Source organism: Leucopleurus acutus (assembly GCF_964270905.1).
Source record: "Leucopleurus acutus genome assembly, chromosome: 20".
Classification (NCBI taxonomy): domain Eukaryota; kingdom Metazoa; phylum Chordata; class Mammalia; order Artiodactyla; family Delphinidae; genus Leucopleurus; species Leucopleurus acutus.
In genome coordinates this window covers 4,908,492-5,049,245 of record NC_139162.1, presented here as the reverse complement: position 1 = coordinate 5,049,245, position 140,754 = coordinate 4,908,492, and the positions used below count along the sequence as shown (strand labels likewise).

Below are 140,754 nucleotides of genomic sequence, written 5' to 3'. Positions count from 1 at the left end.
GGTCAGCCTGCTTCTCTTCTAGAAATACTGCGGGGCTTGGCTAAAAACACAGTTATGAGTGAGGACAGTTTGTCAAGATCTTGGTCTCTGACCGAGGGCTGTGATGATTGGAAATACGGGAAGAATCCAGAGGCTGACGCTTCTGTTTGAGTGGAGCCCAGCGTGCAGCCCAAGGCGGAAGGCCCGGCAGGGGTAGGTCTCTTTTCTTGGGTATTTTAAATCCGGTGAGGTTTCTCTTCTTATTCTTAATCCTTCCTGATAGGAAATTCAGAGTCGGTATCAAGTCTATTTGCTGGGAAGATGCAAGTGCTGTGTAGAAACTTTTTACAGCCCAGCAGACGTCAGATGTCTGCTGTGGTTTTCAAGATAGCAGATCAGCTGCAGAGAGGATGGACGTTGCTGCCCATCAATTAAAAGGTCGTTAGAAGCCTAAGTGTCTTGGAGGCCAGCCTGGGACTTCTTGATTCATCCCAAGTCTCTACTGCGATGGTCCGTCCCTCTGATGCCACTTTGTAGCAACTCTTGGATTATAATAAGTGAGTTGATCTTAATGGATTTACCCCAAGAAAGGGATTTTAGTTGTTTTCATAATTAAGGAATTTCTAGAAAAGGGACTTGTCAATGTCCTTGAATTCTCTGATCGCAGGACCCCTGCCCCCCACCCCGAGTTTTAATCTTAGGAAATAGAACAGTAAATCAGTCATCCAGTGTTGGGCAGGGGTGGGTAATACCAAATCCACAAAGCAGCTTACTCACACCAGGAAAAGAGACGGTCCCTTTGCTTACAAGACCAAATGCTCTTTTTGTTAAAAATGCTCTTCTCCTCTGTTGAGGTTCCAAGTGAGTTGAGAGGCTTATTATGATGCCTGGACATGTGGCCACAAGTCCGGGTTTGCGTGTTCTTTCCCGAGGCAGGGAAGTGTGGGCTTTGGGCTCTGAGGTGTGAATCCAATCCACCCGTCAGTTGCCCTCCTCAACGAGACGCCCTGTGAACTTGGGTTGTGTGTCCAGCTCCTGAGCGGGGTACACGGTGTGCGGGCAGGCGCGTGCTTCCTGTGTGTGCAGTTTACAGGCTTTTTGTTTTTCTTCAGAGTTATTTCCAAAAGCCCTTTGGGGTTGAAGAGTTCAGTCTCTTACAGATACAATCCCCAGTGAAGCCAAGGGGACTCCCATTCTAAGAGAGGGTCTGGGCACCGTGAGATATTTGTGGGCAGCAGAAGGGAGCTGGCATTTAGGAAACGATGGGCGATTTGAATGTAGATATGACGGTGAGACCTGTGGGAATCTTAACAGAAGCCCGGGCGGAACACTGGAGAAAGGAGCAAACTCGTATCAGGCAGGGTCTCCACGCCGCCGCTGCAGCGCCCAGCCGCGCCACGGTTTGTTGTAAACCTTCTCTGGTGTCTCGTCCCGTTTTGAAGTTAACCTGGTGGTCCTCGTGGTTCTACTAAATTCTGCACTTAGCTAGACTAAGAGATGAACTCATTTGTAGATGGGAGCGTTGTCCCAGCAGTTGTATTTTTGAGTCGTGGGTTGCTGATAAATGATTTCTCAATCACTGAGCATGACGCATACACGATTCCTCTGCCTCCTGCTGTCTGAGATCGGGTAGCCTTGCTGCCCTCGGCACCTAATTCCAGCCTGAACAGCTGCGGTCCAGTTAGCACTGGGCAGTGGAGATGTGTAACCTTTAACCTAGATTCCCGGATCTCGTGTCCAGTGTCCCACGTTATAGCTGTCAGTAGCCCAGAATAGAACGAAGGGACTTGTAGAAGAGGCGCTTCCGTCAGCCAGACCATTCCTTTCATAATCAATACTGAATGAATGCCGAAGGCAGATTTTTCCAACTTGTTCCTATTGTGCGTCTCATAGAGATGCCATAGAGTTCCATGTACATCCTACATGGAACTCGGCTGGTCCGTTCCTAACCTTTCAGTGCAGAGGTTCCCAACCTGGGGAACCTGGTTCGGAACTGAGTTTCAAAGGGCTCCATGAACCCCAGGAAGCTGTGTGCAGAGTTTTATTAATGTGTTTGCATTTTTCTGGGGAGAGTGTCCCCAGTTTTTAGCACATGTGCAAGAGTGTATGAGGACCCCAGGAAGACTGAGAACCACTGTAGTCAGTGCAGGAAATACAGTTTTATAAGGAGCCGTTCTGTGTTGCCTGGTGAGCCATCCCTTCTCCTCCCTTCCTGCTACTTCCTGGTCACTGTTTTCCAGTTTGTCTTCTCTTTTTCATTTGCCATCAATCTGTTAAATCATCTTCCACATGGAGGACCCCACTGATGGCTTTGAGAACCAGAGGACTAAATCAGAAATGACCTCTGCCCTTACAGAGCTGAGAGGCCAGTAGAGGAGACTAGACCATGGGATAAAGAGTTACGAGGGCCGGGCGCGGTGGCGCGCGCCTGTAGTCCCAGCTGCTCCGGAGGCTGAGGCAGGAGGAGCGCTTGAGCCCAGGAGTTCTGGGCTGTAGTGCGCTATGCCGATCGGGTGTCCACACTAAGTTTGGCATCGATATGGTGACCTCCCGGGAGCGGGGGACCACCAGGTTGCCTAAGGAGGGGTGAACCGGCCCAGGTCGGAAACGGAGCAGGTCAAAACTCCCGTGCTGATCAGTAGTGGGATTGCGCCTGTGAATAGCCACTGCACTTCAGCCTGGGCAACATAGCGAGACCCCGTCTCTTAAAAAAAAAGAAGAGTTACGAGGAATTACAGAGATCACATGGTCCAGTCGCCTGTCAACGTGGAAATCCTTTCTAAAACATCTCCACCGTGTTCTTGCCCACCCTGTGCTCATCTCGTCCCGTGGGGAGGGCCGCTGTCTCCCAGGAGGAACTCTGTGGGCAGCCCTGGCTCCTCAGAAGCTCTTCTTTACATGGAGTCTGACTGTGCCTTTCCCCTGTTGGTCCTGGACATGCTCCCTCTCCTTGCCGCCATGGGGCCTCTTGTGTGCCCTAGGCCTTCAGTGTTTGAAGATGGACCTCGCTTCATTCTGAAACCCTTTCTGAGCCACCCACCCCCATGCCTGCAACTTATCCTCAAGTGACAAGGTTCTGAGTCCTTTGACCTTTTACCAGAGATTAAAATGTGAAATAGCCCTATAATAGTTTCATAGCTGTGTACAGTTTTACAGGTGTTTTCCATCATGGTCTTTGCGATTCTTATACAGGGATTCATAAGGTCAGTTCTGTACCAGACATACCGAGATGTTTGCTGTTATTCAATAATAATAACACAGTGTATCTGTTAGTATGCAGTTCATCTATAACTAACAGAGACTCAAAACAGCAGTGGTTTGAATAAGAGAAGTATGTCTTTCATGAAGAAGTCTGGAGGTAGGCAGCGCAGGGCTGGCTCTGCGATGCCCTCAGTTGACCCAGGCTTCTGTTTGTTGCTCTTCCCTGAAAACCTCATCCCCAAAGTTACCTCATGGCCCAAGATGGCTGCTCCAGCTCTAGCCATCACATCGCCTTCCGACCTGCAGAGGGGAGGGCAAAGAAAAAGATGGAAGGACATCTCTTCCGTGCAGTGGGAAGGACAAAGAGAAAGAGCAGCCCTTTGCTGCTCCTGCCATCTTTCAAGGTTCCCAGAAGCTGCTGCAGGATACCTCTGCTTACATCTGAGAAGCCAGAACTCAGTCTCATGATTAGCCCTAGCGGCAGTGCAGACTTTATCCTGAACAGTCACGTGCCCAGGTAAAAAGTGAAGCTTCTGTCGATTTGGGAAAAAGGGACACAGCCATTGAGGAACAACAGCCTTGTCTCTTGCCCTGGACGTCCCCTCCGCTCTGGCTGTCACGAAGCTTACCACTATTACATGGTCAGCAGTCACCACAGACTGAACTGGGATGGTTCTGCCCCTGCATCGTCTCCTCTCCTTTCCTTACCTCTTGTTCTATTCTTGCTTGAAAAGTTGCAGTGCGAATGTATCTCTGATGGTAAAGTTGACTCAAATCATTTTGGGAAGTAGAATAAATATAAGTAAGTGAAATTAGAATAATGTCATCAATTCTAAATGCATGGATTGCCCGACACACTATTATTCTACGGCCCACTCAGGGAGGAAAAAATGCTGCCGATTAAACCGTGACCCGCCATCATTTGAACGGGTGTCCTGACTACCAAGATGTGAAAATAGGAAAACACACACCTTAGAGCTGTCGAAATGTGGGGTCCTCGTTTCTCTTGGGAAACAAGAAAGGGTGTTTCTGGTGAACCAGAGAATATTCCTGAGAGGGTGTTGGAGTTTCCTGCACTGAGACGCCGTTCAGCGTCAGCTTAACATCACGTGTGCAGCTGTGTTCACGGCGGCGAATGTATCGGCACACTTTATTTGATTTGGGCAACTTAGCTCAGGTGGAACCCAGGTGTCTTACAGGTGGAAGGAGGGAGGGAAGACGTAGAGCTGAGTTCGGTCTGTCGTGGCCGAGAGCAGAGCCCGGTGGAGCTGCCTCAGAACAGCCTCATCCTGCCCACTCCTCTTTTGTATCAGGTTTTGGTGTCGAATTCCCTGTGCTGGCAGCGATGCGGGGATGGGCTGGACGTCTTTCCCTCGGAAGGCCAGCGCTCCCCCCTCTCCATTTCAGGAAATGAACGGGGTGCTGAAAAGCATGTTCTCAGAATGGTTTTCTTCCGGGTTCCTGAACCTGGAGCGGGTCACCTGGCGTTCACCGTGCGAAATGCTGCAGAAAATCAGTGAGTAAGTATTTACGACGTTTCCGCTTTTCTTACGTTTCAGCGGAAAGCCAGTCTCCATTCCCGTGTACGTTTTGTTCCAAGCCTGATAAAACCCAAACACAGGATCCACAAAGGTGGCTGTCCTACCAGGTGATGCCGAGACCACGGAGGAGAAAGGGGCACAGGTGGAAGCTGGTCCTCGTGCCAGTGAACCTGCGCTTGGGGTCTCGGTCACGTCCTCATTTAAAGCCCTCAGGCCCGCGTCTCCCCAGCAACCCCATGATCAGAGCTGCCCGGGTTCACTGGACCCAAGCATTGGCATCAGTAACTCAAAAACCGTCTGTCTCAACCAGCTGTGAAAATGTCTCCCTTGGATAAAATCTCCAAATTCACAGTATAGTGCGTGATTCCCACCTTCCCCCGGCGACGGTAAAATGCAGGCTGGCCGACAGTAGCGCGCGGCCACGCCGCATGTGGAAACAAAACAGCGGTGGCCGAGGTCACTGGGCCCATGGAAGCAGCCAGGCGATGCGTGTCCTCAGGCAGCGCGGACTTCAGACTGCGGAGATTCGGGGGAGGCAAGAGACGTAGGATGTCCGGTGACAGGCATCTGGTCAGGTCTCTCTGTTGAAATCTGCCACATACCTGCTCCCCCGGGGCCTGGCAAACGAGTCTTAAGACCGGGGATGAGAGCACAGTTTTGTGTGTTAAACGGTCACCAGTTGTGCTTTCTCTCAGTCAGCGCTGTTTCGCGCTAAGATGATCTTTGAATTTCCCGCAGAGTCCGCTGAAGCTGTATTTAAAGGATTGCTTTGACTTGAGTGAATAGTACGAGTAGGAATCAGCCCCGCGGCTCTTTAACTTGCGATCTGTACTTTTGTCTTGCCCTTTCATCACGTTCTCGTCAGGGCTGAGGCTGTGCATCCCGTTAAAAACTGGGCGGACATGAAACGGCGCGTGGGGCCCTACAGAAGGTGTTACTTCTTCTCTCACTGCTCGACCCCGGGGGAGCCCCTGATCATTTTGCACGTGGCCCTGACCAGTGAGATCTCCAGCAGCATCCAGGTACCTGTGCGCGGTCGATTCAGGACGGGGCAGACGGCCCAGGGTGCCTTAAGTTTTCTGTTAACTTAGTTTTCTCCCCTTTTTGAAAATAAATTGCTTTTCGGCCTTTGTGGATCTTTGCATTAGCTAGATACAGGCTCCAGATCTGCAGCCACAGAGTGGAGACGGGCAGTGTGTGGGCAGTGATGGGACAGGGCAAGCTTTTGCCAGGGTGTGTGGACCTTGGGTTGAGACGTGGTCCAGGCTGTTACGGATGAGGGGGGTACAGGTGCAGGGGCACGGGGATCAACTCTTCAGCATCTAAGTGCCTGTGGGTAGTTTCAAAAGACAGCCGACTGAGAAATTGGAAAGTCGGCTGGGCTGCGTGCCTGACGCGGGCCCAGCGCTCTGCCCGGTGTGGTGATTCCCCCCCAGAGCAAGCTGGGCTTCTCCTCGAGGCGTTGGTGAGTGTCTGAAACACTCAGTCCGGAGGCCCACGGTGGGCAGGGGCTGGGGCTGCAGAGCAGGTCCGTTGAGGGGAAGTGGGCACACCTGGGTCACTGTGGCTTCGGGGTTGGAATGGCCTGTTCGGAGGCTGAGAGGTGATGGCAGACGTCAGGTGGGCGCTGGGCAGCGTCTCCTGGCATCCGAGGGCGGAGGACTCGTCAGCAGGGAGACGTTCCCATAGGATGCTTGTTTGGAGGCGCCTGCACTGTGATGACGCACTAGAAGTTATCACGGCCTCCCTGGGGGCAGTTTGGTAATAACTATTAAAATGTAAAACGTGTGTTCCTTTTGACCTAAAAATTCCACTCTCAGGAATCTATCCCAGGAGAGGCTCAGAGCTGAGAGTTTGGGTGGTTGCCCCCTGCAGCATCGTCTGGAGGTGGGAGTGATAACCCAGGTGCCCACCGGGAGAGGCTGCTGTAGGGAGCGACGGCGTGTGCGTCTGGCCTGTCCTCACACACCCTGCGGTCCCACGTGTGGGCTTAAGTGTGGATTTAGCTTTGTACTTTTGACCTGGCACGTCAACCTTGACTTACTATTGACTGAAGATCCGGGTTCCAGCCTAGCCCATCTGGTGTGACCTTCTGCGTCGCCCGCGCGCGCCCTCCTGTGTGACTGCTCACAGCGCCCTGTGACTCAGGCTTGTTGCCGTTACTGTCCTCACCTTAGACATGGGGACTCCGAGGCTAGGGGGGGACTGCAGAGCTTTGCCCAGGATGATGGAAGAAGTGGGGACGGTGGAGGGCCGGGGTCCCAGCCCTGAGGGCAGGTGCCTTCCGTGTGAGGAGACTCGCGCATCTGGACACATACATGAGAGCCGCGTGTGTACGTGGTTTTGTATGCACACGTACTTATGTGTGTACCTGCCTGGGGCCAATGAGACCGACCTGGAGAGGCGCTCCCCAGAACGTAAACAGTAGGACTGGGTGTTCAGTTCTGGAGTGATTTGTGATTTTTTCTTCATGCATTTATTTCTTGCCTCTTTGATATTATGCATATCTCATTCATATAATCAAAGAAAGGTTCATTTGTTTGGGTTTGGGGGTTTTGTTTTTGAAAACTTTAAAAAAAAGATTTGCTGGAGACAAATTTTGAGTCCAGAACCACGAGATAACCTACAGACTTCTTGAAAAACAAAGGAGGTGATCCAACAAGATGAGGAATGATGGGAAGAGAGCTCCTCCGGAAGCTGCCGGTGCAGGAGAGGCTGGTGGGGCCCCGGATGTCACGGCCTCTGCGTCACTATCCGCCCAACTTTCCTTATGGTGACGGTTCATGGCTTCCCAGGAGTCACAGAAAAGACCCTCCGAGCGTCTGAAGGGGATGAGAGCTGAGGATGTTTCTCCTGAGGGGGGCACGCGCAGGCCCACGCGTCCCATTGGCAATTTAAGGAAGTCTGTGGGCTCCAGACCTCAGCCTGGACTCTGGGCCAGACTCCCCTGCTCCAAGCATCCAGGGTAGCTGGTAGGAGTTTAGAGCAGCATAAGCGTGTCCTTCAGAAGCAGGCTGGCAGGCCTGTGTCCACGCCAACTGCAAGGTCTCCACCACTACTGTCCAGTGGCCCTCAGGATATTAAAGCTCAGAACGCCCCGCACTCACATCTCAGAGCAGATCAAGTCGGACTTGGCTAAGGGACCTCCCAGTACGAGTCATGCTGATTCTTAGATCGCTTCTCGTACGTGTCTGTGCGGGCGTGTGGTTTGACTGTGGAAATATAAGGACGTGACAGAAAACCAAAAAGGTACATAGGAAAAGCATAAAAAGGTACACTTCCTGAAAGAAAACTTAGGTAGGACTGCATCCGGCTTACTGGGAAATGTAAACAGCTAGGATTCAGAGGGGAGGAGGGACGCCTGCAGGACGCAGTGGGCAGCCTGCGCACAGGAGCCGCAGGAAGTGGGCCCCGTGGCCTTGGCAGAGGGCTGGCGTGCTGTCTGGGGGTGTCGCAGGGCAGCAGATTGCACAGAGAGAGAGACCTCCCCTGAGAGAGACCTAGGGGACGTCAGTTGTGATTCAGCGAAGCTTGTGAGAGAATTTCAAAGTGGTAGAAATGATACAACATTGAGCGAACAGCCAGGGAAGTTGCGAGACCACTGCCGCCTCCAGAGAGGTCTCAGAACAGGGTGCTTGCCTCTAGAGCCTGGTCCTTGGGTCGAGGGACCCCCAGGAGGGGTGAGGGCGAGGCGGGTGCATCCACAGCTGCCCATCACCGTCCTTTATGTTTTCCAGACCATCATAGTGAAGGAGAGTCCCACGTCGGAGACGGAGGAGCGGGACAAGATCACCACAGCCGTCCTATACTCGCTGAGCCTGACCCAGCAGGGGCTGCAGGGCGTGGAGCTGGGCGCCTTCCTCATCAAGCGGGTGGTGAAGGAGCTGCAGGTGAGCGAGGCTCGACCCTGACCCCGCCGCACCTCTGTCGGTGCCCCCGCCTTGGGATGGCCCAGCAGTTCTGCCCTCACGTCTGCGGACAGGGTGAAGCTGTTGGGCCGGAGCGATCAGGAGGGGTGGAAGAGTGCCAGGTGCCCCTCGGCACTTCCTAGGAGCCCCGAGACTCATCAGGGGGTGGAAGCGGTGCCGAGGAAAAGGCCCTCAAAGCCAGCTTCTCATGGGCCACAAATCCAGATGCGTCCTGGGGGCGGCGGCTTCTGCAGGGGACCCTGCACCCTGGCTGGCGGGGCAGCTCCTGATGGGCACGTGCTGTCCCGGCATAGTCGCCAGCAGGGCCCCCTTCGCTCCCACTGTCCAGTCCTGGCCGTGCCAACCTCCCTACCCACCCTCGCCCACTCGTGGCCCGGGAGGGAGCATCGAGGTTCGACTTCGACCGGGCAGCTGGAGAGTAAATGCACTGGCACCTGGTTTTTTTTATAATTGCCTTCTCTTGGTTGCCCTGGTAAACACGGAAATGTTCAGGTCCATGCTGGGTTTGGGCTTTTTAAAACTGTCTCATGAGGGGCTGGAGTGAACTCTAATGTGCAGAATCTAATTTTTAGGTAAAATAATTAGATCATGACTAATTGGCGCTGACAGCAGCACTCTCCGCTTCTGGTGGTTTCAACACAGACAGCTGCTGCAGAAGCTCTTCCTCAGAGAATGACAAATAGGGTGGAATTTAAATACTTGCGTGCTTCGTGTTAAATTCACAGTTTTAAGTCTGAGAACTTGGGATTCAGTTGGGTATCAGCTTCGTTAGAATCACTCCCTGCCACTTTTTCCCCAGAGGCGATAAGAAGCACATCTGATTACTCTGAGTTTCTTCTTTTATTTCCTGCTTCTTTGCTGAAGGTGCTCATGCTTGGGGCGAGGGTGGGCGGGTAGCAGGGCTGGTGTGAGGCAGAAAGGCAGTCAGAGGAGGGGCAGACTCCGGGGTCTGGGTGATACAGCAGATTCTGTTTCTGAATCAGGCAGCCCAGGAGCCATCCTGCTGCTGACCTCTTCTCCACGTCTGGGCTGGGAGCCGGAAAGTCACCTGAGAAATCTGGAGGGAAGGGCAGCCCTTCCTCCACAGAGGTGTTCGTGGTGGTTTATGGAGGAGGCACCTTAAATGCCCAGTGAAAAGAACAGGGTTAGGAAAAGTCATGGGATCGTTTTATCTTTTAATATTGTTCTGTCATTAAAGTTACGGTTCTGAATTTTGAGTGACGGTGAGAAAGCGCTCATGATATAAATGCACAAAGCAGGATGAGGATGTAAAATAACTGTCTTGCCCTTGCAAAAGTTGCCTAGAGAAAGACCAGGAGTTATCCTCTATCAGACCTGGAGAGTGTGGTGGTTTCTTTGCTTCCGTCCTAAATTTAAAAAAACTTTTTCTGTAGTGAGCATATATTACATTACATTGCATATATTACATTACATACTGAGTTCTTCGAAATGATCATTGCGATCTCTCTGTAATTTGAACAACAATGATTGAACCGTGTTATCTGATGTGGAGACATAACCGTTACCTCCCCTCCTATCCCATCCTCTGCACCCACTGTGCTATATAGTTGAGCGATCAGTTATTCATTCAACAAACAGAAGACAGTCACTGGGTACTTGTGTGCCAAGCACCAAACCAGGTTCTGTGGCGGCAGCAAAGTCCATGGGAGGGGCCTGTTGGGCTAGAAAGACAAGACCTGTAGTCAGAAGACAGCACCCCACATCGTAGCAGCCCACCCCTCCAATTTCAGGCAGGTCCCCCAACTTGCCGTTGTGGATAGCGGTGCAGATTGGAGACCCCACAGTAAAGGCTTGTCCTGGGGACTCAGGTTGCCTCCAGGACCTGGCACACATCAGATCCTTAATAACTGTTCCTTGAAAGAAGAAGATTCGTGCGCAGCAAATATCACTTTGTAAACCACACAGCAGCACACGGAGGTTAATGATACGTAAGCGAGAAATGAGGAGGTGTTTCTGAATCCGTGACTCACCTGCTGAATTGTGTGTGTGTGTGTTTTCTCCACCTTCCTTTCCTCACCCCAACTGTGCCCTGCAGAAGGAGTTTCCTCACCTGGGGACGTTTGCAAGTCTGTCCCCTATCCCCGGGTTCACCAAGTGGCTTCTGGGGCTGCTGAAGTCAAAAGCAAAGGATCACGGGAGGAATGAACTGTTGACAGATTCCGAGTGTAAAGAAATCTCCAAGATCACGGGCGGTCCCGTGAATGAGACCCTCAAGACCATTCTCAGCAGCAGCGACTGGGTCCAGTCTGAGCAGCTGGTCCGGGCGCTCCAGGCACCCCTGATGCGGCTCTGCGCCTGGTACCTGTACGGGGAGAAGCACCGGGGCTACGCCCTGAACCCCGTGGCCAACTTCCACTTGCAGAACGGGGCCGTGATGTGGCGCATCAACTGGATGGCCGACGTCAGCCTCAAGGGCATCACGGGCTCGTGTGGCCTCATGGTCAATTACCGCTACTTCCTGGAGGACACGGCCACCAACAGGACCACCTACCTCAGCTCCAAGAGCATCAAAGCTTCCGAGCAGGTCCTCAGCCTGGTGGCCCAGTTTCAGAAGAACAGCAAACTCTAGGTCACCTTTGCTGAAGCCAACGTCCCCGGCTTGGGAAAGGATAATTTTCCGAGGGGTTGGGGATGGGGTTATGTACCCAAAGGAGCTTCTAGAGTGAACCAGAGTTGAACTGTGCTCTCTGGCCTGTGGCGGGGTCACACCGGAAGGCCGGGCCCGGACTTTGCACGAGGGAAGATGCGTTACCGCTGCAAGGTAGTGGTGGGTACAGGTAGACGTGGGCTGGGTGGGGATGCTGTGCTCTCTCCAGAAGATTCCATTGTGGCCTTCGGCCTGGCTCCCTGCCCTGGGATGGCCTTCAGAAACCATGGAGACTCTGCCGGCTCTCGACCCAAGGTGGATGGGTCAGCCACTCTGGGACCCGGGCAGGTGGCGCAGGTGAGAACATGTTCCTTCCAGCGTAGAACGTGGTTCAGCCATGATCGTTTTAGCCGTTTCTCTCTGCTGATTGCAAAGGGATAGAGGGCTGTGCTACACTTCACTAGTTAAATTCTGGAGGTCGTGAACGTATGAAAAGGTTTGTGACTTTGCACAGACTTCACTAAGCCAAGTTATTGGACACGAGAGCTCTTGTCGCCTGGGGCTTAAAGTGCATTATAGACTTGACAGTTATAGCGATTCAAGTTCGTGATGAACTCCGTAGCAAAGAACACGTTTGTCCTGTGAAGCATTAAACACGTGGTTACTCACGATCGCATAGTGGTCGTCTTTGAGGTCTGAGACCTCGTTAGCCGTGCCCTTGGTCCCCAGCCAGCCCGTTGGCAGGTTTGATGCTCTGTGAAGCGGGCCTGGAGCGTGTGGCCTGAGGACAGAGGTGATGGCAGAGGTGCTGCTGATTGTGGGTGAGGAGACGGGTGTGAAGTTGAGTCAGGCAGCAGGAAGCAGCCCCCTCCTTCTTGGTTTTGCTTTGAGCTGATGGTGAAGGCCCTCGAGCTCTGCAGGCCTGATGTCACCGCCATCCAGGAGCTTGGAAAAAGTTAAGGCGCCAACTGCTTCCGTGTGGCAGGCGGCCCCTGAGACCGTAGCCCCTGATTCCCACACTGCACGCCTTATCTTTGTTCAGCCTCTTATATGGGAATCTTCAAACAAAATACACAGAAGTGGAGAAAATAGTGTAATGACCCTAGGTACATACCACCCAGCTTCCACAACCATCAGTAATTTTCCATTTTTATCAAAACTTATTTCTTGGACTTCCCTGGTGGCGCAGTGGTTGAGAGTCCGCCTGCCGATGCAGGGGACGCGGGTTCGTGCCCCGGTCCGGGAAGATCCCACGTGCCGCGGAGTGGCTGGGCCCGTGAGCCGTGGCCGCTGAGCCTGCGCGTCCGGAGCCTGTGCTCCGCACCGGGAGAGGCCACAACAGTGAGAGGCCCGCGTACCGCAAAAAAAAAAAAAAAAAAAAAAAAAATTTAAAATGTGTTACATTTAGGTGTTCTGTGAAGACTGGATGATGGATGGTGCCGTGCTCTGAATGTTTATGTCCCACCAATTTACATGTTGAAATCCTAACCCCCAAAGGTGATGGCATTAGGAGGTGGGGCCTCTGGGAGGTGATTAGGTCATGAGGGTGGAGCCCTCCTGAATGGGATTAGTGTCCTTATTATACCTCATGACCTCAGGAAGTTCCCTAGGCAATTCTGCAGCTGAAAGAGGGCCCTCATCCAACCGTGCTGCCCCCCAATCTCAGATTTCCAGCCTCCAGAATTGTCAGCAAGCAGTTTCTGCTGTTCTAAGCCACCCAGTCTGTGGTATTTTGTTACAGCAGCCAGAGTGGACTGAGCTGATGGATACAGATGGCTGGATAAGGACTCCGCACCTCTGTCCACATGGCTGAAGGGAAAGCTTATGACGCTTCCATTACAGTGCACTGGGTTGAAATCCCCCTCACTTCATGTGTGTTACAGGGAACCCCCTTCACTTCCCACACTTACCCTACAAGCCCTAGAAGGGCAGAAGATGGCTGAAACAGCCCAGCCGCCCACTTCCTCTGAGGGATGGTCAGACTGCCCACTTGTGCGTATGCTGTCCTTCTGGCAATGGCAGCCAGGCAGGAGTCAGACAGCAGCTGGCTTTGGAGGCAACAGAAGTTTACTCACGGACCCTCCTCACCTTGCGAATTTACATCCTACGGAAGAGTACAAGCACTGCCCGGGGGCATCATCGCAAGGGGGATGCAGTAACACGAGCACGGACAGTGTCTCCCAGACCTGTTTTCCATCCCACTTGCTCTCAAGCCATCACTCTGACCACCAGATCTTCCTCTACTTGTGCCTGGCAGTATGGTGGGCTCACAGTAAGGGCTCAGTAGAGTGTCATTAGTAGTCAGTTAACACAGCGCCCTGGGTTCAAGGCTGCAGCCACTCTCCACCCCTCCCCAGCACAGAGCCTGCTCCCCCTGGCATTCCCAGCCCGCACCCTACAGACCCCACCCATGGGGTGGCTGTTCTCCCCTCCTTTCCCGTGCACGGCTCTCCTCCTCTCTCATTGCTTTGGGGTCTGTGGTTCAGACGGACCCCAGGTCTCTCCAGTCTGTTGTCCAACAGTCTTGGGCTATTCTGGAATTCAGATTAATTCCGTTTCCAGGGCTGCAAGTGGCCTTGGGGCTGACCTGCTCTGACTTGTTCATGGGCGGCTTTTGTTCTGCAAGGCAGTAGGTGCCATAATGGTTGACGTCACCAGCTTTGGCTCCAGCCAGTGGCGGGTTCAAATCCCGACCCCACCACTTCCCAGCTGGGTGACCTGGAGCAAACCACCTACCCTCGTCTTGCCCATTTTCCCATCTTTAAATGGGGGTAACCACAGCACCTACCTCGGGGGCTGCTGAGAGCCTCCAAGGAGATGACGTGCATAAAGCTTTGAAAAGGCACCAGCTGTTGTCTCTATTACAGATGTTTATACATCTGGACTCTGGGACCACCGTGACACTCACCCAGATGTAGGTTCCGGAATCTGTCGTCCCCCTCTTTGGAAATTAGAGTTGTGATGGTTTCCTGGCTTCCGTTCTATACGGTGACTAAGTGCACCAATTCATTTCCAGGAACTTCTGTGCATTGAGGTGTCCTCACCGCCCCATGGCAGCTAAGCAGCACCTCACTTTCAGACGAGGATCCCCAGGTTCAGTGGCTTGGCCCAAGCTGAGCTCTCCCGGCTGGTACCTTGTCCAGAAAGCCCTGAGCCGGCTCTCCCATGCTGGCTTGAGGCACTCCGATGCCTGCCCCCGCATTGCTCCTCTGCACCACCCACCCCATCTTCCATCTCAGAGGGCTGGACCTTCTCTGCCCTCCGGATCTAGGGCAGCTGAGGGTTGCACAGCCCTGCCCTCTATCGGTCATCTAGGGGCATAACACTTCTGCAAGAGGGCCATGTTGTTCTGTTTGTGGCTTTATATTTGTTGGAATATAAAATCCATTTTGATCTCTTCTTGGATAGAAACAAAAGCTACTCCGTGATTCCTGTTCACCACAGAAAGCTGCTGCATTATTTGCAGTTTATCAAAATCGGTAGAGTGACCCCAGGTCTCTTTCTCGTCTTTGGTTTTTTTTGTTCCTTCTTTTCTTCTTTTCTGATTGCATTTGCATTTCTCGACTAGCTAATTTTTTTTAACATCTTTATTGGAGTATAATTGCTTTACAATGGTGTGTTAGCTTCTGCTGTATAACAAAGTGAATCAGCTATACATATACATATATCGCCATATCCCCTCCCTCTTGCGTCTCCCTCCCACCCTCCCTATCCCACCCCTCTAGGTGGTCACAAAGCACCGAGCTGATCTCCCTGTGCTATGCGGCTCCTTCCCACTAGCTACCTGTTTTACATTTGGTAGTGTATATATGTCCGTGCCACTGTCTCACTTCATCCCAGCTTACCCTTCCCCCTCCCCGTGTCCTCAAGTCCATTCTCTACGTCTGCGTCTTTATTCCTGTCCTGCCCCTAGCTTCTTCAGGACCTTTTTTTTTTTTTTTTTTAGATTGCATATATATGTGTTAGCATACGGTATTTGTTTTTCTCTTTATGACTTACTTCTCGACTAGCTAATTCTTAGTCTTCGAGGAAAGGAGGAAGAAACAGCATTTATCTCTGCTCTGGGCTGGATGTTCTCCGCACCTCCCAGCCCCGAAGCCTGAGGGAGTGATTCCCATTTACAGATGAGGAAACTGAGGCTCTGGGAATGCTGAGAGCAGCTGCTGAGGCTGGAGCTGGGGCCCGAGCCCAGGCCTGCCCAGCGCTGTCCACGCCGCCCTGACTTCCAACCTCACAGCGCAAGCAAAGCCCCAGGGCAGGAGGCCAGCGGCACCACGGCAGGAGTGAGGGGGATGGAGTCGGGAGGGCAGCCTGGCCGGACTAGACGGCCAGGGATGGAGATGTTGTGACACTAAAACTCCAGCAAGGGGGAGGCTGCTGGGAAGGTTTAAATCCAGTGTCTCCTCTAAAATCTGAGCAGTCGGTATTTGCCAGTGGTTCAGGGACGGACGCCCCGCTCCAACCAGTTCAGGGCAGAGAACCTCAGCTCGTAAAATCCACCGGACGAGGGCACAGCCACTGAGCGCACGTGGGCGGAGACAGCAGGGCCCCGTGAGCCTTGGGAGAGCAGAGCAGGCCTGCTGCCTGCCCAGGGCCCCCCCCCCCCATCTTCTCCGCTGCCCTCTCCGCTCTCCTCCAAGGCCTCGCCACTTTCTGGAGACCCGCTTCAGCCCAGGGGTATGCCCACAGTCCCACCGCTGTAGAGACCATCTCTCTGGGTCGCCCCGCCGCTAGTTACCCGGCTTCAGCCGTGGGCAGGGCGGAGGGATGATCGGCCCAGTCTGGAGACGGGGAGACGGGCCCCGCGAGGGGTCCAGCTGGAAGGCGACTCTGTCTCTGGACCAGTCGAGTGGAGCGGTTGGCGTCCACTGTTCCCATGGTGGTGGGAGGTGACAAGTGTCGGGGGGTGGGGGGCGGTTCCTAGGGGCGGGGGCGGGCCGTAGCCCATCTACCACAGAGCCTGGTGTGGATGGGTGACAAAGGCTGGACCCCCCCCCCCCAGGCTTGTCCGTTTCAAGTACGTTGCTGTGAATCTTCCCACCACACCTGGCTCGTAGCAGAGGCTCAGTACGTATTTTCCATCCACTGGAGAAACGCAGCCCTCATTCCTGTGCACTAGACAGCGCTTCCTGAGCAAAATTTAGTCCCTCCTTGATAACTCTGGCAGGGAAGGAGGGAGACCAGAGAGCTGCCTTAGCTATTGCAAACGCAGTTTTCCTGGGAGAGAGGTGCGGCTCGTTTCCACGCTGCTCCAGAAAGGACTGCCACGGGCACTTGCTCCTTCCCCTCACCCTGCTCTGGGGTCCACTTCTCACCGGCTCTGCGATACTCCCAGCCACCCCGAAGGGGTAATCCCAGCAGGTGCCCTCTGGGCAGCAGTCAGGCCTGGGGAACGTGCTCTTCCCCCGTCGCTACTGGCCGTCCCGCTGCCTCCTTCCCGCTACCCTCAAGTCTTGGCAGATGGTCCCTCAAGGCCTGATCCCAGGAGTCCCTTCTTTCCCCTCGAGAATCTCATCTCCATCCACGTCTTCACTTGCCACCTGCACACCTGATGACAAGAGTGACCGTCGTCCTTGCTTGCCTGGGGCAACGCCCATCCGAGGTGCCCCTGTCCTGGCATAGTTGTTACGAGAGCGTCCCTTCCCTCTCGGAAGTGTCCCAGTTTGGACCAACAGTTCTATGGTCTGCCCACCGAGGATGCGCACGTGGGTATCGACAACGCAACTCAGCCACCTGCGGAGGGTCCCCTGGCTTTGACAGCGACCATCACCCTGGGCGCCCTGCATCACGGCCCCTTACGGGCAGGGTCTTTCTGACCAGGCTTGGCCCCCTGCCCTGGCTCTCCCCACAGAGTCCTGCCCCCTGGGGCTGCTGTGTAAGAATAGGACACAGTCCCCACCCACCCATCCCAGGAACCCACAAGACCTCACTTCCTGCAAATCCAGTTCCTGCCCAGGAAGCACAATCCCAGCTGCCTTGATGGAGGACTGTTGGGTGCAGGCATGTTCCAGGTGATGACTTGCATTCAGTCTGAAGACCCCGAGGGGGCCTGTTACAGGAGCGCCATTGTCCCCACTGACAGCTGAAGACACAGGCCCAGAGGGATGGGCCTGGGAGCTGCTCTTACAGCCCAGCTGTGTGACCTGAGACCTACAGGGCAAGTTCCCTCTAAACACAGAAAAGGGAAGTTAAAAGACATGCTTCTCTCCGCAGTCCCACTTCCACCTCTCCCGAGCTACACAGTGTCCCCAGGTCCCCTGCCTGGCAGTGAAGGCAGGTCTGCAGGGAATGCTGGTGTTAGCGCCCAGTCCTGGGGCTGTGAGGGGGGATTTGAGGGGACAGGTAGGTCTGGAACCCAGCACGGTGTCCGCGGCACGCAGGCTCTTAGGTGTGGTGGCTCCGTGGGTGGTGACCTGCCGTGGCTGGAGAGGCGAGGAGGCCACAAATCCCCCTTTGCCACTGTCAGCAGGGTCAGAAACCTGTCTGATGCTAAAAATGGTTCTGAGCCTGGATCCCAATCAGCAGGCATCGCGGGTGCTGTGCACACTATTGGCCACAAGATGGCGGTGTTGCCTTTCCCTTTCCTGAACTTGGGGCCTTTTTTTATATATATATAAATTTATTTATTTATTCTTGGCTGCGTTGGGTCTTCGTTGCTGCGCGCGGGCTTTCTCTAGTTGAGGTGAGCGGCGTCTACTCTGTTGTGGTGCGCGGACTTCTCACTGTGGTGGCTTCTCGTTGCGGAGCACAGGCTCTTGGTGCGCGGGCTTCAGTAGTTGTGGCACATGAGCTCAGTAGTTGTGGCGCACGGGCTTAGTTGCTCCGTGGCATGTGGGATCTTTCCGGACCAGGGCTCGAACCCATGTCCCCTGCATTGGCAGGCGGATTTTTAACCACTGCGCCACCAGGGAAGCCTGAACTTGGGGACTTTAATCACAACTTAGCAAATAACAAACCCACCTGCCACCCCCAGCCCCCGGGCGGGTGTGAAACCTGCACCCAGATTCCGCACAGCAGACTTCCCATCCTCTCACAGGAGCTGACAGCGCTCAGAACCGCTGCAGTAACCTGAGCTGTCCAAGCCTGCTGCTCCACTGGCTTTCACCAAGTTTCTCCGCAGGCTCTTGGGGGCCCTCCAGCCGGAGCTGGTCGTCATCTCCAGTGGAGCAAGAGTGGGCATGTTCGCAGATGTCCCAGGGCACCCCCTCCCCAGGCCCTCAGATGGGTCACCGTGCAGGCTGACTCAAGACACGGCTTTCTGGTTCCGGCACGGAGCCCAGATCACAAATCCCTCCCGCTAAATGTAGAGGCCGTGGCCTCAAATTTCAGACGTTTGGTAACCACCAGGGCGATTTTTATATCACTGCCATAAAGAAACACTCAGTGTTTCCTGTCAATAAATAGAAGTTAAGAGTAAAAATAATACGTTAAAAACAAAGCAGTATTACAACATTCTAGATAAATTTGGTTGCTTCTGAGATGCACGTTAGGGAGTGGGAAAGATGGACAAAGCACCAGACAGACTTATAGACGTTCCCCTTGAGGATCCAGAAAGTCCTCAGAAGACTTTTGGAAGAATGAGAATCGGAAAAAGATTCAATGAGATGCTGGCTTTGTCCAAGAGCCTCCAGATTCGTGCACCTCACACTTCGAGAAACTTCTGGGGGACCCTGTCTCTGGACACACACAGTGCGTTCTTCCCTTGGCCTTATCGACGTCAGTTGCTGCAGATGTGCTCTCGAGGGGCCAGCAGTCAGTACGAGGACCGGAAGGAAAGCCACGTGCAGGCAGAACTCAGAGCCCGGCGAGGAGCTGCCCTCGGGGGCCAGGAGATGGGCGGCTCCCCAGCCCCACGTGGCCAGCGGCTGGCGCCCTGATGCTGGGGGACTGTCCAGGCTCTGTGGGCCTTCCGGAGCTCTGCAAACGCTGGATTAAGCTTTCGCTTAAAAATCTCGCACACGGGTCTGCACGTCACCTCCCTGCACGGACGCTGGTGTTAGCGGCCATGCTGCGGCTGTGGGATATTTGACAAGATAAGGCCAGCATGGTGTCTGCCGGGCAGCGAGATGCTCTCAGATGTGCAGCAGAAGCAGCCCATCCATAAATGTGGCGCCTCAAACGCGAGCACATGGGGGGCTTGGGGCACCAGGTAATCTCAGCTTCATCAGGCCCTCCGAATACCCAGGCTTGCCCCCAGATGTGTTCAGTGGAAGCCCACGCCGACAACTGCCTTAAACTCTGAACATTTGCACCTTTTTGTCTGCACGACTCAGCGCTCTCTCTGGGTTCTGTGCAACCACAGAGACGGGTCAGCTTGTTGAAATAAGCACTGGACATCCCAAACCCCTCGGTTCCAATTTCTGCAATTCTCAAAACAGCCTTGTCGCTGAAAGCTTTTTTACCCAAGACCTCAGGATCACGAGGCCGCCACCCTCCAAAGCAGCAGCTGATAGCTGACCTTCTGAAGAGGAAGGTCATGTGTTGAAACAGCCATGGGACTCATCAGTCCTGGCCTGAAGCCAGGCAGGAGGGGGCCTGCCAGGGGCATGGGCTTTTGAGGGTCTTACACGTCACACACGAGAGAAATTTATTAACAAACACGTGACACCTCCGTCCCTCCAAGCTTAACCTCCACTCCTGCAGTGACACCAGTCGAGCCCAGAGGAACACTCTCCGTGTCCCTTGTTTTATGTCCTTGAATCAAAAGGCCGCTGTGCCCAGCACCGGTGGTTGGCAGGCTGTGCTGTCACTGGCAGACACAGCGCCGCTTCAGAGCAGAGGGGGGACTGGAGCGGCAGAAGAGCGTAGGTGGCAAGGAAGACACATCATTCAACTGTCAGGCCCTTCCTTTCCGATGGCAGAAATCCAAGGGATTTTGGCAGGCCCAAGTGTAGCCGCCCAGAAGGCCAGGACGGTTCATGAGTTGGATACGCCTGTACTTTCTGACCATCCCAACCCACGGCCCCATCCACGGAACCCCCAGACATAACTGTACTGTCATGATTGTTATATGGATGACCTTCAGACACATAAAAACTGTAGCTTTACAGTACTTTTTTCCCTTCGATTTTGTCATCACAAGACTACCTGTGACAGTAGAGGTTAGGACCTAATTTATTTGAACCCAGATACGGGTTCTAACCCTGGTGTCATCACTTATGAGCTATGGGGCCATTACTGAATTTACAACAAGTAAATGTCACCATTTTAGTTTATAAAACAGATGTAGGGCTTCCCTGGTGGCGCAGTGGTTGAGATTCCGCCTGCCGAGGCAGGGGACGCGGGTTCGTGCCCCGGTCCGGGAAGATCCCACATGCCGCGGAACAACTGGGCGCGTGAGCCATGGCCTCTGAGCCTGCGCGTCCGGAGCCTGTGCTCCGCAACGGGAGAGGCCACAACAGTGAGAGGCCCGCGTACCGCAAAACAAAACAAAACAAAACAAAAAAAAACCTTGGCTATTGTGAATAGTGCTGCTGTGAACATAGGGGTGCATGTATCTTTTTGAATTACAGTTTTGTCTGGACATATGCCCAGGAGTGGGATTGCTGGATCTCATGGTAGCTTTATTTTTAGTTTTTTTAAGGAACGTCCATACTGTTCTCCATAGTGGCTGTACCAGTTTACATTCCCACCAACAGTGTAGGAGGGTTCCCTTTTCTCCACACCCTCTCCAGCATTTGTTAGGTGTAGACTTTTTTTTTTTAACATCTTTATTGGGTGTTAGGTTACAAGGGTGTGGGTTACAAGGGTGTGTTAGTTTCTGCTTTATAACAAAGTGACTCAGTTGTACATATACATATGTTCCCATATCTCTTCCCTCTTGCATCTCCCTCCCTCCCACCCTCCCTATCCCACCCCTCCAGGCAGTCACAAAGCACCGAGCTGATCTCCCTGTGCTATGCGGCTGCTTCCCACTAGCTATCTATTTTATGTCTGGTAGTGTATATATGTCCATGCCACTCTCTCACTTTGTCACAGCTTACCCTTCCCCCTTCCCATATCGTCAAGTCCATTCTCCAGTAGGTCTGTGTCTTTATTCCCATGTTGTCCCTAGGTCCTTCAGGACCTTTCTTTTTTTTTCGTAGATTCCATATATATGTGTTAGCATACGGTATTTGTTTTCCTCTTTCTGACTTACTTCACTCTGTATAACAGACTCTAGGTCCATCCACCTCACTACAAATAACTCAATTTCGTTTCTTTTTATGGCTGAGTAATATTCCATTGTATATATGTGCCACATCTTCTTTATCCATTCATCTGTTGATGGACACTTAGGTTGCTTCCATGTCCTGGCTATTGTAAATAGAGCTGCAATGAACATTTTGGTACCTGTCTCTTTTTGAATTATGGTTTTCTCAGGGTATATGCCCAGTAGTGGGATTACTGGGTCGTATGGTAGTTCTATTTTTAGTTTTTTGAGGAACCTCCATACTGTTCTCCATGGTGGCTGTATCAATTTACATTCACACCAACAGTGCAAGAGGGTTCCCTTTTATCCACACCCTCTCCAGCATTTATTGTTTGTAGACTTTTTTGATGATGGCCATTCTGACCGGTGTGAGATGATATCTCACTGTAGTTTTGATTTGCATTTCTCTAATGATTAATGATGTTGAGCATTCTTTCATGTGTTTGTTGGCAACCTGTATATCTTCTTTGGAGAAATGTCTATTTAGGTCTTCTGCCCATTTTTGGATTGGGTTGTTTGTTTTTTTTGATATTGAGCTGCATGAGCTGCTTGTAAATTTTGGAGATGAATCCTTTGTCAGTTGCTTCATTTGTAAATATTTTCTCCCATTCTGAGGGTTGTCTTTTTGTCTTGTTTATGGTTTCCTTTGCTGTGCAAAAGCTTTGAAGTTTCATTAGGTCCCATTTGTTTATTTTTGTTTTTATTTCCATTTCTCTAGGAGGTGGGTCAAAAAGGATCTTGCTGTCATTTATATCATAGAGTGTTCTGCCTATGTTTTTCTCTAAGAGTTTGATAGTGCCTGGCCTTACATTTAGGTCTTTAATCCATTTTGAGTTTATTTTTGTGTATGGTGTTAGGGAGTGTTCTAATTTCATACTTATACATGTACCTGTCCAGTTTTCCCAGCACCACTCTTTGAAGAGGCTGTCTTTTCTCCACTGTACATTCTTGCCTCCTTTGTCAAAGATAATGTGACCAGGGCTTCCCTGGTGGCTCAGTGGTTGAGAATCTGCCTGCTAATGCAGGGGACACGGGTTCGAGCCCTGGTCTGGGAAGATCCCACATGCCGTGGAGCAACTAGGCCCGTGAGCCACAACTACTGAGCCTGCGCGTCTGGAGCCTGTGCTCCGCAACAAGAGAGGCCGCGATAGTGAGAGGCCCGTGCACCGCAATGAAGAGTGGCCCCCGCTTGCCACAACTGGAGAAAGCCCTCGCACAGAAAGGAAGACCCAACACAGCCAATAAATAAATAAATAAATAAATAAATAAATAAATAAATAAATAAGCCAAGCATTTGAAGCCCTTAAAAAAAAAAAAAAGATAAGGTGACCATATGTGCATGGGTTTATCTCTGGGCTTTCTGTCCTGTTCCATTGATCTATATTTCTGTTTTTGTACCAGTACCATACTGTCTTGATTACTGTAGGTTTGTAGTATAGTCTGAAGTCAGGGAGCCTGATTCCTCCAGCTCCGCTTTTTTCCCTCAAGACTGCTTTGGCTATTCAGGGTCTTTTGTGTCTCCATACAAATTTTAAGATTTTTTGTTCTAGTTCTGTAAAATATGCTATTGGTAATTTGATAGGGATTGCATTGAATCTGTAGATTGCTTTGGGTAGTATAGTCATTTTCACAGTATTGATTCTTCCAATCCAAGAACATGGTATATCTCTCCATCTGTTGGTATGATCTTTAATTTCTTTCATCAGTGTCTTATAGTTTTCTGCATACACATCTTTTGTCTCCTTAGGTAGGTTTATTCCTAGTTATTTTATTCTTTTTGTTGCAATGGTTAATGGGAGTGTTTTCTTAACTTCACTTTCAGATTTTTCATCATTAGTGTATAGGAATGCTAGAGATTTCTGTGCATTAATTTTGTATCCTGCTACTTTACCAAATTCACTGATTAGCTCTAGTAGTTTTCTGGTAGCATCTTTAGGACTCTCTATGTATGGTATCATGTCATCTGCAAAGAGTGACAGTTTTACTTCTTCTTTTCCAATTTGTATTCCTTTTATTTCTTTTTATTCTCTGATTGCTGTGGCTAAAACTTCCAAAACTATGTTGAATAAGAGTGGTGAGAGTGGGCAGCCTTGTCTTGTTCCTGATCTTAGTGGAAATGGTTTCAGTTTTTCACCATTGAGGACGATGTTGGCTATGGGTTTGTCATATATGGCTTTTATAATGTTGAGGAAAGTTCCCTCTCTGCCTACTTTCTGGAGGGTTTTTATCATAAATTGGTGTTGAATTTTGTCAAAAGCTTTCTCTGCATCTATTGAGATGATCATATGGTTTTTCTCCTTCAATTTGTTAATATGGTGTATCACATTGATTGATCTGTGTATATTGAAGAATCCTTGCATTCCTGGGATAAACCCCACTTGATCATGGTGTATGATCCGTTTAATGTGCTGTTGGTTTCTGTTTTCTAGTATTTTGTTGAGGATTTTTGCATCTATGTTCATCAGTGATATTGGCCTGTAGTTTTCCTTCTTTGTGACATCTTTGTCTGGTTTTGGTATCAGGGTGATGGTGGCCTCGTAGAATGACTTTGGGAGTGTTCCTCCCTCTGCTATATTTTGGAAGAGTTTGAGAAGGAAAGGTGTTAGCTCTTCTCTAAATGTTTGATAGAATTCGCCTGTGAAGCCATCTGGTCCTGGGCTTTTGTTTGTTGGAGATTTTTAATCACAGTTTCAAGTTCAGTGCTTGTGATTGGTCTGTTCATATTTTCTATTTCTTCCTGGTTCAGTCTCAGAAGGTTGTGCATTTCTAAGAATTTGTCCATTTCTTCCAGGTTGTTCATTTTATTGACATAGAGTTGCTTGTAGTAATCTCTCATGATCCTTTGTATTTCTGCAGTGTCAGTTATTACTTCTCCATTTTAATTTCTAATTCTGTTGATTTGCGTCTTCTCCCTTTTTTTCTTGATGAGTCTGGCTAATGGTTTATCAATTTTGTTTATCTTCTCAAAGAACCAGCTTTTAGTTTTATTGATCTTTGCTATAGTTTCCATCATTTCTGTTTCATTTATTTCTGATCTGATCTTTATGATTTCTTTCCTTCTGCTAACTTTGGGGTTTTTAATTCTTCTTTCTCTAATTGCTTTAGGTGTAAGGTTAGGTTGTTTATTTGAGATGTTTCTTGTTTCTTAAGGTAGAATTGTTTTGCTATAAACTTCCCTCTTAGAACTGCTTTTGCTGCATCCCATAGGTTTTGGGTCGTCGTGTTTTCATTGTCATTTGTTTCTAGGTATTTTTTGATTTCCTCTTTGATTTCTTCAGTGATCTCTTGGTTATTAAGTAGTGTATTGTTTAGCCTCCATGTGTTTGGATTTTTTACAGATTTTTTCCTGTAATTGATATCTAGTCTCATAGCGTTGTGGTCAGAAAAGATACTTGATACGATTTCAATTTTCTTAAATTTACCAGGGCTTGATTTGTGACCCAAGATATGATCTATCCTGGAGAATGTTCCATGAGCACTTGAGAAGAATGTGTATTATGGTGTTTTTGGATGGAATGTCCTATAAATATCAATTAAGTCCATCTTGTTTAATGTATCATTTAAAGCTTGTGTTTCCTTATTAATTTTCTGTTTGGATGATCTATCCATTGGTGAAAGTGGAGTGTTAAAGTCCCCTTCTAATGATTGTGTTACTGTCGATTTCCCCTTTTATGGCTGTTAGCATTTGCCTTATGTATTGAGGTGCTCCTAGGTTGGGTGCATAAATATTTACAATTGTTATATCTTCTTCTTGGATTGATCCCTTGATCATTATGTAGTGTCCTTCTTTGTCTCTTGTAATAGTCTTTATTTTAAAGTCTATTTTGTCTGATATGAGAATTGCTACTCCAGCTTTCTTTTGATTTCCATTTGCATGGAATATCTTTTTCCATCCCCTCACTTTCAGTCTGTATGTGTCCCTAGGTCTGAAGTGGGTCTGTTATAGACAGCATATATATGGGTTTTGTTTTTGTATCCATTCAGCCAATCTATGTCTTTTGGTTGGAGCATTTAATCCATTTAAGGTATTTATCAATATGTATGTTCCTATTACCATTTTCTTAATTGTTTTGGGTTTGCCATTGTAGGTCTTTTCCTTCTCTTGTGTTTCCTGCCTAGAGGAGTTCCTTTAGCAGTTGTTGTAGAGCTGGTTTGGTGGTGCTGAATTCTCTCAGCTTTTGCTTGTCTGTAAAGGCTTTAATTTCTCCATCAAATCTGAATGAGATCCTTGCTGGGTAGAGTAATCTTGGTTGTAGGTTTTTCTCCTTTATCACTTTAAATATGTCCTGCCACTCCCTTCTGGCTTGCAGAGTTTCTGCTGAAACATCAGCTGTTAACCTTATGGGGATTCCCTTGTGTGTTATTTGTTGTGTTTCCCTTGCTGCTTTTAATATTTTTTCTTTGCATTTTATTTTTGATAGTTTGATTAATATGTGTCTTGGCCTGTTTCACCTTGGCTTTATCCTGTATGGGACTCTCTGTGCCTCTTGGACTTGATAAACTATTTCCTTCCCCATATTAGGGAATTTTTCAACTATAATCTCTTGAAATATTTTCTCAGTTCCTTTCTTTTCCTCTTCTTCCTCTGGTTCCCTATAATTCGAATGTTGGTGCGTTTAATATTGTCCCCGAGGTCTCTGAGACTGTCCTCAATTCTTTTCATTCTTTTTTCTTTATTCTGCTCTGCAGTAGTTATTTCCACTATTTTATCTTCCAGGTCACTTATCCGTTCTTCTGCCTCAGTTATTCTGCTATTGATCCATTCTAGAGAATTTTTAATTTCATTTATTGTGTTGTTCATCATTGTTTGTTTCCTCTTTAGTTCTTCTAGGTCCTTGTTACACATTTCTTTTATTTTCTCTATTCTGTTTCCAAGAGTTTGGATCATCTTTACTATCATTACTCTGAATTCTTTTTCAGGTAGACTGCCTATTTCCTCTTCATTTGTTAGGTCTGGTGGGTTTTTGCCTTGCTCCTTCATCTGCTGTGTGTTTTTCTGTCTTCTCATTTTGCTTAAATTAGTGTTTTGGGGGTCTCCTTTTTGCAGGCTGGATGTTCGTACTTCTCGTTGTTTTTGCTGTCTGTCCCCAGTGGCTAAAGTTTGTTCAGTGGGTTGTGTAGGCTTCCTGGTGGAGGGGTCTAGTGCCTGTGTTCTGGTGGATGAGGCTGGATCTTGTCTTTCTGGTGGGCAGGTCCATGTCTGGTGGTGTGTTTTGGGGTGTCTGTGGCCTTATTATGATTTTAGGCAGCCTCTCTGCTAATGGGTGGGGTTGTGTTCCTGTCTTGCTAGTTGTTTGGCATAGGGTGTCCAGCACTGTGGCTTGCTAGTCATTGAGTGAAGCTGGGTGTTGGTGTTGACATGGAGAACTCTGGGAGATTTTCGCCGTTTGATATTACGTGGAGCTGGGAAGTGTCTTGTGGACCAGGGTTCTGAACTTGGCTCTCCCACCTCAGAGGCACAGCCCTGACCCCAGGCTGGAGCACCAAGAGCCTTTCATCCACACGGCTCAGAATAAAAGGGAGAAAAAATAGAAAGAAAGAAAGAAGATAAAATAAAATAAAGTTATTAAATAAAAAATAATTATTAAGAAAAAAAATTTTAAGTAAAAAAGAAAATGCACAGACAGAACCCTAGGACAAATGATACAAGCAAAGCTATACAGACAAAATCTCACACAGAAGCGTACACATACACACTCACTAAAAGACAAAAAGGGGAAAAAAATGTATATATCGTTGCTCCCAAAGTCCGCCTCCTCAATTTGGGATGACTCGTTGTCCATTCAGGTATTCCACAGATGCAGGTACATCAGGTTGATTGTGGAGCTTTAATCCGCTGCTCCTGAGGCTGCTGGGAGAGATTTCCCTTTCTCTTCTTTGTTCGCACAGCTCCAGGGGCTCAGCTTTGGATTTGGCCCCGCCTCTGCCTGTAGTTCGCGGGAGGGCGTCTGTTCTTGGCTCAGACAGGACGGGGTCAAAGGAGCCTCTGATTCGGGGGCTCTGGCTCACTCAGGCCGGGGGGAGGGAAGGGCATAGAGCGCGGGGCGGGCCTGCGGCGGCGGAGGCCGGCGTGACGTTGCAGCAGCCTGAGGCGCGCCGTGCGTTCTCCCGGGGGAGTTGTCCCTGGATCCTGGGACCCGGGCAGTGGCGGGCTGCGCAGGCTCCCCGGAAGGGGGGTGTGGAGAGTGACCTGTGCTCGCACACAGGCTTCTTGGCGGCGGCAGCAGCAGCCTTAGCGTCTCCTGCCCGTCTCTGGGGTCCGCGCTTTTAGCCGTGGCTCGCGCCCGTCTCTGGAGCTCCTTTAAGCGGCGCTCTTCCCCTCTCCCTGCGCGCCAGGAAACAAAGGGGGAAGAAAAAGTCTCTTGCCTCTTCGGCAGGTCCAGACTTTTCCCCGGACTCCCTCCCGTATAGCCGTGGCGCAATAACCCCTTCAGGCTGTGTTCACGCCGCCAACCCCAGTCCTCTCCCGGGGCTCCGACCGAAGCCCGAGCCTCAGCTCCCAGCCCCGCCCGCCCCGGCGGGTGAGCAGACAAGCCTCTCGGGCTGGTGAGTGCCGGTCGGCACCGACCCTCTGTGCGGGAATCTCTCCGCTTTGCCCTCCGCACCCCTGTGGCTGCGCTCTCCTCCGCGGCTCCGAAGCTTCCCCCTCCACCACCCGCAGTCTCCGCCCGCGAAGGGGCTTCTAGTGTGTGGACACCTTTCCTCCTTCACAGCTCCCTCCCACTGGTGCAGGTACCGTCCCTATCTTTTTGTCTCTGTTTTTTCTTTTTCCTTTTGCCCTACCCAGGTACGTGGGGAGTTTCTTGCTTTTTGGGAGGTCTGAGGTCTTCTGCCAGCGTCCAGTAGGTGTTCTGTAGGAGTTGTTCCACGTGTAGACGTATTTCTGATGTACCTGTGGGGAGGAAGGCGATCTCCGCGTCTTACTCTTCCGCCATCTTGAAGCTCCTCCACGTGTAGGCTTCTTGGTGATGGCCATTCTGACCGCTGTGAGGTGACACCACACTGTAGTTCTGATTTGGATTTCTCTAATGATTAGTGATGTTGAGCGTCTTTTCATGTGCCGATTGGCCATCTGTAGAAAATACGTTTTTTTTATTTAGAATTTTTCCTACTGGCGTTCCAAGGGAGACTTTTTGGTTTGTTAACATTCTCTGAGTCTGCATGTGGGGGAAGTTCGGGAACGTTGGACGAGATGGTTTGCAGGCCTTTCCGAATGGCAGCGGGGCCCCTGGAGTCTGAGCAGCCTCCTCCCTCCGCTTGGTCCGTCCTCACCTCTGCCCTTGGGGCGGCAGCCTGCATGGCGGCGATGCCTCGGGTGCTCCCGGCCCTGGCGGCCTCCTTTGGGAATGAGCCGCGATCTCGCTTTTCCTTTAGCAGCTCCATCCAGAAACCTCCAGTAAATAGAGGGGCGTCTGCCCCCTCCCAGGTCTGGAGGGTGCCCGGTGCGCGCCCACGCTACAAGTGAGGAGACAGGTCTTGCAGGCCACGCTGCGAGCAGGTGGTGGCGGTGGGCTGGCCGTGGCGATGTCTGCCCCCGAGACCAGAGTTCGGAACCGTCCAACTGTGGGGCCTCTTGCCCACCTCCCCTTGCGTCGGGCTCACCTTGGCAAGAGGTGCCCATTTTCAGGGTGGCCACCTTGAGGCCGAGGATGCTCTGGTGGAGGTGCTGCGAGGGAAGGAGCGGGGCCCAGGCAGGACCCTGGGGCAGAGGCTGTCCAGGCTTCCCCCCACCACAGACCCCCGCCCGCCCAGGGTAGGACTTTGCGATACGACAAACAGGCCAGCCTGGCCTCCTGTCCCCCTGCTCCCCTGATGCCACATCCAGGTTGGCGGAGTGCCCCCAGGGGAGGGCCAGCTCCACTGTGCCCACTCCTTCCCAGCCAGCGCTGGTCACCTGTCAGCCCTGCAAACCCAGCCTTACTTGTCACCAGGTAGGGAAAGCGGGCTGTGGCGAGAAGGGGCCAGAGAGGAGGGGGAGCTCCAGGAACGTGGCGGCCAGACCCCGTAGCCCCGTGGGCCCGGAGCGAGGAGGGTTAAGCCCGTGGGCTGTGGAGTCAGGGGGCCTGGGCGGGAGCCCCCGGGCTGTACTTGCCGTCACGCGATCTGGGGAGAGTGCTGTGACCCCTGAGCCTCAGTATTCCCAGCAGTAAAGTGGGCTAACTCTGGTCCCTCCCCTGCGAGGGTGACGGGAGCTCCCTCTGGAGGCCCTAGCACACTCCCCCCACCCCACCCCCCCGTTCAGAAGGTGCCAGGACCCGTCATCGTCCCTTGTCATCAGCCCACGTAAGTGGCCACCATCACTCCCATCTCAGCCCGGAGCCGGGGCTCTCCTCAGAGCGCCAGCTGCTCACAGACGCCTGTGGACCCTCCACAAGAAGGAGCCCTCGCCAGTGTGCCCACGCCCCTGCCACTCCGGGGCCGAGGGAGAGGGTGGCCAGGCCTCCCTCCCTGCCTCTGTCCTCCTAGGCCTCTGGCGCCCACCTTGGCCCTGTGTCCGGCTGGTGGAGACAGGCCCGGGCGCTCTGACTCAGTCTCTGGCGAAGCAGCTCCCCCAGGAGACCGCGTGCTTCACGGCGCGGGCCCGCCTCGAGTCCTGCAGAGGAACTGCAGCCCCCAGGGATGCCCAAGGCCCCAGCCAGTCCTCCCCCCGCCCCCCGGACAGGGGATGCTGCGGCCCCACTGGGTCCTGGCCCCAGCCCTGCCACTTTCTGCGGGGGTCGCTTTGGGAAGGTTGCGCAGCGTCCGTTTCCTCGTCTGTGAAATGCCTGTAACCGCAGCTTCCCGGTGGGGAAGCTGAGATGCCCCGTGATGTGATGCAGCTGAGGCGGGGTGAGTGGTCTGTAAATGGTGCCCCCCGACCCCATCCTCCTGGGTAGAGCCCCGCCTCCGGGTGGCTGGTAGAACTCCACTCCCACGATCTGTTCTGGTTTAAATGGCTGGCCTCCAAGGCTGACAGCAGAGCTCCTGGGGCTTCCGGGCCGCAGCCACCGGCAGCCGAGCTCAGGCAGAGCCAGGCCGCACCCCACGTGCTGCCCTGTGTGCCCCGCCTCGCTGGGCTCCACCTCGGGCAAACACCATGCGCAGGCGTTGCCCGGGCGTTGCCGGGGCGTTGCCCAGGGGAGGTGGTCCTGTACCCGGAAAGCTCCCTGCCCAACGCACCCCACCCCAATCCCAGTGCCGGGAGCAGCCGGGCAGTCGGGTGGGACCAGGCTGAAAGCCCAGAGCTGAAACTTGGTGGGAAAGGTAATCCTCGACAGGCCCCTCCCCGCAGGCTTTAATCCCCTGCAATCCCTCCTGTGGGAGCTTTCTGGGACAACCGTAGCAAAGGACCACAAACTGGGCGTCTTAACACAACAGAAATGTGTTCTCTCACATTCCCGGGGCCAGAGCCCCGATCAGGGCGTGGGCAGGGCACCACCCGCAGGCTCTGGCGCGCCCTCCGTTGGCTCGTGACGGTATCGCTCTAGGCCCTGCCTCTGCGGTCACGTGGCCTCCCCTGTCGGAGCCCCCTCTCTGTGACAGGGACAGTTGTCATTGGATTTAGGGCCACACTCAATCCAAACGATCTCATCTCAACATCCTTACCGTGATTAACTTTGATCTGCAGAGACCCTTTTTTCTCAATTGGCCGCATTCGTAAGTTTCTGGGGTTATACGACTTGGACGTATCTTTTGGGAGGCCACCATTCCACCCACTCCTCCAGTTTCCTCTCCCCGAGATGTGATGACGTCTAAACAAAGATGTGGAGACACATGGGGTTTGCCTGGTAGCAGTTCACGTGGCTCAGCTTACGTCTTGACCGCCAATTCCTGTTGCACACTCCCAAGCCCCTGGATATTAGAAGGGATGGGGGGATGGGAAGGGCAGGTCCAGAATGTCTGAGATGGAAAGTCCCAGGGGAGGAGCCCAGGCCGACCCCCTCATTTACAGATGAGAAACCTGAAGGCCAGTCGACACTCCCAGGGAGCCAGGGGTTTGAAGGTGCCCTGGAAGAGCTGACGCCTCTGATGTTATGTCTCCAGGAACAGAAAGGTCAGCCCCAGAGGAAGGAACCCAGGAGCCTCTGGTCTTAACTGTCCCTCGCTTAAGGAGTACTCTTAGGCCCAATTCATGCAGTGGTATTTATGGAACACCTACGTGCCAGGGCCTATCCTAGGCATTTGTGATCCACCAGGGAACAGAACAGAAAACACCCTGCCCTCTGGGAACTGGCATCCCAGTGTGGGGACCCAGACAAGCAAACCAGCAAGTAAGTGTGTAGTGTGTCAGTGCTGGCGAGAGACAGCTGTGTGAGGAGGGTAGGAGCTGCTCCTTTTTTAATTTTAAGATTTATTGATTTATTTTTGGCTGCATCGGGTCTTAGCTGCGGCACGTGGGATCTTTCATTGTGGTGCGCGGGCTTCTCTCTAGCTGTGGCATGCCGGTTTTCTCGTCTCTTGTTGTGGCGCGCGGGCTCCAGGGCTTGTGGGCTCTGTGGTTTGCGGCACGCAGGCTCTCTAGTTGAGGCACGCAGGCTCAGTAGTTGTGGCGCGCCGGCTTAGTTGCCCCGCAGCATGTGGGGTCTTCGTTCCCTGACCAGGGATCGAACCCGAGTCCCCTGCATTGTAGGGAAGATTCTTTACCACTGGATCTCCAGGGAAGTCCCAGGAGCTGCTGTTTTATAGAGTGCTCTGGCCACTGAGAAGACATATGAGCAGAGACCCACATGGACTGGAGAAATAAGGCATGTGCATGTCCGAGGAAAGAGCATCGTAGGCCCAGGGCACAGCAAGTGCAAAGGCCCCGTGGTGGGAGCAAGCCTGGGGGAGGCCCAGGAAGGCAGAGAGGCGGGAGAGGAGATCAGACGGGTGATGCCAGGTCGCAAAGGACTGGTTTACACCCCAGGTGAGAGGGAAGTCGTTGCAAGGCTAGGGCCCCCTCCCTCTCCCCGCTCCCTCTCCCCCCTCCCCTCCCCCTCCCCCGCCCCCCAGCTTTGTTTGATGCGACTGTCCTAGCTGCTGCGTGGAGGCTGGGCCGGTTTAGTTAGAAGGCTCTGCAGCAACACAGGGCAGAGATGTGGCAGCAGCTGGGGTGGTGTCAAGTGGTCAAAGTCCAAATACATTTGCAGGTACAGTGGGTGGGATCTGCTGATTGAGTCGGGGTGTAAAGGTTGCCTCTGAGCAGCTGGAAGGAAGGAAGAGCAGCTCTGGGGAGGGGGGAGGGGGAGGGGGTCGGCGGGGAAGAGGGGGAACCGGCTCTGGCACCCTGGCAGGGCGGGCTTCCCAGTGCAGGGAGCCGAGGTGGCCAGGCAGGTCCTGCCTCTTGAGTCCCCCCTTCTCCACCTGGCTGCATCTTCCCTCTGCCAGTCGCTGCCTGCCGGGGGCCGGAGGGCTGGGGCACGGCGTCAGGCCCCCGCCCAGGGCCCTGCCCCACCCAGTCCCGGCCAGAACCAGGAGGATCGCAGGAAGGGATGCCTTGTCCCCAACAGCCTGGGAGCCGCTTCCCCGCCTGCAGGGGTGGGCGAGGTGCTGAGCCTCCTCTCCAGGAATGTGGTCACAGCATTAGAGACAGAAGCTCCCCGTGGGGGGCCTGGAAGGGATCCAGACCCCGCTTCCCTGCCAGCGCAGACACTTCCACATGGGGGTGTGTACGCAGGGAGAGGCGGGAGGGGGCAGTCGGGATGGAGAAGACCTGGAACCCCAGACCCCCCCCCCGCCCCCCGTGGCCTTGTTTCTAGGCTGGCTCTGCCTCCTGGGCGCCTCCATGAATAATGATGATGTGATGATGCTGGCGGTGGCGGAGGCCAGCCTTTCTGCAGGGCTCCCCGTGAGCCGGGAGCAGTTCTCAGGGTTCACGGCCATTCCCAAACCTGTGCTGTTTTTATCCTCCTGTTACCTGTGGGGAAACTGAGGTCCAGAGTGGTGGAGTCACTTGGCCCAGGCCACACAGCTTGGAAGCACCCCTGAGGCAAGTTCCTCAGCACACTGCCTCTCAGAGCTCTGTGTGGTTGGGCCTCCACCCTCCTCCCCAACACCCCCTCTCTTCCCCCCCAGCACTCGGCACCCTTGGTCCCACTGTCACCCTCACGCTCACCAGGCCGTCCCAGCCCCAGGGTGTCCATCAGTGCTGTCCCCTCTGCCTGGAGGCTCCTCACCTATCCTTCCGGTCTTAGTGGAAACATCACTTCCTCAGAGAGAGCCTTTCCCTTCCCGTTGATTACTGATCAGTGCTGAATCAAGCAGGACCGCCACCTCCCACGTTCTGTAGGTGATGCCCTTATTGATGTGACCCGGGATCGCAGTACAAAGGACCATCCTCTGGCCCCACCCACTGAACTTAGCTCTGGAGCAGTGATTCTCAACCCTGGCTGCACGTGAGAATCACCTGGGGAATCTTTTAAAACCCCAGCGCCCAGGCCTCTAAGGGTGACAGTGGTTATTTATATAACCGTCTAACCCAGGGTTCCCAAAGTGTGTTCCAGGGAACACTAGTTCTGCAAAACGCACCTTGAAGAAAGGGTGCATGGCCAGTGAGTTTGGGAAATGCTGCTGTAAAGCCATGCCCCTACACCTGGGCATCAGATGCGTCCCGGTGGAAACCACCCTCCCTCCAAGAAAGGAAGGCCAAAACGCCTGAATCAGCCTGCCTTCACTGGAGGGACCGCTTCAGCCGAGAGCAGCTGGGTCCTTGTCCAGCGGTCAGTCAATCAGAGACGTTGCCAGCCTACCCTGAGCCAGGCGCAGATGCTGCAGGGTGTACGAGGCAGATATGGTCCCCACCCCTCCCCGCCCGAATCCTGGGCATGGCTGTGGGCGCATCACTCTGTACCCAGCTCTCGCGTCCCTCTTCTCAGGCGGGCGCAGCCACGCTCCACCCACGGAGCAGAGCGGAGGGTTAGGGCAGGGTGGACATGAAGCCCTTGCAGGAGAGAGAAGTCACCGCCGCAGGGTCCCTCCTGCCAAGCCGGGGCTCCTGGAGGGCCTCGGCTGGGTGCCCCCACCCTGCTCAGCCAGCAGGGGGTCGGGGGGCCGGCCTAACTCAAGTTCAGGTGTCCAGGGTGGTGAGGCCGAGTTGAGAACGAACAGGAAGAGGCATCTGTTAAGTTTCGGGAGCCCGTATTCAGTCCTGTATGAATTGTATCTATTTATTGACCAGATAGTACAGGAAACTGGCTCGGCATCCAGCAAGTGCCAGTGGGTTTATGGTGAGAAATCAGTCCCCAGCCAGGCAGGTCCCCACTCACACGCCTGCTGCAGGTGCTGGTGTGTCCCCCCAGGCAGCAGACCTGTCCTTCCCCTCTTACCACTCCCTCCTCCCATCCCCTCCCCCTCCCCTCCCCCTCCCTCCCCTCCCCCTCCCCCTCCCCTCCCCCTCCCCTCCCCTCCCCCTCCCCTCCCATCCCCTCCCTCCTCCCATCCCCTCCCCCTCCCCTCCCCTCCCCTCCCCTCCCATCCCCCTCCCATCCCCTCCCATCCCCTCCCCTCCCATCCCCCTCCCCTCCCATCCCCCTCCCACCCCTCCCCTCCCCCTCCCCTCCCCCCTCCCCTCCCCCCTCCCCTCCCCCTCCTTCCTCCCCTCCCCCTCCTTCCTCCCCTCCCCTCCCCCTCCCCTCCCCCTCCTTCCTCCCCTCCCCTCCCCCTCCTTCCTCCCCTCCCCTCCCCTCCCCTCCCCTCCCCCTCCCCCTCCCCTCCCCCTCCCATCCCCTCCCTCCTCCCATCCCCTCCCCCTCCCATCCCCCTCCCATCCCCTCCCTCCTCCCATCCCCTCCCTCCTCCCATCCCCCTCCCTGCCTGCCTTCTTTTCCTGCACAAATGGAGGCAAAGTCTATCCACCATCCTGATGTCCTGTTTTCACTTGCAGTCATGGAGAACCTTTTGTGTCATCCCCAAAAGAATGGCTGCAACATATTCTACTGTAAGAATGTGCCAGAACCTATTTAACGAGTCTCTTGACCATTGGCACTTGGGCCGTGTCCCGTTTTCTTCTAAACAATGCTGTAGTGGATAACTCAAGGCAAACATCATTTCACACAGGTGCGAGGCTGCCTCTAAGACAAATACCTCCCGAGGCATTGCCAGGTCAAGGCCACGTGCGCTGTCATCATGACAGATGCGGCCACAGCACCTCCCGAGAGGGTTCCCGCCGCCGCGCCCACCCGCGATGCCCGAGGGATGCGAGCACTTGTGCTGAGTGCCTTCCTGTCCTCCAGAAGCTCACCGGACCCCCCGCCCCCCGACCACCCTCACCCCGGGTTTCTGGCCTCTGGTCTCAGAATCATTTCCTCCACTGACATCCTATGCAGAACGTTGATAACTGACAGAGATGGAAGTGAGCCGGGGTTCAGGCAGGGATGGGCTTCTGCTTCATTGTCTCCCACCCCCAGGACACCACCTCTGGGCCACCCAGCCAGGGCACAAGGAGAGACACTGAGTTCTCCCTGGGCTAAAGAGGCATCTCTGGAGCCGGGAGAGAGCCAGACCACGAGGAGGGATCACAGGGCTGGAGCCAGGCCACAGAGGGCGCTCCAGACAGGCCGACTGAGGAAGTGTCTCCCGGCCCAGTGGCCTGCCCGCCTATGACAGCCGACTGTCAAGCCTTCAGAAATTCTGGGAACCAGTTGTTCAGCACTCCCATCATTGAGAATTAAATTATATGAACTTACAATTAATAAATTACACTCAAAGCAAAGATAACACCTACTCAAAATTCATCCCTCCCTAATGACTTTGCTCCATTTCGCCGCGAGCTGTGGTCGTGAGGTTCCCTACACGCATGCATCTGGAAATACTCCTGCACATCTCTCCCCAGCTCTGCGGGCAGACCTGTCATGGGGGTAGCTTGAAATTGACCGTGGTGGGAGCCTTTACACCACAGAAGTTGGCAGACACTGCCAGGTGGGGCCGGTTCACCCCCTGTAGCTGGTTGTGCAACGTCTGCCCTGAATGCTCCCTCCTCCTGCCCTCTGACCTCCTGCCTCCTGCCTGCCTCTCCCTTTGATCAAATCCAACCAGAGGCAGCTGGCTAGGGCCTCAGCCTCCCGGGGCTCACAGCAGGACAGAGAAGGGAGAGCATGGATCTGGGAGAAGCCAGTGGAAGATAATTGGCACGCCAGGCCCCTGCTCTCGGGGAGACAAAAGACACCTTGTGGTCCGCATCACCCTCCGTGTGGGGCAGGCGTCTGTGACCAAGGAGGCTCGGGCTGGTGCGCTGATGACGGAGCAGACCACGTCAGCCCTGAGCTCCAGAACCCCTTTGCAATTTCTAGAGTCATGATAACATACTTCTAATGCAGGGAATTTGTGTTCCCATTTTGATTGATTCATCACCAACGTGTTCACAAGCCAGGAATCAGTGGTTCTCACACTTGAGCTGCATCAGAACCCCCAGAGGGTTTGTGGGAACACAGTTGCCAAGACTTACCCGCAAGGTTCTGATTCAGTGAGCACGATATTGTGATATAACAAGACATACGTATTTTGCTCCTCATCCCTGCTTCCCGGCCAGAGCTCCTAAAGCCTTTGTCATTTCCTACATGATGAAATGCTAGGAGCATGTTTTATACTAACGGTTGATCTCTGACCCCCACTTCTGGATGCAGGACTTCCAAATCCCTTGGAATTTCCTGGGTGAGGGGAGCATCTTTTGTTCTAATGAGGTGACCCTGGGTGGCCTCAGGGACGGCTTCAGGAGGGGGTTGGTCACCAGGACCACGATGGGAAGCTTGGAGCTTTCAGCCCCACCGTCATCGTCCAGGGAGGGGAGAGGGGCCGGGGAGTCAGTTAACAATCGATCGTGCCTCCGCCATGAAGCCTCCATAACAATCCCTAAAGTATGGGGTTTGGAGAGCTGCCAGGTCAGTGAGCGTGTCCCCATGCCGGGAGGGTGACGCACGCCAGCTCCACAGGGGACAGAAACTCCTGTGCTCAGGATCCTTCCAGACTTCCCCCGTCTGTCTCTTCATCTGCCTGTTCGTGTGTATCCGTTCAAATATCCTTTGTAATAAATCAACAATAGTAAGTAAACTGTCTTCCCGGGCTCCCTCTAGCAAATTAGTGAAACCAGGGAGGGCGTCGTGGGAACCTCTGATTTGTGGCCAAGGCGGACAGAAGTGTGGGTGGCCTGGGGACCCACAGCTTGTGCCTGGCGTCTTGTGGGGTCTGTTCCATCTCTGGTTGGTGGCAGAATTGAATTGTAGGACACCCAGCTGGGGTCTGAGACTCAGTCGCTGAGGGCAGACACCCACACATCTGGGGCCAGAGGTGCTGTGAATATGAGAGTAAAGGAAAGAAGCAGTGAGTTTGTCCCAGAGAGTGAGTCTGCAGTGGAGCCTGAGAACTTGCATCTCTGAGTTCGCAGGTGGTTGGTGCTGATGTGGGCTTTACCGTACGAAGCTGAGCGTTTCCTGCTCTGGGACCCCACTTGGAGAATTCAGCTCCGAAGTGTGGCCAGGTGGACCAAGGTGATGTGCACGGGCCAGAGCTTACAGTGATTAAACCACCAGCTCATTGCAAAGAGGGGCTGCAGTGAGGCACAGGAAACAGGGACAGTTGCCCAGGACCCCCATGCGCGTAGGACCAGGGCAGTGGCACAGCTTGAGTCCCTGAATTTCAAAGATAACTTGCTGATAACAGGAAGAAAACGCCTCTCCCGCTTAGGAAGCAGGGACTTGCTGACAAAGCCCCGACCAAGGCTGAGGACGGAAGGGGAAGAGAAATCTTGGAAGAGGGAGGAAATCAATCAGGCAGGGGCTGCCAAGGTCGCCGGCCACCGAGGCAGCAGGATTCAGGGCCAAGGAATGTGCCTCTCAGTCCGGAGTCCGGAGCAAGCAAAGGACGGCAAACGCGAGAAAGAACATTCTGTGTGGTTCCTTTGATGTGAAGTTCAAGAACAGGCACCACTAACCTCAGGGGCCAAAAGTCGGACAGAGAGCTGGGCGTGTTCCATGTCTTCCCCTGAGTGGGGGTCACACGGGGGTGCACACTTTGGACTTTACTGTACGGAGTACTGTACTTAAAGTACAGTGTGGGCTTTACTGTACGGAGCTGAGCATTTACTGCACATTTACCGAGGCCTCCTGTGTGCCGGGCGTCCTGCTGGGCTCTGAGGACGTAGCTGGGAGGAAGGGGCTGCCCTGACTGTGTGGCATCCCTCCCGCGGTGCAAACCCGGTGTGCTCAGAAGAGCCCCGGCCAAGGTGGCTTCGAGCGGGCCGGTGGAAGTGGGCCGAAGGATGCGGGTCAGGGCCCGGGAGACGTCGGCAGGTCGCCACGATGCTCTGGTTAGATCTGAGAAGACGAGGCGGCCGCCTGCAGGAGGGCGACGGAGGGACGTGTGCTCCCAGCGGAAAAGACAGTCCACGCAGAAGGACAGAAATGACATGTGTGCAGGGAACTGTGGGCCTTCGATACGGCTGGAATGTGAGGTTCAAGGTGGGACAGAGCCAGAGATATTCGGCTGGGGAGATAAACAGGGCCGGTGGTGGAGGGCCGGGCGATGCCGCCGAGTTGGAACTTCTCCACCCCTGCCCAGCACCCCCCCCCCCCACCCCACCGCACCAAGGCAGGGGCTGGCTGCAAAGCAAGCTTCCCGTGCAGGAAGTTAGCTGGTGTCGGGGGGCGGGGGCCAGCCGGGCGGCGGCCGCAGGGACCCGGCCAAGGTGGTGCGTCCCTCTGGAGAGCCACATGCAGTGTCTGGTAACCTCACACACTCGCCTTCCCTGTGACCCGGCGTTTCCGCTTCCATGCATTCACCCCAATAAACGAAAGCCAGTGTCCCCGCAAAGGCTCGCTCTGGAACCATCAGAGCAAAAGCTAGAAACAACCAAATGTCCAGGAAACAGACACACAAGCTGTGGAGGATGCAGACGGTGAGGCTCTGCCCAGCGGTTAAACGCAGGGACCCACGACCCACGCACCGGCGTGAGTGGACCCAGGGCCAGAGATCCAGACATGAGAGAGGACATTCCGTGCGATGCCGTTGGTGGCAAGATGGAGAGCCGACAACACTAATGTGTGGGGACCGGAGTCAGAGGAGGGGGCATTCCAGGGGGTCGCGCGTGGCCTGCATGGTGGCCTGCGTGGTGGCCACGTGGGCGTGTACATCTGCAAACTTAAGCGTGCACTGCACTGTGTGTAAGTTAGAAGTTACACCCGCTGCGTAGAACTCACGGGGACAATGCAGGTTACTGCATTGCAGGACAATGCAGGCGAGAGATGGGGAGGCCCTCGGCAATGGACAGATGGGGGCTTGTGCATGGTGGGGAAGTGACAGGATGTCATGCCCCCTTGCTCTGGGGACCCCCTCCTGGGGATCAATGCGTTCAGCCATCCAGTCCCAGGCACCTGAGTGTGCCAGGGAGAAGCCCGCCAGGAGCTCCAGGCTGGTGAGTGTTGGGAGGCCTGGTGAGGAGGGCCCATGGAGACCTTGGGTGCGGGGGGGCCCGTCCAAGGCCAGAGTCAGGACCAGCCTCCAGTCTCGGGGCCTCTGCGGCGCTTGGTGTCTGGCGGGAGCTCAGAACCTGATCATGGCGTGAATGGATGAGAGAAGGAGCTCAGGGCCAGACTGCTGCTAAATTCCTTTGCTGTGAGGCATCTCTTACCCTGAAAACGACTGGCTGGCAGGCCCCCGCTCCTGCACCTCTAAATGGGACCAGGGCCGCTTCACAGGCGTTCGGGGCTCAGAAGGGCCCTCGCTGGGTTTAAGCTCTGCTTTCACCATCTTGATCTTCTTTTTTTTTAACTGAAGTGTGGTTGATTTCCAGTGTTGTGCTGGTTTCGGGTGTACAGCAAAGTGATTCTCTCTTTTTCAGATTCCTTTCTGTTATACGTTATTAGAAGATGTTGAGTATAGTTCCCTGTGCTATACAGTAGGTCCTCACTGTTTATTTTATATATAGTGGTGTGTATCTGTTAATCCCAAACTCCTAATTTATCCCTCCCCCCCTTTCCCCATTGGTAACCGTAAGTTTGTTTTCTATGCCTGTGAATCTGTTTCTGTTTTGTAAATAAGTTCAGTTGTATCATTTCTTAGATTCCACGTATAAGTGATATCGTATGATATTGGTCTTTCTCTGTCTGACTTACTTCACTAAGTATGACAATCTCTAGGTCCATCCATGTTGCTGCAAAGGGCATTATTTCATTCTCCTTATGGCTGAGTGAAATTCCATTGTGTATGTACCACATCTTTATCCATTCATCTGTCAATGGACACTTAGGTTGCTTTCATGTCTTGGCTATTGTAAATAATTCTGCAGTGAGCACAGGGGTGCATGTATATTTTCAAATTAGAGTTTTTGTCCTTTCTGGATATATGCCCGGGAGTGGGATGGCTGGGTCATATGGTAATTCTATTTTTAGCTTTTTAAGGAACCTCCACGCTGTTCTCCATAGTGGCTGTATCAATTTACATTCCCACCAGCAGTGCAGGAGGGTTCCCTATCATCTTGATATTCTTACTAACTGTTGAACGAGGGGCCCTGCGTTATCATTTTGCTCCAGGCCTGCATATTCTGTAATCTGTCTTGGTTTTGGCCCTGGGAGAGGGGTCTCTGGGCATCTTGGGGTAGGGTAGAGGGTGCTAAGACTGAACCAGGACAGCTGTCTGGGGGGTTGGGGGCTCCCAGACACACATGCAATCCCACGGTTGCCAGGGAGGAGGGGAGATTCAGGGTGTAATCATGGTGGTATTAGGGCAGGAGACTCACAGGACCCAGATCCTGCTGGGACCCGGGCTCCTGTCCTCCCCATGAGGTCCCTGGGAGAGGCACCAGCACAGGGGGTGCCCACTGATGTCAGTGGGCACCGTGGGCCCAAAGCTTCCTGCGGAGTGGTCTGCGGGGCTGGGCTTCAAGAGCCCGACCTGTTTCTCCACAGCCCCAGGCCCCGGCCAGAGACCCAACCCGCCCTGCACACGTGGAAGCAGCAGCCACGCAGGGCAGTCCCAGGAGAAGGAAGAGGGCATCCAGGGTGGTGGCTGCCCCTGCCCAGGACAGACCACACAGGCTCAGGGAGAGGAGAGCCTACTGGGCGGCTCTGGACCCTCGGGAAGGAGGACAGACCATGCCCGCATGCCCTGTGACCTTTAACCCCTCAGCAAGTTCCACCCACTGGCATTTCCACCTCTCCTCTCTGCGTCTCATACCCTACAGCACACACGCACACGCACACACGCACACAGTGTCTGGAATATGGCCCGACCCAGGTGGAGCTTCTTCCTGGGGACAGAAAGTGGCCGTGACCTTGATGCTTTCTTGGGACAGACGCCACAGCCCCCAATCCACACTCACCTTCACCCTCCCCACGATCTTTTCAAAATGTGAGTCTGATCCCATGACCCTCATCTGGGGTCTTCCCTTTGCTCCCGGGACAAAGACCAGAAGGCTGTGCGTGACCTGGCTATTGTCAGCCCCTGCAGCCTCAGCTGATACCCTCACTCAGACACACGCCCCCTTTTGGTTTCTCAGAAGACTCCTTCCAACCTCAGGGCCTTTGCACCTGCCACTTCCTCCACCTGGAAGACCTTTTCTAGCCCAGTGGATCCTTCCCACCCTCTGCTCCCGGCCCAGTTGTCTCTTGGGGGCCTTTCCTGACATGACCAGACTGGTGACAGGACATTCATTCACATGCTCATCTGCTCATCTCCCCACTGGGTCGTCATCTCCTTGGGGGCGAGATCTGCATCTTCCTCCAGCATCGTGCGCCCATCTCCTAGCACAGCACTGGTGCATAGACGCCTGCTAACTGAGTCCCTGAAGGGCGGGGAGCATGGAGCCCCCTCCCCAGAGTCCTGGCCTTTTTAGGGGGAAGCAGCATGGTGGCCCTAGAGGCACCTCTTCCCCTCCTGGACCTCAGCTTCTCCACCTGGGAAGCGAGGCGTTGGGCTCATGGGGCAGCTCCCTCTGAGTGTCGATGTCCTGGTAGCCAGGACCCTGCGCCTCAGCTCTCAGGGGGCCCAGGGTTCCCAGGGGAGTAGGGCACAAGAGCAGAGGATGATCTGCGCCTGCCCCCTGGCTGGGGAGACAGCATCTGCCATGCTCATCAAATAGAGGATGGAGTCCGAATCCCAGAAGGAGGGAGAAGGCTACAGCGGCCTGGAGTCAGGTCCAGGGTCCTTGACGGCCAGAGGTGGACAAGCCCATCCTTGCCCAGACTTGTGAAGAGAACAGAGCCAGGCCCAGCCCGATGATGATTTAGCCCCCATGCCTCCGATTCCACTGTCAAAGCGTCATCACCTGTAGTGCAGAAATCGTCCCGTGACGAGGGTGTCTGGGGCACCCTGCTCATGCAGCGGACACCTCGGCGCCCCTCCTCCCCGAGCCCGCACAGCCAGGCTGCTCCTCTACCCCCAACCGTGCACCAAACGTGCAGAGCCTCCAAGGCCCGGCCCGGACTTGACTGTGCCCGGGGGCGGCACCCCAGCGCTGCAGAGGGCAGGCAGCAGTGGAGGTCAGATGGCAGGCTGCCCAGCATGCTGGCTCCCCCATCAGTCCAAAGAGCCCAGGGCCTGTCAGGTCCTGCTGGATGCAGCCCTGTGAGCAAGGTGGGGCTCTCGTCTATTCAGACAGGCACCCCCTTGTCCCGGGCATCTCCTTACCCAGCTCCAATCACAGTACCTCAGTGCCATCATGGGATTGCCCCCCTTTAAAATGTACAAGCAGTACTCGGCCATGGCAGATAACGTGGACCTACATGTAAGGAACAGTCCTATTATCCCATTATCCCACTACCCAGTGATGCTTCTGGTGAAGATGATGATGAAGATGAAGATGGTGATGAAGATGTTGGTGATGTTGGTGGTAATGGAGATGATGAAGATGGTGATGATGGTGATAGAGATGAAGATGATGGAGATGGTGAAGATGATGGAGGTGATGAAGGTGAAGATGATGGAGAAGATGATGGTGATAGGGATGAAGATGATGGAGATGATGAAGATGAAGATGATGGTGATAGAGATGAAGATGATGGAAATGATGAAGATGAAGATGGTGATGGTGACGAAGGTGACAGACGATGGGGATAAGGATGAAGATCATGAGCATGAGGAACCAGAAACCAGCTGTGGTTCATTTTGGTCTCAGCTCAGGATAGTATCAAAGGAGACCAAGCAGGCCTCGTTTCTTCAGAAAACAAAACCACTCCCAAGGAAGGCTCTGTGTTTGGAGGGGGAATTGGGCTCAGTTGGGAAGGTAGGCAGCAGGGGGTGTTGCCGCCATCAGGCTGCCTGGCTCGGCCCCTCACTGTCCCTTGATTTGCTCCTCTGTAAACCTGGCTGGTGATGGGACCTGCCTCGGAGAATGACGTGCACACTGATGGTACACAGAGCGCTGAGCACCAGCCTGGCGTCTGGTTAGGATGTAATAGATCGTAGCTTTTATCGTTATCGTTTTTATCCCAGTCTCTCCGGTTGGCCTGCTCTCCTGCTGGAGCCACTTTTCCCTCCCTCCCCTGGGCCACGCCGCCACCTCAGCTGAGCCAGTGGGGCCTCTAAGCTTCTTTGCAAGGTCCTCACGGGGTCTGCCTGTGGTCCAGGGGGCCCCAGAGTCAGCGGCCCTGCAAAGATGCACCCGTTGCATTGCTCAAACCGGGAGAATGGCTGGTATTCGCTTTTTTTCTTTCATAAATTTATTTATTTTTGGCTGCATTAGGTCTTCGTTGCCGCGCGTGGGCTTTCTCTCGTTGCGGCGAGCGGGGGCTTCTCATTGCGGTGGCTTCTCTTGTTGCGGAGCACGGGCTCTAGGCACACGGGCTCAGTAGTTGTGGAGCACGGGCTTAGTTGCTCTGCGGCATGTGGGATCTTCCCGGACCAGGGCTTGAACCCGTGTCCCCTGCATCGGCAGGCGGATTCTTAACCACTGCGCCACCAGTGAAGCCCCCAGAGTCCGTGGCCCTGTGAAGATGCACCCGTCGCCTTGCTCAAACCCGGAGAATGGCTGGTATTCTTGACCCCTGGGGCCGGCTCTCACGGGACTACGCTTGTCTCCTCCCAACTCCGCACATCGAGTTGGTAGCTTCAGATCAGCCGTGGTGGGAGTTTTTAGGCCGTAGGAATCGGCAGGTACGGCGATCCTGGCTTTTCCTTTGGAGGGAGTCAGTCAGAGGTTCCACATTTAGCAGGACAGCACCGCTCGCTCCCCAAGTATAACCTGTCATCGAGTCGTGCTGACGCTGGCTCCAGGAGGGACCGAGCACCCATCTATTCCCGGCCTAAACCGCCAGCCTCGTGGCCCAGGGCACTGCCATTTCTCGCCAAGTAGCCACCACAGCCTGCCCACTGCTCTGGGGCTTCGCTGGCCGGGCAGGGGCTCCCACTGCAGCCCAGGTAATGTCCAGGTTGTTTCTCTGCACGGCCTGTCCTTGGCCAGCCCCTCGGGCTCACCTGCACCCTTCTGACTTCCTTTAGTTCTTCAAACAAAGCAGTCCAGTTGATGATCTGGGGGCGCTTCTGCTTGGGAGTGTCTCTGCCCTGCCTTCCCTCGGCCTCCCCCACCAACTCCCTGGGTGACCAGGCCCCCTCAGCGGAAGTGCTCCCACTGCCAAGGGGCTCCCCGTCACCCTCACCCCCATTCCTCCAAAGCTCCCCCGTACCGTCTTCTCTCGGACGCGGGACACTTGGGCATGAAGCGCTTGTTGGCTCTGGGCTGGTTGGCAAGGCCCGAGCCTCCTGGGTTATAAGCTCTTGGTATATAAGTCCAGCGCACTGTAGGACTCAGGAAATGCAAGCTCCGGTTATCCCTGCTTCACGTGAACAGCAGAGAGCTGGATCCAGAGAGGTTGCCCGGAACCAGAGGAAAGTGAGGCAGGGCATCGCGGGCAGAGCAGGGCAGCCGGCGGGAGACAGCATGGGCTCTGGGTGCCGGGGGAACCCTGAGAGCCGGGGCAGGTGGGGCCCCCTCCAGGTCCATTCCTGCCGGGCCTGTCTGCTGGGCCTGAGGCCAGGCAGGTCCGAGGACAGCCAGGAGCCCCTGCAGGTGGCACAGCAGAGGAGGTACAGGGTCTAATTTGCAGTTTATAAGAGACTCTGGAGGTGTCTCTTATGGGGCCTCAGTAAGGAGGGACAGGAGTCTGGAACCCTGCTTCCGGCAACCACGAGACCCCGAAGCCCCGCTGCTGTCTTCCCGGGAAATCACAGGTGCTCTCTGCAGAGCAACATGTGAAATGCCCCTGGGGCTATTCTCCCAGCCCGTCCAGTCCCTGGGGAAAGGTCTAGCTTGCAGGACGCAGGACGAAGGACGGTGAATGAGGTCACTGAGGCCTTGACCTCACCACCGCCCAGGAAGGCAAGGCCTGAAGGGTATGTGAAATCCAATAAGGACAGCAAACAGGGCTTTTTTTAGCAGCATGTGGGGCAAAAGAAAAAAGGAAAGGGATGCCGCTGCTACCCTGGGCCAATGGACAACAGCAGCGGACTTCCCCAGGAGTGCTTATCCGCCCGGACAATGAACTTGGACTAGAAGGAACCACATACCTGCTAGGAGGGCCCGGAAGCTTGGAGGAGGGGCAGGTCAGGGCAGGTCACAGCCCTCGGCAATACCAGCGCTCCGCGTGCTGAGGGACCTGGGACATGCCCTAAGAGGACTCACAGGACACCGGCAGGCCCCTCCAGGTCAGGGACAAGCAGATGGGCCCCGGGTTTCTGAGGGACGAGGGGGCACGTGCTCACTCTCCAGCCCCAGATCACAGATTGCTTCTGGATTACCAGCCGGAGGGAGAAGGAAGCAGCGGCCCAAGGACTCAGCACGGGTTCTCCAGGAGCAGTCGAGTCAGATGACGGTCATTTCTTTGTCTTGTGGGGCCTGCAGACGGGCCCGGAGGATGGCGTGGACGGCAGTGGTTCTCAGGGTCACGCAGGAGACTGGGGACAATGCAGACAGCGGGGCTCATCCCAGAATTTCTGATCTAGTGAATCTAGGGCGGGGCCTGAGAATCTGCATTTCTAGTAAGTTCCCCGGTGCTGCTGAAGCTGCTGGTCCGGGGACCACCCTTTGAGAACCACTGCGCTAGAGGATCTTTGTGGGGGAGGGGTGGAAATGTGGGCTGGATGATTGGAAAATGACTCTGCCCAGAGTGAAAATGTCTGGATGGTGGGAAGCACAGGTGGCGGTATCCACAGTTTGCTGAGAACCCACAACGTGCCAAGCAGCAAGCTACCCTGAGGGACAGGTGTCCCTATTTTATAGACGAGGAGATGGAGGCTCAGAGAAGTGAAGTAACTTGCCCAAGGACACACAGCTAATAAGTTCCAGAGGGGCAACCCAGAGCTTCTGACTCCACAGACAGGACCCTTTTCACTCACCCCTCTGCCAAAGATAGAGCTGTGTCCACTAGTGGGAGGGTCTCTAGTGGCGTACCACAGGGCTCTGTCTTCAAGCCCCTGCAAAGTTGTCATCAAAGATTGAAATATGCAGAAGGCACACCAATCTATATGCACGTGATATAAAGCCAAGGGGGGCCATTCGTGCTCAAAATCTTTTAAGAATCTGTCAGCAAAGTGTGAAAGCAACAAGATTCATTCACTCATTCATTTCGTATTTATTGAGCTGCTACTGTGTCTGTCCCAGGCCCTGCATAAGGCATACATCAGTGAACAAAATGAAACAGAAAATCCTTGTCTCAAATTGCCTTTCCTTATGATTATTACTACTGATTATACAAAGATAGTGAAAATTCGAATTTTAAAGATCCATCTACAGGAACTCCCTGGTGGTCCAGTGGTTACGACTCTGTGCTTCCATTGCAGGGAGCACGGGTTTGATCCCTGGTTGGGGAACTAAGATCCTCTGTACCACGTGGCGCAGCCAAAGAAAACAAAAAAAAATCCGTCTACAATTCCTTGGCCCTGCCTGGCAAAGATTCTAGCTTCCTTCTTTTTTTTCGTTTTTCCTTGATTCCTTTCCACTTCCTGCCCTCAGGCCCACGTCGTCTGCTTCCCTTGTTTCTATCATAACGAGTTTCCACATTGCCTCCTGGCTCTGTGGCTGGCATTTCCAAAGGCTGCCGAATGGTCCTCTCTGAGCACTGGCTCCCGCTGTCTGGACTGTGCTCAGTGGCCAGCACGGAAGTTGCTTAGTTCTTGCTATAAATATCAATGCTTGGTGCGTGTCTCCTTGTCTGTCGTGGCCGGGGTTTGTCTCTGCTTCCAGGTTTTCCCTTAGGATTGGAATTTAGGCTCAGGGGCTGGCTGTGCATAGAGGGAATGAGATGAGAAGCCGTGGGGGTCAACGTCGAGTCCTCCATCAAGTTCAAAAGTCAAAGCTGAGGAAACCAAATCTCGGTAAATGAGCAAGGTGACATCGAGGTCTGTCCCGTTGGTCGAGGCCCCACCAGGGTCACCAGCTGGCCCCTGCCATCCTGGTAGCCTGCCTCTTCCAAGGACGTGTTTCTCTTTTAGACCTCATGGCTATTCCTGCAACAGCATAAAGACTGTGGTTTACAAAAAGATGGGCCGCCAGGATGGAAGGGAGTCCAATGTATTGGGCATCTCCACGGGCCAGGCAGTTCCTCGGCTGTATCTCAGCTCATCCCCCAACAGCTGCAGGGACAGAGGCTACCAGCCCTGCCGCACATGGAAATCACCAGTGGTACTTCCCGTGTCTGGCCGCATCCCAGCCCCATGATGTCAGAATCTCTGGGCCTGGGGCCTGGGTGTTAGTGTATCTTTAAACCCCCTCCACCAAGTGATTCTGACGTGCAGCAGGGATGAGAAGCACTGCTGTGCCATCTGCAGCTCACAGATAAGGAAACGGAAGCTCAGAGAGGTTAAGTCACTTGCCCAAAATCACACAGCTGAAAGTGATGGAGCCAGAATCCTGGTTGGTCTGACTCCAAAGTGGAAGCCTTTTATACCCTGGGCTGGACCCCAGTCTACCCTGACTGTTGGGCAGACACATTCATTCTCTTGCCAAAACTTTCCTCCTGGTTTTTGAGGAAAAGAGGGGGCAATCAGGAAGCAGGGAATGTGGCTGAAGACCCCCAGCCTCAACCCTGTGCAGACACTCCTTCCCGGGGCCCTCCTTGGTTCTCTCCATGTGGGGGCAGGATGTGGGCTTCCCCACCTTTGACACCGTCTCCCCCAGGGGATCTATGGTGACTATCCAGGGCGTGAACCTGCCCTGCGTCCTGGCAGCTCACACCGATGTCCTGGGGCAGCAGGCACAGGCTCTGCCACCAGACAGACCCAACTCTGAATCCCCTCTCCCCACTTCATTGCCCCCGGCCTTGGGCAAGTCCCTCCGGGTTTCTTCATCTGTAAACGAAACTTGTCGTTGAAAATATTTGCCCACTTCTGTGGGTCATCGGCAGAATCGATGGGATGCGGTGGATGACAAGGCTCTGCAACCGGCCAGGGCAAATATTAGCTCTCCTGTCATGCGCTGGCCGGGCCTGGCCTGGTCATGCCAGGGTGCTGGGCCCAGCTCTGCCGCCTGCCGTGACACAGGGCTACATCTCCCGTTCTCAGGGCCTCCGTTTCCTCATGGGAGGAATGGGAGGATAACAGCACCGAGCCTTCCTGGCTGGACTGGTTAACAGATCAAATGTATCAATCCCTCAAACACCTTACAGTGTGAACACCTCACAGAGGGGGCGGCCGTGGAGATAGGGGGCCCTCCGGGAGAGTTCAGGGGTCTGTGCCTTTGTGTCTGAGACAGGAAGCAGGCTGTCTTCCTTCCTTAGTTCCTTCGTAGTCAGCCTTTTTCTTGCAGGCGCCCAGGCTCTGCAGTTGCAGTGCTGGGTTCAAGCCCCAATTCTGCCACCTACGCTGTGTGACCTCAGGCTCAATATTGGTGGCCTCTCTGAGACTCAGCTATGTATAAAGAACCTTGTGTCCACAGTGCCCGGTGCCTGGAAGTGCCCAGCAAGTGGCAGAGCCATGGGAGCTGCCCCAAAGGAGAGGGATGAGGAGAGGCCAAGAACAGCCCCTTCGAACCATCCTAGGATTTCTTTTATTTTTTTTGTTCTTAGTTATTTATTTATGGCTGTGTTGGGTCATCGTTGCCGCGCGTGGGCTTTGTCTCCTTGCGGTGAGCAGGGGCCACTCTTCATTGCTGTGCGCGGGCTTCTTATTGCAGTGGCTTGTCTTTGCTGTGGAGCATGGGCTGTAGGCGCGCGGGCTTCAGTAGTTGTGGCTCGTGAACTCTAGAGCGCAGGCTCAGTAGTTGTGGCGCACAGGCTTAGTTGCTCCACAGCATGTGGGATCTTCCCGGACCAGGGCTCCAACCCATGTCCCCTGCATTGGCAGGTAGATTCTTAACCACTGCGCCCCCAGGGAAGTCCCCATCCTGGGGTTTCTTAGGGAGGGAGGAACGGTGGGCTTGGTGTGAGGGCTGTTTCAGGATCCCCGGGGAAGCACCCTGAGGCTACCCCTCCCCTCGCTTCCCCTGGTTCCCCAGCTCCCCAGCACCTGCAGGGGAGGTTGGGGGGAGCCTGGGGGGCAGGGGGCTGCACACCAAGCACAGGCTGCTGTGTGGGCTCCTCCCGTGAGCCAGGCCCCTGCCCTCAGCTGCACGGACCAGTGGTTGTTACCACCTTGCCAGCCCCGTGCTGGCGCTACAGGGCACAGAGGGGGAAAGTGAGGCTCAGAAGCGAGGTGCCCAGCTGCTTGCAATGGCCCAGGGTGACCAGCCATCCTGGTTCACCTGGAACTGAGGGGCTCCTGGGACGTGGCGGGGCTTTTGGTGCTAAACCCGGGAATGTCCAGAACGTCCCCGTTTGCACGAGCCGCTGGTGCAAGCGTCCCGCACAAGCCAAATGAGAGTCGTGTGTGTAACTGTGAGTTTTCCAAAAGCCTCGTTAAACAAGGAGGCGGGTGATGCTAATTTTAATAATCTATGTCACTTAACCCAAGATGTCCAAAATATTTTCACGATTTTCATCTCAACCTGGAATCCATATAAAAATTATTGAGCCATTTTGCTTTTTCTTTTTTAGTTGCTTTCTGTTTTTGCTAGCCCTTTGAAATCTAGCATATATTTTACACTTATGGCTAGACTTGCCAGATGAAGTGCAGGCTGCCCAGGTAGCTTTGAATTTCAGATAAACAATGAAAAAAATTTTTTTAGCATAAGTGTATCCCAAATATTGCTTGGGACATACTCAAAGTTTATTTCTTGTCTATCTGAAATTCCGGAAGTTACCTGGTTGCCCATTTTTTTTTTTTTTTTTTTTTTTTTGCGGTACGCGGGCCTCTCACTGTTGCGGCCTCTCCCGTTGCGGAGCACAGGCTCCAGACGCTCAGGCTCAGCGACCATGGCTCACGAGGCCCAGCCGCTCCGCGGCATGTGGGATCCTCCCGGACCGGGGCACGAACCCGTGTCCCCTGCATCGGCAGGCGGACTCTCAACCACTGCGCCACCAGGGAAGCCCTGGGTGCCCATATTTTTATTTGCTGCATCTGAGCCCTACTTTCAGCACATCAGAATGAGGAAGCTCACACTTCTGGTGCTTAATATTCTAAGTCATGGCCAAGAAGGGGTCGGGGCAGGTCTAAAGGAATCGGGGCACCCAGTGGAGTCCAAGAGAGCCAGTCCCCCAAGAGTGAACCTGCAAAGACCCTTCTTTGCTCTTTCTCTGTGGCTCCTCTAACCTTTTCCCCTTTGTCTGCCTGTGACATTATCAGTCTTTGTCTTAGTCGAGCTTTCTAGAAGCAACTCAACACATTTTATTTCTGATCATCTGCTGTCAGGTAAACAGGTGACAGGGAAGAAAGTCCATGTCCCGCCCACAATTCTCCCATATCAGCAAACTTTCAAAATCCGGAAAAGGGGTCAGGGCCAGTGGGGGCAGCGGGGCAGGTTGGGAGGAAAGATCGACCAGACCCAGAGATGGGGGTGCCCGGAGCCCACTTCCTTCCCAGGCTCTCCCTCCGGACCCTGAGCCTCAGCTCGCCCTGCCCCACCACGCTCCGGGTGGGAGTCTCTGACCCTGGAGTGTGTCTGTCTGCCTCTGTTTACACACCCACCAAAACCACCGGGAGGCTGCAGGCCAGAGCCCTGGGATGGAGAAGTGGAGACAGCAGGCAGGGCTGCTGGGGAAGTTGCAGCCTGTGCCACAGGGACAACCAGGGTCAGCTCTGCTCCTCGGCCGTCACGGCTCCTGGTGTGTGCAAACCCCAGCCTAGGTCCTGGTGTGTGTGCGGTGAACACCAGGGTGTCAGGGAGTTTTGCTAACAAAGCCCCGCTGGAACAGGGGCCCAGAGAGGTGGGCCACCGGCCCAAGGTCACACAGCACATGTGCAGCAGAGCTAGAAGCCAGCCAGGGAGCTGAGGCCTGGAGCGATGGACTTCCCGCCGCCACCTGCATGTATGTCACACTGTGTCACATGACACCAAGGGTCCCTGCTGCCGAAGACCCCAGGAGGAAAGGACTATGAGTGCCATTTCTCCTGGGTAAACGGAGGCCCCGAGGGCGCAGTGCCTCACCCAAGCTCATCTGCCCTTAGAGCTGAGCCCAGAAACCAGGTGTCACCCACCCCACCACGCACCGGATGCAGCCCTGCCTGGACCAGTCACGTGATTTTGGGGCCCGGTCCCCCGGGGTCTCTCTTCTCATCCCAGCTCCTCTCACTGCCCCCCAAACGCTTGTCACCAGCCCCTTCCTGTGGGGCACCCCTCTCTCCTCTCCTCCCCCCTCAACCTCTCTCCTCTCCTTTCTCCCCCTTCTCTTCCGGTCCCAGCAGCACTCTGCATTTTCAGAGCCATCCTTCACCCGGGCCCTATCCCCTGTCCCCAAAGGAGCCCAGCGGTCAGACCCGGTTCCCCCCCTCCTGGTGCCCCGCCACCCCTCTGTGCATATTCCATCCTGTGCATATTCCACGGCAGGGCCCTTGTACCCTGTGGCCACCAGGGCCAGGACTAGGAGAGAGGTATCACCTCGAGCACAAAATGCAAGGGGCAGCAAAGCACTCCATAATCAAGGCACATAGTGTGTTCATGCAGTTTTGTGGGTTTTTTTTTTTTTTTTTTTTGCGGTACGCGGGCCCCTCACTGTTGTGGCCTCTCCCGTTGCGGAGCACAGGCTCCGGACGCGCAGGCTCAGCGGCCATGGCTCACGGGCCCAGCCTCTCCGCGGCACGTGGGATCTTCCCAGACCGGGGCACGAACCCATGTCCCCTACATCGGCAGGCGGACTCTCAACCACTGCGCCACCAGGGAAGCCCCATACAGTATTTTTGAAAATCAAAAGTAACGCCTCAAATCCAGGATGAACAAAATATCAACGTTTTAAATACAGGCAGCATGGGTATCCTGATTTTTCTTTTTGCAGCAGGCTCCAGTACAGCTTGGCATGGCATAGTTACAGATCTTTGTTTGAAATTTTAACATTTTTGTTTATCTTGGATTTTTGGCATTAATTTTTATTTTTTTCAATTGCATCAAAATACTGTTTTCTTGATCACTGAGTGTTTTTGGCATCCCCTTAAATTTGGTACGCAAGGTGAGTGCCTCCTTGCTTAACCCTGGTCCCAGCCCTAGTGGGGCCGCCCACAGGGTGGGGCAGGGCTGGCAGGGAAGTCCCCAGGGCAGTGCGGACGATGGGGGTGACAATCACATCCGTAATGAAATGACATCTAACATGCACAGAGGTCTCTGGGCCGAGCACTGTTCTCGAGCCCTCCCGTCCTTCCTTCTGGATCACCTACGATGTGCTGAGCGCTCAGGATAGAGCAGACCGATACACTTCCCTGCCACTCAGAACCCACATCCCGGTTTGGGCAGAGAGATGATAAAATAATGAAATACGTGAGAATCGGCAAAATGTGAGGTGCGCAGTGCTACAGGCTAAAGAGAAAAAATAACGAAGAAAAGAAGACATGAACCATGTTTTAGGCACGGTCACCAAGAATGACATCCCTGAAACGCCACGACCACCCAGGAGGGAGAGTTATTACTCAGCCCCATTCTCAGATGAGGAAACTGAAGCAGCCTGCCCAGGAAGTGACAGCTGGGCTCCCAGCCTGCTCTGGCTGGTGCCAGAGGGCTTTTTATTGTGGGGAGGGAGAGGGAGGGGAGGAGCGGGAAGACATCACGTAGAACCAGATAGAATGAGGGCACCAGGACTTCTTCCTCCACTTAAAGGGGCCGCCTTGACTGTACGTTGGGCAGGACTGTCTCCGCCTCCCTAACGGGAAAGGCCAGGTTGGCTCAGCCTGGCCACCACCGGGCCCCACCCCACCAGGGACACCACCACCCCCACCCCCACCCCCGCCCCGGGTAGGGGCCCTTTAAGGCCGTCCCCCACCCCACCCCCGGAGCTGGCAACGTGACCGCCCTCCCTCAAGTGCGCAAATTCATTCATGCAGGGGCCCCTGCTGACTCACGCTTATGAAAGTGATTTCCTGGCCCCGCCCACCGCCCGCCTCCTCCCAACTCGTGAAATACCCTCGCTTCCCGGCCACTCATAGCCTCTTGGATCCCCACGGGGTAATGGGTGTCCTGCTCCCTCGGTCGGCATCGTGAGCCCTGGTTCTCCTAGTGCCTGACCAGGCCAGGCTCACGAGTGTCCTCGACTCCTGCCCGTCAGGTGAGTGGCCCAGGCGAGGCATGCGGGGGAGGTGGGAGAAGCTAGTCCCTCCCAGGCAGGGGTGGCCACGGGGCCCTGGAGCCACACAGGCTCCCCGGACCAGCATGATCGCCCCCACCCCAGGGTCCTCCCTCGCCCCTCCTGGCCATGCCCATCTCCAGGTGCCTGGCACCCTCAGCTGACAGCTGCCCTGCCCGCTTGGAGTGCGCCCCAGCCCGCGCGATGCTGCTCTGGGCAGGAAAGAGAGGTGTGGCCAGCCCGGGCAGGGTGCCCGGCGCCCCGAGGCCACTGGGTCACAGAGGCAGGCTGGGTGCTGCCCTCCGGGACCCCGCCTCTCCTGCTTGCAGGGGACAGAGGTCCCAGGCACCTGCCCTCAGCTCCCGCCACAGGGTCCCGGGGACCTGGCTTCTCCCAGGAGGGTTGGGGTGCCCAGAATGAGAGGCCCCAGAGGGTCTGGGGAGCCTCGGAGCTCTTGGGGCTCCAGATGGGGGAGGCTCCGGGGGGAGGCGGTGCCACGGGGCGCACGCTGGGGTTGAGGCGTCACCCTGGGGACTGGCAGCGCGTCCTCAGCGCCCCCCCCCCGCCCCTTTCTTGGTGGCACTGTTGTCCTGCTGTTTTCCTCAGAGGGCACTCACCCCGCCTCTGACAGGTATCAAGGGGCAGGATTTGGGCTCGGGGGCGTGGTCTCCAACAGTCCTGGGAAAGACACCTGCTCCCTCCTGACCCGTTTTTCCCTCTGGGCAACGGGGATAAGAAAACCCACGGGGCGGGGGTGGGGGGTGGGGGTGTCATTAAAGTGAAATGAGCAAAAAGCCACGACAGGCGCCCAGTAAATGTAGCCACACAGGCGCCCCGAGTCTGAGAGCGGTTTCAGGCTGTGATAACCCTGGAAGTTCCAATGCTGCAAACTGCAAAGAAAGAAAGAGAAAATAATTGCACCTCGGAAGGTGCAGTTATTCCCAGTTCTTTTAGGCTTCTTTTCTCTTGTGAACTTGAATGAGTTTTCAATGTTAACTTTTTTCGGTGGACATTTGCCATCTCCAACCAGAGGAACTTCAACAGAACGTTCGCATTAAAAACTGACCGTTCCAACTCCACAAAACTAAAAAGCATAGCAGAAATGGGAAGTTAAACTTTCAAATGAAAGTTGGCAGCATGCGTTCTTCCGAGGTTTTGAGAGCTTTGTCTTGGGACTTGGGGCTGTATCGCTGCACAGGAAGTAACCTCTCAGGTCAGCCTCTGGGTGGTGACCTCATGTGTGTGGCATCCAGAAGCTTCTGGCAGCGAGCACTGGACTTGGAGTCCAAAAGCTCTGGTGGTAAATGGGGCCCCTTTGCCTCCGGGAAGCGTGAAAAGGGGGCAGTCAGTTCTGATTCCTCATCTGTAAACGGGGGCTTCTGCAAGTACCCTCCTTACTGGCGCTGGGAGGATTCAAAGGGACTGGGATCCTCAGTCCTTTACTGAAGCTTCAGGTAAAGGACTTGGCCCGGGGTGGGCACTCCATGGGCGCGGGGAACAGGTTGACACCCATTGTGGGGGGCTATGGGGTGTCTAGGTGGTCTGAGCCCTCAGTGAACAAGCTAGTTTCATGACCCACTGGCTCTGTGACCAGGGGGGCATGGCCTCACCTCCCTGAGCCTCAGTTTTCCGGTCTGTAAAGTGGGCTCCATGAGGATTAAAGGAGCCGATGCAGAAGGAGCGTCTTGCAAGGATATCACCTGCGTCCCGTTGCTGCTATTCCTGGGGACAGTGAGGACGTGCAGTGCAGGGCCCTGGGGCTGTTTGAAGGAACCAGGACGAAGAGTTCTGGGAAGCACAGCCCTCCTCCCCAGGGCCACCAGGCACACCCAGCGGCCAGTGGTTAGTGAGAAACTGTGCCCTCCCAGCTGCGAGCATTGGCCACCTGGCCTCCCTCCCCCGACACCAGCGCTGGGACAGAGCAGCAGGGTGGGCAGGGATGGATACGTGTGCTACACTCAGCCGGGTAGGAGGGGCCTCTGTCACACACTGTCACACTGTCACTCCAGCTCGGGGGGCACAGAGAAGACTCTGGAACAGGCCATCCCGGGCTAAAACCCAGCTCGGCCTGCGCGAGCTGGGGCAAACTCCTCGCAAACCATATGGGGCTGTGAGAAGCTCGCTGGGCCTCAGTTTCCCCGTCTGTAACACGAGAGTGATTGCGAGAGTCCTTATAACAACGCAGTTAAATACGGATTAAGTTAGTTAATGCGCGTCAAGTGTTTCAAGCACGCCTGTCACCCGGCTAACTCCATGGAAGTATGGAAACGTTGGTCATTCTGTATCGTTGTTGGCAGTGGCAGTGGTGTCACCCCAGAATCCTCTTCCCAGGCAGACAGCCTGGGCCCCTGCAGGGAACCAGGCGTGGAGAGAGCCACGTGGTCCCTGATGGGGAACAAGGGGCTCACCAAGACGGGATGAGGAGGCTGTCCCAGCCCAGGCCCCAGCTGAGGTGAGGAAGGCCATTCTCAGGGGACCTGAGGGCACTGGGGAGGGAGTCCTTAAATGTCACATCCCCCTGTGTGACACTGGAGACACCCTTCACCCTCTGAGCTTCCCTTTCCTCACCTGCCAGATGGCGGTGACGCCGCCCACCTCTCAGGGTGCCCGAGAGTCCCAGATGCTACGGCTCAGGTGGAAGCTCCTCTCCTCGCAAACTGCAAAGTGCTGTGGGAGTGACTCCCACCAGCCTGTCTGGGCGGCTGTCCCTCGTCCCTCTGCCCGGGACCTACCTCCCCAGCGGTGGACGCTGGTGTTGCTGTCACTCTGCACACATCAGAGGTCGTACGCTGGCCTCGGTTGTGTTTCACCAGCCTGTTCAAGATTTTCAAAAATTGTGAATCAGTTGCCCACTTTTCCAAATCAGAGAATTCACATTAAAAACCCAGATGTCAGCCTTTTCTGGAAGAATCCTGAAGGCCAGCGATGCCGGGCCCCCATCCCTGGCTGCTCTGGGTGGTCTGGGCCCTGTGCCCCCCCATTCACCCTTTTACTTGCTACCAGCCCCATGTCTCCCTGGGGACAGGCCAAGCAGCGTGCACGGTGCATTCAGGCAAAGCCTCGGCACCATTAGCCCTGAATTTAAAAGTCGGCTGCGTGATACTGAGCAACTTGTGCGACTTCTCCGAGCCCCAGTTTACCCATCTGTAAGTGGGATAATAGCACCGACAGTGCTTTCTGCATAGGGTCAGTGTGAGGAGGACATGAGAAAAAACATGTCAAATACCTGGGACATAGAAAGTGCTAAGTGCCTGCCTGCTCCTCACATGCTCGTGTGCATGTTGCCCTGTGGTGGTCAGGACAGCAGGGGTGCTGGACAGTGGGTGATGCCAGGGCCCCCGTTAGCTCGTCTAGGGGGATGTGGAGAAGGTGGGTCTGGACTCTCCTCAGGCACCTGCAGCCCTAAGAACGGGGTTTGGGTCTCTCTGAGTGATTTGGGCTTGTGGCCAGCAGGGGACGCTGGTGCTCCAGAGACAAGCAGGTTTGCACGCATTTCTCCCCAAACCAAGGGGCTCAGGCTTCCGTGGTTTCTGCATGTCCACCTGTTCTAGCCCAGCCTCTGGAGGAGACAGTGAGCTCTGGTCTCTTCCCGGTGGCCCGTTTTCTAGAGGCAGTTGCTTCACGTACAGTACCTCTGCCCCCCCCCCCCCGCCTCCAACAACCCCATGGGGTAGAGACGATTATTATTCCCATTTTACAGATGAGGAAACTGAGACCCAGAGAGGTCGCCAGTTCAGAAGTGCCTCTCCAGGGCCAAGTCCACCGAAGACCCGAGGGCCGGATTGTGGGGTGAGGGCTGTGGCCGTCACAGAAGTGCTGGGCAGGGCTTGCCCACGGTTGGGCAGAGGGGGACCTCATGGAAGCTGAATAAGCTTCGAGGACAGTTACTGCCCCTGATGAGATGGGGAGTGTGGAGTGAGGCTCAGAGAGACGAGGTGACCAGGCTGGGGGAGAGAGCCCTGCATAATTGGACCTGTTTAGAGTATAGCAGGTGTGAGAGGGGAGTGTCATCCTGATAAGACTCAGGGAGGACCTTGGACTTGATCCTGAGTGCCACAGGAGGTCACCCTGCAGCTGGGAAGTGAGTGCATGACACCCCGGCTCACCGAGGGCCCCCTCCTCCCCTGTGCCCCCAGGTTGCTGCCAGCCCCAAGCCCCCCCGAGAGCCGCAGCCATGAGCAACGGATGGAAGGACCACCTTGGTGCCCGCAGCTCAGAGCCCCTCCCGGTCGTCATCATCGGTGAGTGCCGCCCAGGGTGGGGGAGGGGCTGCCCTGAGCCCCAAGGGTTAGAGGTCAGGAGCGAGCAGGCCCTGGAGCGGTCACTCTGTGCCCAGTGCTGTGCTCAGCAATTTATAAAACATCATCTGAGTAACCCTCCCAAGAACGCTCGAGGCAAGAGCAGGGTGCTCTGCAGGGGTTGCGCAGTAAGGGCGCGGCAGGGGGTCGGGGGACTGGTTCTGTGCCTGTGCCCGTCCTGTACTTTCCCTGTGCCTGCGTGCCTGTGTGACGGGGACGCAGCCGAAGCATGTTGTCCTGCCGTCAGGTCTGAACAAATGGGGGACAGAGGGCCCCTCCCTCCGGGCGAACACCAGGTCGAACCACATGAAATGACCATTTTTGTAAGTTAAAAACAGTTGCGCATCGACGATTTCATAGGGTTCGTCTGAACAGCTGTCGACATGTGAGTTAAGACTGAGAACAGCACAACTTAAGACGGGGGAAAGACAGAGAAGAATAGGAGTGATGTCATGAGGTTAATTGCCCAAAAAGTGCCTCTGATAAGCAGTGTGGTTCATCCAGACCTGGGGGCAGGCGGCCCCACAGGTGGCTTAGCGCCCACCCTGAGCACCCTTGGCCCCCGAGCCCACCCCCAGAGCACGTAGCCATCTGTGCTGTAATATTTTACACATCCCTCTGACCGACCTGACCCCACTGTCAGTTCTCAGTAATCTCAGGATCTCAGTCATGCCGCTGTGTGACCACAGGCAAGTCAGTTAACCTCTCTGTGCCCCAGCTTCCTCAAGTAGAAAAGGAGGAAAAGTAGCATGTGTCTGGCTCAGTGCGCTCGGGGCTATGGAGGGACCTGGTACAGCAGCCACGGCAGTCAGTTTCTTATTATTTTGTTGTTATTAAAATCGCTTAACACACAGTAAGCACTCAGTAACTGTCAGCGGTTATTTCCACAACTTTATTGTTGTTCAAGTGGTATAGTGCTAATAAATGTTCTATTTTTATTTTTATGCCTGAAGAGCAAATCAATGAACGAGGCAGATGGAGACCAAAGCCCTCAGTGGTGGTGGTCTCTTGTGCTCAAAAGCGCTGCCCTCTGACCCCGCCCTCTCTCCCCAGGCAATGGTCCCTCTGGCATCTGCCTGTCCTACCTGCTCTCGGGTTACAACCCCTATGTGAAGCCAGATGCCATCCACCCACACCCCTTGCTGCAGAGGAAGCTCACCGAGGCGCCGGGGGTCTCCATCGTGGACCAGGTGGGCTTGAGCTCCGGGTGGGAGGGACACCCTCATTGCGGGGAAACTCTCCCGGGCACAAATGAAAAGGATGCATTCACGAGACATAAGACCAAACGTGCGAGAGCCCACGAAATCAGCCACAGAAACTGGGGAAGAGGAAGCACAGCTGTCTTTGAAGACTTACAAATCCCACATCAGCTTGTCTCAGCTCCCCTAGACCAGTGCTTCTAAACCCAGGGATGATTTCCGCCCCCCCACCCCCCGGGGACACTTGGCCACCTGGAGACAGTTTCGGTTGTCACGACCAGAGTGGTGACACCACAGGCGTAGAGGGTCGAGGCCAGGGATGCTGTTAAACATCCTACGATACACAGGACAGGCCCCACCACAAAGAATTATCCAGCCCCAAGGCCAGTTGTGCCCCAGCTGAGAACCCCTGCCCTAGATATTGCAGGTCCACCAGCCCCTGCTCAGGAGGGCTCACCACCCTCCCCTCCACGCCCCTCGCCTTCCAGGAGGCCACTCAGTGTCTGCCCCCCACTTCAGGCAGCATCCATCCTCCTGGGCCCCTCCCAGCATCAAGCTGGTGGGTGAGGAAGTAAGTTGGCATGGGGTCTAGATAGGCTTTTTCCAGACTGCCTTCTACAGCAGGGGTTGCCCCCCGCGGGGGACCCCCCCCCACACCCAACCTGGGCCACACAGCAGGAGGTGAGCGGCAGGCAAGCGAAGAGAAGCTTCATCTGCCTCTCCCCATCGCTCCCCGTCGCTCACATTACCGCCTAAACCATCCCCCTCCGCCCCACCCTCGTCTGTGGAAAAATACTCTTCCATGAAACCAGTCCCTGGTGCCAAAAATATTGGGGACCACTGTTGTACAGGACAGCCATCCCTCGGTATAATATACAGAGAAAAATGTCCCTGCTCCAGTAAATCTGAGAGACACTGGGTTTGGCAAAATTAAACGGGTAAGTGACAGCTGCAGGACTTGTCAGAGCCTTTAATTTGCTGATGTGCACTATCTCCTTTTGAGAGGCAGCATTTCCCAAGCTTATCTGACACCCTGGTACTAGGGTGGAAAGGCAGGACCAGGTGGCCTTCCTCCAGTGGGCCCTCTGACTTGTGTCCCCCCGCCCAGGACCTGGATTACCTGTCCGAAGGCCTTGAAGGCCGGTGCCAAAGCCCTGTGGCCCTGCTGTTTGATGCCCTCCTGCGCCCAGACACAGACTTTGGGGGCAACGTGGAGTCTGTCCTCACCTGGAAGCACCAGAAGGAGCGAGCCATCCCCCACCTGGTCCTGGGCCGGAACCTGCCAGGGGGCGCCTGGCATGTGAGTGGGGCCCAGAAGGGGTGAGGGGACTTGAGCCAAATCTACATGAAGTCTGGGGGAGGGGGAGGGGAGGGGAGGGGAGGGGAGGGGGAGGGGAGGGGAGGGGGAGGGGAGGGGGAGGGTCCCTCCTCCTCCCTAACTCGGGTTAGGACGCTTCCATTGCCCACCTTTCCCTATTCACCTCCCCCTCCCCCCACCCCTCAGCCTGCCCTCCAGCCCTCAGTGGACTGGGGGCCAGCAGAAGCCTGGACTTTGGTCTCCTTTCCTCCCAGTCCATTGAAGGCTCCATGGTGACCCTGAGCCAAGGCGATTGGATGGGGCTCCCGGACCTGCAGGTCAAGGACTGGATGTGCAGGAAGCGAAGGTGAGGCCGCCCTGGAAAGCCCCAGATGGGCAGGGAAGACCTGGGCCCGACCCGACATTGAACTGGGAGCCAAAGGGTTTCGGGGCTCATCTAGCCCGCCCTTCCTCTTACTCCAGCGGGGGAAGCTGAGGTTCGGCTGGGGAAAGGACTTTCCCAGGACCACGCGGGGAGTGAAGAGCAGAGCTGCGGTCACCTAGGACTCCCTGTCCAGTGCGCCTGCTGCACGACCTAAGGAGAGGGTGACAGCTGGCCTCTGCCCCCTACGCCCTGCCCCGGAGCCTCCAGCCCAGGCTCCCAGCCCTCTGGCCTCCCACGATTCTGAGCCCGGCCTGGAACAGTCTCTTTTTGTCTAGGTCAGCTAATAGAATGCACTTTTTTAAAAAAATATTTCTGCATTAGAAACATAACCATACTATAGAAAACTGAAAACTGAGAAAAGGAAAACAACTGATGCCTACCTGGCACCGCCGCATCTCGGGGGGGTTCTCTTCCCATCCGGTTTCCTGCTCCATAAAGACCACACTGCACACTTCTCTCCACCCCCAGAGAGACAGCAGAATCACTGAATAGATAAATTCTAGCCCCCGCTCGCCCTCGTACGTTTCCGCCGCCCTCGGGGCTGTGACAGGGGGCCTGTTGTCCCCACCGAGGAGGCGGTCGGCCTCTCTGGCAGCTCCGTTTCCACCCCTCTGGGGCTCACTGTCCCTTGGACACAAAGACTTTTTGTCCCTGAAAATTTGATAGGAAGACATCCAGGCTGGTGTAGCGATGTGTTAACAGACAGATGGGAACGTAAATTTAACTTGTGGACATGCCCTTTTCTATCGGACTCTTAAAATGTAACATTATGTCGTGAGGATTTCACATGGCCATTACACAGTGTTTGCAACCATCCTTTCACATGGCCACTTATACTCCCAAGAGACGGTGAGCCTCTTCACTGAGTAATTCCTCCATACCCAGCCTTGTGCTTAGATGTTGGAGCCAAAGGCCACAACAGATGCACTCCCGTCCTCATGGTGCTGCCACGGTTCCTAAACCACTTCCCGGTCATGCAGCTTTTATTCTTTCCAGTGTGCCACTATCATAAAGAACCCCGGATGCCACATCTTCTCAGGACAGTCCTTCGAAACAATTTTTACTAAAATAGAGGAGGGGAAATGACCAGCCCACAGGCATGGATTCCAGACTTGCAGTTTCAGGAGCAGACTGACAGTTGGGTTGGTTGGAGCAGCCTTAGGGGATGTGCTCTGAGCTCTCACTGCAAACAGGAGTTGTATTGAAGGCCTGCCTGTCAAAGAGGATTCCCTTCCAGTGAGTTAATCCGTAACAAAGTGTCCACAAGTCAGGAAAAGTAACTCACCTAAGGTCACCCAGGTAGCTACAGGGAGGAGCTGAGATGATGTCAAAGTCTGTGCGTCGGGCTTCCCTGGTGGTGCAATGGTTGAGAGTCTGCCTGCCGATGCAGGGGACGTGGGTTCGTGCCCCGGTCCGGGAGGATCCCACGTGCCGCGGAGCGGCTGGGCCCGTGAGCCATGGCCGCTGAGCCTGCGCTTCTGGAGCCTGTGCTCCGCGACGGGAGAGGCCACGGCAGTGAGAGGCCCGCGTACCGCAAAAAAAAAAAAAAAGTCTGTGTGTCACCCACTGGCAATGCTGGCCCTAGTCACGGCCCCAGAAAGGATTGCAATAATAGCAATAGAAGTAACAACAACAACAGTAGTAGTAATATCATAATAATAATAGTCTCTGCTGCTACTGTGTGGGCTGAGAACTATGCTAAGTGCTTTATATGGGTTACGCTTTAACCAGCTTATTTACTGAAATACAGGGACATACAGAGAACGACACAGTTCACATGCCTACAGGCGGGTGAAATTTCTCAAAGTGGATACACCTGCGCTTCAGCCGCCCAGACTCAACAAACAGATTCCCCCCCATCCCCAGCAGCCCCCTCAGACCCCTCCCGGTCACCACCCACTTCCTAAGAGGTAGCCACTCGCTTGACCTCTAACTCTGTAGATTAGTTTTGTCTGTTTCTGAACTTTATAAAAACGGAATCCTACCACATTTATGTAAAATATTATTTAGTCATTTGAGGAAATAGTAGTGGCTGACCTCATGTCACTTACTACCTGTCGTGTTCTATTCTAAATTCTTCATTCGTATTATCTAAGCCTCTCAACAATGGCAGGGAACGGGTGCTGTCACCACGGTCATCCTCATTTTGCAAAGGAGGAGCCCAGGCAGAGGGTTCCAGGCCCCGAGCTCACTGGTGGCAGAGCCAGGATTTGAACCCAGGCTGTCTGGCACCGGAGGCCACACTCTGAACCCCACCCTAATGAGGCACCCTTATCAGCTCCATTTTACAGAAGAGGAGACAGGCTCCCAGAGGTTAAACCACTTAACCAAGTCCTACACGTCTGGGTGGTGCAGCCACCGTCCAGCTCCAGGGCCTGACTCCAGCCTGTCCATCTCCCCCGCAGTCCGCTCTGTGACACTCACCCTCCCTCGTCCTTCCCCGCAGAGGTCTTCGCAACAGCCGGGCCACGGCCGGGGACATCGCCCACTACTATAGGGACTACGTGATCAAGAAGGGCCTGAGCCATAATTTTGTGTCTGGCGCCGTGGTCACGGCCGTGGAGTGGGGGACACCCGAGCCCAGCAGCCCCGGCGCCCGGGACCCCAGCCCCCTCTTCCAGGTGAACGGCTTCGTGACCACCGCGGACCAGAGCCAGCAGCCCTTCTCCCTATGCGCCCGCAACGTGGTCTTGGCCACTGGCACGTCTGACAGCCCAGCCCGGCTGGGCATCCCCGGGGAGGCCCTGCCCTTCGTGCATCGTGATCTGTCGGCCCTGGAGGCAGCCACGCGGGCAGGCACCGTGTCCCCGTCCTCGGACCCCGTCCTCATCATCGGGGCGGGACTGTCGGCGGCCGACGCGGTCCTCTACGCCCGCCACTACAACATCCCTGTGATCCACGCCTTCCGCCGGTCCGTGGACGACCCCGGCCTGGTGTTCAACCAGCTGCCCAAGATGCTGTACCCGGAGTACCACAAGGTGCACCAGATGATGCGGGAGCAGTCCATCCTGTCGCCCAGCCCCTACGAGGGCTACCGAAGCCTCCCCGCGCACCAGCTGCTGCTCCTCAGGGAGGACCGCCAGGCCGTGTTCCGGGACCCCCGGGGCCTCCAGAAGGTCTTCGGCATCGCCCTGGTGCTGGCCCTCATTGGCTCCCACCCCGATCTGTCCTTCCTCCCGGGCGCAGGCGCTGACCTCGCCACGGACCCCAACCAGCCACTGAGCGCCAAGAGGAACCCCATTGACGTGGACCCCTTCACTTACCAGAGCGTCCACCGGGAGGGCCTGTACGCCGTGGGGCCACTGGCCGGGGACAACTTCGTGAGGTTTGTGCAGGGCGGGGCCCTGGCTGTGGCCAGCTCCCTGCTGAGGAAGGAGGCCAGGAAGCCGCCCTAGCACCTGGCCTGGCATCCTTGCACCCAGGCCCTAAAGAGGAGGGGAGAGCACCACGGCCCTGCTGGACGCAGAGCCCATCCCAAGATGCCCCAGTGATGGATGGGGGCCTCTCCTGGCAGGAGACAGGAGCGGCCACGAGCCCATGCAACGGCCCTCTCAGATGAAGAGTGAGAAACCCAGGCTGCCAGGACTCAGACCAGGGTGGAAAGAGTGACCACAGGACAGGGGAGGCCCAGAGCTGTAACTGGGGGTGAGAGCTGCCGGTGTGAGCTGGGGTCACCGGGGCCAGCTGAGCACCGAGCCAGGAGGACCCCAGGCCCTGCTCTTCCCAGAACCGGGTCCCAAATAAAACCAGCGCCTGCCTGCACTCCTGTGTCTGAGGACTCTGTGCTTGGGGAGGGTGCCAGGTGCCCAGGACCTGCTCTGGGAGCTGGGGAGTGGGGGCGGGGGGAGAAGCACAGGGCCTGGTGGGAGAACGTCCTTGGGCTGGGGGGTTGGGAGTCCATGGACGGTGCCCCAGGAGGAAGGGCAGCTGAGTGGGAGCAGAGGAGACAGCAGCTGTGTTTGAGGAATGGGTGCTGGGGAGGCATTCCTGCTCTGCCCACCCCTCCAGTCTAGTCCCAGCCTCTCCCACTCTCCCTCCAGCCACACTGTCTCCTTTCAGTCGGTCCTTCATGTTCTCCACCTGCCACAGGGCCTTTGCACAGGATAGTCTCTAGCAGAGGGCACTTTCCCCTCCTGTCTTTAACTCCTCTTCCTTCCACTCTCAGAGCATAAGGATCATTTCCTGTAGGAAGAAGCCTCTTCTGACACATACCCCTCCATGGCCTATAGGCAAATTCCCCTCTCATGGCCCAAGGTGCCACCTCTTCATAACAGTTCAGTTTTAATTGTTCATTTATCCGTGGAATCATTCCAGTATCTGGCTCCGCCCACTTGGATGTAAGCTCAAGGTGGCCAAGGAACTCGTCTGTTTTCCCTGTCCTTGGAAGCCAGTGCCAGCAGCAGGCCTAGCACCTAGCAGGTGCTCGTTTAATTCTTTGGGTCGGTGGGTGGATGGATGCGGGGAGTGAGGGGAAGAGGGTGTTCCGGAGTGAAGACTGGTTCTGGGCGTTGTTTAACAGGCGGGTGAGGGCTCACCGGGCGTGCACCTGGAGGAAGGGAAGAGTGAGTACCAGCGGAGTGGTGGGGGAGACCCCCCGTGCGTGGGCGCTGATACCCGGAGCCGGAGCCGGCAGAGGGCGCTCCGGGCTCGCCGGACACCGCGCTCCGGCCCCTGCGGCGGTGCCAAGGCGGGGCGGGGCACCTTCCGAAGGGGGGGGCAGCCCCCAGGGACGCACCCCCGCAGCCAGACCCCCAGGACCCCGCGCCTGTTGGGTAGCGTCCAGCCGCCGCGCCAGGCCGCGGGGGGTGGGGGCTGTGGCCACGGGGCACGTGGCTCGGGGTCCGGGCGGTGCGGCCCCTCCCCCACTCCCGTCCCCGAGCGCCGGCCAGTCCCCGCGCGGCCGCGGGGGCAGAGGGAGGGAGGGCAGGAGGGCGGGGCGCACGGGCGGCGCCGGGGAGGGGGTCGCGCGGGGGCGGTCCGCGGGCCGGGCGGGGGTCGGCGGGCTTCCGGGCGGTGGCGGCGGCGGGCGCGGCGCGATGTGCGAGCGGGCGGCGCGCCTGTGCAGGGCCGGCGCGCACAGGCTGCTCCGGGAGCCGCCGCCGCAGGGCAGGGCGCTGGGCGGGCTGCTGCGCTGGGTGGGCGCCAGGATGGGCGAGCCCCGGGCGCCGCTGGCCCCCGCAGTCCCCGCAGCGGACCCCGGCCCCAGCCCGGGCCCCGCCTCGCCGCGCGGGGGCACCGCGGTCATCCTGGACGTGAGTACGCGCCGGCCGGGACCCCGAGCCCCCTCCTCCGTCCCCGCCGGGACCTGAGAGGCCCCCTTCTCCCTGGGTAGGGATCCCCCTGCCCCTCCCCCTCGGCGGCCCGGAGCAGGACCAGCACCGGCCCCTCCGCGTCCCAGAGCGCGGCCCCCTGCCCCTCTACCTCCCGGCGGGTCTCCATGCGAATCCTGTCTCGTCCCTGGACCGGGACGACCCCTTCCTCCCCGTCCCCTCCCTCCACTTCTGGGGATCTACACGTTCTCAGAGCCGGGAGCCTGGAGCCCCTCGACCCGGCCACCGCCCCCCTACTTTTGTTCTGGCCAAACCCTCATCTTTTTCCCATCCCGACACTTCATCCTTTACCCCCATCCCTTCCCGGGACGGGAGCCTCTGGCCGCTTCCGGCCCCCTACTCCTCTCCATCCCGATTCCTGCCCCAGTCGTTACTTTTCTAAGACCACCTCCCCGCAACACACACACACACACACACGCACACACAGGCACACACGCACAACCCCTAGGTCCGGGGCCACCTTTCTTGTCCTGGCTGTAGACCCTAAGCCCTTGTATTCTCTACCCTAAATACCCTTCCCCCAGGCACCACCTCTTTAAAAGTGAGGCCCCCTCCGCACCTCTGTCTTCCCGTCTCCTGTCAGCAGAGGCGGAGCCATCCCCCGTCCTCCCTGAGCCTGGACCCCTCTGGGGACCCCTATCCACTCTGAGCCCCGTCATTCCCCACCCTCCCTCCCTCACCTCACCCCCATCCATCCCCTCTGGGGCCCCACCTCGCCCTCCCACCCACTCCCCACCGTACGAGGGAGATTCTGCAGGATGGATGTCCCCGGTAGAGTGCTGGGGGGAGGTGGAGGGAGCTTTGCCCCCCAAGGGACAGCATGGCAGTGGGGTGTGCATGTCCCAGTGAGGGTGTCCTGTGTGGTGGGTGACCGCGGGCAGGGGTGCCTCTCTTGTGCATCGTGGGTTTCTGGGAGGGGTGTGTGTGTGTGTGTGTGTCACACATCGTTGTGAGTGGGGGGAGCGTGGATTTCCGCTCTCCCCTTCCTCCTGGAGCCCCCCCTTCCTCCTGGAGCCCCCCCTTCCTCCTGGAGCCCAAGGCTGGCTCTGGACGGAAAGGGCTGGGCAGGGAAGGGGGATGTGTGCTGTGAGTGCCTGTGGCTCAGTGCCCCCCGAAACAGGCTCACACACAGCCCGACACGCACTTGCACAGCTGAACCCTCTCAAAGCCCCAGCAGCGTGCACAGCTGAGAGTCCTGGGCCACCCTTGCAGGGAAGACCTGTCCAGACCTCTCCTGGTTCTCACAGGACTGGAGGTGGGCTCTGGAGTCCTCGCATGCTGGCCATGAGCTGGCTCTGAGCCTCCATTTCCTCATCTGTGAAATGGGCTGATGAGCAGGCATGGGGGCCACATCACGTGGTCGTGTCAGCCACTTGTTCAACGCTCAGGCCGGCACGGGCACCTGAAGGTGGGACCCCTGCCTCCGGGAACCTTGCGGAGCAGGCGTGTGGGGTGCTGATAACTGCTCCCTTCTCTGCCTCAGCCACAGTGGCTGCTGCCCCGTGCCGAGGACTCAGGTTCAGCTAAAGGAAGGGGAGATGTTTGAGAGGCCTTCCTGAGCTGCTGCTTTGGTTTGTCACAGCCCCAGGTGCTTGCTGATGGATGCCTGCCCCGTTGCTTGGAGGGAGGGGCCTAGGGGGCTCTGTCCTTGAAGGGGTGATGGTCACCCAGGGGGGCCCTGCCTCTCCTCCTTCCATCAGCAAGGCTTACTAGGTCCCAAAAACACCAGGAGGAGGAGTCATCTGGTTTCAGCTGAGACTGGAGGGGCTGGGGTTCCCCCCTCCCCCCCTTCCCCTTCCCGCGGCAGCCGGCAGCGGAACCTTGCATCTGCACCAGATTTCTGAGCTGCTGGCAGCCTGCTCCTACCCACTCCCCCACCCCCCAAATAATCCAGTTCTGCCCTGGCTGATCTAGTCATCAGGCCTCGAGGCTCCCTTAGCAGACACCTCTGTTCAGACTTAACCCAACCTCCCTGGAGGAAACCAGGCTCCCGAGGGGTCCTGGAGGGGGGATGTATAAGGCCAGTGGCTGCATCCGTGGGATAGGAATTCTGAGTGTGCGACTTGAGCGTCCAACAGGGCGTGCAGCCCAGAGACCCACAGCTCTGGAAGCACACACGCAAGCACGTGATGGGTGTGAGCGTGTGTCCACGCGCATGTGTGCGTGTGTCAGCGTGGCCGTGGGCAGGCTGCCGGCACAGAAGGGAGAGTGGGCAGCCGCTTCCGCGCAGGCGGCGGGAGGACCTCTGCCTGAAACGCCCTCCCGCCCCTGGATCCCAGCCAGGGTGTCTTCCCCGGGGAGGTAGAAGGGGGCCCAGCTTCCCCAGACCACCTGGGGTTGGGGACGGTGGTCAGAAGCCCGCCCCTTCCGGGCCAGCGCTGATTCGACCTCTCTTCTCTGCAGATATTCCGCCGGGCGGACAAAAATGGTGAGTTTCCCTCCCAGGCTGTCCCCTGAATGAGGACCTGACTCTTTCTGGTTGGGACTGCAGGACTCTGAATCCTGCCTCTGCTCTGTTCCTCAGTTTCCCCATCTTACAATGGCACTCCCTGTAGTTCCTGCTTAGTAGGGGAGCTGTGCGGATTCAGAGAGCAGGTGCTGGTGATGCTGTGATGCCCTGCCCGTGGTAAATCCTTGATGTTCTTGAATCTCATGCAGCTGGGCTGGACTAGAGCAACCCAGGCGGGGGCCCAGGAAGCCCCCAGCCTCACTGCAGGCCCTTCCTGGGCCCTGGCACACCTGCTCCTCAGAGCCACCTGATACAGTCGGTGCGGTTGCCCCCATTCTGTCAACTCCGTAGTGGCCCAGGGAGGTTCTGTGACTTGCCCGGGGTCACCCAGCTGCGTGAAGACAGTCGAAGCTCTGCTGCGGACCCCAGCAGATTTCCCCACTTCACGCGGCTTCCCAAACAAAGTGAGCACATTGTCGTGAATTCAGGGCCAGTGAATTCAGGACACTCCACTTCTCCTGACTTGCTGGAGATGTTCCACCCTGGACCTTTCTGGAAGGCAGAGGCCAGAAGCTAACAAGGTTTACTAAGGCCCACCTGAGCCTCACAGTGGCCACAGAGAGCGTTTGTATAAATACCGTAGTCATTATTCTTGGGCCGGAAGCAACTCTGTGGACTTTACCAAGGCACAGCCCCTCTCCAGGCCTCAGTTTTGCCATCTGTAAAGTGGGGTGGTAACGCGTAGCCTGTCTGTCCCCCTGGGCTGTTGGGGAAGCGCAGGGAGGAGATGGGTGGCGAACCTTTTAAAAGAGAAGCAGGCAGTGCTCAGTGTAGATTTATTCATCCATCGAGAAAGTACTGATGCGCATCAAGGCCCGTGCTGGGGAAGGAGTGGGGAACAGATGGCCCATCGCTTGCCCACCCCCCCAGGGCCTTCAGGTCCCAGGCCCTCTCGTGCGTGGGCTGGAGGTCAAGATGGCAGCACTCTCCCGGGCCCCAGCACCCCTCCCTCCTGACCCTGGGAGTTACCTTTGAGCTATCCCCGCACTGTGTTGTGGGGTAGAGCATGAGACCCTGGGCTGGAAGCTAGTACCCAGGGGTCTCCCTCTCTCACCCACCATCCCTGGGTGTGACGGTGGCCCCTCCCAGGCCTCTTGGGATACAGGAGTGTCAGATGCAGCAACTCCCTACGGAGCACGGAGAAAGAGAGGGACGCGGTGGGGGGACTTGAGTGGCGCTCGAGAAATCGTCGTGGCATCGCGGCCTGAACAGTGTCAGACTAGAGAAGGGGGTTTGGGGGGCCTCTCTCTACCTTCTCTTGTGCAGACGGCCTGGGATCATCACCGTGTGTTGGCCACGCCCCTCAGCAGATGACGAGGATTTTCCGGGGAGGGATTTGGGCTTGTCCCTGTCGTGGGCCCGGCCCACAGTAGGTCCTCAGTAAATGGCTGCTGGCTTACAGGTGACGGACTCACTCACCGCTGGGAGTGCGGTGTGTGTGTCCCTGGGATGCAGCCGTGTGGGTCTGGCTGTGCGTCACCATTCATGCTTTTGAGCGTGTGTGTGCACATGAGGGTTGAATGGCCGTTCTCTGACTGTTGCTGTACATACCAAGGGTGTGTGTGTGGAGCTGTGTGTGTGTGTCTGTGTGGGTGGGCGGGTGGCGCCCTGGTCTCCCTTCAGGCACGGATGGGGTTTCATCCTCGTTGCTCGTCCCCCGCCCCCCTGCATCCCGGCCCATCAGAGGCCATGTTTCCGCCCCCTGAGCACAGCTGCGGGGACCCTCGACTTTGCTCCTGCGGTCCCCACAGAGGCGGAGCCCAAGCCCACTCCTGCCCCTGGGGCCTTCGTCTTCCCGGCCAGCACCAGTGGCCGTGGGGGGTTGTCGCCAGGGTTAATGGGGTGTGTGATTCTGGTTCCCAGGAAGCTTCCCGGGCCTGTGAGAAGGAGGTAGGGCCCCCGCTTTGCTGCAGGGGCTGCCAGGGCTCAGCCGCCTACCAGCTCTGTGACCTCAGGCAGTCACCAAACTCTCAGGGTCTCAGTGTCCCCATCTGTAAGTGGGGATCATCATTCTAGTGCCCGCTTCGAGGGGCTGGCATGGGGGGTGGGGTGAAGCGCGGGTCTTGGCTGCTGTAAGGAACCAGCGAGCCCTCACACGAGCTGATGAGCATTGAGTGCCTTGCAACACGGGCCTTGGTTTGTCAACACGTGTTTGATTCCCACCCCGTGCTTCACGGGGCGTTCACCATCGGGTGGAGACTGCCCGCAGCTGTGCAGCATCTATTAGGCCCCAAGACGTTAATAGACCTCACGTGACGTTCCCTGGGCTCCTAGTGGGAGAAGCAGCATCACCCCCCCACCCCTTTTCTACGGGTGTCAAAAATCAAGGCTCAGCGAGGACAAGTCAGAGATCGCAGACGCTCAGGTGGGGAGCATAGCGGGCGGTTCTGACTGAGCCCAGCCTAGTTTGCCAACATCGTGTGGGCAGGGAATGGATGCCAGCTCTGCCCCAGTTGTCCACAGAAGCAAGATGCCGGCCCGTGGCCCCCAGCCGCGGGTTGGAGTGGACTCGGCCTTTGGGATCACAGGAACAAGGGCTTCGGCTCGGGCTGGCCTGGCCTGGTGGCTCCCAGGACAGAGGCATCTTCGTGGAGGTGGAGCCGGAGCCTGGGCGTGGCCCCCGCGGGGAGGCAGAGAGTGGGGTGCCTGCCGGGGAGCCTGGGGTGTAGGACCTGGAAGGGTGGTGTGGCGGCCGGTGGAGGGGTGGGTGCCAGACTGCGTTTCCTCCAGGGAACAGGGACGCTGGCTGACTCCTGGCATTGGAAAGGTCACTGCAGCAGAGGCTGAGCTCATGCTAATTAGTGAGGACACCTGCAAACGGCCCACTCGGGGCGGGGCGTCCGGAGGTGCTAGGCCCTCTCGCTCCTCTAATTGGACAGAGGCCCTGGGGGATGTTGCTTCCCTCATTAGCTGATCTGGGTTCAGCAGGGCTGTGGTGGGACTTTCAAGCTAAATGTCACCGAGAAGGCTTTGTGCTCAGGAGGCCTGGCGGGCCTCTCTCTGCCTGTTCTCCTGAGTGCGGACTGGATGGAGGTGCCTGGATGCGAAGAAGGAGATGGTGGCAGGGATGGTGCCGTGCCCGTGGCAGACGTGACTAATCAATCACAGCACGCTTCCACTGAGTCCAGACTTGGCTTCGGCTTTTCCATGTAGCCCTGTGGCTGGGGGTCTCCACACAAGACCCTGCCCCGGGTTGGGTCGGGAGCATGGACTCAGGAGCCAGGTGGCCGGGGTTCGACCTCCCGCTGAGGGACCTGGGCAAGTCCCATAACTGCTCTGTGCCTCTCTGCTCTGTAGAGGTGATGGTATACCTATGTGGTGGGGTGTTGTGAGGACCAGATGCGTGAACACACAGAGCATGTGTGTCTGCCCTGGTTCTGCTCCCTGGCTCCTGGGTCGTCATCAGTCTTGTTAAAGGAAACCTGGAAAGTGTCCTCTTTCACAGAAGACAAGGACCATAACTTAGCATTTATGTATGTCACGGCTGGTATCGTGCACTGTTTATGGTTGGTTTCTGGGTCTTTATGTGTGAATGGGGGGGATTGTTTTGTTTTGGGGGGACTCTGGGTTTTGAAAGTTAGAAATTCATTCTCCCGTCTGTGACATTAAAACATGAGCCGGGAGAATTCCCTGTTGGTTCAGTGGTTAGGACTCCGAGCTTCCACTGCAGGGAGCGCAGGTCCGATCCCAGGTCGGGGAGCTAAGATCCCGCATGCTGTGCGGGCGAAAGAAAACGAAAGAAACCTGAGCACCTGAGACAGGAAGTTGGAGGCACGCCGGACATTGCCCCCGCCCCCCACGTGCAAGCCCGTGCCCGCTCTCCCATGTTCCCCGTCTCTCAACACGGGCGGAGCGGAGCGCAGCGCAGCGCAAGGCGTGAGGACCTTCTTCTCCCTACTCAAAGTTGCCCTACTTTGAGCCCCTGCAGAGCTGTTGGCCGCAGAGATAGAAGCTCCAGAGCCTTTAAAATGGACGAGTGCCTTCTGCCTGGGTCCAAGTAGGTCTGCCGCGTCTGATTGGGCGGGTTGTGCCCTGCTCAAGGGCAGCTACTCGAGAGAGTTGAGGGCCTCAGTCCAGCCTGCGCGGCCCTCCCCTCACGTGCTCTGATGCTGTACCGCATCGCCCCACCCCCCCCATCAGGAAGCGCGTTTCTTTCTAATCAACACAACGTGCCACGTGGGCTCTCGAGGGCTTTGACTGCAGATTTGCCAGAAGTACTGAAGGGGGTCTGCAGAGAGGGGCTGGGGCTCATCCGTTTCCCTGGCCTCCGCTGTCTCCCACAGATGCGGCCCCTTTAAGGAGGAGCAGGAAGCTAAGATCAGTGAGGAGGGGGCTGTGGCTTCCGGGATGGGATGGGGAGGTGGGTGTACTGAGCAGGAGAGCCCCCGGTGGGAGGAGCGGAGGCTGGAAGCTGGGAGAGTCGCTGGAGTTCTGCTGGGAGCCCGTCTCTCAGGGGCCCAGCTGCCCCCAACCCATGAGAACTTCCCCAGCAGATGCTGGTACCCAGGGCAACCGCAAGTGGAGGCCGAAGAGGTGAGACGGGGAGGGAGGCGTTGGGACAGATATGTCAGCTGTGAGGGCCCCTTGTCCAGAGCCCCAGGCCTGGCACCACCTCCCCCGGGCTTTGGCATCCTCAGGGCTGTATCCGTGGCACGGTGAGTGCCACCGTTGGCAGCGGGCTCACGTCAGACCTCGTGAAGGCAGAGTGGAGAGGGGTCATTCCCTCCCCAGAATCCGGACCCGGGTGCCGAGGCGGAGATGATTAAAGTGTCCGGAGATGTTCTGGGTTTTTGGAACCAACAGAGAGGGGTCATCAGACTACCTCCATGTGGTCAGGTGACTGGGAGAAAAGGTTGCCTGACAGGCTCAGGTGTGCTCTATCTACTTGTTGACTGTGGGGCTTAATGAGCCCCAGCATTTGCTGGTTTGGGGATTATCTGTAAATGGTGTTGGCCTGTTGGTTTGGGAATTAGCTAGATGAGGCTGTGATCTCCGTGAACTGGAGCTGGCTGGTTATTTTGGATTCGTGGCACCGGCAGGGATGATCTGAGCTGGGCTTTATCTGCTACTTTGGGGTTTATCTGCTACTTTGGGGTTTATCTGCTAGTGTGAGTTGGCTGGTTAATTTGGATTAGCGGCACCGGCAGGGATGATCTGAGCTGGGGTTTATCTGCTAGTTTGGGAATTAGCGGGGCAGGCGGGGATTACCTGGCTGGAGTTTCTCTGTTGATTTGGGAATTGTCTGGGTCTGGGGGTGTCCCATCTGTTAGACACCAGCTGCTCTCCCCTCACCCCTTCCTCGCAGATGACGGGAAGTTATCCTTGGAGGAATTCCAGCTCTTCTTTGCAGATGGCGTCCTCAACGAGAAAGAACTAGAGGGTCTCTTCCACACCATCGACTCCGACAATACCAAGTGAGCTAAGTCCTGGGGGCTGGGGCCGAGAGGCAGCGTTTCCCTTCTCTCGCAGTGGCCAGTCTCCACTGCCCACTCCCCTGGAGGCACAGAGACCTCAAAGTCCCCAAACCTGCTAAGAAGTCCCATCTGTTCGGCCCCGACTGGCCGGGGCGATCTGGGGAGTGGACAGGTTGATACTGCGTCGGCAAGTGTTTGTGTTTTCTGAGCACACATGGCGAACCTGGGAGGGACCGTAGATTTGCAGAATATACACCGGATAACGAGAGGGAGAGATGAGCCACCTTGACCTAGTTCGGACCCCAACGCCTTGGGCTTAGCCCTGGTCTCACCACGAGCTCTGTGATCCTCTCGGGATCCCATCTTAAACCAAACTGTCCTCACTCTGACCTGAACTCTCCTTCTCACCCTGTACCTAATCACCTTTTCTCCAAACCAGGCGGAACCCTAACCTGTGTCTCAGTCAATCCCAAACTCCGGCCCCAACCCTCAAACTCTAAATCCCTAAATCGAGTCCAGAGTGCGCATGGTACTCACACACGCCGACCCTTCCCAACCTGAACTCCAGCTGTGCCCTCTCTGAGTGATCCCCAGGCAGGTGAGGCCCGAGCCCCCTTCTCCACTCCACACCTGAGTTCCTCGGGGCTGTTTGGAGCAGATTGGATAAGCTGGGGTCCCCTGCGACAGGCTAGAGATGGTCTGGATGACGAGCTGCCACCAGGCCCGTTGGCAAGGGACACAGCATGGGGCCGCCTGGGGCCAGAGGTGGGGCTGAGCATCCTGGGAGCCAGGGTGGGGCAGGCGGAGGGGGAAAGGCCCCTTGAAAGAAACGGCTTCCTGCCGCAGGCTCCAGGGGAGGCCTTTGTTTCTGGAGCGAGATGGAGGGTGTGAGCAGTTCCTGCAGCGCCCCAGGGAGCTTGAAAGGGGAGCTTGAAAGGGCTGCGGCAGGTGCCTGTGGGTTATTCATCCTCGTTCCGGCAGCTGGGTCTGGGAGGAGGCGGCAGTGGTGAGCTTGTGTGAGTGCGGGCGGGCGGACTTACCACTAGCAAAGCCCAGACCTCTGAAGACCTTTGGGTGTCTTCTTTCCAACGTTCCCCAGATTGTGAGCCGTAAACGTCCCCTCCTTGGGATGCTAAACAGGTTTTCTGCCCAAAACTGTTCACACGGCTCAGAAAGGTCGGTGAAATGCTACTTTGAGCACAATTAAACAGGCTTCGTTTCTGCAGGACTTGTCAGCACTTTTCACCAGGTGATGCGGATTTGGGGAACCTCCAAGACAGAGTTTGCAGGGCCTTTTCCCAGAAGCCTCTTGACGAAGCCGGCACACTCTGTAGGCCGGCATCTCTCAGTGAGGGAACTGGGGCCCAGAAAGGAAAGGTCATCAGAACCTGCACAGAGCTCAGGTCCCTTGGCGTCCGCCGCCAGCGCACCGCCCCGCCGTGTCTGCGTTCTGAAGCTGCCGCCTGCGCCTTCCCCGGCGTGGGTGGCCTTCTCGTGTTCAGCCTCCTCTGAGGAAGGACAGGAGGATCCCAGGCCTAGAGTGAGAGCAGGGAGGGCAACCCGCACCCCCAGCAGAGCCCAGGACCCAGCAGGCAGGGATGCCCGGGGCAGTGCGTCGAGGGAGAGTTCTGCTGACAGCCTGTAATAGCCGTGGGCTGTTCCCCTCGCTTTTCCCAGCCCCCGGTTTAGCCCCATCGGCTCCTGATGTGGTGGGCAGGCTCTGGGAGAGGAAAGGCGTGGCGAAGCACGGTGAGGGGGTCAGACAGACGCACACACGTGGAACCCTCTGGAGGGGGCGGCATCCTTCACCTGCTGTTCCCGCACCTGTAAAGCCGGGGTCACAGTGCCAGCACATGGGGTGAAAAGAGAAGAGGCCCAGGAGGTGTTTTACCAGCCACACTGGGCTGTGCTCGCTAGGGAGGGAAGGAGGGCGGGAGGCACGGGACAGGCCAGTCTCTGAGTCCCTCTCATTCTCTGTCTCTGCAGCCATGTGGATACCAAGGAGCTGTGTGGTAGGTGCTGGCTGTGCAGGGACAGAGGCTTGGCTGGGGTGTGTTTTCTGTGAGGGGAGGGGACTGGGGAGAGGCAATGAATGAGGGGCACAGATGGGATTGGTGGGAGGGCCCAGGGGGAGGGGCATGATCCTCCTATGACCTGTGACCCCTGCCTTCCTTTCCCCCAGATTACTTTGTGGACCACATGGGGGACTACGAGGACGTCCTGGCCTCCCTGGAGACCTTGAATCACTCTGTCCTGAAGGCCATGGGCTACACCAAGAAGGTCAGCGGGCGTGGGTGGCCCTCGGGGGTCCAGGGCTTGAGTGCTGGTTTGGGTGTACATTTCCCCAGAACATCCTCGCGCAAGGGGGCCTGGATTTGTGATGACAAGCGTTGGGCGAATGTGGCTCTGAAGTGGGCTTTGCTTGGGGCTCCTAGAGAGAGTGAGGGAAACTGTGAAGTACCTGGAGTGGCTTGTTGAACGGCACTGTCTAGCAGTGTCTGGTTCAGAGCGTGAGGCCCTTTCCCACAGTTGGGCTTGGTCCTGGGATGGAGTCCTAGGAAGGGAGCGGCAGTCACCCTGAGGACTCCGGGGTCCTCCGACAGGTGTCAGACCTGACGATGCCACGCCCTTTACAGGGTTACGGATGGGGTGGGATGGGGGTGGACTTGAGCATCTGAACTTGACCGGGAATCTGAGGGTGTCTGGGGTGAGAACGCCGTGTCCAGACGAGGAGACGTGAGCTGGGCTGTGGGTCCATTAGGAGTGTTGGGAGGGAGCCGGGGGCAGGACTCTGCGTGTCCTGGAGAGAGGGCTCGGGTGTGGCTTCAGAGCCTGTGCCCGCAGGCCTGTCACCTCCTTGTTGGCATTTATGCCCTGGAGGAGGGCAGGTTGTGGGCTGGGCGTCGTGGTGGCTCAGATGGGCATAAGCAGCCCGCCTCCCAGCTCCGTTTCCCACCTGTGAGTCTGCACCGACTCTGGCTGGTGCTTCTGGGGGGAGCAGGGGGGTGTGTTCCTTCTCTGTATCCACGGAGAAGAGTCACCGTGAATTTCCCGAGGCTCTGACAGCCAGGATTAAACGCTCACTTAATCCCCCCAGCAGCCCTGTGGGTAACGACAGTCAATCATAACTATAAGTGACATAACCATGGAAACATAGCTTTCATAACTATGGAAACAGGCTTGGAAAGGTGAACCCGGTAGGGTCGTGGCCAGACAGCCAGAGCTTCCTGCTGAAATGGGAGGGGAAACTGAGTCAGGGACCTGGCCGGAGGTATGGAGCACAGCATGGGACCAAGCTGACCAAGGCGTGTAGGAGGGAGTGGGCCACGCTGTGATGGACATGTAATGCCCGAGGGCGTGCAGCCTATCTGAGCTGTGGGAGCTCAGGAAAGACCAGCCCCACCTGCTGGTTGAGACCAGGGAGCTTAGCTGATGAAGTCAGCCAGACCAGGCTGAAGGACCCCAGCCAGTCACTTCTCTTTCTGAACCTCAGTTTCTCCATCTGTGGAATGGGAGCATTCATAGAAGGCAGCATGGAAAGCCCCCAAGCTCTGGAACCCTTGTGCAGTGTGTCAGCCCCAGCCCCTCTCCTCACGGCTGAGTGAGGCACACTGGTTGCCCACATGGGACTCCTTGCGATTGAACTCACCGCCTTGAGCCTCAGTTTTCAAATCTGGGAATGGAGCCACTGCCCAGCAATGTTGTCTTCGGTATTAATAAAACGCATACTTGTTTCTTGGTCTTTGGGCATAACTACTCAGAGATGGGACACAATTCTCTATCAAGAGACGATTTTATTTTATTTTTTAAATTTTTTGGAGTATAGTTGACTTACAATGCTGTGTTAGTTTCAGGTGTACAGCAAGGTGAATGTTATATGTATATATCCATTATTTTTCACATTCTTTTCCCATATGGGTTGTTACAGAATATTGAGTAGCGTTCTCTGTGCTATGCAGTAGGTCCTTGTTGGTTATCTGTCTTATATGTAGTAGTGTGTGTATGTTAATCCCAAGCTCCTGATTTATCCCTCCCGCCTCACCACGTTTCCCCTTTGGTAACCGTAAGTTTCTTGTCAATACCTGTAAATCTGTTTCTGGCTTTTTTTAATCTCTTCAAAATATTGTGGTTTTTTTTTGGTTGTTTAAAACTTTCTATCAGAGTATACTTGGTTTACAATGTTGTGTTAGTTTCAGGTGTACACCAAAGTGAATGTTATATGTATATATCCATTATTTTTCAGATTCTTTTCCCATATGGGTTGTTACAGAATATTGAGTAGCGTTCTCTGTGCTATGCAGTAGGTTCTTATTAGTTATCCACTTTATTTATAATAGTGTGTATATATTAATCCCAGCCTCCTAATTTATCACTTGCCCCCATGTTTCCTCTTTGGTAGCCATAATTTTGATTTTGATATCTGTGAGTCTGTTTCTGTGTTGTAAATAAGTTCATTTGTATCATTTTTAAAAAAATTGGATTTCACATATGAGCGGTATCATATGATGTTTATTTTTCTCTGTCTGACTTCCTTCTGTTAGTATGATCTCTAGGTCCATCCATGTTGCTGCAAATGACGTTATTTTGTTTTTTTTATGGCTGAGTAATATTCCATTGTATGTATGTGCCGCATCTTCTTTATCCATTCCTCTGTCAATGGACACTTAGGTTGCTTCCATGTCCTGGCTATAGTAAATAGAGCTGCAATGAACATTGTGGTACATGGCTCTTTTTGAGTTATGATTTTTTTCAGGGTATATGTCCGGTAGTGGGATGGCTGGGTCGTATGATAGTTCTATTTTTAGTTTTTTAAGGAACCTCCATACTGTTCTCCATAGTGGCTGTATCAATTTACATTCCCACCAACAGTGCACACCCTCTCCAGCATTTGTTGTCTGTAGACCTTTTGATGATGGCCATTCTGAACGTGTGAGGTGATACCTCTTTGTAGTTTTTTTTGGTTTTTTTGGTTTTTTGGCTGTGTTGGGTCTCTGTTGCTGCGCGCAGGCTTTCTCTAGTTGCAGCGAGCGGGGGCTACTCTTCGTTGCGGTGTGCAGGCTTCTGTTGTTGTGGAGCACGGGCTGTAGAGCACAGGCTCAGCAGTTGTGGCGCACAGGCTTAGTTGCTCCGCAGCATGTGGGATCTTCCCAGACCAGGGTTCGAACCCATGCCCCCTGCATTGGCAGGCAGGTTCTTAACCACTGTGCCACCAATCCCTCTGATTGTAGCTTTGATTTGCACTGCTCTGATAATTAGCGATGTTGAGCATCTTTTCATGTGCTTTTTGGCCATCTGTATGTCTTCTTTGGGAAAATGTCTACTTTGATCCTCTGCCCATTTTTTGATTAGGTTGTTTGGTTCCTTTTGATATTGAGCTGTGTGAGCTATTTGTATATTGTGGAGATTAAGCCCTTGTCAGTCGCTTCGCTTGCAAATATTTTCTCCCATTCTGTGGGTTGTCTTTTTGTTTTGTTTATGGTTTCCTTTACTGTGCAAAAGCTTTAAGTTTAATTAGGTCCCATTTGTTTATTTTTGGTTTAATTTTCGTTAGTCTAGGAGGTGGATCAAAAAAGATATTGCTGCAATTGCAAAGAGTGTTCTGCCTATGTTTTCCTCTAAGAGTTTTATAGTGTCCAGTCTTACATTTAGGTCTTTAATCCGTTTTGAGTTTATTTTTGTGTATTGTGTTCGAGAATGTCCGAATATCATTCTTTTAAGCTGCTGTCCAGTTTTCCCAGTGCCACTTATTGAAGAGACTGTCTTTTCTCCATTGTACATTCTTGCCTCCTTTGTCATAGATTAGGTGACCATAGGTGAGTGGGTTCATCTCTGGGCTTTCTATCCTGTTCCATTGATCTACATTTCTCTTTTTGTGCCATTACCGTACTGTTTTGATGACTGTAGTTGTAGTATATTCTGCAGTCAAGGAGCCAGATTCCTCCAGCTGGTTTTCTTTCTCAGGACTGCTTTGGCTATTCGGGGTCTTTTGTGTTTGCACACAAATTTAAAAATGTTTTACAGGGAAGCCCAGCCATTGATAATTCGATAGGGATTGCATTGAGTCTGTAGATTGCCTTGGATAGTACAGTCACTTTGACAATATTGATTCTTCCAATCCGAGAGCATGATATATCTTTGCATCTGTTTGTGTCATCTTCGATTTCTTTCATCGGCGGCTTACAGTTTTCAGAGTACAGGTCTTTTGTCTCCTTAGGTAGTTTTATTCCTAGGTATTTTTTTTTTAACATCTTTATTGGGGTGTAATTGCTTTACAATGGTGTGTTAGTTTCTGCTTTATAACAAAGTGAATCAGTTATACATATACATATGTTCCCATATGTCTTCCCTCTCGCGTCTCCCTCCCTCCCACCCTCCCTAGGTATTTTATTCTTTTTGATGTGATGGTAAAAGGGAGAGGATTTTAACATCTACCGATACAACCTAAAGCAGTTTGCAGGATTTTTGCTGTTAGAGCGTACCAAAGGCTGCATGATTTCCTAGTGATGGTGGTGATGCTATGATAGGTTGTCACAATGGTGACTGGCATTTCTTGCATGTTTTCTAACCAGTTTTTGTTGGGAGAAGTGCAGCTCGTTGATTATTTCAAATACGTCTCTTGCATCCACTGATCTAGGGTGACTCACTTGCTTTTGTAGATAGGCAGTCACAGTGTCAGGGTTAACCAGTGTAGTTCCTGTCTTCATTTCTGATACGTGTTCCTCCTGTTTCTCTGTTGTGTCCCGCTGCGTTTACCCTGAATTCTCACACATTGTAATGACGCTACGTCAGACATCCTTGTTTTGCTCCTGATGTTCAAATGCATCTCTCTAGTAGTTCTTCGCTAATTATGATATTAATAGCAGCTCTTATTTTAGAAACCTCTTCAGTCTGATAAAAAATATTTTTGTGTTCCCTTCGTTAAAGGTTGCCTTAGCGGGCGGTAGTGAATTTTTTTCTCAAATGCCTTTTTGGTATTTTTTTTCAGGGATCGTATGATTTTTCTTAAACTATTGATGGGGTGGATTCTATTATTAGATTCTCTCCTGTTGAACAGTCCTTAGCTTCCTGTGATAAACCCTAATTGGCACATTATTCTTTCACCGCGTTGCTGAATCTTGTCACTGGCTGAGTGTTTTATCTCTGTGTCTATCAGGAATTGAGATTGGGTGATAGGGAGTGAATTGTAGGTGGTTTTGAATATCTTTCTGTGTGTGAATCAGCTTCTCTAACTTAGGATCATGTTTCTATTCAAAAATAGAAAGAATCAATCCATAGGCTTGGGTGGAGGTACTAGACAGGGGGAGGGGATTATTATAATAGTGATTTTAAAGTCAATCCTAATTTTAGGTAAACTTTTGGTGTCCATTTTAGTATATTTTTAAACAAAACTGCCATGGACATGTTCAGTTTTATGATCGATGATGCATAGTATGTTCTTATGATTTTTTAAAATTCTAAAACATTGAAACGAAACAGGCACATGACGCAGATTACGTTTAATAAAACATCTGCTGTTACAGCTCAGGTCTTGATTTAAATTTTGTACTATTTTGCTGCATTTAAACTTCTATTTAACAGAGTTTTGCCTGTTTTAATTAGTTGTTTCTAGAAACGAGCCCCTGACATGTTTATTTAAATTTAATTTATACAATATGTTTTCTCCTGTATTTATTTTTTAAATTCTTTTCTCTCCTTAAAAAAAAATCTTTTGTATTGAAGTATAGTTGATTTGCAATATCGTGTAAGATTCAGGTGTACAGCACAATTCAGTTTATATATATATATATATATATATATATATATACACACACACATATATATATTCTTTTTCAGATTCTTTTCCCTTGTAGGTTATTAGATAATATTGAGTAGCATTCCCTGTGCTATACAGTAGGTCCTTGTTATCTGTTTTATATACAGTAGTGTGTATATGTTAATCCCAGCTTCTTAATTTATCCCTTCACCCACCACCCTTTCCCCTTTGGTAACCATAAGTTTGTTTTCTGTGTCTGTGAGCCTCTGTTTTGGAAATAAGTTCATTTGTGTCTTTTTTTTCTGTTAGATTCGACATGGAAGCGATATCATGATATTTGTCTTTCTCTGTCTGACTTACTTCACTTAGTATGATAATCTCTAGGTCCATCCATGTTGCTGCAAAGGGCGTTATTTCATTCTCTTTTTATGGCTGAGTAATATTCCATTGTATATATGTACCACATCTTTTTTATGCATTCCTCTGTCAGTAGACATTGAGGTTGCTTCCATGTCTTGGCTATTGTAAATAGTGCTGCAGTGAACATTGGGGTGCATGTATCTTTTTCTTTTTAATTTTTATTGGAGTGTAGTTGATTTACAATGTTGTGTTAGTTTCAGGTGTACAGCAAAGTGAATCAGTTATACGTATACATATATGCACTCTTTTTAAGGTTCTTTTCCCATATAGGCCATTAGAGAGTATTGAGTAGAGTTCCCTGTGCTGTACAGTAGGTCCTTATTAGTTATCTATTTTATATGTAGAAGTGTGTACATGTCAATCCCAATCTCCCAATGGATCCCTCTCCCCCCTTACCCCCTGGTAACCAGAAGTTTGTTTTCTACATCTGTGACTCTGTTTCTGTTTTGTAAAGAAGTTCATTTGTACCCTTTTTTTAGATTCCACATATAAGCGATATCATATGATGTTTGTCTTTTTCTGTCTGACTTAATTTCACTCAGGATGACAATCTGCAAATGGCATTATTTTGTTCTTTTTTATGGATGAGTAATATTCCATTGTATATATGTAGCACATCTTCTTTATCCATTCCTCTGTTGATGGACATTTAGATTGCTTCCAGGTCCTGGCTATGGTAAATAGTGCTGCAGTGAACACTGGGATGCACGTTTCTTTTCAAATTATGGTTTTCTTCAGGTATATGCCCAGGAGTGGGATTGCTGGGTCATATGGTAGTTCGATTTTTAGTTTTTTGAGGAACCTCCATTCTGTTCTCCATAGTGGCTGTATCAATTTACATTCCCACCAACAGTGTAGGAGGGTTCCCTTTTCTCCACCCCCTCTCCAGCATTTATTGTTTGTAGATTTTTTTGATGACGGCCATTCTGACTGGTATGAGGTGGTGCCTCATTGTAGTTTTGATTTGCATTTCTCTAATAATTAGTGATGTTGAGCATCTTTTCATGTGCTGTTTGGCTATCTGGATGTCTTCTTTGGAGAAATGTCTGTTTAGGTCTCCTTCCCGTGTTTTGATTGGATTGTTTGTTTTTGATACTGAGCTATATGAATTGTTAATATATTTCAGCATTTAATTTCTCGTCTGTCGCATTGTCTGCAAATATTTTCTCCCATTCTGTGGGTTGTCTTTTCATTTTGTTTATGGTTTCCTTTGCTGTGCAGAAGCTTTGAAGTTTCATTAGGTCCCGTTTGTTTATTTTTGGTTTTATTTCCATTACTCTAGGAGGTGGATCAGAAAAGATATTGCTGTGATTTATGTCAAAGAGTGTATGTCCTGCCTATGTTTTCCTCTAGGAGTTTTATAGTGTCTGGCCTTACATGTAGGTCTTTGATCCATTTTGAGGTTTTTTTTGTGTATGGTGTTAGAGAATGTCCTAATTTCATTCTTTTAAACTGCTGTCCAGTTTTCCCAGCACCACTTATTGAAGAGACTCTCTTTTCTCCATTTGTATATTCTTGCCTCCTTTGTCATAGATTAGGTGACCATAGATGAGTGGGTTTATTTCTGGGCTTTCTGTCATGTTCCATTGATCTACATTTCTCTTTTTGTGCCAGTACCATACTGTTTTGATGACTGTAGTTGTAGTATATTCTGAAGTCAAGGAGCCTGATTCCTGCAGCTGTTTTTCTTTCTCAGGACTGCTTTGGCTATTCGGGGTCTTTTGTGTTTTCATACAAATTTTGAAATTTTTTGTCCTAGTTCTGTGAAAAATGCCATTGGTAATTTGATAGGGATTGGATTGAATCTGTAGACTGTCTTGGGTAGTATGGTCATTTGGGCAGTATTGATTCTGTATCTACTACTGAATCTATTGTATTTATAGTTTTTATCATTATTATTTCCTACCACCTATTTCCTTTGGTTTATTGTTGTTGCTATATACTTTTTCATATGTGAAAAGGAATGCTTAAATTTTTTTAGATAATAAAGTTTGAAAGTTTAGAAATCTACCTTTAAATGATACTTTCACTGCAGTGATAGATTTTAGTATATAGGATTAATATTTCCTCTCTCAATATTCTCTAATAGTTTGTTATATCCTTATTTCTCATTTCATGGTATTAGGATAAAACCAAGTAACCAGTAGTTTGTATTCTATTTTTTTAATTTTTTTGAGATTTCTTCACTGCATATTATTTTGACTTACAAAAATTTTTTTTAATTTGGTTGTGCAGGGTCTTAGTTGCGGCAGGCAGGCTCCTTAGTTGTGGCATGCAAACTCTAGCAGCATGCATGTGGGATGTATTTCCCTGACCAGGGCTCATACCCAGCCCCCTGCGTTGGGAGCGTGGACTCTTATCTACTGCGTCACCAGGGAAGTCCCATATTATTTTGTTTTTATAATCTCCCATGGATACTTGGAAAGAAGATGCGGATCATACTTTCAGAGTATAAAATCTGAAAATAACTATCCCTTCTTTGTTGTGAAATATATGTTGTTAAAAGACAACTTTGTAAAAAGGTAAAGTTGTCTCTTGTACAAATATAAAGTATACACACGTGAAAGATTTTATTTAACTCCTTAATTTGAGAACCAGTAAGGTGTTACACTGTCTCCAAGAAAAATTCAAAGAACATTTGCCATGTATATAGGCAACCAGGAATTCTGAGATGAATCTGTGAATAAATGCAGAATTGGTCACTGTCCACAGGACAACAGTCAGTTGAATTCTGCCGGGCAAAATTCACATGCATTTCTGTGGATGAGAATTATTCGCATTATTGTCAAGTTTTACATGCTAGAGTTTTTTGTTTTTTTAAATTTTATTTATTTTTTTGCAGCATGGGGTCTTCATTGCTGCACGCAGCCTTTCTTTAGTTGCGGCGAGCAGGGGCTACTCTTCGTTGCGGTGGCTTCTCTTGTTGCAGAGCAGGGCTCTAGGTGCACGGGCTTCAGTAGTTGCGGTGCGTGGGCTCAGTTGTTGTGGCTCACGGGCTCTAAAGCGCAGGCTCAGTAGTCGTGGCGCACAGGCTTAGCTGCTCCGCAGCATGTGGGATCTTCCTGGACCAGGGCTTGAACCCGTGTCCCCTGCATTGGCAGGCGGATTCTTAACCACTGCACCACCAGGGAAGTCCTACATGCTAGAGTGTTAAAAGTAGCTCCCAAACAAGGAAAGACCTAGATAACCTAGAAGGGTGTATTAGACGAGGAACCAGTCATCTTTTTTGCCCATTTTAAAGACATTCACATTTTCCCAGTAATGCCCTTTACAATAGACATTTATTATTTCCAATTTATCTGTCCTATGGGACACTGGTGAACTAATTTCTCACACTAAATTGTTTTGATATTTAATCTTTAAAATTCTAATATTTCCTTCCTGTTTATTTAGCCATGCCATTTGATGCCTATAGACCTTGTTGTAATACTTTTGTTACCTAAATGGTACGTATTCAATATTCAAAATTTAGGAAGTAGAGAAAAATTTCAAATCACTTCTAATTCCCACTATCTCTAACCACTGTTACCACTTTATTACCATTGAGCCTTTTTTTCTATGGGTATTTCTCTAATACACTTAAAATCATTCTGTGTACAAAAATTTTCTGCTTTTTTTCACCTAGCATTTTAACAAACACCTTTCCCTTGTTAATAAAACTGTTTAAAAGTATCATTTTAAATATTCTTCCTTAAATTTACATACTATTCTTGTTCTTGAGGATGTTAGATTATTTCCAGGTTTTTGCTATTATCAATGAACACTAACCTTGGGACATCCGTATTTGTCCACATTTTGCATTATTTCTTAAGAATAGATTATCAAAAGTAGAGAATTACTGGGCAGTCTGAGGCTCTTGATATAAAGTAGAATTGCCTCATAAAGTGGTTTTATTCATCTAACCCCGCATAGCCGTACTTGTAGCAATATCCTCTCCCATTGCACAAAGATTTAATAATGCACGAAGATTTAATAACGTCCTGTTCTTGTAATGCATTATGCCTTCTGCCGTTTATTCTTACCCTTTTAAGCTTGGTTAATGCTTTCCCATTAGCTTCTACCTTGATCGTGGTATTGCAGCTTGTCCCAGTCATTCGATCAAATTTGGTAGCAGAATCTTTGCACAGGCTTTTCTTTGCAAATCCTTTGGTGCTCCTTTGCTTTATATGTGCTTCCAGATGGACCTCGTTTGGTCAAATCTGGGACTGTGTCTTTACGTGGGGCAATTTAGGCAGATTTTCTTTATTGTTATGATCTGTCTGGCCTGGCTGCTGTCATCATCTTATATGCTTCCCATTTTTTAACGATCCTTCGTCTTTCTTGACATTTTACCTTTTGGTAGTCTGCTTTGTGTATAGCATTGATTATGATTTCAAAGGTAAACATTCTAGTTTTCATTTTACTAGGGACTTCTAAAACATACATTGTTAACACTCTTAATCCTGTTTTTATACCTGGCTAATAAAGAACACTTTCTATTCCCTCTTGTGAAATTAAAACAGTTTTTGAGGTGATTGGCTCTTTTCCCATACTTTGACACTCGTTATTCCCTGAATCCAATGTGATTAAAATTTAACTATTAGTGGTCAATGTTTTCTTTCCTAACCTCTGTAACCTTCATTTTCATTCGGGCGATCACCCTCACTTTTTTCCCACCACTTCCCTATTCAAGAATATTTTTCTGTGATTCAGCCCTAGAAGATCTGGGAGAAATTCCTAGGCATTCTTTGCCGGAAAGGTGCTCATTTGATGAACTTTCAGAGATCTGCAGATTTCTGAAGGTTCCCCTGTTATCCTGCGTGTGAATAACTCGTCCACATATTGCGGAATTCCCAGCTCTGCCTCTTTCCCTCTGCAATCTGTGGAGCTGGCCTCTCGCTGAGGCATCAGTGGTAGTGGAGGATAAAACTGTACAAGCTGCATTTCTACTCTTTTGAAACTTTTGTCTTTTTTCCATTCGACTAACCAGTTACACTTACCGATCCCCGACGGCACCCTGAGTCACTTACCTGGGTGCTTTTAACATGCTCACTTCAGCTCGCTTTTCTGCTTGACGGCTTCTAGCAGCCTTTCTCTTTTTGTTCAGCTTTGGTTTTGTTTTTTTTTTAACCTCGTTCTGTCTTCCTGTTCTTTGGGGTCATTTGTTTGTCCAGAGCCCATCGATCACTGGATTGCATGTGAGTTCAGCTGTCTGCTAGGAAGGATAATTGATCACTGCAGTGCGTTAGGCTGCCGCAACCCGGCATGCTTTCTGCCGTGGGCTCCTTCCCCGTCGGGGCCTGCGGCCAGCGCGCCTGGTCTGATGGGTGGCGCGGGAGGTCCACCTCCACACCTCCCCGTCTGCGTGCACCTCCCCTCTCGGCCCCTCTCCACCCACAGCCGTGTTCCCCTGCTCCCCACCCTGGCCTTCATTCCTCAGTCTGTCTGTCTGTAGCCGTGTTTCCCTTGTGCAATTATTGCTAATTAATTCCCAGTCAGAGTGATGGATGGTTTAATTTTCTTTCCTTGAAAGCCCTTGCCTGGCCAGGGACTGGGCAGAATTCCAAGGTGCTGGGTCAGGTGGCTCAGGAGGGTAGGGCCTTGGTAGAGGAGGCCAGAGAGCAGCACAGGGCTTGAGGGACCAGCTTCCCAGCACAGTGTCATTTTTTTTTTTTTTTTTTTTTGCGGTACGCTGGCCTCTCGCTGCCGTGGCCTCTCCCGTTGCGGAGCACAGGCTCCGGACGCGCAGGCTCAGCGGCCATGGCTCACGGGCCCAGCCGCTCCGCGGCACGCGGGATCCTCACGGACCGGGGCACGAACCCGTGTCCCCTGCATCGGCAGGCGGACTCTCAACCACTGCGCCACCAGGGAAGACCCCACCCTTTTATTTTTAAAGGCAAAAGTGTATTGTTTATTTAGGGGACATGCAGAACACTTAGGAGATGCAGAATTCCCTTAACGAGAGAGATGGGATCTCGCTGTGTTGCCCAGGCTGGGGCGCCGTGGTTATTCCCAGGCGCTATGCCACTACTGATCAGCACAGGCAGGTTTTGGGGGTTTTGTTTTGTTTTTTATTGAAGTACAGTTGGTTTACAGTGTTGTGTTAGTTGTTTCTGGTGTACAGCAAAGTGATTCAGGTATATGTATGTACAGTTATATACATATTCTTTTTCACATTCTTTTCCATTATGGTTTATCCCAGGAGATTGGATATAGTTCCCTGTGCTATATAGCGGGACCTTGTTGTTTATCCATTCTACGTATAATAGTTTGCATCTGCTAACCCAAAACTCCCACTGCATCCCTTCCCCAACCCCCTCCCCCTTGGCAATCACAAGTCTGTTTTCTATGTCTGTTTGTTTCTGTTTCATGAATAAGATCATGTATGTCATATTTTAGATTCCACATATAAGTGATATATGGTGGTATTTGTCTTTCTGACTTACTTCACTTAGTATGATACTCTCTAGATGATCTCTGCAAATGGCATTATTTCATTCTTTTTGGTGGAGTAATGTTCCATTGTATATATACATATACCGCATCTTCTTTATCCATTCATCTGTCGATGGACATTTAGGTTGTTGCCATGTCTTAGCTATTGTAAACAGGGCTTCTGTGAACATAGGGGTGCATGTGTCTTTTTGAATTATAGTTTTGTCCAGATATATGTCCAGGAGTAGCATTGCTGGATCATATGGTAGTTCTATTTTTAGTTTTCTGAGGAACCTCCATACTGTTCTCCACAGTGGCTGAAGCAACTTACATTCCCACCAACAGAGGAGGAGGGTTCCCTTTTCTCCGCACCCTCTCCAGCATTTGTTGTTTGTAGACTGTTTAATGATGGCCATTCTGACCGGTGTGAGGTGGTACCTCACTGTAGTTTTGATTTGCATTTCTCTAATAACCAGTGATGTTGAGCATCTTTCCATGTGCCTGTTGGCCATCTCTATGTCTTCTCGGGAGAAATGTCTATTTGGGTCTTCTGCCCATTTTTCGATTGGGTTGTTTGGTTTTTTGTTACTGAGTTGTATGGGCTGTTGTATATTTTGGAAATTAAGCCCTTGTTGGTCACATCATTTGCAAATGTTTTCTCCCAGTCTGTAGTGTCTTTTCTTTTCTTTCTTTCTTTTTTTTTTTATGGTTTCCTTTGCCGTGCAAAAGCTTATAAGTTTGATTAGGTCCCATTTGTTTACTTTTCCTTTTACTTCTATTGCCTTGAGAGACTGACCTGAGAACACAGTGGTATGTTTTATGTCAGAGAATGTCTTGCCTCTGTTCTCTTCCAGGAGTTTTATGGTGTCATGTCTTGTGTTTAGGTCTTTAAGCCATTTTAAGTTTATTCTTGTTCATGGTGTTAGGGTGTGTTCTAACGTCACTGATTTGCCTGCGGCTGTCCAGCTTTCCCAGTACCACTTGCTGAAGAGACTTTTTCCCCATTGTATATTCTTGCCTCCTTTGTCGAAGGTCAACTGACCGCAGGTGTGTGGGCTTACTTAGCACAGTTTTGACCTGCTTCTTTTCTGACCTGGGCTGGTTCATGCCTCCATAGGCAACCTGGTGATCCCCTGCTCTCGGGAGGTCACCACGTTGATGCCAAACTTAGGGCCTAGTGCACTGCAGCCTGGAACTCCTGGGCTCAAGTGATCCTCCTGCCTCAGCCTCCCAGGAAGCTGGGACTGCAGGCGTGTGACACCATGCCTGGCCCAAAGAATCCACCTCAGAGGAGGAAGGAAGGAAGGAGGCTGTGAATTCTTCTTCCCTAATACTTTATCCCTGTCCACAACAATATCAAGAACACCACCACCATCACCATCTTCATAACCATCACCACCATCTTCACCAACATCACCATCATCATCAGCATCCTCTTCATAACCATCACCATTACCGCCATCATCATCACCACCATTACCACCACCATCTTTACCATCATCACCATCACCACCATCGCCATCATCACCACCATCATTACCACTACCATCTTTACCATCATCACCACCATCACCTTCATCATCAGCATCCTCTTCATAACCATCACCACCACCATTACCGCCATCTTCACCATCATCATCACCACCATCATTACCACCACCATCTTTACCATCATCACCATCATCACCACCATCATTACCACCACCATCTTTACCATCATCACCACCATCACCTTCATCATCAGCATCCTCTTCATAACCATCACCACCACCATTACCGCCATCTTCACCATCATCATCACCACCATCATTACCACCACCATCTTTACCATCATCACCATCATCACCACCATCACCATCATCATTACCACCACCATCTTTACCATCATCACCACCATCACCTTCATCATCAGCATCCTCTTCATAACCATCACCACCACCATTACCGCCATCTTCACCATCATCATCACCACCATCATTACCACCACCTTTACCATCATCACCACCATCACCACCATTACCACCACCATCTTTACCATCATCACCATCATCACCACCATCACCATCATCACCACCATCATTACCACCACCATCTTTACCATCATCACCACCATCACCTTCATCATCAGCATCCTCTTCATAACCATCACCACCACCATTACCGCCATCTTCACCATCATCATCACCACCATCATTACCACCATCTTTACCACCATCACCATCATCACCACCATCACCATCATCACCACTATCATTACCACCACCATCTTTACCATCATCACCACCATCACCTTCATCATCAGCATCCTCTTCGTAACCATCACCACCACCATTACCGCCATCTTCACCATCATCACCACCATCATTACCACCACCATCACCATTACCACCACCATCTTTACCATCATCACCACCATCACCATCATCATCAGCATCCTCTTCATAACCATTACCACCACCATCTTCACCATCATCACCATCATCATCTTCATAACCATCATCACTACCACCATCTTTTTTTACATTTTTTATTTATAATTTAGTTATTTTTTAATTATTTTTTTATTGAAGAATAGTTGATTAACAATGTTGTATTAATTTCTGCTGTACAGCAAAGTGACTCAGTTATATACATGCATTTTTAAAATTTTCCATTATGGTTTTTCCCAGGAGGTTGGATATAGTTCCCTGTTCTATACAGTAGGACCTTGTTGTTTATCCATTCTATATATAATAGTTTGCATCTGCTAATTCCAAACTCCCACTCCCCCTCCCCCTTGGCAACCACCAGTCTGTTCTCTATATCCATGAGTCTCTGTTTTGTAGGTACGTTCATTTGTGCCGTACTTTAGATGCCACATATGAGTGATATCATATGGTATTTGTCTTTCTCTTTCTGACTTACTTCATTTAGTATGGTAATCTCTAGTTGCATCCATGTTGCTGCAAATGGCATTATTTTGTGTTTTTTTATGGCTGAGTAGTATTCCCTTGTGTGTGTGTGTATATATATATATATATATATATATATACACCACATCTTCTTTACCCATTCATCTGTCTATGGACATTTAGGTGGTTTCCATGTCTTCGCTATTGTGAATAGTGCTGCTGTGAACATAGGGATGCATGTATCTTTTTGAATTATAGTTTTGTCCGGACATATGCCCAGGAGTAGGATTGCTGGATCATATGGTAACTTTGTTTTTAGTTTTTTGAGGAACCTCTATACTGTTTTCCATAGTGGCTGCACCAACTTACATTCCCACCAACAGTGTAGGAGGGTTCCCTTTTATCCACACCCTCTCCAGCATTTGTCATTTGTAGACTTTTTAATGATGGCCATTCTGATGGGTGTGAGGTAGTACCTCATTGTAGTTTTGATTTGTATTTCTCTAATAGTTAGCAGTGTTGAGCATTTTTTCATGTGCCTTTTGGCTATTGTATATCTTCTTTGGAGAAATGTCTGCTTAGATCCTCTGCCCATTTTTGGATTGGGTTGTTTTTTTTGTTATTGAGTTGTGTGTGCTGTTTGTATATTTTGGAGATTATGCCCTTGTCGGTCGCATCATTTGCAGATATTTTCTCCCATGCTGTAGGTTGTCTTTTCGTGTTTTTTTTTTTTATGGTTTCCTTTGTTGTGCAAAAGCTTGTAAGTTTGATTAGGTCCCATTTGTTTATTCTTGTTTTTATTTCTATTGCTTTGGGAGACTGACCTAAGAAAACATTGATACATTTTATGTCAGAGAATGTTTTGCCTATGTTCTCTTCTAGGAGTTTTATGGTGTCATGTCTTATGTTTAAGTCTTTAAGCCATTTTGAGCTTATTTTTGTGCATGGTGTGAGAGTGTGTTCTAATTTCATTGATTTACCTGTGGCTGTCCAGTTTTCCTAGCACCACTTGCTGAAGAGCCTGTCTTTTTCCCATTTTATATTCCTGCCTCCTTTGTCAAAGATTAATTGACCATAGGTGTGTGGGTTTATTTCTGGTCTATCTATTCTGTTCCATTGATCTGTGTGTCTCTTTTTGTACCAGTACCACATTGTTTTGATTACTGTAGCTTTGTAGTATTGTCTGAAGTCTGGGAGAGTTATGCCTCCTGCTTTCTTGTTTTTTTCCCCCCTCAGGATTGCTTTGGGAATTCTGGGTCTTTTATGGTTCCATATAACTTTTTGGATTATCCTAGTTCTGTGAAAAATGTCATTTGATAGGGATCACATTAAATCTGTAGATTGCTTTGGGTAGTTTTGTGATTTTTAACAATATTCTTCCAATCCAAGAACATGGGATATCTTTCCATTTCCTTGAATCCTCTTTAATTTCCTGTATTAATGTTTTATAGTTCTCAGCATGTAAGTCTTTCAGCTCCTTGGTCAGGTTTATTCCTAGGTTTTGTGTGTTTTTTTGGTGCGATTTTAAAAGGTATTGTTTTTTTGCATTCCCTTTCTGATGTTTCATTGTTAGTGTAAAGAAATGCAACCGATTTCCAAATGTTAATCTTGTATCCTGCTACTTCACTGAATTCCTTTATTAGATCTAGTAGTTTTTCTGTGGAGTCCTTAGGGCTTTCTATTTATCGTATCATGTTATCTGAATATAGTGACAACTCTACCTCTTCCCTTCCAATTTGTATACCTTTTATTTCTTTTTCTTGTCTGATTGCTGGGGCTAGGACTTCCAATACTATGTTGAACAGAAGTGACCCACCACCATCTTTCTCATCATCATCACCATCACCATCACCATCATCATCATAGCAGCTACTGTATACTGAGTATTTGCTGTGTGACAAGCACAGTGCTGAGCATTTTATATAATTTTTTCATTCAGTCCTTACTACAGTGTTATGAGATAGCTACTACAGTGATTTCTGTTGTGGTGCGGAGGTCACAGTACTAGTAATTGGTGAAGCTGGGGCTCACACCTTGGTCTCTTGAGTCTGTACCCCTGCCTTCATGCTGGAGTCCTGTGATACCCCCATCCCAGTGCAGAGACACTGACCCTAGGTGTCCCCCCACCCCTGCACCAGATCTCCACCCACGATCCCTCCCCAACTCCTTTCCCGCCACAGGTGTATGAGGGTGGGAGCAACGTGGACCAGTTTGTGACACGCTTCCTCCTGAAGGAGACGGCCAATCAGATCCAGTCCCTGCTGAGCTCGGTGGAGAGTGCGGTGGAGGCCATCGAAGAGCAGACCAGCCAGATCCGGTGCGTTGGTGGGACCTTGTGGGGGCCTGTGGGAGTGGGCCGTGTGTGTGCTGACCTGCTGCCTGGTGGGGACGTTCGTGTGCTTGGGGGCTGGGTGACCTTGGGCAAGCTGCTGTTCCCCTCTGTGCCTCCACTTCCCCAGCTCTCTAAGTGGGGACGATTATATACCTGCCTCCTCACAGAGTTATGACTAGTTCCTAGACTCTGGTCCATTTGGCCACATTCCATATTGCTCACACTATTGTTTAGCTAAAACTATTCTGTTGTTTGACTCATTTTTTAAAACCTGGGAATAAATTTAGGAAACTCTGGTGGCTATTACCATCATTTGAAAACAAGTATCACATGCTGTGAGTGAAGAAATTGTAAAAATAAGCGCTGTTGGTGCCCGCAGTCAGCTTGGACCCTGAGGCCTGCTCCCTCTTTGTTCAAAAAGAGAGGCTGTGAGATCATAGATGGGCATTGAAAACAGAGGAGCATCAAAGCATGACTTCAGAAAGATTGAAAGAGCAGTGAAATGGAGTGGTTTTCTCCCAATGTTAGTTAGTGTTATTTAAAGCCTTGTCTGTGGGTCCTTGAAGCCGTGGAAAAGTACCTGGTGTCCCCCCTCTTTGCAGGGGGACACTGTTGGGGCGGTGAGATGGGGGTCCGGAGAGTTAGCAGTCTCGTTCCGGCCTGGCAGGGCCAGCCCCTGGGGGCCACGAGCCCTCCCATTTGCTGTCCTAAGTTCCGGCCAACTCCTCTGTGCCGGTTCTTCCCTGAAGAGCTGATGTGCCCGGGGCAAAGGGGGAATAAAGAAATAGAAACAGGCGGGGGCAGCTGCCAGGTGCCCATGCGTTACTGAGCCTTGAGTCTCTGCCGCGGTTTCCCAGGCAGAGACCCGGCACAGCAGGGTGTTGGTTGCTGGGCCTGGGGGGTTGTGTTTTTTTGGTTGGTGGGGGGCTTGTCCCAGTCAGATATGACTGCAGAGGCTGCTGCTCAGTGATGCTGTTCGCAAAATGCCTTTGCTCTGAGCACCTGCAGCCCGGTCACCTAGGATACGCACAGTGCAGATTCCTGGGCTCCGGCCGTGCCCGCTGGATTAGGGTCCCTGGGAGCTGGGCCCAGGACTCTGCATAGCTGATCAGTCTTGTAATTCTGAGGGTTCCCAAGGTTAACAGCCTGAGCTCTGGAAGCTGTCACATAGATTTTCTTCATTTTTTTTTTCATCACTATCTTGATTTAAAAACCTGCGGTTTCTCTCCTGCTGCGGAACAGATAGGACCGCTGCGTGATTTTCAGAGCCCATTTCCTGCGCTTTGCCAGTTCCGTCACGTGTCAGCCGTTACACCTGCCTGCCCCCTTTTTGGAAGCTTACTTGGGGATGTTGTTGGCAGGAGTGGCACGTCGCGATGGGGAGACACATCTGCTTCACAGGCACCGCCACCTCAAACCGCCCAAATCTCAGCTGTTTCGGCTCTCAGCTGCAGGTCCCCTGAGCAACCTCTCTCCCAGGCCTGGGGACGCCGTGACCCAGGCACGAGCCACTGGTTCAGACCCTGCCGCCCTTGGGGGACTCCCACTGTTCCCACTCGTGGTCTGAGTTTGTTGAGGCGCCACGATTGACACCTCAGGGAATCTGCCAGCCTTTCTCCTCCCTTGGCGGGGGGTGGGGGGGGTTGGGCCCTCCGCACAGGGAGAGGCTGCTGGGCTTTCAGGCTCACAGGAGGCAAATTCCAGAACCTTACCAAGGCAGCCCCGGGGACCAGGCGTGTCGGCCGTGCACACAGGAGTGTGTGTGTGTGTGTGTGTGTGTGTGTGTGTTGGGGGGATATGTGCGTCTGGCTGTATTCTTACGTCTGTGGTGAGTTTTCCAGCATTTTTGCACATGGGATTTTGCATTTGTTGAGTCGCTACTACGTGCCAGGCACAGTGTTGGGTGGGCTGTGTGTGCACGTCAGGGATGCCGGGTGCTGTGCGTGTGTGTGCACATCAGTAGTGTGCGTGGCGGGTGGTGTCATGACGGGATGGGACCAGGCTGAGGTCAGGATCACGGGTCTTTGTCAGATGCCCGCTCTCGACTGTGTCTTAGGGCTTCCTTTTTTGGACAGGGGGCTTGTTAGCCAACGCAGGCCCCCACCCCAGAGGGCAGTGAACGCTGGCTGAATCGGCTCCCAGCGAGGCCGGCAGGGCCGGGGAGAGGGGCAGCCGTGGGCTGTGGGGAGGCTGGGGGCCTGGCTCAGCCTCGCCCGGCCCTGGAACTAAACCTCCCGGGAACAGGGTCTGGGTTCCTGGAAAGGATCTTAGTTCATCCCAACCCGGCCCCACTTGCAGCGTGGCCTTGGCCAGTGGGCCTGTTGTCCCCCTTTGTAAAACAAAGGCCACGATGTTCACTTCACAGGGCCGGGGCTCCACGGAGTGAGTTCTGTGCACGTTTCAGCCCCCAGTCGGTGCTTAATGTTTGTCGAAGCTGCCACAGGCGGCCAGAGCCCTGCAGCCCCCCTCATAGTGTGTGTTGCCCCACTCCTCTGCAGACAGAACCACAGCGTGGTGGAGACCTGGTCTGGGAGCTCCACTCCCGTCTACGCCCACAACCACAAGCTCACGGCCGTGGAGCAAGGGAAGAGCTTCCCGCTTGGTGAGCGAGCAGTGGCCCAGAGTGGGGGCACTGGCTGGGGGGTCCTGGGGGGAATTCTGAGAGTGGTCCACGTGGGGCTTGGGCCTCCCATGGGGACCGAGCCTGGGAGGGCTGGGGACAGGGCTCAGCGCCGGGGCAGGGCCGGGAGCTCCCCTCCACCTTAGGCCTGGCCCTGCCCCCCCCAGTCAGCATCTCTGTTCTTCCTTCCCAGTCACCTCAGACTCCAGGGAGGAGGGCCTGGAAGCCCAGATCAGCAGGTTGGCGGGGCTGATAGGACGGCTGGAGAGCAAGGTGAGCCCACGGAGCCCTCGCCTCTGTCCCTGCATCCACCCTCCGCCCTCCCAGCCCCCAGGGAGTGCAGAGTGAGGCCAGAGCTCGAGACAGGAGTCAGGAAGCCTTGGAAAGGACATTCCCCAGGTGGAGTGCGGACTAAGGGTGGACGCCGGGAACGGGTCCATCGTACAGGAGCCGAGGAGAGGAGCGGCTGTGGAGGGCGGGCGGGCAGCCAGGAGGGGCGTCTCGAGGAACAGAAAGTAGTCGGCAGGACCACGGGCAGCAAGGGGACAGAGCTTCAAGGAGGCGTTAAGGCGGCGGCGTGGTCTGGGCAGGTGGTAGCCTAGACCCAGCAAGGTGGTGGGTGAGGGATGGTGACGTCCCAGGAGAGATTAGAATGACCGGCAGCGTGAAGTTTCTTAAAATGGGACATGACACATCCACAAGTGATGGAAAGTGGCACAGCCTTTATGGGATCGTGTTTTCAGAGAACATTTCATGGCTCGGTAGGCAGTCAGGATACGATTGTGTTCGCTTTGCAGGGCTGCCAGAACTGGGGCTTAAACCCTGGCATTTATTCTCTCACAGATCAAGGCTAGAAATCTGAAATCAGGATGTTGGCGGGGCTGGTTTCTTCTGAAGCCTCTCTCGTTGGCGTGTAGACGGCCGTCTTCTCCCTGTGTCTGTGTGTGTCTGTGTCCTGATCTCTTCTTATAAGGACACCAGTCATATTGGATTAGAGCCCACCCATGTGACCTTATTCTAACTTAATCACCTATTCAAAGGTCCTGTCTCCAAATATAGTCACGTTTCGCGGTACTGGGGATTGGGACTTCAACATATGAATTTTGGGGGAACACAGTTCAGCCCATAACGATTACCATTCGTTGGAAGAAAGAAAATAATTTGCCTTAAGGTTTACCAACAGGCTCCAGTATCGGACTGCCTGTATTTGAATCCTGGCTATACCACTTAACAGCTGTGTGACCTTGGGCCAGTGACCTACCCTCTCTGAACCTCAGAATCCTCCTCTAACCACAGAGAAAATAATCAGAATGGCACCTCTCACAGGGTCATTGTGAGGATTAAATTAAATGGTGTCTTAATGGCTTAGCACAGAGCCTGCTGCATAGTTAGCATTTAATATTAGCAATGTTGTTTAGCAGTTATTATTAGACATTCTGATGCCAGAACCTATACACATACCATACCTGTATATCAACATAAACCAAGATAGCGGGGATCTCCAGGCTGTGGGGTTGCAGTGGCAAGTTTACATTTTTCCTACTTCTCTGAATTTTTTTATATCTTTTGCAAAAGGGCAAAAGAAAAATAGTGCTTTGATGGGTTTGTGGGTTAGTTCTGAGGGATTCGTGAGGGCAGTGGGTGGGGCTCCCCAGGAGGAGGTGAGGCTGAGACTTGGAGAGGAGTTGGAGGGAGCAGGCGGCCATCCCACCTGCAGGTCTGAGGCCGAGGTGGGATCTCCCCCCACCCCCCCACCCCCGCCCCACTAAAGCCAGCTGCTGGGTGGGAGCGGTGGGAAAGGCTCGGCGGGGACCCTGAGGCCCGGTTGTCATAACAACTCTGCGGGCGCCCCCAGGGGGAGGCTCTTTGAAGTTTATTTTTAGCGCCCCAGTCGCCTTAACAACCGGCTGGCTGGAAACCAAGGAGCACCTGTGCGTCCTGGAGACGGGGCGGGGGGGCCCTCTTCCCAGCCTCTGATTGGCCCGAGCTGCGAGCAGGGGCCAATCCGGGACCTGCTCTGGACCCCGCCCTCCAAGGGCGAACCTGAGCGCTCCTAGCTGTGCCTGGGCTCCTGGAACGCTGGGACGGCGAGGCAGGGAGACGGGGGCGGGGGTCGCAGACGGGGCCCAGCTGGCCAGGAGAAATCTAGGGAACCAGTGCTCTCCAGGAGCCCATCTACACGGAACCAGTGCTCTCCAGGAGCCCATCTACACGGTTTTAAAAGCATGGAAAGAGACTTGCCCTGCCAAGCAGACCTCGGCCTCCTGCAAACGCCGACATGCACACCCTGTGTCCCCGGAAAGTCAGTACCCTCTCTGGGGCCGGCTGTGTAATTTATGGGGCCCCTTGTTCCAACATTATTAAGAATGTCCAGGTGGTGACTGCATGGGTCATGGCCCTGCAGATCGGCCGCGTGGGTGCGGGATTGCGCCAGGGACACGGGCTGCCCTCGTGGAGGATGGACAGGGATGGGCACAGAGGTGGCCTTTATTGGGGTGCCCAAGAAAAAGGAAGAAGGATCCTGATTCCGTGGATCAGGAGAGAGGCTTGGCCTCAAACTCAGACTCTGACCCTGGACCAGCTTCTGTGGCATCTGGGTTCTCTGCTCGGCAATAATGGTGCTGGGCACCATTACAGACACAAGCACGCGGTCAGGAGCAGAGTGCACGGGCTTCCTGCTTTCCTAGAGCTCACAGTAGGGCAGCCACGACCTCGGGGAGTCTGGCAAGTTACGTAAGATTTGGTAGAGAGGGTTTAGCCCCCAGGGCCGGTGGAAGGCCAGCGAGCACAGACCACCTCATTCAGGCCGGTATATTCCTGAGGCGCCAGGGGCTGTGACTGGGGGCGACGTGTAAGTTGTCGGGGAACCTGTTGCCAGCAAGGCTGTCGGCGGAAGTTGTGACAAAACCCCTGCGTCGTGGGTTCAGCACAGTGGAGCCTCCTTCGTGTGCTCTGCAACTGGCGTGCTTGGCCTTTGTGGCTGCAGCGCCCCCTAGAGGCCACGGCCAGAAGGGATCTGTGCCACTCCCTGTGGTTGGCTTCCCGGCTCCTCTCTTGAGCCAGCACTGCCTGGAGGGTGGGCTGAGCCCTGCCCAGAGAGGCCTGGCCCTGGGAGCTCCCACCCGCTCGGGGACTCCAGAGCCGCTGGAACCGTGGGGTGGAGGGACTGGAGCTCTTCGGTGGCCCTGGGTGCTCAGGGGTCACTGTGGTGGTCCTGGGAGCCTCCCTAGCAGCGGTGGCCTCTGTCTCAGGCATCTCTTCATGCTTTGTTGTTGCAGACCCTTTGGTTTGACCTCCAGCAGCATCTCTTGGATGAAGAAAGCACCAACATGGTGAGGACCTCTCTCCTGTGGCCCCATCCCTGCCTGAGCCAGGCCTCAAGATGCAGGCGGCTTAGTGTCCCTGACACCTCTACCCTGGGACCACCACAAGGGGAGATGCAGCCCCAGCACTTGGCCACCCTCCCCTCCCATGAGCATTCTTAGAGGCTCCAGGGCTGTGATCAGTGGGGCCCGGAGCAACGTGATCAGCAGGACAGTGACGTCAAAATGCTGATTCAATCAGAAACAGTTTTGCTGGTCACTCGTTTGTTGTGTCCTGGACCGGAAGCCTTGCAGGCAGCTCCCAGTCTCTCTGGAGCCTCTTTAAGCGTCCCTGTCTGTTTTTTAGCACTTGTGGGACTACTCCCTGCATTTGGCTTCTTAAGTTTAGCTCATTTTTCGCCAGTTTCCACGTGTAATAATGAAAAGTGTGTGTGTGTAGTGGGGGAGTGGGTCGGTTTTATTCTGAAGAAGTTGTCCTGTCCTGGGGAGGCGGGCTCCTGGGCTGGGCGGGGTCCCGGGGGAGGCGGGATGCCAGGGAGCCCGCAGGGTGGCTCACTGGTCCTGTGGCCCCGGAGCATCTGCAGCTGGTCCGGCAGGAGATGGCCGTGTGCCCTGAGCAGCTGGTCGAGTTCCTGGACTCCCTGCGTCAGTACCTGAGGGGCACCGCCGGAGCCAGGAATTGCTTCCAGTGAGTAAGCCGCGGGGCGCGGTGGTGGCTGGGAGCTGTGTCTGGGGTGGAGGCACAGGGCAGGACCGGCCTCACCCCTGAGAACACAGCGGACCCCAGGGAAGCCCCCTAGCGGGGTGGTCCTAGCGCGGGCTCTTCCTTGCTGCGCAAACGTGCCAACTGACTTCATCTCGCGGACCTCAGCTTACTCATCTGTAAAGTGGGTCCACTGCCCGGACCCGCTCCCTGGTGGGGTTGGAGGCGTCAGTGGAATAATGACCGTGGGGGGTACAGGCCAGTGCTTGGCCCCCAGCGCCCACTCAGCGTTAGCCGCCACTCGGGGGCCTCACCCTCTGGTCCCTGCGGCCGCCTGCATCCTTGCTGGGGGTGGTCCCAGAGGGCCGTTGGCGCAAGCTGCCGGGCTGTCTCCCGTCCATGGCCCACCCGTCGGTGCCCAGCGGTAGGCTCCATGCCTGTTCCCTGCCTCGAGTGTCTCCCTCCCCGGTTGCTTTTTTCCGACCTCAAGAGCACATGTGTCTCCACCTGCTTCCCGGTGAAGCAGGGGGGCCAGGCCTGGGGGTGCAGCGTGACTCAGCTGCTCTTGCTGCACGTTAATTCCAGGTGGTGGCGGAGGGCAGGTGAAGAAAGATGATTCCGGTTGGCGGTGGGCGCTGTGGCGGTGGGCGCTGTGCAGGCCAGCGAACGGGGGGCTTTGGGGAGGGGCTGCATGTGTGTTGAGGCTGAGTGATGAGCAGCTCCCCCCGCCGCAGAATCTGAGGCCTGGCACAGGCTCATGCCCAGACCTGGTGTGGCAGTTAGGGTGCCGTGTTTGAGAAAAAGCAAGCAGCTGGTGTGGCTCGACCGAGTGCCCCAGGGGCGGGTGGGGCAGAGGGCCAGAGAGGCAGGCAGGCCCTGCTCGTTCCGGGGACCAGGGACCATGGGGGAGAGATGCTTGGGCAGGAGGGAGACTCGGTCTTGCCTCCTTTGTGTAAGAAGGGGTGGCAACAGGTGTGCAGCTGGCGGCCAGGGAGAGGCCATGCAGTCACCCGGAGAGGGCACTGGTCTTGGCACGATGTGGGCAGAGCTGGGGTCTGTTTTGGAGTGGGGCTGACTGGACTTGACCATGGCCGGGGCTGACTGGACTTGACCATGGCCGGGATGGGGTGGGGGGCTGCAGAGAGGCCAGGCGGAGTGTGAGATTCTTCAGCTTCTGGAACTTGATGGAGGACGGGGCCACAGGCTGAGCGGGAGAAGCCGCGGGTGCCATTCGAGGTGCCGATGTACAAGTGGGGAGATCCGGGGAGTGGTGGGCATGCAGGTGTCACCCGGAGCCACGGGAGCTGTGTGCTCATCAAGGGAGACGGCGTGGAAGAAGGGGGCCTGGGGCTGGGAAGGGCCGGGAGGGGGCAGCATGCAGTAGGGCGTCCTCTCTGCAGCCCCAAACCTGGAATTGCCTGTAATGCAGCAGACGCCACGGGGGCAGGATTCTCCTGAGGGATGCTTGGGGTTCTGTGCTATTGAGCGTGTGGGAAAAGGAGAAGGAACGAGGGGGTGGCCGAGAGGCCAGATGGGGTGGTATTGTGCCCTCGGAGGAGGCCGGCCCTCCCTCTCCCGGGGTCGGCCACCTTCTTAGAGGCACCCCCCCCCACCTTGCTCCATCCCCCCAGCCTGGGTCTCTGTCTTATTTGAAATGGGGTGAGTACCCTGGTGCTCACACAGGGACGACAGCTCTGGCCATTCTGATTCTCCTACTTTTAAGGATTAAATGAAAGAATGATTATGAAGGACAACGTGGCAGGGGGAGATGCTTTTAGTTTTAAAGGTAGGTTTTTCAATGACTAGAAAGCGTTTTTCAAAGACGTTTCACTGTCATTCATTCAGCAGCCATGCTGGCCCGCTGTCATTCATTCATTCAGCAGCCATGCTGGCCCGCTGTCATTCATTCAGCAGCCATGCTGGCCCGCTCTAGAGGGTAGAGAGGTGCACGCAGCTGATCAGACTAGGTGGCTGGTCCTGGAGGGTTCGGGGGGCCTGAGCAGAAAGGGAGCGTCTTACTGAGAGCAGCCTGGGGTGGTGACAGCCTGCCTTGCGGGCCTGTCACCACCCTTCTGCCAGCCTCATGTTTCCAGGGTCTTCAGGCATCCCCGAGCCTGGCTCAGGGGCCGTGTGGCCCTGTGTGCACCCCAGCGGGGAGCAAGCAGGCGTGCAGCCACTGAGTCCAGTCTCTCTCCTCTTGCAGCATCGCTGCCGTGAGGCTGGCGGACGGCGTCACCTTCGTGGTCTACGAGTTCTGGGAGACAGAGGAGGAGTGGAAGATGTAGGTGTCAGCCCTCGGCCGGGGGCTAGGTGGTGGGACGGGGGGCGGGGACCTGCCCCGGCCCCCTTTCCAGGCCCTTCCCTGTCCCAGAGGCTCCTTGGCTGGGCGGGTGAAGAGTCGGGGTTCCAGCGGCCTCCACTGCTCAGACGGCTGGGCCTCAATCCACTTGGAGGTGGCGTTTCTCAGGCTGGAGCTTGACCCCCTGAACGTGCTCTGCTGGGCCCTGAATCTGCCCTGAATCTGGGAGCGGAGGCCAGGGTTGCTCCTGTTTCAAAACTGCTGCCCAAGGATAAAAATCCAGAAAGTTCTCTCAGTGAAGGTTGCTCATGGGGAGGCAAGAGCCAGGCTGTGCCCCCGGGGCCCCGGCCCCACCTTCGCACCAGGGCTCTGAGCCCCAAGAGCTCACGGGCGGCCCCCTGCGTTGCAGGCACCTGCAGAGCCCCGTGTGTAAGGCGTTCCGGCACGTCAAGGTGGACACGCTGAGCCAGCCCGAGGCCCTCTCCCGGATCTCCGTGCCAGGTAGCGGGGACGCCACGGGCCCGGTAGAAATGGCTGAGCTGAGGCCCAAACCACCCTAGCCTCTTCTGTTCCCTTAGCTGCCAGGAAGTGTAGTCCACCAGAGGGGGTCCTAGACAAGGCAGGGAGGCCGGGCCTCAGCCACGCCCAACGGCCAGGGCCCTGAGCCCAGAAAGCACCCCCAGGCCAGGGCAGGCCTCGCTGCGGGACACCCCACTGCGTTCCCAGCCAGACTGCCATTCCCTCCATGGGCACGTGATCTGCCCCCAGGACAAGCACCTCTGTGCCCTTCGTAGGGCCCAGCCCCTGGCTTTGCACCCACCTCCCCACGGCGCCCCCTGCCGCCCGCCTGGCACAGAGTTGGCACCGGCAGCCTGCAGGCCTCGCTCTCTGGCCCGGAGGGGGGAGGGGCCGCTGCAGCCTCCTCCCCCTGACGCGTCTCCCTCCTCTCCAGCTGCCTGGTGCACCCTGGGTCGTGACTGAGCCCCTGCCGCCCTGCTCCCTCTGATGAAGGACGTGCACTCTTTTCTAGAAACTGTGGTATATGAGCTGTCTTTTCAGTAGAAGGTCTTTTCCTGCTGGTTGAAGTGAAGGCGAACCCCCGCCCTGGCACTCCCCCGCCCCGATTGTTGACAGAGCAGCATCGAGCTGCTGGGCCTGCTGCAGCCCGAGGGCGGCAGTGAGTGAGGGGGGAGCGGCCCCGCCCCCAGCGCATGGCCACACAGGACCAGCCCCCACGTCCTCGGCCGGCCGGGCTCGCCCCTCACCCTTCTCTCCCCTCCTGGTTGCCACTCCTCCTCCTGCGAGGAGCTGGGACCCTGTAGTGACCCCCAGGCCCGGGCCGAGCCCGCAGGCGGCAGTAGACCCCATGTAGCCAGTGCCCGGGACAGGCACCAAATAAACTAGCGTTGGGGACGGCTGCGTGTTTGTTTCCCGTTTTCTAGTTGATGACAGCGGGCGAGTGAAGCTGTCAGGATGCTCGGGGCCCCTTATTAGCCCTGAAACCTGAACCAAGTCGCCTCAGCTGTCTTATCTGTCAAGGGGAAGTGATGCCGCTGAGGTATGTATCTTGACAAACAAGTCACGCCTGTTGCGAGGTGCGGGGGGTCCCCACGACCACCCTCGGCTCGGTAATTCACTAGAAGGACTCTTAGAACGCAGCCAAGCCATTCTTCTCGTGGTTAACGGGTTATGGCAGCAAAAGCATTACAGACTGAACTCAGCATGGCAGACGGTCCCGGAGGGACCAAGCTTAGGGTGTCCCTTCCCAGTGACACGTGCAGACAGCACCTGGTTCTCCCAGGGCTGCCCTGTGACATTCATTACGCATAGGGAACTGCCAACCAGGGAAGCTCACCTTCAGAGTTGCACTGGGGGCGGCTCTGGCTGACCTTAGCCTCCAGCCCCTGTGGAGGTCAGGCTGCTCCCAAGTGGCCCCAGGTAAACAAAGATACACGTGTCAGGACTTCCAAGGTCCTAGAGGTTCATCACCTCCTAAGAGCCGGTTCATCACCTCCTAAGAGCCGAGCGCAAAAGCCAGACCTCCCTGGACACAGTCGACCCTTGACTGCACACCCTGTTCCAACAAGCCAACCAGAAGACCCTAGACTTCAAGGTGATTTCAAGTCCAATGCTGGAAGTTACCTCTGTAACTTCCTATTTCCCCAGCCGCAGTGCAGGAGAGACAATACACAGAAGTCCCAAGGGACAAGAAGAGAGACATGCCTCCCTTTCCCAAAGCAGGGCGGAAAGGAGGGCAGGTAGGGAGGCAGCTGCCAGGGGCTGCTGGGGAGCCGGGGAAGAAGGAGAGAGAGAAAGGGCCTGGAACTGGGCCGCGGTGCCCAGTGAAATCATGGGGGCTTGTTGGAAGCGTAAAATGCAGATTCACATCCCAGCTGAACCTACATCCCAGCTGAACATGTCAGCATCCTTGCACTCAGCCTCTGTTTTCTCATCTGTGAAGTGGGGAGAAGACCCCTCCTTTTCACGAGAAGGCCACTGCAGGAGGTCCTGCTGACAGCGTCACCTCAGCCCACCCTGAGCTGCTACCGTTCCAGGCTGTGGGGTGGAGGCTCTTGGAGGCGCTGTTTTACAAAAAATAATCTCGGGGTGGAGGCTCTTGGAGGCGCAACTGAGGAAGCCCGCCCTCTGGGCCCGTGACCCTCTGCCCCAGCTCTCGCCTCTTGTAGGCTCGGGGCTGACTGCACCCACGGGCACTTAGCGCCTCCTCAGATTCTGCGTGGGTGGAATAGGCTCTGAAGAGAACAAACATCAACCCTAAAGGGATAAGGGCGTCCACTTACTTCACTCCAGTGCGAGGCACTTGGCAGGCGCCGTCGCTGCTTCCTGCGTCATCCTGGGATCCGCAGGTAGGGAACCCGATACCCAAAGGCAAGCAGCTCAGCAGAGGTCACACAGCCACGTGGCACTGCTTCATCCAAACCCAGAGCAGCCCTCAGAGCAGCTGTCTGCCCCCAGTGCTGTGCTCTAACCACCTTGCATTGCACACAGCAGAGACAAGTGCAGAGGAATGGCTCCGCGTTAATACGGTCAGATCCCAGTCCGGTTCCCCCAACAGTTAAAGATGGAAATACCACGTGACCGAGAAATTCCCCGCCCCGGGTATATACCAGGCCCAAAAGAATTGAGGCGTTTAAGCAAGCACTTGTGCCCGCAGCTTATTCACACGAGCCAAAAGGTAGAAACATCACAAATGCCCATCGTGGACGAATGGACAAACCCAGGTCTATCCATGCAGTGGACCGTGATTCAGCCATAAAAAGGAACCTGACCCCGCGGCCACGACACGGGCGACGCCTACACACCCTATGCTGAGTGAAAGCAGCCGGTCACGGAAGGCCACATGTGCACGATCCCATGCACACGACACGTTTGGAAGAGTTAAATCTATAGAAACGGAAACTAGAGTAGGGGTTGCTGGGGGGGCTTACTGCTGAGGAAGGCAGTGCTTGTGTGCCAGTGCGGAGGCACCCAACGCCCCTGCAGCGTGCACTTCAAAATGGTTAACTTTATGTTACGTGATCTCATTTTTAAAAAAATCACAACTCACCTGCTCAAACGGATGTTCAGCATCTGTGTCCCTTGCCGTGTCCCGTTCAAAACCCAAGCCTTCCACGGGAGGCATGTGGCCGCCATCCTGTGTGCGACACAGGCAACCCCTCAGGTACTGGGCAGCACCTGGGGGCACCTAGAGCCACTGGAAGGGCACCTCCCCAGGACAGTCGGACCCCCTGTAGCCCATGCTGCTCAGAGCAGGAGAACGAGTCCCCTCGCCTGCAGAACGTTACTGGGCCCCATTCACAGCTGTCACTTGAGACAGGAGGGTCTCTGCACTCAAGCACATGTGTCACCACTGACCGGGATCCTGAGACAGGCCAGGCTCTGGGGGTCTATCTGAGCTCATCCCCATGGCTATGCTGGGAGGGAGGGGCTGCCCTCAGTTTCGTTTTAGAGGGGAACAAACAGAATGGGAACCAAGGGCTGGAGGAGGAAGGGAAGGAGGAGGTGCTGACCCAGGGCCCAGGAAGGACACCGAGGCGGAGGTTTTCCTGGGTCAGCAACCTGAGAGTCAGCTCCGATGTTCCAGACCCAGAGGCTCAGAGCCCGGTACCGCCACCCTGATCTCGAGCACACCGCTTGAGCCCCTCTGTCCTCCAGCTGCTATCCCGAACCAGGGGGAGGCGCTTGGGGCTGGAGGAGGTCAGTCCAGGAGATGATCATACCTGCCTCACGAGCTCGGACATCAGAGGGCAGCATCCCAGCCTGCATTTCTGTGCATCACGTCCTTGCATGATCTTGGCCAATCTGAGGCTCAGTCCTATGAGAATCCCCTCCACCTGTCAGAGAGATGGAAACGATCGTACCCAGGGGTGACACCTGTCATCCCTGCAAGAGCCCCACCCTCATCTCTGCTTAGCATTAGTGCCAGGCCACCGCCTCCCTGACGTGCTTTCCGGCTTTGGCATAAGCCCTGTGGTCCTATTTCCCTTTTCTCCTTAGCTGCCAGGAAGCTCAGTGTTCACCTCCTCATACTCTCAACCTAACTTTTCTGGAAATAAAATTAAGCCCACATTGCCCACATTGCCTCATACACAATAAGGCTGGTCTGTTTTGCTGGTGGGGAAATTGATTCTTAGAGGAGGTTCATGAACTTTCCAAATCTTAAGCAAATGGCAGAAAGTATTCACAATCAGTAGTCCAACTCCAACTGCCTCTCTTTTTGGCACGACCTGATAAGTCTCGGACCATCCAAACCCGCTGCCAGCTCTGGGGTGATACATGCTCCAGGAAGTCAATTCTGCCGGCACATGTGCCTGTTCTGACGCTGTGGCCACTGTAGGGTGTGGCAGGCCGTGGTGGGGCTGGTCAGAGAGCACTTGGAGAAGGGGCCTGTGTCCCCCTCACTGGGTCAGAGTCTCCGCCAACAGCCAGGGCACTGGGGGGCAGGGGCCCCATCCCCACCCCCTGGGTCAACTAGTTCCCACCCCCCTTGGCCACTCCTAGGAGCGGACAGAAAATGGACAATGGAATTTAACCCAAAATCAGTCGCAACGCAACTCTGCACCTCACGCGACAGGCGGCCTTGAGTTTCCCAAGCCTCAGTTGCCTCACCTGGAAAATGGGTGAGTTTGAAAACATCACGCTAAGTCAAAGGAACCAGACGCAAAAGGCCACGTATTGTATGCGTCCATTCATGTGGAAAGTCCAGAACGGGCAAATCCCTAGAGACAGAAAGCGGATCCCTGGTTACGGGGAACTGGAGAGAGGGCGGAACAGGGAGTCAGGGCTAACGGGTCCTGGGTTCCTTTGGGGGTGATAAACATACGGGAATCGGATATTGACTCTGTACATCTAATGCGCACCGAATCGTACACTTTAAAAGGGTGGACTACGTGGTACGTGAATTACATCTCAAAAACCAAAATTAATACAGGGGGATAAACTGGAAAAAAACAAACTCCAACACAGTTCTATCACCACCAGCCTCACACACATGTGACACGAGATAACAAACAAGGCCCGGCTGCTGCCTACCTGGAGGGAGGTGTCTGAAGGACGTCAGCCCACGCAGGCTCTGGCACTGCTGGCTCCTGGCAGACGTCCCAGGGCAGAGGAAGAGCGGCCTGAATCCAGCAACATCCATCCGGGGTTGCCGGGCCCTGGGCAGGGTCAGTGCCGGGGGCGGCGATGCGGGAGCCCCTGGCCCCGTCCTCCTCTCCTCCCTGGCTGCGGGCAGATCCCTGCCCCCTCAGCCGCAGCTCCAGGCGTGGTTCCTCACCCCCGGATGGGGGAGGGAATCATGGAGCAGACAGCGCACTTGGCCTCCAGGCTCTTCAGGTCCAGCCAGCGGAAGGGGCGGGGGCTCTCCTCGGGTCCCCCCCCCCCACTGGAGCGAGGCCAAGCACAGGCTGTGTGGCCAGCTCTGGGCACGCATCTCCTTGGGCATTCCCCCGTGCCGTGGCACTGCCATCCCCAACGGATGCCGCCCCAAATGCCCTCTGGGCTCTCACCCGCTGAGCAATGCCCTTGCCTCGTGTCTTTGATCTCAGCACCCCGAAAGCAGGGCTCTCTGGGCCTCAGCACCTGCCTCCCAGTTATGGGTTTAACTTATTTTTCTGGGGGACACAGTTTAAGCCCTAACCTCTGGAAACCGTGAATGTGACCTTATTTGGAAACAGGATATTTGCAGATCCCAATTAAGTAATTAAGATGAAGCCAGACTGAAGTAGGGTGAGCCCTGTAAGAGGGAAATTGAGACAGATACATAGGGAAGACGGCCACACAAGGGAGGCGGCAGAAATTGGACGCATGCAGCCACAAGCCAAGGAGAACCAAGGATGGCCAGCAACCAGCAGAAGCCGGAAGAGGCAGGAGGGACCGATCCCCTAGAGCCTGCAGAGGGAGGGTGCCAGCCCCGCCCACACCTTGATCTCAGACTTCTAGCCTCCAGACTGTGAGAGAATGCACTGCTGTTGCCAGAAGCCCCCAGTCTGTGGTCACTTGCAGGGCAGGCCCAGGACACTAAGAAACTCCTCACCACTGCACCAGAAACCCTGGGAACCAGCAGAAGCCCAAATGAGCAGCCTGGGAAGGCAGAACGTATCCATTTCTCCAGCATCTTTATGATGAGATAACATCGGTCTCACGGCTGGATGCAGGCAGCCGGACCAGGGCAGCCGTGGAGACCCCATCCCGCTCGGCCGCGGGCCGCCCCTCAGAGCAGCTCCATGACAGCCGCCACTGTGCTCTGCCCGAAGATGAAGGTGCCGACGAGCACGGAGACCACCCCCCAGGCCTCCAGGAAGCACCTGCCAAGTCAACAAACGCGCGTCAACACGCGCTCTTCTTCCGGAGATTTGCACAGATGAGTCACACACATGTAGAAAACTTACGATGTGAAGCCTACTAGAGTCACCAATTTGGAAAAAATTCAGGTTACCCTCCTTTACCTGTACGGGTGGGTTTCTGAGACAACGGGAAATAAAGTACCCATGCAATTGAAAAAACAAAAACAACTCTCACCCGATCTGTTGTTTCATAACCTCGTTCCTTCCCAATATTTTATCAAAGACAAAGAAATAGGGGTAGGGAGACACTAGTTTCAAACTCCCTTCTCTTCCGCTTTTCTTTAGGGGGTTGACGCCCCCGAAAGTGAGGAAGGAGAAGAAAGCCCTAGGTCACACAGATGGGAACAGCGGCGGGGGGGCCACGGAGGAGGGGACAGAGGTGGCTGGAACTGGTGGTCACGAGACCACATCCACAGGCTTCATAACGTAACCAGGAGAGACAGTGCAGACTGAGGCAAGAGCCACGATAATAAGACTCCCACGAAATGACAGGGATATTTCTGGCCCGTTAACAAAGGCCACAAGGATCCGTTGTCATGGAAAGACCATGTCCAGTTACGCAGCGTGGCAGAGCGGCAGCTCGGTGCCGTGAACACCCGCCTGCCTGAAAGCGGGGAGAGAGGTAAACGTGACGGGGCTGCTGGCTCCTCGGGGCAGCTTTGACGGATCAGGAAGCCCTAAAGCAGCGCTAGGATTAAAAATATCTTTAAAGCCCATCAGTAACAGCTGCTGTGAACTTGGACTGAGGCACCACACAGAAGTAGCAAGACTTGAAAGGGCGCTACAGGGAAAGAACCACGTAGGAGGCCCCCAGGCAACCGGGGCTGCTGCTAAGCCCAAGGCAGCTTTAGAGATGCCCAGAAAAATGCTTCTCAACCCAGAAGGGAGCCCAGCCAGGCCTGCCGCTGTGGGAAGACCAAGCTCGGGCTCCATGTGGCTGGACGAAGGGGAAAGAGAGGCTGCAAGTGGGCCCCAAGTTCACGGCTGCTGTGACATAAGAGAATCTGTACTGGGCTGAACGGTGGTCCCCCAAATTCACATCCACCTGGAACCTGTGAACACGACCTCATGTGGAAATAGGGTCTTTGCGGATGTGATGAAGTTAACGATCTGGAGATGAGATCACCATGGACTGGGGGTGGGCCCTAAGCCCAGTGACAGGTGTCCTCAGAGGAGAGAAGCAGAGGGAGACTTGAGACACAGACACAAGGGAGAGGCTGTGGGGGGACAGAGGCAGGGATGGGAGTGATGCGGCCACAAGCCAAGGACCACCTGGAGCTACCAGAAGCAGGAAATAGCACAGAACGGAATCCCCCCAAGAGCTTGCAGAGGGCTTGGGGCCCTGCTGACACCATGACTTTGGACTTCTGGCCTCCAGAACTGGGAGAAAATACACTTCTGTTGATTTAAGCCACGAGCAGCCCTAGAAAGCTACTAGTGTCCTCTCTAGCCGTCTTGGCCTCAGTTTTCACATCTCTGAAATGGGACCAAGATCTGCACAGACTCCCGGGTCCCTGGCACCGGCTGAGCTCTGGCCCGTCACCCGTGCACACACTCTCTTTCTCAGTGGGGTCCAACTGGGCCCCTCGGTGGCAGAGTACATGGTCCAAGTCACACCACAGGCTGACCCAGCGGAGGGTACTCCGCTGAAAAAAGGGATGGTCCAAACTGTCTTGTCTAACCAGCAACGTGGAGCAGGGAGGGGGTAAACGTTGGGCCCCGCGTCCAGTTGGCCGGAGTTGAGCCCCAGCTCTGCCCTGCTCGCCACCTGCCTGTGGGTTGGTTTCTGCCTCCTCGTCTTTGGGATGGAAATATCCCAGCATCGCAGGGAGAGGAAGGGGTAAAGGGGCTGAGCGTGGGGCCCAGCACTGAGGCATCGTCCAACCAGGACCTGCTGTCCTGTTAACAGAACGTGTTGCCCTGGTGCATGGGGGAGCCCACGGCCTCCGGAACTCAGGGATCTGTGGGGCAACAGGACCAGCCTGCCGGGGTCTGAGTGCAGGACGGGGAAGCACGCACGACTTGGGCCTCAAGACGCCGGGAGGACCTCACATCGCATGAAGCTGCAAGCAGAGGCCACAGCGCTCGGAGCGCAAGGGCGGCCGCGCATGGGCTGAACAGGGCGCGGTGTGCTGGCCTGGGATGTGTGGACAAGGCCCCCCTCCCGGCCTGGCCTGCAGAACCCTCACACGCAGGACCCGGCGGGCGAGCAGCCTTCGCACGCCCCTCCCGCTGAGCCCCGCACACGCTAGAGGCGACACCCTCACGTGCACACACTTACTTAACTCGGGGTCCGACGGGCTCCACGCTGATGGCACAAATGAGGCACAGACCTGCGGAGGAGACCCGGGGTCACACCAGCTCTTCGTTATTGAACCCAAAGCAGCCCCGAGCTCGCAAGGGCTCAGCCGACACCCAGCAGTCCCCGGGGACCCGGGAGGCCGCCAGGGCCTTCGCCCGAAGTGGCCCCGCAGGCTCACCCTGCCCCGGAGAGTGGGCACCGAATGGGGTGTCCCCGCTCGACGCCCCCTAACACCTTGGCCTCTCCAGCGACAACGACGGCGCACACTCACGTCCCTGATGAGATGCAGTGGGTCAGGGCCAGACTCGGGGCCTCACCCCTGGGACGCCTTTCACAACTACCAGCTGCCTTGGTTATTTTTTTCTTTCTGTCATTTTTTTTTTTTCTTTTTTAATCGTGCTACTGAGATTTGAAGGCAGACAGCTCTGCCTAAAGATCCTGTGGCTCTCCCCACTGCCAAGCATACCCTGGCCTGTCCTTTCCAGCACGGGAAACAGCTAGAGCTACAAGGCCCCACTCAGGACATGGACACCCAGCCCATACTGTGTGTTCAAGACACAGCATCACTGGTCCATCCGCCCTAGACGGTGGTTGGCCGGCGGGGGCAGGAAGCCAAGGGAGGTGGTGAGGCACTCGGACCCCATCACTCATGTCTGAGAGCGCTTCCCAGGGCCAGGGGCCGCAGGATCTGGGGTTTCTGCCCCTGCAGTGCTTCCCCTTCTCCGGGAGCCCCTAGCCTTGGCCACCCTGGGTCTGCCAGGCCGGGCTAACCCTCAGGCCAATTTGGCTGGAATTTCACATCATCACTCACTAACACTGGGAAGGTTTCCTAGGAATCCATCCATCATGGAAACTGTGTTTGCCTCCCACATTGGGGGACAAGGAGGAAGATGTTTGTGGGGCACCTTTCAACCATAGGAGTTTCATATCATTGAAAATATTAAATGAAATCCTACAGTGAGTGGCAGCAGCGGGAGGGTAGACAAGGCTGTGAGGCTGACTCAGCCCCGCTACACGCTAGCTATTCCACCCAGGAGGCCTCAGGGCCTCCGTCTTCCCATCTGTAGGCTGGGTTGACAACAGCACGCCCATTGAGATGTTAAATGAGGGAAGGTGTGCGAAGCCCCGGCCCCCCGCACCTGACCCAGTAAACAGGGCTGGGAGCCATCCCTCCTCCGCGGGCTCCCACCCCCCACACACATGGCCCTCACCTGGGAAGATGAAGATGAAGAAGGAGCTGACGCCACCGATGACGCCGATGATCTCGCTGAGGTCGGGCAGGAACAGGGCCATGGCGAGCGTCACGGTGACCCACAGGACGGTCAGCGACATCCGGACCCACAGCCCCGAGGGCTCGGCCAGGGGCTGGGGCCCACACGCCCAGCAGCAGCCCCTCCTCCAGAAATCCTGCATCACTGACCTGGAGGCCACGCACTATGGGCTCCCACGGGCTCCCGGGGGCGGTAGCCCTGCACTCGCCCACCACTGGGTGCCCCAGAGTGCCCCCCACCACTGCCCTGCACACCTCACTCCCTGGGAACCCCCGCCGCACATGGGTAGCCGACAGGGCGGGGCCACATTGGGCCGCCAAGCTCCGGGGGCCAGGCTCCAGTCCTGACACCAGCTGGGCGACGCTGGCCAAACCACCTGACTCCCCTGCCCGTCTCCTCCTCTAGGAAACAGAGGTGAAGACAGTCCCCACGCCACGTGGGCTGGCGTGGCGCCTGGCACGTGCTAATTTTCCACGGGTGCTGTGCTCTGCACTGAACCATGTCCCACGAGCTGGCCTCACCTCCCCAGGAAGAGCACGATGGGGTAGACAGTCACGATGGACACAGTGAAGAGGACCCGGGCAACGATGATGACCCCATCGTTGCCTGGGTAGGACATCAGGATGTCAGCAGAAACATCTGTCCCAAAGGTCAGGAAGCCGTACACGCCTGTGAAGGGTAAAGGGGGGAACACAGGAGAGCTGATTAGAAAAATGCTGTCTCCCCACCTCAACTCCGACACGCAGACAGCACCCAGACCTACCGCTGCTAAGGTTTCCCCTAGGAGCTGACAGAAAGTTCTAGAATCTCCCAAGGCTTTCCTGTCCTCAGTCTACAGGATCCTGGTCCTTCTGACTCAAACTCCTGCTGGGCAAAACTGTCCCTTGTCCTTCTTCCAAACAGCTCACGGCACCCGTACAAGGCACCCACTCGTGGGCGTGGACTGACTGGAAGCAGTCTGAACAATGCTTTCCGTGCCCTGTCCACCCCACCCTTAGAGCACCTAGAGAAAGAAGCTGTCAGTGCGCCCATTTTCCTGATGGGGAAAATCAAGACCCAAGGTGTCAACAACTGTCTGGAATAACACAGCTCATTACAGCACAAGTCAGGTCCCTACCCCACAACCCAGCACTGCCTCTCGGCCTCCGCGTCACCTGCCCGGTCCTGAGACATCCATCGCTGACCAAGAGCTGTGGTTTGCTTTGGTTTTTCTCCAGTCCCAGGATCCTGCTGGCCCTGGACCATCTGAAGGAGATTCTCAATCACCGGGTCCAACTCAGGGGCCACAGAATGAGAGAGATCTCCCCTGCTAGACAGAAGTCACCCAGCAAGTGTCCAAGGCCCCTGACACATCTGTGGGAGCCCAAGAGCTCCCTGAATCAGAGACTCTGATAGGCTGACGAAAGAAAGGGCTGCTGGGCTGGAGGAAAGCGGCCAGTAGTCAGCCTGAGCCCGGGCCCTGGGCTGTGCACCGGATGTGCTGTGGGACCTCGGGTGTGGCACAGCCCCTCTCTGAGCCACACTTCTGTCACCTTTGAAGACCCTCCTGTGCCAGTGTGTGGATGGTGAAACCCACTGCATCCAAGAGAGTGTTCTGTAAACCACTGCCTGGACATAATACTCCGACAGCCAGCACTGACGCCATCCCACGAGACGGGCAGGCAGGGGCGTGGGGCGTGAAGAGCAGGGGCTCAGGAGACAGATGGGCCAGGGTTTGCATCTCAGCTTTGCCACATCTAATTGGGAGACCCTGGACAAGCCATGGCAACCCTCTGAGCCTCAGTGGCCTCCGCTATGAATTGTGGACTCTCCTGGGGGTGTTAGGGACAAAAGCAGCACAGGCAGTCAAACCGCTTAGCACTGCACCCAGGACGCGGTAGGGTCTCTATACACACTTGTGATTATCCCGGTTTCTCCCACTGCTCCGCACCCAGGTCCCGGGCACCCCGCGCGGGCCTCACCTGTCAGCGAGTAGACAAGGCAGCAGGCCAGCAAGGACAGCACGGAGACGAGGGCCCAGTGCCCGAGGCTCTGGTGGCGCATGCTGCAGTAGATGGACACGGCAGCTTCGTGACACTGCAAGGGAGCAGCAGGGTCAACGGGGGTGGAGCCAGCTGGGCGCTAGAATCACCTGGCGTCATCTAAAAAGTCTCAGTGTCTTGGGACTTCCCTGGTGGTTCAGTGGTAAAGAATCCGCCTTCCAATGCAGGGGACATGGGTTCAATCCCTGGTCAGGGAACTAAGATCCCACATGCCGCAGGGCAACTAAGCCCGTGCGCCACAACAAAAATCCCGAGTGTCACAACTAAGACCCGACACAGCCAAAAATAAATAAATAAAATATTTTTAAAAATACAAAAAAAAAAAAGTCTCCGTGTCCCCAAACGTGGGTAACAACCCAGATGCCCACCAAAAGCAGAAGGTAGAAGTAAATCGTCAGATATTCATGTGTAGAATATTACACAGCACTGAAAAGGGGTGAACACAACTGCACACCTCAACACAGAGAGCCCTGCAGCTGTAACGTGGAGCAAAAGACGCCAGAGAAGAAGAACGTTTCCATGTACGTGAAGTTCAAGTTACAAGCCAAACAAGCCAGGACGGGGTTCTCAACCGCAGCACTGCTGATGCTTGGAGACTGTCCTGTGCACGGTGGGATGCGGACCACATCCCCTGGCCTCGACCCACTAGATGCCAGGAGCCTCCCCCACAGTTGTGACAATCAAAAATGTCTGCAGACATCGCCAAATGTCCCCTAGGGGGCAAAATCACCCTCAGTCGAGAGGTACCGTTTGTGGTGACACAGGACAGAATAGTGGGGTGGGGTGGTGCTATTGAGGGAACATTCCAGGGGTGCTGACGATGTTCTATATCCCCATCGGGGTGACGGTTTCATATAAATCATAACATACTTATGATTTATATACTTCCTACATACTGTATCACATGGTCAATTTTTTTTTTTTTTTTTGCGGTACGCGGGCCTCTCACTGTTGCGGCCTCTCCCGTTGCGGAGCACAGGCTCCGGATGCGCAGGCTCAGCGGCCATGGCTCACGGGCCCAGCCGCTCCGCGGCATGTAGGATCTTCCCGGACCGGGGCACGAACCCGTGTCCCCTGCATCGGCAGGCGGACTCTCAACCACTGCGCCACTAGGGAAGCCCACATGGTCAAATTTTTAAAAATATAAAATACATGTAGCCAATGCCAGCAGCCCACCTGTGATGTGGACCTTATTCATCTGGGGCCGGTCCTGGGCAGCGGTGTTTTATCAGCAGCCCTGGAGACCCTGACGAGCAGCCAGGGGTGAGAGGTGCTGCTGTATCTGGATGTGCCCTATGGGTTCCGGGATCTTCCCAGGCTCCCGGGGCAGGGTTCCCACCACCACATCCATTTACTCACTTCTGATCAAAGCCAACAGGATGACCGTCCAGGCCTGCCCACTCCCCAGGCTCGAGAGCCCTGCTCCCCTCGCCCACCGAGCTCAGCCCACCACGGTCCCTCTTCGCTGCCTCAGGGCCTTTGCCCGTGCTGTGTGCTCTGCCTGCGATGTCTCCTGGTCCAGCCAGCTTCTACTCATCTTTAGGAAAGCCCTCCTCCCCAGCTGGCCGAGTTCTGCTCTCACGCCCCCCATGTGAGCACATCTGGGTTTGCTGGTTCAGCGTCTGTCAGGTATGTGGTGTCAGACACACCTGCCGCCCTCATTCCCAGCATAGAGCCTGGCCCACGGGTGAAGGGCACTCCAGCGGTTACTCAATCATCCATCCCTTTGCCCCACTTGCAGCCACGAGGCCTCCCTGCACCCAACCCCAGCTCTCCACACTCAGGTCCTTATATCAGTCCCCCTTGTTGCGAGTGTGGGGTACCCATCAACCATCCTCACACAGTCCCCACCCTCATGGAGTGCCCACTGTGAGGGGCTGGGGCACACCAGCCTCAGGCCTCCCGATTCCAGCCACAGAGGCGGCGTCCAGCCTGGGGCAAGCTCTCTCTCTCTCTCTCACTCACTCACTCACACTCACACACACACACACACACACACACACACACACCCTCAACCAACAAGCAGTGGAACTCAGGATCAACGTTCCCACCTCCTATACTCCGGAACCCAGACATGGGGGAAAGGATGCTTGGTGGTTGCAGGATGGGGCACTGCCCTTCTTCCTGTTTCTCCTATGACTCCTGGGTTGTGTTTCTCTTGGTCTTATGCCGGGAAATAAAGCTTCTGAGGGCAGGGCTGCCCTGCTGGGACAGCATCTAGGACACTGGCTGGCCAATAGCAAGCTCACTATTCACTAAGTGATGGGACGCTGGGCAGAGGAGCATGTGGTGGGTAAGAAGTGGAAACGGTCCAAACGGCCACCAGCTGAAGAAAGGAAAAACGAGCTATGGACTTTCCAAACAGTGGAATATCACTCAGCCATGAAAAGGGACGCGGTCCTGACACATGTACCACACGGACGATCCTCAGAAACACCACGGTGAGTGGGACTTCCCTGGTGGCGCACTGATTAAGAATATGCCTGCCAATGCAGGGGACATGGGTTCGAGCCCTGGTCCGGGAAGATCCCACATGCCGCGGAGCCACTAAGACCATGAGCAACTACTGAGCCTGCGCTCTAGAGCCCGCAAGCTACAACTACTGAGGCTGCACGCCACAACTACTGAAGCCCGCGCGCCTAGAGCCCGTGCTCCGCAACAAGAAAAGCCACCGCAATGAGAAGCCCGCGCACCGCAACGAAGAGAAGCCCCCGCTCGCCGCAACTAGAGAAAGCCCGCGTGCAGCAACAAAGACCCAATGCGGCCAGAAATATAAATTAAAAACAAAACAAAACACCACGTCGAGTGAAAGAAGCCAGCTACAAAGAACCATATACTGTATGATTCCACTTACCTGAAGTGCCCAGCACAGGCACATCCAGAGAGACAGAAAAATCTGCGGTTGCCAGGGGCCAGGAGGGAAGCAAGAGGGGGATGGGGAGTGACTGGTAATAAGTACAAGTTTCTTTTGAAGGTGATGAAAATGTTGTAAAATTGATGGTGGCGATGGTTGCACAACTCTGTGAACATACTAAAAACCACTGAACTGTACACGTTAGAGGGGTGAGTTGTATGCCACGTAAGTTGTATCTCAAAGCCGTTTAAAAACACCAAGGGGAAAGAAGACACACAGAGGGCCAACAGGCACATGAAAAGATGCTCAACAACGCTAATTATTAGAGAGATGCAAATCAAAACTACAGTGAGGTACCACCTCACACAGGTCAGAATGGCCATCATCAAAAAGTCTACAAATAACAAATGCTGCAGAGGGTGTGGAGAAAAGGGAACCCTCCTACACTGCTGGTGGGAATGTAAATTGGTACAGGCACTATGGAGAACAGTATGGAGGTTCCTTTAAAAACTAAGAACAGAACTACCATATGATCCTACAATCCCACTCCTGGGCATATATCTGGAGAAAACCATAATTCGAAAAGATTCATGCACCCCCATGTTCATTACAGCACTATTTACAATAGCCAAGACATGGAAGCAACCTAAATGTCCACTGACAGATGAACGGATAAAGAAGATGTGGTACATATATACAATGGAATATTACTCAGCCATAAAAAGGAATGAAATAATGCCATTTGCAGCAACATGGATGGACCTAGAGATTATCATACTAAATGAAGTAATAAGCCAAAGAAAGACAACTATCATGACATCATTTATATGTGGCATCTAAAAAAAAAAAGATACAAATGAACTTATTTCCAAAACAGAAAAAGACTCACAAACATAGAAAACTAACTTATGGTCACCAAAGGGGAAAGGGGGATGAGGGGAGGGATAAATTAGGAGTTTGGAATTAACATATACACACTACGATGGATAAAACAGAATACCAACAAGGACCTCCTGTATAACACAGGGAACTACACTCAATATTTTGTAATAACCTCTAAAGGAAAAAAAATCTGAAAACGAATGTGCATATATATTCAGCTACATATGCCTGAATTGCTGGGCTGTACACCTGAAACTAACATGGTGTTGTAAATCTGTCATACTTCAATTAAAAAAACACAAACAAGGGAGAAGTACGGTGTGTGGCCAGGGTGTCTGGGAGCAGAGCCTGCACCCACAACCCGTGCTCCCCCAAGCCCCTCCTTCCGACTCTGCGCAGGCTGGACGGGGTGCCCCGCTAAGTGTGTGGGGAGCGGTGTGTTTGAACCCGACCTCCCGATGACGCCAGGTGACCGCCCACGCCTTCCCCCGCTCAGCAGCCCCTCCAGCCCAGCGCCACTCCTCACCCGGCTCCCTTCCACCTTCACCTGCGCCTAGTTCCCCCACCCCCAGATCCCTGACTCCCCAAGCTGGATCCTGGCAACCCTATCCCCGGCCTCGGCAACTAGTCCTCTGCCCCACCCCCGCCCTGCAATCCACATCCTTTCCCAACTCCCCGGTCTCCGCATCCCGTGTCCCTGGAAACGGCAGCCCAGGCCTCGGTTGCTAGGAGAATGAGGGATGAGGGAGCCGAGGCAAAGGTGAGGGGGGCACCTCCTCACAAGCATCTGGAAAGCACCCCGCACCCCTGCCCGGCGCGAGCCTGCTACACCATATGGTGCTCGGGGACCCGAGAGAGGACTGGCTGAACGACATCCAAACGGTTGACAGCAAAATCGTCGCCTTCCATCTTTCAAAATATTGGCTGTGCAGGAAGAAACGTGAGAAATTCTGCAAGCGGCTTGCTAAGCCCCAGAAACGCTACAGCGACTCATTTATAAAAAAGAGCAACGGAAATGTTTCAGGACTTTCCTTTTCCCCAAAAAGTGGTTCTCAAAGAAAACATAAGCTGACAAACACAAAGTGGAGCTGGTTGGTGAGCACAGCAAGAAGCCGCTCAGGCTACGAAGCTGAGACACTGTCAACCCCGAGCCACTTTCCCTCGAGAACTGGATTTCACTGGGGGCGGTTTTGTTGTTGTCGTGGTGGGGAGGTGGTTGTTTTTAGGAGAGAGGCAAATCTTTCCTAAAATGAACAATGGAGCAAGGGAGTGAGCTGCCGCCTGCTAGGAGACTGCGAGACCCCAGGAAAGCCCAGAAAGCAGGGAGCGAAGCCCAACGCCAGCCCCGCCCCTCCAGCCCCGCCCCGCCCCTTGCAGCTCTCCAGCCTGGGACCCCCGCCCCCTCCGGGGCTCTCCAGCTGAAGCGCCCTCCCCTTCTAGCTGGCCACCTCCTACACAGTGCTCAAGACTCCTCCCAGGCATCTGCGCCTGGAAAAGGGCATCTCTGAATCTGCCCCACCCAGCGCTGCGGCGGAAGCCCCTCCACTGGATTGCACGCAGGGAATTCCTTACTCCATGCCATTCTATCAAAGTCTATATATTCTGCCCGGTACCGCCAGCTCCCCACGCACCTTCCCGCCCTCCTAGCTGGCAAGCCTGCAGGCCCCCGCGGCAGAAGCCACCTGCACGAAGGCGTTCTACGTAAAAAGGCCGCTCCAGGTCCCCAGGCGTGGCGACTCGGCCGTGAGGACTTCGCAAAGGAGGGGACAGGTCCCGGGCCCACACACTGGACCCCAGACCCAACAAACAAAGGTGCTGCTGCTGGCTGTCGGCGGGGCCGGTTCCCAGCTCAGAGCCCAGATGCCGGCCACGTGCACCATTTCCCAAAGACAGCCCATCTCACCCTGGAACAAGTCCTCGAGCTTCTCCCGACAGGGAGGCCACGCTCTCCTGAGGGAGCAGGCGGTCCCCAGAGCCTGCAAATGCCACCCTCTGCAACACGGACGCCAAGGTTACCTGAAATCCGAAGCAGATGGTGGGAAAGACACTAAATACGGAGGCCCAGGAGGAAGGACTGTAAAGAGATGAAAACGGGTGCTTGTTACAAAAAGTTAAACTCAAAACAACCTTCAACTTGAAAATGAGTTTTCAACACCACCAGCAAGATGTAACTAAGCGTAACTGTAAGACAGGTTTTAAAAACCATGTCCACTGCCGGGTTTGGGGGGTTGGAAAAGGCTGCATGTTAAATGCTGCACTTTCTAAGTACATCTGTGCTGACATATGATAACTTGACATTCTCCCTGCAGGCACAACTTGGGCAGGGCGTGGCTGGAACTCCCAGCCTCCCTTGGAGGCTGCCTGTGCCCAGTGAGCCTAGGGGCTGGGGTGGTTGGGGCACAGGCAGCCTCCATCCAACAGACCCCACAGGGCAAGGATGGTTTGACCTCTGTCCAAGAGAACTGAGGTGTGCATGGGGCAGAATCTTCAGGTCAAGCCCTCTCAGTGGTCCCCACATGGTGGCCCTCCAGCTTCCTTTAATCAGCTCTACGTACCAGCCTCCGGCACCTTTAGGGACACATGGTGGAGGGAGCATATACAGCACCCGCTATAGAATCAGGGTTTCCTGGTTGTAGTAGAAGAGTGGGCCCCAAAGAGATCCATGTCCTAACCCTGGGAACCTTACACGACACAAGATGACCCTGGAGGATCTCGGCCCAATGTAGCCCAAGGATCCTTGCAGTCAGAGAACCTTCCCCAGCTATGGTCAGAGGGAGCTGTGACCAGAGAAGCAGGGTCAGAGAGATAGAACCTTGCTGGCTTTGAAGATGGAGGAAGGGGCCCCGAGCCAAGGAATGTGGGCGCTTCTAGGAGCTGGAAACAGCAAGGAAATGGATTCCAATCTAGAGCTTCCAAAAGGAACACAGCCCTGCTGACATCTTGATTTTCGCCCAGTGAGACCTATTCTGGACTTCTGATATCAGAGCTGTAAGAGAATAAATTTGCATAGTTTTAAGTCACCAAGTTTGGCAGGAACGTGTCACAGCAGCCACGGGGCAAGTCACACGGTGGTATCTCCCTTCTGTGCTGCGCTCCGGCCGCCTCTTAACTCTGGTGCAGATCACGGAGCCTCCCCAAGCCCTGCCTTCCTGGACTTTCCTCAACAGCACTGTCAGCCGATGGCCAGCTTCTTAGCGCCCACGCTCCCACAGCTCCATCTGCCTGCCCGCGTCCTCTGGGCCTCACGTGCTGTCTTCTCCTGTTCCCGTGGGTGAGACTGCCCGAGCTCCAGCCTTGAAGGCTGCATTTCCAGAGAACAGGACCCTCCCCTCCGCAGACTCAAGGCCACAGATGAGCAGCGGATCTGGCCCTCTTCTGATCGGGTTTCCTCCACTGCTGGGTCATGCCGTCGGTGTGCCGTGGGCCACACGGGACGTGGCCTCTGTGCCCCAGCACTTTCTGCTTCTCCCCTCTTCAAAAGAGCTCTTTCCTGGCTTTTCCCTTCCCCCTCTCCTGAACCCAATCCACCTGGGCCTTCAACCCCGCCTCCTGCCCTGATGAAACTCAGCCACATCGAGCGGCCTCCGTGGCCAAATCAGGCGCCAGGGCTCAGCCCCATGTGACCCAGAGGCGGCAGCTGGTGGCGATCACCCCAACCTTCTTGAAATTCTGCTGACTTCTGAGACCCAGATTCTATTATCCTCTGTCCTGGGTTGTACAGTGTCCCCCTAGATTTATAGCCACTGGGAACCTCAGAATGAAATCTTATTTGGAAAAAGGGTCTTTGTAGATGTAATTGGTTAAATGAAGATGAGGTCATACTGAAGTAGGCTGGGAGTTAACCCAACAACTGGTGTCCTTATAGGAAGAGGAAACACACAGGGCAGAGGCCGTGTGACCATGGGGGCCGAGTCTGGAGCGAAGCATGTGCAGACCAAGGAAGGCCAAAGAGTGCCGGCAACACCGACGCTGGGAGGGGCAGGAAGGACCCTCCCCCGGAGCCTCCAGAGGGAGCGCAGCCTTGCCCACACCTTGATTTTGGACTTTAGCTTCCAGAACCAGGGGAGAAGTCGCTGCTGCTTTCAGCCACCCGGTTTGTGCTCATGTGTTACTACGAGCAGCCCCAAGAAGCCAACACGTGCTGCTAACTTGCCATCCCTCTCGCTGATCCCCCAGGGCCTGGCGGAGGGCCACCAGCTCAGTTCTCACCTGGGCTCCTGGCCTTACTTCCACGCCATCTATGGGTTGATGTTCCTCTCTCCAGCCCAGGCCTCTCTGGACTCCAGGCGCACAGTCTGACCAGCTCCCTGACGTCTTTATTTAGTGTCCCCCACCCGACCCATCCAGCCCATGAAACGGCATCGCCAAAGCTCAGAGTCACCCGGACTCTCTTTCTCTCTCACTCCACTTCCAACCTACCCTCCAGGAGGGTCCACACAATTTGCGGAACCCAGTGCAAAATGAAAGTGCCGGCCCCTGTTCAACAGCGGTTAAGCATTTCAGGATGGCGCCAGCAGGGCGTTAAACCAAGCGCAGGGCCCTTCTCAGCCCAGGACCCTGGGGGACGTCACAGGTCACAGGCTCATGGAGCTGGCCTGCCACCAGCCGATTTGATTTCAAGCCCCTGCTGTGATCAAAACCCTGCAGTGGCTTCCGTGCAAAACTGAAGTCCTCACCGCAGCTCTGCATCCCTACGGGATACCCACCCCCCAGGCCCACTCCCACTCTTGGCCTCGCTCAGGCTCGTCGGGCCTCACTGGCCTCTGCCCCTGCACCTGCATCTTGCTGGCTGGTTCTGCGGCCCCCTAAGCTGTGGGGAACACGTCTGCAACAGCCTAGGAGCCCCAAGCTGGTGGGGTGTCCAGTGCTTCCGTGTCCCTTAGCCTGTCCCCTGTCCTCACTAGTGATAGCACTGTCGTTCTGAAGAAGGAAAGGAGCTTTTTTTTGGCCACATCGTGTGGCACGTGGGATCTTAATTCCCCGACCAGGGCTTGAACCCGCGCTCCCTGCAGTGGAAGCACAGTCCTAACCACTGGACCGCCAGGGAAGTCCCAGGAAAGGAGAGGCTTTGCTGAGTCCTACGGCATCAGAGACTTGAAGGATTTCACGGGACGAGCCAGGGCTCTGTGCAAACCATGGGCAGGGTCGGGGGGAGAAGCGTCCCTCGGCCCTCACAGCAGCCCCGGGAAGCCATCGCCCAAGACTCACCTCGATGCCAGGTGGGGCTCACGAGCGAGGTCTTGGGGCCCGAGGTAGTACTGTGCCACGATGACCAGGGCCAGGTAGCAGGCGGCCAGGGTGCCTAGGATGCTAACACACGGACGGAGCGCAGCGTTAGGGGGCCTCTATGGTGAGGTAGGGCCTGGGGAGCCACACGGAGCGGGGTCTCAATGCCAGCTCTGCCCACACAGGCAAGGTGTCAGGCCAGTGTCTGGACTCCATTTCCTTATCTGCACAATGGGGACAGCGGGAAGAGCATTCCAGGTGAGCAGGGCAGGGCCGCGCTCAGGCCCAGCGAGGTCAGACCTGCGAGCCTGTGATCGCTACAGGCGCCCCCGTCTCCCCACCAACAGCCGCTGGGATTCAGTATCTAAGTCGGGACACTGCCCGCTGGGCCACAGTATAGGGGGAAGGAGGACCCTGACTCGGCTGGTGAGGGCTGGGAGTGCCCGGGGGCCAAGGGGGTCCTGCCCACTCTTTCTCTGCTCCATTTCATTACACGACAGGGGAAGGCGGGTGGCACACTTGTGTGAAGACTTTTGCCAGGCTTAATTTTTGCAAAAGTACATGGAGAGCCTAAGACGGTAAAATGGGAAAAAGTGTGTGTGTGTGTGTGTGTGTGTGTGTGTGTGTCTCCGTGCCAGCATATGTGCGTGTGTGTGCAGAAAAAGTCTGCAATCATTAAGTAACAAAATGTCAGCTGCAGGTCCTGTCATTATGGGTAAATTTCTTTTTTGTTTATCTGTATTTTCTATCAGGCACATGTATGACTTGTGTAATTAAACATTTTTTCCCCCTTCTGCAAACGGGAAGACCCCGTGCTAGCAGCTCCCCTATCCCAGGCGGACAGAAATCACCCACCAAGCGCCCGCCGAGGTGGGGACCCAGCCCCAGCCATCGTCCTGCCAGGAAGGGGCTGCAGCCTGTACCTTGTGTATTTCTGGAAGCCGATCTCACGTGGGGCGGACAGGGGCAGGATGGCCAGCATGGAGAGCAGCGTGAGGGTGAAGCGCTGGTCGGTGTACCAGGGCTGCGGGGCTGGCGGGGCGCCGGGCAGCAGCAGGTCGCACACTAGGGGGAGGGAGGGAAGGAGATGCAGCGAGCCCCGCGTGGCCTCCCCCAGCTGAAGAGCCGAGGCCACGGGCTTCCCAGCTCTGGGTCCTCGGGTGGGTTCGCCGTGGGCACTGAGTCATCCCCGTGAGTTTAAAGGGATGGGATGACAAGCATGATGGGGACCTTGTCACGTGCCACCAGGCCGGAGGGAACACGCTGTAGGCATTCATTCAACAGACCTTCACCGAGTTCCTTCCGCCCGGGAGGCGCTGCTCTAAGTGCTGGAATCGGCAGCAAACGACACAAGGGTCTGCCCTTGGGGCACCCAGGCCCTCCTGTTTGTGAAAATTTACTCAAGGGCTCAAAGGGTGTGTGCGGTGAAGTCGGTGCCTGGAATACAATTCCCCCAAACAGCAGCCCCGGGCAACCCCGTTATCAGAGAGAGGAGAATTAGGGCGGGGCTGAGCTGGCCGCTTCTGCTCCCCACCAGACAGGCTGGGGGCCCTCGGGGGTATTTGGCAGGGCGCGGGGCTGGAGGGTGCTCGATGGCTGCGCTCACACAGGGTGCCTGGTGGGGATGCCTGGGCTCCGCGGGGGCCCCCCTGCAGACCGTCCAGCAGGCTGGTCCATGACAGCTGGGGGGTCCCGAGCCCAAGACGGAAGGTGCCGTCCTATTAAAGGCCAGGCCTGGAACTGGCAGTGTCCCATCTGCCCTCCTCCGCCAGGCCGAGCCGTCACGGAGCCCGCTCTGATTCAGGGGGAGGGGACACAGACCCCATCAAACTCTCAAGAGAAGGAACACCTAAGAGTCTGGACCCGTTTTGATTCCACCACAGTAAGACGGAGAATTTCGAGTTATCAGATAGAAGAGGCTAGACAGATGGGGGAGAGGGGAGACAGCGAGATGTCTTGAGGCCGGAAGCACGCGGATAGAGGTGCCGAGAGCTGGTTCCCAGCCCACTCTGGGGGCTGGCACTGCTGTAACATAACCCTTCCGGTTCTCACGTGCTCCGTAAAGCACACGATGAAAAGAGATCAACGGCCTGACCACAACGGCTTGCTTCTACTGGAGTGACGCAACGGGACAGCTCCACGTGGAGCTCAGGGTACAAAGACCTCCCCTGAGGGAGGCAAGGCAGGCTTTCCTGGCCAGAGAGGCCAAGGGAATGCGCGTACCCAAAGGTGCACAGAGATCTCCGTGAGTCCCAGGCCCCACGTGGCCTGGGATGGGGGGCAAGCCCTTCTTAGCCATCTGGACTCCTGAAGCCAGGAAGGCACCCCCTCTGCCATCTGGGCTGCCCAGCTCCTTCCTGAGCCCTCACTTTCCAGGCCATACCTTGGTGTCCTCGGCACCATCGTTGACAGTCACTCGTACCCGATGAACGTAATGACTCCATCAAAAACCCTAACCTTCAATTAGCCTTCAGCCCAAGTAACCTGGACTTGCCTTCAGAAAGACATATCCCTAAATATCTAACCAGAAACACGCAGACGATGCTCTCCTCCCACCAGTCAATCCACCCAGAGCTGGGGTGGCATGCCTCCAATCAAAACTCTCTCCAGGTGGTCCACTAACTGAGCCCAGAACCTTCTCAACACAGCAGCCGCTCAGAATCCTCCTAAACACGGCAGCACCTCCTCCTTCCGCAAATGGCAGCCCCTCAGAACCTTCGTAGCACAGTACCCCTCGGATCCCAGGGACACGACAGCCCCTAAGATTGTTCTAAACATGGCCGCCCCTCAGAACCCTCCTCAGCATGGCAGCTGCTAAGATTCCTCCCAATATAGTGGCCCATATTTTCTCAACACTGAGGCCCTCAAAAGCCTTCTCACATGACACCCCCTCGGAATCCTTCTCAACAGGGAAGCCCTCAAAATCAGTTTCAACATGGCAGCCCCTAAGATTCCTCTCAACACTGAGGGCCTCAGATCCTCAACACAGCAGCCCCCGAAATTATTCTCAACAGGGCACCCCCTCAAAATCATTTTCAACATGGCAGCCCCTCAGAATCCTCTTCCACACGACAGCCACTAATTTCTTCTCAACACTGAGGCCCTCAGAAGCCTCCTCAACAGGAAGACTCCTTCTCACGTGGCAGCCCATTGAACCCTTCTCAAGACACAGCCCCTCACATTCCTTCCCAACACGGAAGCCCCTCAGAACCTTTCTGAACACTGCAGGCCCTCAGAATCCTTCTCGACACAGCAGCCCTTGAGAATCCTCCAAAGGACGGCAGCCCCTAGGGTTCCTCTCAACACGGAGGCCCTCAGAATCCTTCCCAACACAAGAGCCCCTCACAATCATTCTAAACATGGCAGCAGCTCAGAATCTTCTCAACACAGCAGCCCCTCAGAACTGTCCTCAGCAGGATAGCCACTCAGAATCCCTACCAACACCACAGCCCCTCAGTATCCTTCCCAACAAGGCAGCCCCTCAGAATCCTCCTCAACACAGCAGCCCCTCAGAATCCTTCCCAACACTGCAGCTGCTAAGATTCTTCCCAATGTGGGAGCCACTAGAATCTTTCTCACACGGCATCACCTCAGAATCCTTCGCAACACAGCAGCCCCTGAGAACCCTCCAAATCACGGCAGCCCCTAAGATTCTTCTCAGCACGGAGGCCCTCAGAATCCTTCCCAACACGGCAGCCCCTAAGATTCTTCTAAAGAAGGCAGCCCCTAGAATCCTTCTCTCATGGCAGCCCATCAGAATCTGTCCCAATACAATAGGCCCTCAGATCCTTCCCAAGAAGTCCGGCCCTCAGAATCCTTCTCAACACTGTAGCTGCTAAGATTCTTCCCAACAGGGCAGCCCCTAGTATCCTCCTCAAAAAGCAGCTCCTAAGATTCTCCTCAACACAGCAGCCCCTAGAATCCTTCTCACAAAGCAGCCCATCAAAATCCTTCCCATCACGGCAGCCCCTCCGATCCTTGCCAATAAGTCAGGCCCTCAGAATCCTTCTCAACACGGCAGGACCTCAGAATTCATCTCAGCAGAGCAGCACCACCAGCTGACCAGAATTGAAATCCAACATGACCTCTACTTGCCACTGTCAGGCAGGGCATTTCAGTGCCAATTTAACCTCTGGGAGGTTCAGATCTACCAACTTTCACTTTTGTGGAGGATCAGAGTGCTTCCCACAACATGGGAGCCTTTAATTTCCATATCCCTGCATCAGGGACCTTTTTTCACGGTTCAAGAGACAGAACAAACAGTAACATGATAGACCGAGATGCAACCATCAGTCATTATGACATTCCAAGTAAAAGTCTAAATATGCCAATTAAAACCCGAGACTGTCAAGATGATAAGAAAGCAAGACCCGACCATAAGCTGTCTACAAGAAGTGCATTTTAAAATTCCAAGGTTCAGAGTAAAAGAGTGGGAAAGGAAATTCTGTGCAAACACTAATCTTAAGGATGCTGGAGAGGCTATAGTCACAGGTATATTCACAAAGCATTACAGAGACAAAAAGTGAAATTTCATACTAAAAAGGCAATTCACTGTGTGTGCTTATTCATAAGAGAGCTTCAAAAACCATGAGCAAAAAATTCATAGAATTAAAGGGAAAAGTAGACAGATCTGCAATCATAACTGGAGACTTTAACACTCTCTGTCTCATAACCTGACAGAATAACTAGACTCCCCCACTGCCCCAAAAATCTGCAAGGCCATGGAAGATCTGATCAAAGCTCTGGATCACCCTGACCTAATGGAGAGTTCTAGAACACTGTACCAAAGAACCACAGAATACACACCCTTTAAGAGCTCACCAAGAGAGACCACAGGCTGAGACCGAGAGTGAGTCTCACATGGCAAAATTATACAGATGTGTTCTCTGACCATGGTGCATTTAAGGCAGAAACCAAAAAGGCGACATGCACAGAAAGACAGACAAGATGAAAAGGCAGAGGGCTATGTACCAGATGAAGGAACAAGATAAAACCCCAGAAAAACAACTAAATGAAGTGGAGATAGAAAACCTCCCAGAAAAAGAATTCAGAATCATGATAGTGAAGATGATCCAGGACCTCGGAAAAAGAATGGAGGCAAAGATCGAGAAGATGCAATAAATGTTTAACAAAGCTCTAGAAGAATTAAAGAACAAACAAACAGAGATGAACAATACAATAACTGAAAAGAAAACTACACTAGAAGGAATCAATAGCAGAATAACTGAAGCAGAAGAACGGATAAGTGACCTGCAAGACAGAATGGTGGAATTCACTGCTGCGGAACAGAATAAAGAAAAAAGAATGAAAAGAAATGAAGACAGCCTAAGAGACCTCTGGGACAACAGTCAATACAACAACATTCAACACAACAACATTCACATTATAGGGGTCCCAGAAGGAGAAGAGAGAGAGAAAGGACCTGAGAAGATATTTGAAGAGATTATAGTCGAAAACTTCCCTAACATGGGAAAGGAAATAGCCACCCAAGTCCAGGAAGTGCAGAGAGTCCCATACAGGATAAACCCCAGGAGAAACACGCCGAGACACACAGTAATCAAATTGGCAAAAATTAAAGACAAATTGCTGAAAGCAGCAAGGGAAGAACAAATAACATACAAGGGAACTTCCATAAGGTAAACAGCTGACTTCTCAGCAGAAACTCTACGAGCCAGAAGGGAGTGGCATGATATATTTAAAGTGATGAAAGGGAAGAACCTACAACCAAGATTACTCTACCCATCAAGGATCTCATTCAGATTTGATGGTGACATCAAAAGCTTTACAGACAAGCAAAAGCTAAGAGAAGTCAGCTCCACCAAACCAGCTCTACAACAAATGCTAAAGGAACTTCTCTAAGTGGGAAACACAAGAGCAGAAAAAGACCTACAAAAACAAACCCAAAACAATTAAGAAAATGGTCATAGGTACATATTGATAATTACCTTAAAAGTGAATGGATTAAATGCTCCAACCAAAAGACACAAGGCTTGCTGAATGGATACAAAAACAAGACTCATATATATGCTGCCTACAAGAGACCCACTTTAGACCTAGGGACACATTCAGACTGAAAGTGAGGGGATGGAAAAAGATATTCCATGCAAATGGAAACCAAAAGAGTAGCAATACTCATATCAGATAAAATAGACTTTAAAATAGAGAATGTTACAAGACATAAGGAAGGACACTACATAATGATCAAGGGATCAATCCAAGAAGAAGATATAACAATTGTAAATATTTATGCACCCAACATAGGAGCACCTCAATACATAAGGCAACTGCTAACAGCTATAAAAGAGGAAATCGACGGTAACACAATAATAGTGGGGGACTTTAACACCTCACTTACACCAATGGACACATCATCCTGGCAGAAAATTAATAAGAAAACACAAGCTTTAAATGACACAACAGACCAGATAGATTTAATTGATATTTATAGGACATTCCATCCCAAAACAGCAGATTACACTTTCTTCTCAAGTGCTCATGGAATATTCTACAGGATACATCACATCTCGGGCCACAAAAAAAGGCTCAGTAAATTTAAAAAAACTGAAATCATATCCAGCAACTTTTCTGACCACAATGCTATGAGATTAGATATCAATTACAGGGGGAAAAAATGTAAAAAAACACAAACGCATGGAGGCTAAACAATACGTTACTAAATAACCAAGAGATCACTGAAGAAATCAAAGAGGAAATCAAAATATACCGAGAGACAAATGATACTGAAAACACGACGATCCAAAACCTATGGGATGCAGCAAAAGCAGTTCTAAGAGGGAAGTTTATAGCTATACAGTCCTACCTCAAGAAACAAGAAAAATCTCACATAAACAATGTAACTTTACACCTAAAGGAACTAGAGAAAGAAGAACAAACAAAACCCAAAGTTATCAGAAGGAAAGAAATCATAAAGACCAGAGCAGAAATAAATGAAATAGAAACAAAGAAACCAAGCAAGGATCAATAAAACTAAAAGCTGGTTCTTTGAGAAGATAAACAAAATTGATAAACCATTAGCCAGACTCATCAAGAAAAAGAGGGAGAGGACTCAAATCAATAACACTAGAAATGAAAAAGGAGAAGTTACAGCAGACAACACAGAAATACAAAGCATCCTAAGAGACTACTACAAGCAACTCTATGCCAATAAAATGGACAACCTGGAAGAAATGGACAAATTCTTAGAAAGGTATAACCTTCCAAGACTAAAGCAGGAAGAAATAGAAAATATGAACAGACCAATCACAAGTCATGAAATTGAAACTGTGATTAAAAATCTTCCAACAAACAAAACTCCAGGACCAGATGGCTTCACAGGTGAATTCTATCAAACATTTAGAGAAGAGCTAACATCCATCCTTCTCAAACTCTTCCAAAAAATTGCACAGGAAGGAACACTCCCAAACTCATTCTATGAGGCCACTATCACCCTGATGCCAAAACCAGACAAAGATACTACAAAAGAAGAAAATTGCAGACCAGCATCACTGATGAATATAGATGCAAAAATCCTCAACAAAATACTAGCAAACAGAATCCAACAGCACATTAAAAGGATCATACACCATGATCAAGTGGAATTTATCCCAGGGATGCAAAGATTCTTTAATATATGCAAATCAATCAATGTGATACACCATATTAACAACTTAAAGAACAAAATCCATATGATCATCTCAATAGATGCAGAAAAAGCTTTTGACAAAATTCAACACCCATTTATGATAAAAACTCTCCAGAAAGTGGGCATAAAGGGAACCTACCTCAACATAATAAAGTCCATATATGACAAACTCACAGGAAACATCATTCTCGATGGTGGAAAACTGAAACCATTTCCTCTAAGATCAGGAACAAGACAAGGATGTCCACTCTCACCACTATTATTCAACATAGTTTTGGAAGTCCTAGCCACGGCAATCAGAGAAGAAAAAGAAATAAAAGGAATACAAATTGGAAAAGAAGAAGTAAAACTGTCACTCTTTGCAGATGACATGATCCTATACATAGAGATTACTAAAGATGCCACCAGAAAACTACTAGAGCTAATCAATGAATTTGGTAAAGTAGCAGGATACAAAATTAATGCACAGAAATCTCTAGCATTCCTATACACTAATGATGAAAAATCTGAAAGTGAAATTAAGAAAACACTCCCATTAACCATTGCAACAAAAAGAATAAAATAACTAGGAATAAACCTACCTAAGGAGACAAAAGACGTGTATGCAGAAAACTATAAGACACTGATGAAAGAAATTAAAGATGATACCAACAGATGGAGAGATATACCATGTTCTTGGATTGGAAGAATCAATATTGTGAAAATGACTATACTACCCAAAGCAATCTACAGATTCAATGAAATCCCTATCAAATTACCAATGGCATTTTGTTTTTTTTTTTTTTTTTTACAGAACTAGAACAAAAAAATCTTAAAATTTGTATGGAGACACAAAAGACCCCGAATAGCCAAAGCAAAGCAATCTTAAGGGAAAAAAGCGGAGCTGGAGGAATCAGGCTCCCTGACTTCAGACTATACTACAAAGCCACTGTACTCAAGACAATATGGTACTGGCACAAAAACAGAAATATAGATCAGTGGAACAGGATAGAAAGCCCAAAGACAAACCCACGCACCTATGGTCAACTAATTTATGACAAAGGAGGCAAGGATATACAATGGAGAAAAGACAGTCTCTTCAATAAGTGGTGCTGGGAAAACTGGACAGCTACATGTAAAAGAATGAAATTAGAATACTCCCTAACACCAAACACAAAACTAAACTCAAACAGGATTCGAGACCTAAATGTAAGACCGGACACTGTAAAACTCTTAGAGGAAAACATAGGAAGAACACTCTTTGACATAAATCACAGCAAGATCTTTTTTGATCCTCCTCCTAGAGTAATGGAAATAAAAACAAAAATAAACAAATGGGACCTAATGAAACCTAAAAGCTTTTGCAAAGCAAAGGAAACTACAAACAAGACGAAAAAGACAACCCTCAGAATGGGAAAAAATATTTGCAACGAATCAACGGTCAAAGGATTAATCTCCAAAATATATAAACAGCTCATGCAGCTCAATATTAAAAAAAAAAAAACCAATCAAAAAATGGGCAGAAGACCTAAATAGACATTTCTCCAAAGAAGACAGACAGAAGGCCAAGAAGCACATGAAAAGCTGTTCAACATTGCTAATTATTAGAGAAATGCAAATCAAAACTACAATGAGGTATCACCTCACACCGGTTAGAATGGGCGTCATCAGAAAATCTACAAACAACAAATGCTGGAGAGGGTGTGGAGAAAAGGGAATACTCTTGCACTGTTGGTGGGAATGTAAACTGATACAGCCACTATGGAGAACAGTATGGAGGTTCCTTAAAAAACTAAAAATAGAATTACCATATGACCCAGAAATCCCACTACTGGGCGTATACCCACAGAAAACCGTAATTCAAAAAGACACATGCACCCCGATGTTCATTGCAGCACTATTCACAATAGCCAGGTCATGGAAGGAACCTAAATGCCCATCGACAGATGAATGGATAAAGAAGATGTGGCACATATATACAATGGAATATTACTCAGCCATAAAAAGGAACGAAATTGGGTCATACGTAGGGACGTGGAGGGATGTAGAGTCTGTCATACAGAGTGAAGTAAGTCAGAAAGAGAAAAACTAATATCATATATTAACGCATATATGTGGAACCTAGAAAAAGGGTACAGATGAACCAGTTTGCAGGGCAGAAGTTGAGACACAGATGAAGAGAACAAACGTATGGACACCAAGCGGGCAAAGTGGTAGGGGTGGGGGTGGGGGTGCGATGAATTGGGAGACTGGGACTGACATGTATACACTGATGTGTATAAAATTGATGACTAATAAGAACCTGCTGTATAAAAAATTTTTTTAAAAAAAGAAACCAAAAAGGCAACTAGAAAACTCCCAAATAATTGGAAATTGAATCACACAATTCTAAACATCCCATGAGTCAAACAGGAAATCATAGCAAAAACTAGCAAAGGATTGAATGGATTAAAAGTGAAATCAGAACATATCAAAATCGGTAAGACGCAGCCAAAGAGGTGCTTAGAGGGAAATTGTTAGTGGGGGGACTAGAGGCCAAGGGAGCATGGGGCTGAGCGTCTTTGACATCCCCAAATTCAAGGTGTTGCCGGTTCTCTCACAGGGGTGTCTTTGCAGTTGGGGCCGCCTCCCCGTCTGTAGAATGAGTCCCCACTGGATCCCCAGCACAGCTCCCTCCAGCTCCTTGACTCTCAATGTGGTGGTAATTACTAACCCTGCACCTCCCTTCGCCACGACGTTAGGAGCTGGCAGTGGTCTCGGCCTCTGCTGCCTGCCAAGGGCCCAAGCCAACGTCCTGCTCATCCACCAGGAGCTCGGGAGACGCGAGCTCCAACCCGGGATCACCCCTGACTCCAGGGCAGGTACTTACACTTCTCCAGCTGGTCCCCGATTACCCTCAGGAAGGCCACGGAGATCATGAGCAGGTTGACGATGAAGCAGGCCTCACACAGCTTCCTGATGGTGGGGCCACACAGCCCTCCAACCACGCCCTGGTAGGTGGCCTGGCCACTGACGGAGGCGGCATAGCCCAGGATGACCAGCCCACTGATCAGGAAGACCAAGGAGACCTGCAGAACAGGACCATGGGGCCAGGCGTGCCCACAACCGCCCCCCAGGATGCTGATACCACTCCCTCCGGGTCTCACCTGCAGAAGCCACGGCTGCCTACAGCCTAGGGCTTCTACCTGACAAGCGTCCAGCCCCCTCCCTTGAAACCAGAGCTACAAAGCAGGTGGATTCTAGAGGCCGCACTGGCTCTACGTCTGTGAATCTGGGGTTCCCACCACTCCACACCAGTTGGACAAATGAGGCATCAGAAACTCAGAGTTTAAATTACTTTCCTAAGATCACATGCGTTGCAGGTGAAGAGCCATAAAGCATGATGGTTAGGAAGCAGGCATACTTGGGTTCAATTCCAACTCTGCCACTCACCTGCTCTGTGGCATGAGGCCCATCAACCTCTGTTTTCCCATCTGTGAAATGGGGATGATACCATCTACCTTACTGGAGAGTTGTGATGCATTTGCTTTAAACAAAGCACATAACTCACTCAGCTCAGTGCCTGGCACGTGGTAACTGCTCAAGAAATGATGGTCATTCTTATTCTCCAGACTCCCTCTCCAGTGCTCTGTTGGAATTTTTTCCAACACTGAAAAATTTTCAAACATCTAGGAAAGTTGGAAGAATTTTACAATGAACGCCCTGTACCCACTACCTAGATTCTACTAGGAGCAGATCACTGTGCTTATTTGATCACATCTCTACCGTGCGTCCACGTGTCCATCTAAACTTGGGGGTACGTTTCAAGGCAAGTTGTGGATATTAATTAGCATACTTCCCCCTAAAGATTTGGGCGTGCGTATCGTTAATTAGAGCTCGATGTGTGTTTACAGTCCCTCTCGTAAGATAAAATTTACACACAGTGAAATGCAGTCTTAAGTGTATATCAGTATATCATTGGAAGGGGTATAACCAACGTACACGTGCAACCTAAACTCCTACCAAGACACAAAATGTTACCACGTCCCCGAAGTTCCCTCCTGTCCCTTCCCAGTCACTTTCTGTCCCTGTGCCCAGAAAAAAACCACTAATATTTTTCTGCTTTTAGCCATTTTCTTGTCTGCCTTTCCACTGAGTGGTAACGTTTGCGAGGGCCAGCCCTATCGGGCACATCGGTAAAGTTTATTCCTATTTTTGCCAAGTGCTATTTCACTGTGTGGATAGAAGCACAAGTGGCTGATCCAATCCCCTGTTGCCAGACATCTGGGCTGTTCTTCGTGTTTGGCTACTATGAATGAAGAGCTGAGCATTCTAGAATAAGTCATTCTGAGGACCCACGTTTCCTTCTCCTGGACACACACCGAGGAGTGGAATTCCTGGGTGTCAGGGTAGATGTGTGTTTGACTCTAGCAATTTCTTACAAACTGCTTTCCAAATCATCTGCGCCACTCGACAACCCCCCCGTCGCCCCCCCACCCCCGCCTCAACTGATGCATTTGAGACCCACTTGCCCCACGTAGTTAAATGTTTTTGAGCCTCTCCAGGATGGACGGCTACCTGTCCCTAAGCTGGACCTGGTCTCCACGGCCAAACGCCCCTCCCACACTTCTATGGAGGAGAACAATGCAGGAGCTGTGAGGTACTCAGCTAAGAAGCCCGGGGAGAGCCAGCACGGCCGTCTTCACACACAGTTCGTGCCCCTGAACAGCAGACTCGTTCTTACGCCAGCAGCCACAACTAGGGCTGCTGAAGGGAACATCAAACTGGACTGCCTGAGAGAAACTTGAAAGTTCAGAGCCAGGAGGAACATGCACGCTCCCTCCAGTCCCTCAACCTCTGCCCGTGCCGGCTCCTCTGCTTGGAACACCACCCTCCCCGCCTCCACCACCGTCCCTCACCTGGGGGACTCCTACTCTTCCCCCCTCCTCTCCAAGGTCACCTCCTCCAGGAAGCCTCCCCACACTTCACCCCCGAGGTGGGCTCAACCCTCCGCTTCTGGCAGAACCACACCTTTCGTGGGCCCACTTTTTTCCCCATGGTGGGTCGAATCCCCCAAAAGGTTTGTCTACATCCTCATCTCCAGAACTTGTGAAAGGGACTTACTGGCAGTCATCTTAGCAGATGCAAATAATGAACATGTAATTAAATGAAAAGGGTCTTTGCAGGTGAAATTAAGGATCTTGAGATGAGGTCAGTCTGGATAAGCCAAGTGGGCCTTAAATCCAACAAGTGTCCTAATAAGAGACAGAAGAGGAGGAGACACAGAGAAAGCTGTGTGGCGATGGGGCAGAGACTGGAGTGACATGGCCGCAAGCCAAGGAACGTCTGGAGCCCCCAGGAGCTGGAGAGGCGGGAAGGACCCTGCCGACACATTAGTTCGGACTTGCAGTCTCCGAGACTGGGAGAGAATACACTTCTGTTGTTTTACGCTGCCCAGGTTGTGGTCCTTGGGTCCAGGGGCCTGAGGCCACAGCCTCACACCTGTGCATACAGTGTGAGGATCCCCGTCTCGCTCATCCACCAGACTCTAAGCTCCATGGAGACTGGGATCGTGTCTTTTTTGCTTACCGTTTAGCCCCAGAAAAGCACCCAGAACACAGCAGGTGCTTCGTAGGTATTTGGGGATGAAAGGAAGGGAAGGGGGGTGGGGGGTCAGGCTGAGCCTCTGCCAGTGAAGGTACGTCTCTGCTAACGCAGTGAGCTGTCCACGCAGGAGTAGCTGACCCTCGAGACGGTCCCTGAGCCTCTTAGCAGCCAGTGAGCAAAGAGCCCTCACAGCCCCTGGCCAGGCGCGCCTCTCTTTGGAGCCGAGGAGGGTCCGAGGCTCATTAATTTCATTAACCCTCCGGTGCTCATGGGGCCATTAGAGACCTAAAACCTCATACCACTGACCTCCCAGCGGCAGGCATCTTCAAACATTCCTCCCGTCCAAGGGGAGGCCTTGTACCCGGGGACAGGGCAGAAGTCTCACTGGCTAAGAGGAGGGGAGAGTCAGGAAATGATGGGGGAGTTGCTAAGTACCAGCCTGACTTCTCCCCTTGTCGGGAGTTTCCACTTATTCATATTTGGGGTCCTCTCTCCTGAAGGCTGGCTGCCTGCCCAAGACGGGATCTTTAGACCATCCTGTGCAAAGGGCAAGCCACCCCCGCGGCATCCGTGTTACCCGGGAGCCTGTCAGAGATGCACGATCTCAGGTCCACCCAAACCTGGGCAGTCGGCATCCGTACTCCCGAAAGGTGCCAGGAGACCCCGCACGGAGCCTGCGGAGCGGCGCGCCACATCCCTGCCTCCGCCCTGCCTGGCGTCCTCGGACTGGTCCGTCTGTGCCTGACCACGGACCCCCATGCGGGCCCCATCTGCTCTATCGCTGACCCTTTGCGGCTGGAGGTCGGGCTCCCTGTTCCGGAAGCGCGGCCTTTCTGCCGCACACATCCAAACACCGCTCTGTTGCCCGTCACGTGCGCCTGGACAAGCTGGGGCTCAGCGCCGCCTTGGCGGGGCCTTCTCTGCCCCCCTCCCGCTCCCACAGATGTCACCCCACCCGTCACGCTGCCCACCATCTGACACTGTGTCATTCGACTTCTTGAATCTTGTCCGAGTTCCCTGTTAGAACAAGCTTCACAAGGACGGAGACCACAGTGTCTCAGCCACCCGGCGCCAGACAGATGCTCAGCCAGCATGGGGGTGGCACGGGTTACACCAGACACTACACAGGGCAGCATGTGGCAGCTTCCAGAAGGTCAAGAAAGGCCCCGTGGGCCCACCAATGGGGCCATTATCAGCCAGCTGCCAGAAAAAAGCACTCGAGATGATGCCCGTCAAAGAGCTTACCACGAAATGCCTGATTCCTATCAGCTCAAGGAAAAGACTGCTAATAACATGAAGCTGTGCTAATCAGCAGCTCTTTCCCGCTGAGGACGGTCGGGACCTGGAACTTTCTGGGAAGGGAGAGAGTTCAGGCTCCACACGCAGCCAGCAGAACTGGCCAAACACCGCTGACACCGTGCAGGTTGCAGGCGTCACGGCGGCCTCAGTCCTGACCTGCCCACGAGATTTGGGCTTTCACTGGGGAGCCGAGACCGGGAGGCAAGAGAAGTCAATCCGTGGCTCGGAGACAGCGCCTCCCCAGCTGAAAGGCCAGGTTCATTGGCTACAGGTGCCGAGCGCTCCGCAGTGACCCAGCGCGCCTCTACCTCCCCCCTCCCCACACCCCGCCTGGCTGCGAGGCCCTCAGCCGCCTAGAGGATGCTCTAGGCCCAGGTCTACAGGGGGATTCCCCCCTCCCATCGTGAGGTGAGCGGGATGGAAAAGCAAAAGCCACAGGAGTAATTTCGGAGACAGGCAGCTCTGCAAAAACAACACCCAGGGCTCTAGCTGGAAGAATAAAACTAAGCTCCTACCTGCCCCCGGAGACCCGCCCCCCGCCTCAAAATGCTCCCCACGGGCTTACCAGCTCCGCTAGGAAAGCGGGGGCCACCCCACCCGCCTTGTGGAAGGCCCACGGGAAGCTGAGCAGGCCGGCGCCCAGCGCGGACTTCAGGAGAATGAAGACAGCACCCAGTGAGGACAGACTGGGGCGGGCGGCCGTGGGGACCGGCTTTTCCGAAAGGCCTCTGTCTCCTGGCGTCTGTCCCTCCATGGCTAGAAGCAGCAGAGGGGAAGAGAGAGGGGGTGGTCCCGGCACTGTCTTCCCAGTTCACGGCACCCTTCTCCAGCTGGGATGCGTCTCTCCTCGATCCAGCCAGAGCCAGGACGCCTATCCCAACCACCCCAGCCTCTGTACCCCTCTTCCCGAGCATCTGCTCCCCCCTTTCCAAAGCGTTATGCAACCACCTGCCCCCTAGCTTCCGGTCCTCACACCTTTCCCCTCAACCAACGCTGCCCCCGCAACTTCCAACCTTGTTTATGGGCACTCTTGCCCTCCCACCCCCTTTCTGTTCCAAATCCCCAACTCCTTCCTCCCCATGGCTGTTCTCACCCACCCACCTGCCTCCGGGCCAACTTCCACAGCGAAGGGGCTCCAGCCCCTGGTCCTTACCACCAAGTCCAATCTTCAAGGCGACAGGCAGTCCTGGGCCATCAGAGACGGGGACTCGGGCTCACTTCAGAGGACCCAGAGGGGTGGGAGGAAGGCTCTAGCTCCACCGGGGTGGGCAAATGCGTCATGAATTATGGGAGCCCTGTGCTCCCATAAGCACGTGCTGGGGTCACGTCCCCGAACCTAGAAGGACACGGACAAGAGGTCGAGACCATCCGTCCCAAGAACTCGTAGCTTCTGAGACCTCTGGCCTGAGCACGGGCGTCTTAAGACTTGTGGGGGCGGGGCCTTCCCGGCCGCCCCGAGGGTTAGAGGGAGCTCAGCTGGGAGAAATCAGAGAGGCTGCACCAATCTCACCATCTCCAACGCCTCCTCCCGGGATGCCTCCCAGGCCCCCTACCCCCATCTGTCACCTGCTGGGGGGCCAGCCCAGTTTCCC

At 53.8% G+C, this 140,754-nt stretch overlaps 4 protein-coding genes across 17 annotated transcripts in view; 3 read left to right on the top strand and 1 right to left on the bottom strand.

Moving 5' to 3' along the window:
* The window catches only part of MLYCD (malonyl-CoA decarboxylase), a 17,364-nt gene extending 4,577 nt beyond the window's left edge, over positions 1-12,787 (top strand). The window contains exons 2-5 of one of the 2 annotated variants that reach the window (XM_082862472.1): positions 4,588-4,700; positions 5,587-5,743; positions 8,459-8,611; positions 10,707-12,787. In XM_082862472.1, the coding sequence (XP_082718598.1) occupies positions 4,588-4,700; positions 5,587-5,743; positions 8,459-8,611; positions 10,707-11,240 (957 nt within the window). In that variant the 3' untranslated portion in view covers positions 11,241-12,787. Of the gene's footprint in view, positions 1-4,493; positions 4,701-5,586; positions 5,744-8,458; positions 8,612-10,706 lie in introns of both variants that reach the window. The other variant, XM_082862471.1, reaches the window with a different exon arrangement.
* A 41,046-nt stretch (positions 12,788-53,833) lies between these two features.
* On the top strand, positions 53,834-64,960 carry OSGIN1 (oxidative stress induced growth inhibitor 1). 13 transcript variants are annotated; one of them, XM_082862053.1, is made up of 8 exons: positions 53,834-53,948; positions 56,298-56,418; positions 57,667-57,755; positions 58,103-58,207; positions 59,318-59,454; positions 60,572-60,763; positions 61,036-61,127; positions 63,652-64,960. In XM_082862053.1, exons 4-8 carry the CDS (start codon positions 58,141-58,143, stop codon positions 64,598-64,600), a joined length of 1,437 nt encoding a protein of 478 aa, XP_082718179.1. In that variant the 5' UTR covers positions 53,834-53,948; positions 56,298-56,418; positions 57,667-57,755; positions 58,103-58,140; the 3' UTR covers positions 64,601-64,960. The 13 variants fall into 13 exon arrangements, with proteins under 13 accessions (XP_082718179.1, XP_082718173.1, XP_082718168.1 ...); XM_082862047.1 differs by having other exon boundaries at positions 55,592-56,418; XM_082862042.1 differs by having other exon boundaries at positions 55,561-56,418.
* A 1,281-nt stretch (positions 64,961-66,241) lies between these two features.
* On the top strand, positions 66,242-104,194 carry NECAB2 (N-terminal EF-hand calcium binding protein 2; the record flags this gene model as incomplete). The annotated part of the gene is made up of 13 exons (XM_082862475.1): positions 66,242-66,457; positions 68,939-68,963; positions 74,350-74,458; positions 76,445-76,470; positions 76,641-76,738; positions 94,117-94,253; positions 96,767-96,870; positions 97,082-97,161; positions 100,167-100,220; positions 100,787-100,899; positions 103,118-103,195; positions 103,623-103,714; positions 104,166-104,194. The coding sequence occupies 13 exons, from the start codon at positions 66,242-66,244 to the stop codon at positions 104,192-104,194; spliced, it is 1,161 nt and encodes a 386-aa protein (XP_082718601.1).
* Positions 104,195-109,946: 5,752 nt separating this feature from the next.
* SLC38A8 (solute carrier family 38 member 8) lies at positions 109,947-140,395 on the bottom strand (the record flags this gene model as incomplete). Its single annotated transcript, XM_082863126.1, has 11 exons — positions 140,316-140,395; positions 139,728-139,918; positions 135,147-135,345; positions 125,580-125,721; positions 124,639-124,740; positions 121,447-121,504; positions 115,614-115,728; positions 114,174-114,321; positions 113,593-113,801; positions 112,361-112,412; positions 109,947-110,040 (listed from the first exon to the last, which is right to left on the bottom strand). Exons 2-11 carry the CDS (start codon positions 139,914-139,916, stop codon positions 109,947-109,949), a joined length of 1,308 nt encoding a protein of 435 aa, XP_082719252.1. The 5' UTR covers positions 139,917-139,918; positions 140,316-140,395.
* Positions 140,396-140,754: the final 359 nt, after the last annotated feature.

What these genes read in the sequence shown, in the direction of transcription:
- OSGIN1 (XM_082862045.1), top strand. Translation starts at nt 58,141, where the DNA reads ATGAGCAACGGATGGAAGGACCACCTTGGTGCCCGCAGCTCAGAGCCC. An exon ending in GGGTCTCCATCGTGGACCAG is followed by an intron (nt 59,455 to 60,571) that starts GTGGGCTTGAGC and finishes CCCCCCGCCCAG; the next exon opens with GACCTGGATTACCTGTCCGA. An exon ending in TGGATGTGCAGGAAGCGAAG is followed by an intron (nt 61,128 to 63,651) that starts GTGAGGCCGCCC and finishes CCTTCCCCGCAG; the next exon opens with AGGTCTTCGCAACAGCCGGG.